The sequence below is a fragment of the Xyrauchen texanus genome, chromosome 5 (assembly GCF_025860055.1).
Source record: "Xyrauchen texanus isolate HMW12.3.18 chromosome 5, RBS_HiC_50CHRs, whole genome shotgun sequence".
Classification (NCBI taxonomy): Eukaryota; Metazoa; Chordata; class Actinopteri; order Cypriniformes; family Catostomidae; genus Xyrauchen; species Xyrauchen texanus.
Genome location: NC_068280.1, coordinates 38,045,378 through 38,151,243, shown reverse-complemented (window position 1 = coordinate 38,151,243; position 105,866 = coordinate 38,045,378). Strand labels below are relative to the sequence as shown.

General features: G+C 38.5%; 3 protein-coding genes across 11 annotated transcripts; 1 reads left to right on the top strand and 2 right to left on the bottom strand.

The window, feature by feature from the left end:
• The first annotated feature begins 8,746 nt into the window (after nucleotides 1-8,746).
• Nucleotides 8,747-72,438, top strand: LOC127644408 (pericentriolar material 1 protein-like). 5 transcript variants are annotated; one of them, XM_052127561.1, is made up of 39 exons: nucleotides 8,747-8,900; nucleotides 15,363-15,480; nucleotides 16,444-16,689; nucleotides 16,930-17,229; nucleotides 24,341-24,511; nucleotides 25,305-25,424; nucleotides 26,166-26,343; nucleotides 26,429-26,538; nucleotides 27,816-28,053; nucleotides 28,431-28,581; nucleotides 28,698-28,889; nucleotides 29,492-29,655; nucleotides 39,292-39,518; nucleotides 39,678-39,796; nucleotides 39,938-40,067; nucleotides 40,200-40,373; nucleotides 42,167-42,330; nucleotides 42,427-42,621; nucleotides 42,710-42,956; nucleotides 43,045-43,190; nucleotides 45,692-45,870; nucleotides 45,981-46,137; nucleotides 51,395-51,750; nucleotides 51,965-52,132; nucleotides 55,630-55,686; nucleotides 56,250-56,422; nucleotides 58,002-58,133; nucleotides 58,226-58,358; nucleotides 58,551-58,703; nucleotides 64,026-64,129; nucleotides 64,233-64,367; nucleotides 64,520-64,717; nucleotides 66,024-66,150; nucleotides 69,712-69,863; nucleotides 69,945-70,014; nucleotides 70,122-70,309; nucleotides 70,486-70,578; nucleotides 71,375-71,498; nucleotides 71,786-72,438. In XM_052127561.1, the coding sequence occupies exons 2-39, from the start codon at nucleotides 15,379-15,381 to the stop codon at nucleotides 71,809-71,811; spliced, it is 6,099 nt and encodes a 2,032-aa protein (XP_051983521.1). In that variant the 5' UTR covers nucleotides 8,747-8,900; nucleotides 15,363-15,378; the 3' UTR covers nucleotides 71,812-72,438. The 5 variants fall into 5 exon arrangements, with proteins under 5 accessions (XP_051983521.1, XP_051983522.1, XP_051983524.1 ...); XM_052127562.1 differs by having other exon boundaries at nucleotides 15,360-15,480; XM_052127564.1 differs by lacking the exon at nucleotides 25,305-25,424.
• Nucleotides 72,439-72,541: 103 nt separating this feature from the next.
• LOC127644412 (acid ceramidase-like) lies at nucleotides 72,542-82,289 on the bottom strand. The gene is made up of 14 exons (XM_052127578.1): nucleotides 82,122-82,289; nucleotides 81,805-81,851; nucleotides 80,879-80,969; nucleotides 79,173-79,259; nucleotides 78,930-79,008; nucleotides 78,757-78,831; nucleotides 78,550-78,595; nucleotides 78,236-78,380; nucleotides 77,276-77,330; nucleotides 76,802-76,883; nucleotides 73,966-74,097; nucleotides 73,507-73,630; nucleotides 73,364-73,420; nucleotides 72,542-73,266 (listed from the first exon to the last, which is right to left on the bottom strand). The coding sequence occupies exons 1-14, from the start codon at nucleotides 82,197-82,199 to the stop codon at nucleotides 73,177-73,179; spliced, it is 1,188 nt and encodes a 395-aa protein (XP_051983538.1). The 5' UTR covers nucleotides 82,200-82,289; the 3' UTR covers nucleotides 72,542-73,176.
• A 642-nt stretch (nucleotides 82,290-82,931) lies between these two features.
• Nucleotides 82,932-102,518, bottom strand: LOC127644415 (protein FRG1B-like). Of its 5 annotated transcripts, none has more exons than XR_007970650.1 (5): nucleotides 102,371-102,518; nucleotides 84,620-84,980; nucleotides 84,350-84,454; nucleotides 84,102-84,193; nucleotides 82,932-83,563 (listed from the first exon to the last, which is right to left on the bottom strand). XR_007970650.1 is itself a non-coding variant. In XM_052127581.1 (5 exons), the coding sequence occupies exons 2-5, from the start codon at nucleotides 84,661-84,663 to the stop codon at nucleotides 83,539-83,541; spliced, it is 237 nt and encodes a 78-aa protein (XP_051983541.1). In that variant the 5' UTR covers nucleotides 84,664-84,980; nucleotides 102,371-102,518; the 3' UTR covers nucleotides 82,932-83,538. The 5 variants fall into 5 exon arrangements, 1 of the variants encoding a protein (XP_051983541.1); XR_007970649.1 differs by having other exon boundaries at nucleotides 84,350-84,407; XR_007970651.1 differs by having other exon boundaries at nucleotides 84,133-84,193; nucleotides 84,350-84,407.
• Nucleotides 102,519-105,866: the final 3,348 nt, after the last annotated feature.

The window sequence follows — 105,866 nt, the reverse complement described above, 5'->3', positions numbered from 1 at the left end:
TTGTTCACATTAAAATAGACATATATTGTCAAGAAACTGTAATAATTTCATCATATACGCATAATTTCAGTTAATGTGTTCTACAGTTACTAAATTACAGGGTCAAGAAAAACAAAAAAGTATGATTATAGTCCCAAAAGTTGCAAAATGGCATCATATATGATTCGATGGACACACGAGTTGAAGCTGGTCACGTTGTTTAATTAATAATCATGAGACAGCCCATTCAGCAGATGAAAAAGCGCAAAAAATCCCTTCACGATGTTAATATTTTCTGAAATATATATTATCATATGCTCAAAAGTTTTGGAAATGCATGATAATTTAAATGATAATGGATTTTTATATATTGATGGAATTATGAATGTTACATTCATATAGCGCTTTTCTGACACTACACTCAAAGCATTTTACACAGTGAACAGGGGACTCTCCTCAACCACCAAAAGTGTACCGCATCCACCTGGATGATGCGACGGCAGCCATAGTGCGCCATTATGCTCAACGCACACCAGCAATTGGTGGAGAGGAGAGAGGAGAGTTATAGAGACAATTAATGAATGAGGATTATTAGAAGGCCATGATTGAGAATGGCAATGGGGTGAATTTGGCCAGGACACATAGGTTATACCCCTACTCTTTATGAGAAGTGCCCTGGGATTTTTAATGACCACAGAGAGTCAGGAGAGTCAGTTTAACGTCTCATCCGTAGGACCGAGACTTTTAACAACATAGTGGCCCGTCACTATACTGAGACATTTGGACCACACAGACCACAGGTGAGCACCACCTGCTGGCCTCTCTAATACGTCTCCCAGAAGTTTACTCCAACTATAATGATAATAGTTGAAGGGAAACAACTACCTATTAACCAAGTAATGTTTTTTTTTTTTTTTACTGGTCTTTTACAATTTTACAGTCTTTTACCATTAAAATTAAAAATATTTTTACAGTGTAAGTATTCGCTCTGTGCACAGGGTGACGCGACGAACGTTCAAAATCTGTGTGGTGGGCGGGGGACTTCCGGTTTAGGTTACTACCGGTATTTCCGATGAAGATGTTGAAGAGTGAGTGGCAAGCTATCAGTGAGTACCGTATGTAAAATGTTATCAGTAACTAAAGAAACGTCTTACATATCAAAGTATCAAATTGGCAACTCTAAATTACATTGTAGTGTTCCTCGATGTGCCGTTTCATCGAGGTATAATTCTGAAGTATGTTTTCATCGTTTTCCGCATCAGCCTGAGGTACGAGCTCAGTGGCTAGTCAAGATAAGACGCGAGAACTTCACTCCTACCGATAACACCAGGGTCTGCAGTCGACATTTTAAGAAGATTTCATCATCACAACCACAGGACGCTGAAAACTTGTTCAAGGAGCTTGTACATCATTACAAATCTATTGTATAGATTTGTAATGATGAACTATGTAATTAAACATTGTGGTGCAACGTTTGACATTTTGTATGAGTTATGAGTTTGTAGATAACTAGTCCACATAACTGCACATAATACAGTACTCAACAGTACTTTAATGCTTCTTTGCACTGTCAACTGCATTTCATTGGCTCTGTACCTGTACTCTGCTAAATGACAATAACATTTAATGTAATCTAATAACTACTAACACTGAATTCATAATAACAAAAGGTACCTTGTATAGGTTTGTTGTTTATGTACATACATGTGCATTTCTTAAAGAGAACTATTTACATTAACATTGATTTTCACACAAACACATGTTTTGTACAGTCTGATACAGTAATGCAACATTATGATTGCATAAGGCTCTGCCAGCCACACAGGAGCACTCGACCTCATAGAGCTGAACAGGGGTGGAGTCTTCAAGGACAATCTTTTAAAAAACAAAAAAGTGTGTTATAATCAGCAGAGATCACAAACTGATCAGATATCTCAAAGTCAAAGGTGCCTTTTGCATTATTTTTCAAGTTAGCTACTATGAGTTAGAGAATGAGGTTACTTTAGGGTTAGTAAGAAAGTAAGTTAAACACAACACAATATAAACAGCAAAGCAACTGTCTCAACAACCAGCTTCTGGGATTTCATATAGGAATGGTAGGTCTACTAGAACACTAATAGGGCAGGCAAGTGTCAGCATAGTGTTACCTACTTCAAACGTTTGGCTAGCTAGATAGTTGTCTAAGATGTTCAACTTGTTTAGGTAATTATACATTTGTTTGCCAGTTTAACCCATCATTGCCAAATTGAAGCCCCAGATCAGAACTGGTTGGATCAGACGAACAACTGAACTGTCTTTCATCCTACTCTGATAGTGTGAGGTTTCTCATGTTTCCTCAAAGTTCTATGACAGGTAACACGGATGCTGACTCTCCCTGTCTGTCTTTACTTGATACTGGGGATAACCAAATACTGTCAATACATGTAACTGAACAACACAAGTCATTAGTATATGGGTGATTCTTAGACTATGGGCACTTTTATGTACTTTGTAACCATAAATGTCATTTTTAAAAATATGACCAAAGTACAATTGATATGGATTGCAAGAGTAGATTTGTGTAATACTTTTTATATTATAATATTATAATAAATTACAATACTTTTTATATTTAGATTATAATATTCTTTTTATTTCTAAATTATACTTTTATATTCATTGATTTCATTTAGATGAATGAAAATTCAATTTTGTTGCATCATTTATTGCTTATATTTTTGCCTTGCCATCAGTTGTGTCAGTTATTTACAGTATGCACTGTAACCGTTCATCTGTGAGACAAATCAGTTGTATACATCAAACTCAGCAGTACACTAAAAACAGTTGTGGTTATGTTTAATGGCTTTGTGAATTGAGTTTACTGAGTGTGATGAGTTTAATTGTTTTTCTAATAAACATCTCCACTGTTTCTCTACATTCATGTTAATTCATTGTCATTTCCACCACCACCCTGTCATTTCCATCACCACACACATTTTTTAAAAATATTAAAAAAGTTCTCATCACACATTAAAAATGTATCCACAATTTACAAGATCATGCTCTACTTAATATAAAAATGCAAGTCATTTATTTTCTAATAAGCTCTTGCCCAAACCAATATTACATTTCAGAGTGTGACAGGTGTACTGTTCACCATTTGGTCCTTAGGGCAGTTAATTTATCTCATTGACAAATGTATAATTATTGTACATTGTGGAAAAACTGATAAAACTAGTTACAAAAATGATCTTAGACAATTCTTGACTGACATAAGTTATTCTGTTTTTAAGTAACAGCATTGAGATGTGGTGGAAATGACATTTCAATGCTGTTATTTAAAAACAGAATAACTCATAACTTCTTAGTTATGAGACTAACACAGTCTCATAACTTCTCTTGTAATCTAAGTTTGTCCTCTTACAGACCTTAAAACTAGACAAATTAAACTTATGAGACTGTGTTACGTGACTTTTGAACAAGTTTTTTTATTCAACTTCACAAGCCTAAAAGTGCCCCTTGTTGAAGAAACGCCCATACATTTATTCAATGTCAGATAGTAAAATGAACATATAATAAACCACATGTGACCAACAACTAAAATTAATCGTTTAATAAGTATTTTGTAAAGGTTACTTTCTAGCCTAACGTCACCTAGAATCATCGCTAATGTTAGGGCTACAGCTAGCTAAAGACATAGCATAACTTACCTTCATAACTGTCAATGAATGAAGAGACGTATATCTTGAAACCCTTTTCCCTCTTGCTCTTGGGAGCCGATGATGACGCTTGAATTATTCGGTGTACGTCGTTTATCGTTGTCCTTGGCAGATGTTGAAGGGATCTGGTGTAGAAAGCCATGTTTATCTGGTCCTAGTCTTACCTGACAGTTACCGGCATCGTCGATGAAGCTAACGTAACTTTAGACCGGAAATACCATCGCCCACCAGTGACGTCTGACAATCATGGAACGTTCGTAAAATCAACTAGCCAATAAGAGACATCAAATATAAAGAGAGACACAATATAAGAATCAGACTTTAAGAGTTAGGGGTTACATAAGGTTAATATATATACACACACACTGGCGGCCAAACTGGTGTTGAGCAAGTAGAATTCAATGAAGCTGTCAGCTGAGGACATGTGAAGCCTCTATTGCTCAACATAGAGACTATGTTGTACTTCTCCTTTTGTTTAGTTGTACATCTGGGCCTTCCACATCTCTTCCTGTCCTTGTTAGAGCCAGTTGTCCTTTGTCCTTTTTCCAGTGTACACCTTTGTATGAAATCTTCAGTGTTTTGGCAATTTCAAGCATTATATAGCCTTCATTCCTCAAAACAATGATTGACTGATGAGTTTCTAGAGAAAGTTGTTTATTTTTTGCCAGTTTTGACCTAATATTGACCTTAAGACATGCCAGTCTATTGTCTACTGTAGCAACTAAAAAAAAAACACAAAGACAATGTTAAGCTTAATTTAACGAACCAAATAGCTTTCAGCTGTGTTTGATAGAATGGCAAGTGATTTTCTAGTACCAAATTAGCATTTTAGCATGATTACTCAAGGATAAGTTGCAGGAGTGATGGCTGCTGGAAATCGGGCCTGTCTAGATTTGATAAAAATTAATTTTTTCGTGGGTCACGTGACGCCATGCAAGGAGCAGACGTGTAAACGGTGAGCTCTGTGCACTTTGCAAGTTTTCTTTTATTATTTTCATATTATAATCCGCTGAGATTCAATACACCCATCTACATGTGTTCTTTGACGTAAACATGGCAAAGAAGTCCTCGGGCTCTGGACACATTAAAAGACACTTACGAGCTCAAACTGAAACCTCTGATGGACCTGCGGACCAGGGACTCGATTTGGTTGGTGCGGCAGGAGAAATCCAGCGTCAACTGTCCAACATGTTTGTGATGCTGACCAAGGTTGTTGCTGATTTGGAGGATCTCGCTGTAAGACGTCGATCGATTACGGTGATGGAAACAAAATTCTCTGAGTTGGTTACAAGAGTGGCAGATGTTTAGAAATGGAACGATTATCTGGTGTAATCCACTAGTGACCAAGACTTACATGGAAAGCATTTTGGAGAAACTGGAAGATCTTGAAAATAGGAGCTGAAGAAATAACATACGGATTGTTGGAATTTCTGAGAATGAAGAAGGCAGAGATATGATGAAATTCCCTGACGAACACTTTCCGAGTCTTCGACATAACAGGCCATAAGCTGGAAATCGAATGAACTCACAAAGGCCCGGCTCGCAGATCCGCTGAGGGAGACAGGGCCCGATCAATTCTGGCCAAATGTCTGAGATCATCCAATAAAGATCTTGTGTTGCGCGAGGTGTGGAGCAAAGGAAAAGATTTCTTGGAAGAATCAAAGTATTTCCTTGTTCCCGGACTTTGCGAATTCAACAAGAGAGGTTCGCGTTCGAGTCAAGGAATGTAAGAAACTCTTACATAAATGGAAGATTGCTTTTGCACTGATGTTTCCGGCCAAACTGAGAACAGATACTAAGGATGGCCGCAAAGTATTTACGTGTCCCAAGCAAGCACTGTCCTTCATAGAAACAATCGGTGAGGAAGCCATTTGGTGTTTCTCATGTAGCTCCAGAGTGGATTAATTTGCTATACTTACACTTGGCTGTCAAAGGAAGCTGGGCGTCATTTTTGTTTCTGTTTGTGTTGGTTCCACCTAGCGGTTGGAGTTTGTTTTGTGGAATAACACTCTTTCAAGAAACGTATTCATTGATGGAAGATCGCTTTTACACTGAAGTTCCCGGCCAGATTGAGAATGGATACTAAGGATGGCTGCAAAATATATACATTCCCACACAAAGGATGTCTTTTATAAAGTCGACGGATTGAGTAAGTCATGGTGTATTTTTTTATGCAGCCTCCAAGTGAATTTGATACACTCAATACACTCTTGACCATCCGAGGGACTGAGACGCCTGTTTTGTTTCTTTTTGTGCTGGTCCTTTTTGTTTTAGTCATTTGTGCTTATGCCTCCTGTTGGCTTGAGTATGTTTTGTGGAGTAGTTTTGCGGGACATTGGAATGATTACGTCATCTGCTGCACTCATAAACAGCTGGCTCACTGAACACTTGTCTGTCTGTCCAAGGACACTGAATGGCTTTATATTGGCTGGAATTGGTTTTGTGGATGAACACACCTTCGAGACAGTTCTGTGAATGAATCTACATGTACTTTGTGTTTATTCTGCCTATTGGTTGGAGTTTGTTTTACAAAGTATTTTCTGTTATGTAATTTTGCCCCTCAAAATTTGTGCAAAAGCACCGGACTTGAGCAATCCAATGGGAAAATTGTCGCGTTTTCTCTCGTAGGCTACATGGACTTTTTGAGTTAAGAGGGATTGATGCCGGTTGGCGCTGTCGTGCACAGGGTTAATGCGTATGTTTTTCTTTTTTCTGTTTGTTTGGTTCGGGGGAAGTTCAGGGTTTGATTGTTGCACTAAAGTTGGAATGTGGTCTGTATAATATTGTTTTTGACACAGTTTATTTTTTCTATTATATCAAAATGTCAAATGTTAATATGAGTGGGTTATCTTTTTGTGAATGGGTTGGAGCACCCCATAAAAAGAAGGAAGGTTATTTATTTTCTTAAGCGTATGAAATGTGATAGTGTTTCTTCAAGAAACACATCTTTCCTCGTAGGAAGCTGAAAAATTTGGGAAGATATGGTGTGGGCATGTTTTCTTAGTGCTGACTCAAGTAAGAGCAGGGGAGTCATTACATTTATAAGTAAACATCTAGAATTCAAATGTCTCAAGCAGATTAAAGATAAATTAGGGAGCATCATTATTGTTCTAGCAGAAATTCAGGGGCAAAAGTTGGTTTTGGCTAATATTTACGCACCTAACGTTGATGATTAGGGCTTTTTTATTGATCTTGAAGGGATGCTGCAAGCCGCTGGCACCCCTTATGATATAATATTGGGAGGAGACATTAATCTTTTGATGGACTCAGTCCTTAGTGAAGAAAAAGTATGTAAGCTCCCTATAGCAACACTGACACTTCACAGGATGTGTACAAATCTTGGTCTTGCTGATATTTGGTGACTTTTGAACCCATCCATTAGGGACTATACATTTTTTTTATCAGTCCATAAGATTTATTCTAGAATAGATTTTTTCTAAATATCTTAATCCCTCATTTCATCTGTAGCGGACTGCTCAATTGGAAACATCTTAGTCTCAGATCACGCCCTGGTGAGTTTAGAAGTGTTGCCACATACGGAGAAAAATAAATCATATAGTAGGCTTTAATGTATCCCTTTGCGAAATCCTGATTTCCAACAAATGTTAAAGACTGAAATCAATGTTTATATGGAGACCAACTGGTCCTCAGTATCTTCTGAGGGCATGGCTTTGGAGGCACATAAGGTGGTTCTTAGGGGTCGGATCATACAGTATGCCTCATTCATCAAAATTCCAAAGCACGAGAACTTGTGGAGTTGGAAGGGAATATTAATAGTGCAGAGGCAGAGCTGAAGCGCCGAATGTCATCTGATGGCCTCAGAGAATTTACCTGATTGAAATACAGATATAATACTATTTTGTCATGGAAAGTGGAGTTTTGGTTATACAGGGCAAGACAGTCATACTTGAGTTGGGGGACCATGCAGGGAAGCTTTTTGCTATATATATATAAAGCAGAGAGAGTCTTTTTCTACCATTCTCTCAGTGAAATATGCTTGTGGTTATTACAGTCTGTGAACTATATGAGAGTGGAGTGTTAAGATGTTTTGAAAATTTGGTTCAACATTTTGGACTACATATACTACATATACACTATAAACTGTTAAAGTGTAGCCTATATGCAAAATTGTAAATAAAAAGTTAATCAAAGGGACATCTACAGCCAATGCATTCTCTGGTTACACACATTTGACATATTTGAAAATTATATATACTTGTAGTATATATAAAATTATCTATTAATATACTGAATATTATAAGCAGGGTGTAGATTCATGGGTGATGGGGGGAGGTAACCCCTCCAATAATTAAAACAAGCAACCCCCCCATGCTTCACATTGCCACCCCCTAATATTCTAGCCAAACCTAAGCCCTTAATTTTAAGTTATATTGATACTCACAGATGTGCAACTTCCAGAAAATACAAATAGTAACTATTTTTATCATTGCAGACTGGATCTTATAAATTGTTTATTTGAGTTTTATGGTGATTAATCTTTCTGAGGTCAGTAATTTGACAGTTTTTAAAATTGTATTTTAAACTAAGTAAGGACAGTAAACTCTATACTTATTTAATAGAAACTATAGCTTAGTCATTGTGATGCTGTCAGGTTTTAACCTTGCATTACTGCATTATTCACATACAACGGTTGTGCAAATCATTATATGCATTTGTTTCATTTCGCATGCATTTTCTTGGACCCTTTATCATTCAAATACAGATTAATGCTATTTTAATTTGTTGTAATATTTTTTTTTTTGATTTCTTTCACTAACTGTCCCTATCACCTTCATTCCATCAAACACAATTTTCTGCATCTGTACCTTTAAGACATCGCAGACAACTTCTCTATCAGTCCCCAAATGCTGCCGCCTAATAAATAGTACCACTGTCTTGTGTACTCGATTTCTTTGTTAGGTTCATAATATCAATAAACTTTTCATAAAACGCAGTTAATAAACACTTTATGTCAAAGCATATAACGAACAGATAGAAGTTCAAAATACATGTAGATTTACTGACAATAAGAGCAGTATCCCTCCGCCGGTTTGTTTGGATATGGGGAAAGATGGACGCAGCTGGAAAGGCAGTTACTCTGAGTTAAAGCCGCACTACGCATTGACACTTTATCTTGGATAGTAATACACTTCATATGTGAATTGTTTTGTGATACTCCAGTTATAAATTGCAGCAGAGAGAGCTCTTCACACCGCATTCAAGGTAATGTTACTGGTTATTCAGTGATATCAGACCGCGCTAGCTGGGCTTGTGCAGTTTCAATTTATGTTAGCTTGCTAGCTCTCAGACTAAGAAATCACACGTTATTTCAACAATTAATATCTTGTTTCGTAACATGGGGCAAATGCCACTCAAATATGTAACCTTTGCACTGATTTTATTAACATTCATAACATTTTAAATGCACCAAGAAGGCTGAAAGTGGACTAGTGGCTCGTGTTTGCTGACAGAGTGATGCACCGGTCAGATGCAACTGCCTTTGTGAGTCAGGTGGACAAGCCCTTGTTTTCGCCTAATATAGCACTATTAAATTAATAATGACATACGCTGGTATGTTCTCCATTTTATTATAATTAATAGTTAGGCATTTGGCTGTGTTATTACTCTCTATTAGTGTTTATTTCACTCAGCCGGTAGTTTTTGCGGGGAACTCGAGTTATAGTTACCATGGTGACAGGGCAAAAAGCCTTCACGCGCCTCTCTGTCAGTCATAAAGCTCACGTGTTTTAACCTGTTAACCTGCACCCCCACTCAGGGGCTCACAGCTGAAAATGACATACCTGAATTAAAATAAATATAGCTCCTGAGAACAGTGTACCACAGGCACAATTAAGGTCTCTTTAGAAAGAAGACACTTGGCACTCTACTAACAATGAATCAGAGTTGATAATGCTCAAACAAATAAAAAGTTATAAAAGTTGAAGTGCCTCATAAATAATGTGAACTTCAAAAAATGTTTTATTATTTCATGTACAAATATATAAAAATAGACCTGGAGGAATCCAATTAGGTAAAGGATTGAAAGCCACAAGTCTCATCAGTTTATATTTCAAATTTGAGGAAGATATAATGAAAAATGGGGTTCCTGCAAGCTTTTTTCCAAGACTATGTTGGTTCCATTTCTCTGTTCACCTGCCCGAGGCACATCCCCAGAAATGACATCCCCAAACTAAAATAATTGTAGTTACTGAACAATTTGCTCTACATGCACAATTTAGACATATTTAAAAAGAAGACACTTTGGAGTTTATTACCCAAATGTAAAAGTTGAAAAAACTTACACAGACAAACATTTATAGAATTTAAAGTGTCTTGAAGATAATTTGTACTGCAAGTAACATTTCATTATTTTATGAAAAATAAATGAACCAACCTGGAGGAATCCAGTTAGGCAATTGATTGAAAGCCACAAGTCTCATCAGTTTATATTTCACATTTGAGGAAGATATTATGAAAAATGAGATTTCTGCAATATTTTTTCCAAGACTATGTCCAGGTACCAAGAAGCCTCCTTGGATACCTCAAAAAGCATCCTAATGACCAAATGTTATGAAGGGTACTGCAAGCTATTTTAGTCATCATATACACTATTCATACCGATAGTCAGCCCATTCAACATTCAATGGCTGGTGATGGCCAGTGATACAGACAGGATTCATATGGATGGTCAGACATAGAATCAACAATCACACTGATGGCCAGCCATCAGACAAGCCATTGTTTTATAAGGTGCAGTACCTTATCTTTTCAGACCACAATGCATTTACTTTATAAATCAAATGGGAAAACAAACACACACACACACACACACACTCTCTCTCTCTCTCTCTCTCTCTCTCTCTCTCACACACACACACGTATAATGTGTGCATGTTACATAGCAACTCACCGATGTAAAATTGGACCATGTTTCCGTCCTCAAGCATATCACCGTCGTCGCTGTATTCACTCCTCAATTTCGTCATCGCTGCTTCGAGTGATCTCAAATAAAACATCTTCAGCAGAAAAAAACTTCTTTTGACGATCCATTTGATGAGATAATCCGTCCAGTAAGTAAGACGCGAAAACAGATGTTGACTGGGGAACCGTCTTTTTACTATGGCTCGTTTGTTGTCAAATGGCGGGGGTGTGGTCACAGCCTAATTCGCAGGTTAGTGGCTGATTCAAATAAATAAAAAAACATCTTGTTCGCGAGGAATTTAAACTTCCCGGATATCGTTGGAATCGTGCACTGCTTGGCTACATTTTCTATCAGTCATATCATTTCAGTTCTTTCATTGGCTTTCATTGTAAAGACAAAACAATAGGATCAGCATATCATGACGTCAAAAAACTGACCGCAGTGTTTGGATATTTCGACCTATATATTGCCTATCTTTGTATTTGTGTGTGTGTGTGCGGTCTTAATTTGTTCATTACACTCTAAGCAACACACCCATATAACGTTCGGCTACCGGAGTCTGTTTTTATGCATAATTGTATTGCATAACCGACAAGTATGATACTTCACCCTGAAGAAACTTCGATGTAAACAAAGGAATAACCATCGATGTTACAACGTTATTGTTTCTTTGGACTAAAAATGCTCTATGGGATGTTATTCAGTGGACCCTCACCTTTCCATCCAATCTGGAACTTCTAGCAGTGGATGCGTGTGTGGCTCGTTATTACGACACTACTGGTAAGTACTCCGTTTTTGATTACGAGTGTTTGATCTGTATTGCTTACATAAATGCAAGAAATACATTCGTTATAAGCTTTTCATCGAAAAACAGAGCTCTATCATCGATGCTTGAGGCTTACACCTTTAAAATGATATATAGTTTGCCAAGATTAATGATGTTCTTTCACGTTAAATCTATTCATAAACATTAAACTGGGGGTACTCTTCGGTGCGACTGCGCACTGGTGCAGGTTAACAGGTTAAGCACTGATTTAAGTCTGTGAGGCAGCTGGTGTTCATTTGTTAAAAAAGAAAAAAAAAGAAAAGAAATATATATCTACCAGTCCTTCTGAATGATAGGTTTAGATAAGCTTTGGTAGACTTCAGAAGAACTTTACCTGCAATGGTGAGGTGAAAGTAGTGGAGGGGGTGTTGACAGTTTGACCGGGTTAACCGTTTTAACGACCTTCCCTCATACGCAACAGCAGCTTTTCGGCACAGTAGCAGACCTCGTTCATATTCCCCTGGCATTAGAGTTCACAGACTTCTATCAAAAGTACTATGATACTACCTTAGGCTGTTTTGTTTAATTGTGAGACATGTGCCATGGTAATACTGTGTCGGCATGTATGAGATGTTAATACCATTAACATCTCATAACACCACAGTACATTATTATCATGCTTTAATTGTACCAAATTAAACGCTATTCAGACTTCAGGATGGAATGATGTTTTATATAGAGATGCACCGATTGCAATTTTCTTGGCCGATTCCGATTTCCGATGTTTTTGCAAGTGTGACCTGCTGATACCGATTTATTCCGATTTTCTTTCTAAGAACTATTATTGACTGCATATACAAACAAAATCTACCTTTCTTCAATGCAACATTTTATTTTCATTATAAAATAAATTATTAAACATTACAATTTCCCCCAAACTGCACTAAGTTACAGGATCTTCTCTCACTTAAACAACTCTCAAAATAAAGTGCTCTGTGACTGGAAAGAGGTAGAAATAACAATTAACTGCAAATTAGTTGCTGTGAGATGTCACTTTCCACTATTTTTCTAAATGGACCTTTTTCTCTTTATTACTCATCTAACAAAACAATTCCAAAGATCTGAAAAACTGAAGTGTCCAATACGCTCAACTTACGTTAGATGTCCAAATATCAGTTGTAAAACTGAGCACTGCTTCGGGAACGGCTTGAAACCATACCTGTCAACACTCCCGTTTTTCCCGGGAGTCTCCCGTTTTGTTATTTCTCCCAAAAAAACTGCCTTAATTTGTATGGCCCAAACCACGTTATATGAATAATCACATCAATATATTATTCCAAGGTGGTCCATTTGCCAGATCTTGAATGAAACACATCCTACTCACACAATCGACACATCATACACATTACAAATCATTTATGACCTCAACCTGGGAACCTACAACCCATTTGCGCTGTTGATATCTGCGCAGGCAGTAGACGCGGGATGTTAAATAAAGCATCACTGGTAGATGGGAGGAGAAGACTCCGCTGGTGCTCCAGTGAAAAAACAAAATATACATGTACATTTAACAACAGCTGGATGGAAGAATTTAATTTCATATCCCGAAGCCATATCGACAATGCCCACGCCTTTTGCAATGTGTGTCGCACTGATTTTAATATCGGACACGGTGGGAAAAATTACGTTACTCAGCACATTAAATCACAACGGCACAATTTGTATAGAATTTAGCCTGCCTCTGCCATCCAGCACCCCACTTCCCCTCACCCGGATTTGTGTACCCAAATGTTGACAGATAACAGGCTGTGTGTGTGACATGACACGAGATTAAACAACTTGGGCAACGCAACGTCGGAAAGTACCTTCTCCTCTGTATCGAGGAAAATTATCAGATTTCTGATCCCTCTGTCCTCAACTATGGAGAACAGCTGGTCATCCAGGGCCATGAATTCCATAATTTTCCTTGTAATTGCTTTGGTCTTTTCGCTGCTCATACCAAGGAATGAGAGGAGAGGCTGCTGACTTGTGACTGGCTCAGAGCTCTGGCTAGCTTTAGCCGCTTCCCCTTTTTAGATTCTTTTTTTAAAATGGGCATTTTCAGCTGGGTGATGGTGTTTTAAATGGCTAATTATGTTTGTTGTTCCGAAAGTTATTGTGGTGGTTCCCACACGGTTTACTTTGGCCTTACAATTATTACACATTTCGAACTTTATGTATTCTTCACTCACAGTGAAGATCTTTCACGCCAATGACATGTTTACGTGCAGCTGTGACGTTATTGCCTGCGCCGCTGGCAACAAAAAGGACCGGCTTGGAATCGGAAAGACGTGAGGCTGACCGGCCGGTCACCGGTCCGGCCAAGCATGTGGAAAATCGGCTAATTCCGGTCCCTGGCCGGTCGATCGGTGCATCTCTAGTTTTATATACACACACACACACACACACACAAACACAGTACTGTGCAAAACTTTTAGGCACTTGTGAAAAATGTTGCATAGTGAGGATGTCTTCAAAAATAATAGCATAAATAGTTTTCATTTATCAATTATCATCATACAAATTCCAGTATACATAAAAAAGCTAAATCAATATTCGGTGTGGCTACCTTTGCTTTCAAAACAGCACCAATTCTCCTAGGTACACCTGGACACAGTTTTTCTTGGTTGTTGGCAGATAGGATGTACCAAGCATCTTAGAGAATTTTACCACAGTTCTTCTATCTATTTAGGCTGTCTCAATTGCTTCTCTCTCTTAATGTAATCCCAGAATGACTCGATGTTTGGGGAGAGGCATGCAATGCCATCTGTTGCAGAGCGCCCTGTTATTTTCTAATCTTTTCTGTTCGCAAAAGTAATGTTTATGTGTCTAAAATATATTTTTCCTATTGACACACTAAAGCTGAAGATATAATTAACCATCTTAAGACAAATGTTTTTGTGAAACACCTTAAGTGCCTAAAACTTGCACAGTACATTGTGTGTGTGTGTGTATGTGCGTGTGTGTGTGTGTATATGTGTGTATATATACACTCACCTAAAGGATTATTAGGAACACCTGTTCAATTTCTCATTAATGCAATTATCTAATCAACCAATCACATGGCAGTTGCTTTAATGCATTTAGGGGTGTGGTCCTGGTCAAGACAATCTCCTGAACTCCAAACTGAATGTCAGAATGGGAAAGAAAGGTGATTTAAGCAATTTTGAGTGTGGCATGGTTGTTGGTGCCAGACGGGCCGGTTTGAGTATTTCACAATCTGCTCAGTTACTGGGATTTTCACGCACAACCATTTCTAGGGTTTACAAAGAATGGTGTGAAAAGGGAAAAACATCCAGTATGCGGCAGTCCTGTGGGCGAAAATGCCTTGTTGATGCTAGAGGTCAGAGGAGAATGGGCCGACTGATTCAAGCTGATAGAAGAGCAACTTTGCCTGAAATAACCACTAGTTACAACCGAGGTATGCAGCAAAGCATTTGTGAAGCCACAACACGCACAACCTTGAGGCGGATGGGCTACAACATCAGAAGACCCCACCGGGTACCACTCATCTCCACTACAAATAGGAAAAAGAGGCTACAATTTGCAAAATCTCACCAAAATTGGACAGTTGAAGACTGGAAAAATGTTGCCTGGTCTGATGAGTCTCGATTTCTGTTGAGACATTCAGATGGTAGAGTCAGAATTTGGTGTAAACAGAATGAGAACATGGATCCATCATGCCTTGTTACCACTGTGCAGGCTGGTGGTGGTGGTGTAATGGTGTGGGGGATGTTTTCTTGGCACACTTTAAGTTTACTTAAGTTTGTGAAGTTTACTTAAGTTAATGTTGTCATGCTCTCAGTGGTGTGATAAAAGTTGCTTGGCAGCTGGTCAACAAAACTCAGTTTGCAACGTATTTCTGACTGTGAGGAATGAGCTGAGACTTGATTTGAATTAGGATTATGTACTCATTTATGTAAGGTTCATGTGAATGCTGATTAAATTATTTCAGCAGGTTCTGAGAGTACATTATGGCGACAGGCGGCACTCCATTTGAAGATGGCACAGATGAGCAGGAGCAGCAAAACTGGACCATCTCCAATGGCAGCCTTGATGACAGACTTAATAACATGGTATTAATCAATCATTCGGATACTCCCAACTAGGGTTGCAACGGTATGAGATTTTCATGGTATGATAACCGTCTCAGAAAATATCACGGTTTCACGGTATACAGTATTACACAATTACTGTTATCAGTGAAAACAGAAGGGTTATTTCTAGGTAAATAGGTAATTATCTATTTATTTTTGAGCAAACACTTTATTATAATTGAAACTTGAAACCATTTATTTTATTGAAGTATGTGTAAAAAAAAAAGTCTCCCTTTTGAAAATAAAATGAATAGAAAAAATAAGAAAGCTAACAGAATTATAATAAACAGAATTATAAACATGATAAAAAAATGGCATGTAACTAAAGCATGTTAGCATAGCAGTGCAGATGAGTAGTCTTTAACTGTTCACGAGATTATCATTAAATCTGCCTTGGCATGTAAATACTCGATCACTTGGGCGGCCGCGAAAATATCTTCAATTGCTATGGCATTGTTATTGCCCTACTGTCCGCGACCCAGTCCGAATAGACCAGTTGAGAAACACTGCTTTAACTCACACACACACTCATGTCAGACCCCCTCGCCTTGCTTCTCTCTGACATCTGCTGCATGTGTGTGTGTGTGGCGCAATTTGACGAGTCTGACAGACAGTCGAGAAGGAAGGGAGATGCGCACGCGCATGTGAGAATCTCCGTCCGGTTGCATTTTTTTCTCAATACCGTAGATAAGCAAATGTACATGGTATGATAACCGTCAATTTTCAAACCGTGGTATACCGTGAAACCAGTATACCTCTGCAACCCTACTCCCAACATGACAAGAATGAAAGTTGAGACCTGTTTCAAACATAATAGGATTTATTAAATCAAGCCTGCTCAGTCTATTGTTATTGAACAATGAAGCGTTAGCAGAACAACATCACAAGTTCACATTAAATAGCCATATTAACATTTATGATTGTAAATATTGACTTTCTCAGGATTGGGGAGTGCAGCAGAAGAGGGCTAACCGCTCATCTGAGAAGAACAGGAAGAAGTTCTCAGCCATGTCAGAGAGCCGGCTAACCAATGACATCTCTCCAGAGTCCACTCCAGGAGTAGGGCGACGTAGGGCTCGCACACCCCACTCCTACCCTCATGTGAAGTATAGCACTCAGATGTCTGTGCCTGACCAGGCTGAGCTGGATAGACTCCGACAGGCCATACATTTCACGGATCTGGATGAGGTGAGCTTAGAATTGTAACCAGGATCAGGTTCATGATGCACTTTCACGAGCACATTAGCCATGGCCAAAGCAGGCTGTTGTTTCAGGATAGGGAGTGCATTGAGCTAAAAAAAAACAAAAAAAAAAACTGACACTCAAACCCTTAATAGATGGCTAGAAAATTTTGGCCAGCTCTTAAAGGAAATGCAAATCTCATAATTGTCCTTTGGTTAACCGAAATATCACTTTTCATCCCAACAGAGAAGCATTGGCAGTGATTCTCAAGGCCGTGCCACTGCAGCCAACAATCAGAGACAGCTATCTACTGAGGCCAAGAAACCTTTCAATTTCCTGCCTATTCACCTCAACACTAACAAGAGTAAAGAGTCCACTGCATCCGCCTTTTCCACACCTGGGGGCAAGGAACCCAAGAAACAAAGCCCAGGGAAAGAGCTGTTTGCCCCGGTGCCAGCAGCAAGTAATGAAGCTTTCAGTCTGGATGGTGCCCAGGGGTTTGTTTTGGAGGATGGACGAGGAGAACTTACTATTGAGAGCAGTCAGGTAATCGAGATGAGAATTTTTTTCTTTTTAATGTGTATGTGTCTGTTTGAACGTGTATTTATTGTTGGTTCAATAACCTTCGATTACAAGTTTTGGTCCGTATTTTTCAATGCATCATTAAAAGAATAGTTCTCGCAAAAATAAATATTCACTCATCATTTACTCACCCCATCCCAGATGTGTATGACTTTCTTTCTTTTGCTGAACATAAATGGAGATTATTAGAAAATATCTCTGCTCCTTAGGACCATACAATGCTAGTGAATGTTTACCAAAACTTTGAAGCTCCCAAAATACAAGGCGGCATAAAAGAAATCCATATGACTTAAGTGTTTTAATCCTTGTCTTCTTAGAGGGCTAGTTCACCCAAACATTTTCTCATAATTTACTCGCCCTCATGCCATCCCAGATGTGTATGACCTTCTTTCTTCTGCTGAAAACAAACAAAGATTTATTAAAGAATAAACTATCTCTTATAGCGATTAATCGATTTTAGGTAAGAACAGACCAAAACATAATTGCTTTTTTAACTGTTTATCTTTCCATTGCAGTCTTTAGGCACAATCATTATTTCAATATCAGTCTTGATGCATGCGCAGAGTGCTAGATGGCGCTAGGAAGTGTAATTTTGCTTGAAATAATGATCTCCAAGGAGACCTTTGCTTGTCAAGATTTTTATATATATATATATATATATATATATATATATATATATATAAAAAATCTATTCGAAAAACTATTGAATTTAGTGATGCTACTGCCGGATTAGGCAAAACTGTCTGATTCCATTCAGTTTTGCCTAATCCAGGCAGTAGCATCGCAGTTTCGCGCTGTGTTTACAGAAGCCCTTGGAAGGCGTGTATGCGCAAACCTAGTTGTCATGGCAACTGAATAAACAAAACCTCGCCTGGTCAATATTTACTCGTCAAGTGCAAGTCAGACATAAACTAAAAGAGGGAAAGACATAATATTTATTTTTATTAAAATTTAACGAAAGTACATTTACATTTTGTGCGATCTACCAGCATTGCCTTTGCGATCGACGTATTGGGCACCCCTGCTATAATGCATTACTAAATTAAATCTAATAAAATAATGATTCTTTTTTTTTAATTAAATGGTGACAAACTAACCAAAATCTTCACTTTAAATTTAATTACACCAATGGGTTATATATTCAATTTGATGTTAAGACACATTCTTTAGGACTATCTTATATACAGTAAAGAACAGTTTGTAAAAGCCTACTAGTTTTTAAGGCCTAGAATAAAAAGTAACAATTATGTTTTGTGTTTATTGCATTATTCAATAAACCAACATTATTTTTGGCAGCAAAAACTAGGCAACAACTATGGTTTTACCAACAGGGAAATTTAGTTAACAGTGATATTGAGCAGAATGCTTACATATAACCAGTTTTGACAGAGCTGCTGATAAAAAGTTAAATGATTATCATCGATTGATGAAATGAAAAACAATTGCAGATTGGTATCGGATGTTAAAATCCTGATTGGAGTATCCCTAATATTCAAGTTGACTGTTTCAAAAACTAATGATGATGATTAGTGGGCTGAGACCCTGTCACAAAATGGACAAAAACAGGTACAAGGTGGACGGTCACGTTTGAATACGAAGAAGACTTTATTTTACTGTTTATATATTTATTTGTTTGTGGTTGAACTGAAAAAAGGTGTAAGTTTGGTTCTTTTTAAGAGGGCTCAAGTGTGAAAACCCTAGTAGCCTTTTTGCAGTTGAACATGTGGAAAACATTACCATCATAATTGCAGTTCAAATCGCAATCTCAATATCTTTCAAAATAATCGCAATATGACTTTTTGTCCAAATCGTTAGAGCTGTTATGCATTCAGCGATGCATCGCGATTCATACTCAAATGATTTTGAATCAATTCTCAAAAGAATCAGAATAGATTCTGAGTTCAGTTTAAATCACGGCAGAGCATTGGTCCACGCCAAATACAGATGTGGAAACAAAGAAGCAAGTTAATTTCATTCACTAAATTCAAGTGCACAAACACGACTGTTTGCAGACCAACTGTATCAAACACATGACCATTTGTGCCCGAATGAAACTACAATCCCGACATTCTTTCACAAACCCATGCACATAGCAACAGGAGTTTATTCATGATAAGAAGCCAACAAAAAACATGAAAGACGATTTCGCACCCATAATTGCACTGATTTGCACACAACTGGGGGAAACACAAGAAAATAATGACAAGGCAGCGGTTCAGGAGATGTTGGTGATGTTTTCATTTGATTATTTTTTCTTCCTCCCGATGCCTTTCTCTACTCTTGCACGCTCTCTATTTCATTGGCTTTTGTCATTGCCAGTCACTTGTTTGTCAGGATAGTGCGCACACCTGACGATAAAGGTTTTATCTTCTACTCGCAGAGCAAACAGATAGAATAGTGCATATGGGACGCTTGATACATTTCTGAAGCAACAACTGCGCTATTTAAACCGCTTTACTATCACCTTTGCAGGTGAGGAGAGGAGAAGTTGACAGCTGCATTCTCATAGAAGCAGATATATCTCTCATCCTGGAGCAGCAACTTCCATTTGTGCTTAAAAATGAAAATGAATAGCATGGCATAGATTCATTTTAAATCATTTAAATCATTTACAAGGCTTAAAAATAATAATATAATCGGTTGAAGTAATCGTAGTCAGTGTTTTTTCATGGAGAACCAATATTTCTTTTTGTGCTTTTAAGAGATGTTTTATAAGGTTCTAAAGAAAGAAACTGAAAAACTGAGATACTCTTTTGAACTATAGAACCATTTATTTAATCTTGTGGGTGTTCTGTGTTTTGTTCACAGCTCATACTGAATGTAAAAGGCCAGTTTATGTAATGTGACTTGTTCTGATTTTTAAAACAGCTGTTAAATACAAAGCTGAAAGGGAAAAAATATAGAGTAAAAATACATTTTGAAGAAACGTTAAAAAGAAAGATATTGAAGGACAAGATGCATTATGATGCAGCGAGAATCGTTTTATAATCGAATCTTACCCTTTGAATCGTAATTGAATCGTGAGGCCAATGAAGATTCACACCTAAAAAAAAAATATATATATATATATATTAGTTCTGTTCTGCTTAAGAAAATATGAATCCAGTGTTTTGATCCATGTGGAGAAGTTTTATGCTGCCTTTATGCGTTCTATGTTTGTTTGTGATCTGCAGAAGAAAATAATTCATAAACATTTGGGATGGCATGAGGGCGAGTTAATGATGAGAGAATTTTCCTTTTTGGGTGAACTCAAATTCAGTGTGAATTCTTTTAATCCATGTCTGTTTTGGGTGAGAAATTAATTCACTGTAAATTTGGCACAGCAGGATTTGAAGCTCTATTACACTTCCTTGCACTTGACGCGTACACAGAGCGTACAGCACTCTGTCAAACGCGAGAAGTATAATATTTTAGTTTGCCTTCCCCAGAGGAAAGTCATACAAGTTTGAGATGGCATAAAGTTGAGTAAATGATGACAGGATTTTGTTATTAACATTTTTATTGATTCCATCCACAAAAAAACAATAAACACAACATAAAATACAGAATCAGTTATATAAATTTAACCACTCCCCCCGAACATCCCCCTGCCCACCCGACACAAACACGCATTTTAGTGGTCACTTATATTTATAACAAAAAATTAAAAACAAACAAAAAAAATATATACTTTCAAAAAACAAGAGTGTACATAGACATCAAAATTCCTCTCCACTGCCCCTCCCCAAAACCCTCCAAAAAAATCTAAATATCCACCCCACTTCCTATTAAACAAATCCCACTTTCCCAACCTTCTATGAACCGCCTCCTCATATGCCACAACCTCACACATCTCCCCTCACCACTCCCAAAACGAGGGTGCCCTAGCAGTCTTCCACCCCCTGAGAATGATTCGCCTGGCAAACTTAACTCCAGTCAGGACCCAACCTTTTAAGCAGCTATCCCCAAAAGTAATGACCTCCCCATTAGCCAAAATGCAGAGTCTGGGGCAAAATGAAAATTGTGTGCCCAACAGGTCACACATTTTTGAATCTTCAACCAAAATTCCTTTATCTTAACACATCCCCCGAAAACACGTGTCCCCGTCTTCTGATTGGCATTGCCAGCAGGTGGTTGTGTCTTTAAGATCAAGTCTATACAATCTAGAGCAGGGGTGTCAAACTCAGTTTCAGTAGGGCCACAGCCCTGCAGAGTTTAGTTCTAGCCCTGCTTCAAAATGCCTCCAAGCACCCCTGAAGACCTTGATTAGCTGCTTCAGGTGTGTTTAGTTTTGGTTGGAGCTAAACTCTGCTGGACTGTGGCCCTCCAGCAACCGAGTTTAACACCCCTGCTCTAGGGAGTTTACACACTTTTGCTTCACTCTGTAGGGTGCACAGGTTGGTTAGATCAGTTTTACTATCAGATATAATTAATAATTAATATTCGTTAAATTCTATCCTTGGGGCACCACTCTTTGACAAGAGAAAAATGATAGTAAGTGACTTGATGAAGTCTCATAAAATTCTACCCTGCAGATTGAGTATTATTTTCGTCAGCGAGAAGACACGTCTCTGCGTTGTTTCTCGGGTCCGGTGATCGAGAGAAACGCCTGAGGTAGTCAACGTTGAGAGAAAACGATTGAGAAGGGAAGCTGGTCGCCTTTTCCGTTTTCTAAATAAATTCACTGTTGTCTCGCAGTGAAAATTAAATGAAACCGGTTGTACTAAGTACACTACACGACTGGAACAAAGCTAAGTTAAACTTACTCTACCGTGGCCAAATGGTGAGGTTTAGAAAAACGTGGTCTCTCTTTGTCCAGAAGGAGGGAAATTCCTTTGTGTAGATATGTCTCTTTAGAGCGCAGCAAGGCTGTAGATGTAGCAGCCAGGCTGGATGCGGAGAGGGAGAGGGAGCGAACTCAAATCGGACCGCTAGTTTTGTAAAGAAGTTGATGTCATCGGTCATAGGCTGCTTTTGACCAATGATGTTTGAGATTGAGTCCATGGGCTGGACTTCCCATTTGGCTGTGAAGCATTCTGGGAAACAGAGTTCAATGTCTCCCCTTCGATCATAGAACAAAGGGCCATGTTGTCTCTGCTGCCATTTTTAGTGGGGCAAGGCCCTACAACTCTGATCAAGGATTGAGTCCATCAAAAGATTAAAGTCTCCTCCCAATATTGTATCATGAGGGGTGCAAGCGCCTTACAACATCCTGATCATCAGCGTTAGGTGTGTAAATATTAGCCAAAATCAACATTTGCCCCTGAATTTCTGCTAAAGCAATAATGACTCTTCCTAATTTATCTTTAATCTGTTTGAGACAAAGAATGTGTAGATTAATTTACAGAACTGTCTCGAAGGTTTGTTCCTCCACAAAACAAACTCTTGGTTGCTTGCGGATTAGCTGCTGATTCTCTCTCCGATGACTCCAGATAATCGATCCATTTCTCGATGTCCGACACTCTTGTAACCAACTCAGAGAATTTTGTTTCCATCGCCGTATTTGATCGACGTATTACAGCAAGATCCTCTTAAGTCGGCAACAACTTTCGTCAGCATCAAATACATGTTGGACAGTTGACATTGACTCTCTCCCACCGCACCGTCCAAACTGAGTCCCTGGTCTGCGGCTCTGTCTGGGGTAGCAGCTTGAGCACGTAAGTGTCTTTTAATGTCTCCAGATCCTGAGGATTTTGAATTCTTTGACATATTGTCCTCCTAGAACAGTTATGGAACAGGGTGTATCGAATCTCACCTGTTTATGACATAAAAAGTATTAAAAACTAGCAACGTGCACAGAGCTCGCCATTCACACGTCTGACCCTCACATGGCGTCACGTGACTCCATGGTTCATAGATCTTGACACAGTGACTTGAGATAAAAACACTTGTATTTTGCGAGTTGAGACTTTTAGAACGTTATGACTCATGACTATTAGATCTGTATATTCCCATTAGATTGTTGTGTTCACATTTCAGAAGTTATACAGTGGAACTGTCACAGATGAGTGCTGTAACAAGCACCTGAATGAGACACGCATAAGCACACATACATAAGTATCACACACAACCACCTCTGCATACACAGTCTGGCTGCTATCATTAATATTACACCATGTATACAGAGTTTTGTATTGTGTGTTTTGTTGTTTTAATGTTTGTTGCATGCTGTTTATCGCCTCATTTTGGTTTAATGCATTATTACAGCTGTTTGAAGTTCATTATTCTCTCTGTTTGTGAGTCATCAGGATTACCTTAAATATTCATATAAATGGACACCACACAATTCATGCAAGTGTATTGTCATTTATTTCTCATTTAAATCAGCATACATTTGGTTTATAGGCACACTGGTTCATCAGCCAAACCTTAAATAACAACATGTCCAAATTCTAAGCTTTTAAATTACACATATTTTTCAAATGAAGCTTTTAATGAATTGGCTAGCATTTACATGTTAAAGGGTTAAAAATATAAACTTAAAAAAAATATTGGTTATCGTATCGGCCACAATGAGCTGGGAGATATAAGTTATCATTATTGGCCCAGAAAATCCATATCCGTGCATCCCTAAACAAAAACCCTAACCTGCAGTATTTTGCTACTCTTGTGTTTGACAACCGTGAGAAGATGCACCGCTCTACTGTTTAGTTGAAGATGTCAACGGTATCTTTGGAGTGTGGTGTTTTGAAAAGTGGGGGCATGTCTAAATTAACACTCAGTCTCGTGGAAGTACAAGAACAGCTAAAATCGCTTACAGCACCATTAATGGAATGGAAAAATCATGAAAATCTTTTGACTCTCGTATTTATTTTTCTATTTTTTATTAAGCTAGTTCTGAATAATACTGATAAGAGTAGACATCACAACTTCCCTATGTTCATTCAGAATTTAGGCCAATTTAAAAATATGACACTGTCTGTGAAAGAGCTCTTCTTTGGTCTCTTTCTTTGCTCTTCTGTGTCTCTGTGCACTTCTTTCTTCCATTTCCCTCTGTTTCTCAGTCTAATTATCTATCATTATGTTTCTTATTTTAATTTCCTTTCTGTCTTCATTTATGTGTATCTGTGCACTCACATAGTTTGTCTCCATTCAGGTTGTCAGTAAACTGGTTCAAATTCGTGAATACATAGGGAAGGCATCATCCATGAGAGATGATCTGTTGGAAAAGAATGATGTGCCTGCAAACGTGGAACGTCTCTCTCTACTTATCGCTCATCTGAAAGAGCAGGAGAAGTCCTACCTGCGTTTTCTTCAGAACATACTGGTCAGTATTTGTCTCCAAGGTCTATTGGAAATTTCATATTTGTCATTTGAATGACTTTTATTGCCAAAATTTAATTTGAGATTGTAAAATTGTTTAAGGTTGTATGAATTGTGCAATTGTTAAGATTGTTCATATCAAATTAAGAAAAAATTAAGGGACTGTAGCCTTTAAATGGCTGAAAGTATTGTAATTATCTAACATTGTTTAGATATCCCATTTTTAGCTGTATTTCCATGTTTTTAAACTTTTAATTAATCCTGATGTGATGCTTTTTCTTTTTAAGTGGCTGCTTTCCCTCTAACATATAGGCTTTTGTAAATGATCACTGTGTGATCAGCCAAACACAACATTGTTCAGGGACCTGCATCCTCTCCCACTGCTCAGCAGTCTGTCAATAACCTGAATCATACCAGTTATGAAGTGTTAGGCTTTGTTCTTAGTTTCACAGGCTTGATTAATGTAGAGGCCAAATCTAGGGCAACATGTTCCACAGCATGTTTCTGCACTTCAGTGTGACCTCACTTGGAGTATCTTGGTTTTGAGTATAAAACGCAAAGACAATTTTTAAATTTTATTGTGCAGTTGCCTTTTCCTTGTTCAGTTTAAATTAAAAAAATTATGCAAATGTAGTAGTAACTGCATTTTCTTCCTTAGTATCTTGCTTGAACATTGTTTCCATTATTAGCTTAGCATTTGCACGTAACCCATAACTAGCAGCATTATAAGCAAGTGCCTGCAGCGTCTCTATCAAATTCGGTCTGTTCTGAGCCTTGCTCCTCCCTGCACTCTACAGGCTAGGGAAAATGAGGATGATGATGAAGGTGCCACAGTGGACTCTGCAGTAGGTTCAGGCTCTGTGGCTGAGAGCACATCTCTGAACCTGGAGCTGTGCTCCGAAGCCTCCAGTGCCATTGTGAGTACTCGCAAAAGGCCCATATTTTCCTCTTGGTTCCTTAACTGAGCATAGATAAGGGTGTAACAGGCATGCAAGGTGAAATCTAGAGCTCATACCTTTAAAGCATAGTTGGCTTGCTTGGATGTCTGAATGTACTGGAAGAGGTTATGGAGTTTGACCTTTTTTTCTTTTTCAGGTTTTTGAAAATAAATTATTCAGTATTTGTCCCATTTATGTGTAAAATCAATGGTGAACATTTTATTTTGTATGGACATTTATTTAGGATATATGATGATACTTTAGATGTGTGTCATATTAAACAGTGTTTTGTGGTGAGTTATAGCAGATTTCTGTGAGAAATGTGATGTTGACTTATTGCCATGACACTGCTGAATGAAGACATTTGAGACGTTTGCAGCTTAACAGGTTCTGCTTGTACTTTTGCTTTTTTTCTTGGACTCATTCTAAGATGCTTACTTGCTAATCATCTTTTGCAAGTAGCTAACATTTAAGTAACGTGGTCAGAAATGTAAGTGTACTTTGTGCTATAGAGTTTATTGGATTTTATTATTAGTTTGGTGCTTTGAGAACAGTGTGACTTCATGCTTGATTTGCCTTCCAATTTTATTGTGAAAATGTGCCACCAACAGTAATGTGTCTGTGCCAACCTCCAACCTCTGTTAGCTGTTGCTATTGCATAGTTCCAGGTTGATCAGTGATCCTGTTCTAATGAAATCTTTCTATTTCATTCTTTCTCAGGGCCATGGGGTGTGTGGAGAGCAGAAGGAGGAGCTAGAGAACATGCATAAGCAACATGACCTGCTGAAGAAGATGCTGGAACAGCAGGAGCAGCTCAGAGCACTACAAGGTCGTCAGGCTGCACTACTTGCCATGCAGCAAAGCGCTGAACAAGCCATAGCTGTGATGGATGACACTGGTGAGGGGAACAGGCATGCTTGTTTCATTCTTGAGTTTTAAAGTTATAAGTAGTTTTTTACATCATATACATGTGTGTTTTACAGTTGTTACAGAGACTACAGGAAGTGTGTCTGGTAGGAGTATAACCTCAGAGCTCAATGATGAACTCAATGATCTTATCCAGCGCTTCCATAACCAACTGCATGATTCTCAGGTACATGCACACAGACCTAAACAGCCAGTGGTTTAGCCTCTTCCTTTTCACTAGGGTTGTCAATGTAATGTTGACTTGCCACAATATCATAATTTTCACTCATGGAGTCATTTTCGTTAAGCAATAGCCTACACAATAATGCAAGGCAGCTTAATTTCAAACACTAAACTTTTTTTATTTATTTAAAGTAAAAATTCTATTAAAATGTGTGTTTTCAACTTTTTGAAAGATAGCTCTTATACGTAAATTACTTATACATATTAAGATATAAAAACAATTATAAATGTAAACCTAATAATTATAATGCTGATAATAATCACTGAAATATAAATCATGGTTCGAGGTGAATGTGTTTTTGTAATATTTTATGACTTAATCACAGATGTATAGGCTGTATATAAAGTGACCCTGCAGAGTTGCGCTCACAGCGAATTGAACTCATGGCACCTCCTGAGCTGAGATGGTCTGAGGTCATTTACAGCATTTTCATAGACGATACTATTCTTGCAAAAAAAAATTCAGAAGACTAAAACAAAGAAACCCTTTACATATGTGTGTTCCTCGGGACTGCATGCCTCAGAACAAACAGTGCATCAGACAAGAGTAAAGATGGCTTTTCTGTTATCTGTTCTTAAAAATAAAATAAAGTGTGTTTCTTCAAGTTTGTGCCTGTGTGTCTAACAGCATTTGTGTCATTCTGAATCCGAGATGTCTTACAGTTACCTGCCATGCACATTCTATTCGCTACCTGCAATTAAACGTCTTCTGTCTGTGTGCGTACTTTAATGCCTGTGTAATTTGATATGTTGGTAAAGAACATCTAGCTTTCAATGCGTTATTTAGGTTCATTTATCATGGGTTGCAAACTCTTCATTAGACACCCTTCTTTATTTAAGGCTATTCTATTCATTAAGCCATTGTATTGATATTGGAAGTTCCATTCATAATGTTGTACCTTGTAAAACCGGTAATGCTGTACACCGTGGCAACCCTAATCTAACACATTATGTTTTTGTACAATTAATTATTTAAAAATAATAAAAGTTTTTTACTACGGCTGTCCTTTATTCTAAAATGTTAATCTATAATATTCTTTATATAATTAATCACACTGAGTTAACGTTTTAAATCAACAGCTCTTAAATTAACATTTTAACTCGTGCTTCCTGACCCGTATGTAAATTCTGGAATAAGGTGTTTTATACAGTGACACAATGTTACTGTTGCCTGTCTAAAACAAAATCTAAATATTAGACTTATATTTATCTTTCTCTCAGTCTCGGACAGTCCCAGACAACCGACGACAGGCAGAATGTCTCTCTCTCTCTAGAGAGGTGTGTCGATCACGCACTAGCCATAATTCCTGGGGTCAGTTGCCCACCACTGCCCCACTAGCAACTGCATCAACCTCCGCTAGCGCCAAACTACAGGAGCTACAGGACAAAAAAGAGACCATGGACAAGATCCTCCAGGAACTCCACTCTCTTAGAGATCAGACGCTCAACAACAGCTCCTGTAAGGCACCCTGCAGTTACTAATACTTTATCTAGTTTCCTATTTTGTAAAATACCCTCTTTTCCCTTTAGATGGAATATTTATTCAAAAATATTTGTGTTTGTTTGTTTGTATTGCATTAGATGCTTCTCTCAACAAGTACGGATGTGTTTAATGTGTTGTATTGCTGTAACTTTGCAATTGATGAACAATCGAAAATGTCTTTTCCCCCAAAACCTTTTGTGGACAAAACATTTAAATGGAATAGGTTGTGAAAATAAGACATGACTTGGGACAGTTTGGCCTTTTAAATGGACTGTACATCTATCCCTCAAACCTTGTCTAATTATGGTGTCTTCCCTGAATAAGGTTAAAAAAAATATGATTGTGTTTTTCAGGTCAAAGTGTCGGTCAACGTGTTGTACGCATGGGCGTTTCCATGCGCATGTCAGTTTTGGATAGAGTGGGAAATGAGCCACGTCCAGTGAGGCAGGACTCTTCCTCTTACAAACAGAGAGATGATAACAGCCACCCTTCTGACAAGCTTAGGTATCCCTATTCTTTTCTCTATCCTTTATCTTAAATGCATGTATCAAACGTTTTTTATTTGTTATTAGTCTTTAGTGCTGTATTTTGCTTCATATCTTGTTTGTCCCTCCCTTTAGGAAACTAAAAGAGGTGCATAAGCGTTTGAATGAACTGAAAGAGCTTGTTCAGTATTATGAGCAGACATCAGACATGGTGGTGGATACAGTTAACGAGAATGTGGAGGATGATAAGGAAACTGAGGATGGATCACTTTTCGAAGCTATGTTTGATTCAGAGCAGGAGAACCATGAACCTGTCACCAACATCAGGTACCAGAGGAATCTGTGTTAGGAGGAATCTGAGTCATTTCATTCCTGAAATAAAGTTAGCTTCTGTGTTGTACATGAAGTAACACTCATTGTGGAGTTTCTGATTTTGCTCATATTAGGTCAGGCATCATCCCAAAACACTGTCAGACACATTTTAGGGTGGGTGAACCAACCCTGGGTAATCTCTAGCAGTTTCTGTGCCACTTTTGTCCACATGGTGACTACTATGGGATTTGGAGAATACTTAAAGGATTAGTTCACCCAGAAATGATAATTCTCTCAGGATTTACTCCCAGATGTTTATTTCTTTACCTCTTCAGCAGAAATGAAATGAAGATTTTTTTACAGCATCATGGCACCCATTCGCTTTCATTATATGGACAGACAGAGCTGAAATGTGTTTATAAAAATCTTCATTTCGGCTCCGCTAAATAAGGAAAGACAAACACATCTTGGATGGCTTAAAGGTAAGTAAATCATGATAGAATTATCAATTTGGGTGAAGTAATCCTTTAAGTAATCTCTCCTTTCTGTACTACTTTTGCAGGTAGTTACAATGAACTGGCTACTGTTAAACTGAGTTAATCTTTTTTGTTTATTAGAAATCCAGCCCAACCTCAGTCTCCAGGTAACTGGATGGAAATGAACAGTCTGACAAAGGCTCACTGCACCTCCAATAACAGAGATGGACGACTAAACACAGAGTGTGAGATTAATAACCGTTCAGCAACGAACCTCCGCAGTCTCAATGCTCCCTCAGTCACAGGTCAGACCTCACATTCTTTTAACATCTTTATTAGGACTGTCGATTTAACGCGCTAATTCCGTGCAATTAATTTTATAACGTAATAACGTAATTAATCGTAATGCCACCGGACCATAATTAGTAAGATTCCTGAGAAATGCAAGCTTGTAGTACCACCGGTTTACTCCAGAGGGCAGTAAGTCAAACTTTAGCTGTGTGAGCAACATGCAGTTTATACAGTGAAGAAAACAACACTCCAGTAGGCATAACAACACAAACATGCGTTACATTCTTGCATTCAAAACACTTGAAGGAGCGCAAATGCGAACTAGGGTATCAAGATGTGTTTAAAGATTGAGTATTAAACTATATTTAACTTGACACCCTGACCTAAACATTTAATGCCACCCGAGACACTACACGAGCATGTCTGACGCAAGTGTAAATTAATACACAATAGCACATTATCCTATTAGCATATTTTTGCTGTGGTATCGAAATTGTTATCGAGAACCGTGAAATTTAACTGGTATCGGTACCGATTACTGAAATTTTGGTACCGTGACAACACTACTCTCTACTACTCCTAAATACAGCATTTTAAAAAAAAATTTTAATCTAAGCTTTATTTTGAAACACCTTAGTCAACATGAAAATGCTTTTGAAATATGGTTGCACCAATGTATCAAGTGCCCCAAAAGCCCCTGCAACCTTGAAAATAATAATTAGGGCCAAGCAGACCAATATGACAGAAAATCCACGTTTGAATGCTATATTTAAAACCTGCTTATAATCCATGAACCGAATTACTCATAATGTAATAGAATTGTATTTTATTTTTGACTAATAGGTGGTATTGCGACCAAATTTATATGAGAATGTCAGGCGGTGGTTATATTGGCACAATATAAAGTTTCATGTCGATTAACCAAAGCGTTGAAAAGATACAGCCTCAGATTCATTTTGGGATCTTGGAATATTTTAGGACAACGGTTTGGTCTATAGCTTTTGATAACTTTTTGCAAGCTTGGTGTAATGATGACGTAGGACACATTTGATAAAGGTCTGATGAATGGCATAGGACTAGTTCGCCAATGTAGACTTTTTGCGATTACATATAGTACATGAATGATTCGACTGACACCAGTGGTACTTGAGGTAAAGTTGCTCAAAATGAGGACTGCTATCATAAGATATGAATTACTTGTGTTTTGTGAAACACTGTACTTTACAAAAACCACATAGCATCAACTGGTGGCCAATTTAATTGTCAAATTTGAAAAAACCTTTTGGGCAAAGAGTCAAATATGTCCACCGTGTTTCATTCCAATCGGCCTTTGTTAACCTTGTCTAATAGCTGAATTGGCCATGTTTTCGGCCAATGGCAGGCATGTTCCGTAAGCAGCAATACCGGGTTCAAGTCAATCATCGGCAGCTTGTGCAAACAAAAGCATAATGACAAGTTTCAAGTCAAGATTAAATGAATGCTTTAGGAGGAGTTAGAAAAGTATCATTTCAATGAAATTCAAAATGGTTGAGGCAATAGGGCAGATCATGGGAAATATGGCATCATTGTCATAACCATAACTCAAGAAACTGGATGAGACCAGTCTCACGAACATAGGCCATATTATTAGATTATAGGCCACACTGTTGAGTAGTTAAGAGCAATAAAAGCTATTTCTCATATTTCTTGACCAATAGGTGGCATTGTTCCGAACTTGCTCAGGTACAATCAGGGTATGATAGCTATCACATGCACCAAGATTAATTTTAATAGGCCAAAGCATAACCAAGATGCAACCTTGTTTGGAGTGCTCTCTGTCAAATTCATTGATGATTGGCCATTGGTGGCCATGGTTACCACATGTGACTCTACCCTCCCTAGCAACCGGGCCAATTTTGTTGCTTAGGAGAGCTGGCTGGAGTAACTCAGCACGCCCTGGGTTCGAACTCGCTACTCCAGTGGTGGTAGTCAGCGTCAGTATGCGCTGAGCTACCCAGGCCCCCTAGAATAGTTATTTTTTAATAAAAACTGATAATTGAAAAGAGTTATGCTTATGAATGGAAATAAGCTTCAGTGGTGTCTATAAAAGTTTCAGTAATAATAAATGACTGTGATTTTCATCCTAGCCAGTGCTGAAAAAAGTAATAAGTATCACGTGACAGTGTTGTCTATGCACTGTTTCAGTAGCAGTCAGGACCTCTGTACAATAATTTAAACTTAAATACTGAAACACTTTTAATTACCATTTAAATAAAAACTGACCTTTCTGCCATCATTTACTCACTCTTGTCGTTCAAAACCAGTATGACTTTTTCATCCGTGAAACACAAGATTGAGGGACGAGAGGATCGTGTTTGTGGCCGTCCAAGCTCCGAAAGCACACAAAAAAAGTGCCATTAAAATCATCCATAACACTCGTGCCTTAGATTTAAATTCTTCTCAAGCCATATTATTTCAGACCGAAATGTAAGTGTTAATTCACCTCGTCACTCATTTGAAACTGGCATGCATGCAAGAATGTCCTTGTTAACATGAGCGCACCTGATATCAACGTTTTGGGCTTTCAAGAGCTGCGCGCGCAGGACGCGCTGTGGCAAATGTTTAATCCGGGCAAAAGTTTCAACAAGGCAGGAGAAAAGGCAGAGGAAATGAAATTGCACACGTCACATTGGTCTTTATATGAATTTCCACTATTTTTGTTGAATGAGATTTTAGGATGGGTTAGTCTTATGTGCCCTCCTTGCAATACCTCCGGGGCACGCCCCACACTTTGAGAACCACTGGGCCACATCCAAAACCTATTTGCTTATATCTTTGCAAAGATTCAACGTATCAATATTCTTTTAATTAGTTTTTGTCAAGAGGGTCTGTAAATTATATATACCAAGTTTCATGAGAATCTGTTTGAAAAGGTAGATTTTTCAAATAAATCGAAATTGATAAAGTTTATTATGGAAATGGAAATTCAAGTGACCATATCATTGTGGGGCGCTGGTGAATTCAGAGAAGCTACAAATGTGTATTGTAACCTATACGGTTCCGAAGTTATTAGCAAAAACGTGACTTAGCTAATTATACCGCCACGTGTGGCCAATTGTCACAAAATGTGATATGCGGCTTCGAGTTGACACCCTGCTTGTGTATAGTCATTTCCGTAATGACTCAGCCATTCCCAATAGGATTTATATTATGCTGAAATTTGATTAACGCGAGACCGCTTGTGGTTTAAATAATCAATACATCACAAATAGCAAGAAATACATTCAAAACGTTCAAATATACCATCTACTCATTTTTCCAGTAACAATAAAAACATCCAGCTATGAAGTATACAGCATTTAAATTGAGCCAAGAGGTAAGTTCTATTTACCTGCTTCATGTAATATAATTTTATGGCATCACTGTTATATACAGTATAGGACCAAACTCCACATACCTTCTGTGTACTGCGCTGTGGGAAGCGACAAAAGTCAGCAAAACTTCTATTTCTATTTATAAAGCTTAATAATGTGATACTGCTTTTTACATACCATAGCCAAAATTACAAAGTCAACCAGTGATGAAATAGGAGAGCAGCAATTAAACACTTATAATACTACTACCATGTAAGATGTGTTATGATTGTAACACATTGTATAAAAAGCACTATAAGGTCACTATACAGTATATATTTAATTAAAGGCCATACAGTATACAAATGCTGGTCATTAAACAACACATAAGATTTTGAAGCACAGAATTTATTCACACCACCAGAATACAATGTAAAAATATTTACACACAAAGTTAATAATGGAAAATGCTGGATGTTTTTTAAATTAACCACACTACAAAAGAGACAACATGTGCATGACAACATAAATAAAACACAATAATATATAAACTCCATGCATATTTGCATAGGTTTGTTTGCCTCGGTTGCTTTCTGTGTTCTCTTGTTGAGCTAAAAGCAGATCTTACAAGGTGGGATCATCACAGATGTTTTGTAATATTGGAAAATAAAGTGACCATATCATTGTGGGTCACTGGTGGATTCAGAGAAGCTACAAATGTGTAATGTAACCTACAGGTGAAACTCGAAAAATTAGAATATCGTGCAAAAGTTCATTAATTTCAGTAATTCAACTTAAAAGGTGAAACTAATATATTATATAGACTCATTACAAGCAAAGTAAGACATTTCAAGCCTTTATTTGATATAATTTTGATGATTATGGCTTACAGCTTATGAAAACCCCAAATTCAGAATCTCAGAAAATTAGAATATTGTGAAAAGGTTCAGTATTGTAGGCTCAAAGTGTCGCACTCTAATCAGCTAAACACCTGCAAAGGGTTCCTGAGCCTTTAAATGGTCTCTCAGTCTGGTTCAGTTGAATTCACAATCATGGGGAAGACTGCTGACCTGACAGTTGTGCAGAAAACCATCATTGACACCCTCCACAAGGAGGGAAAGCCTCAAAAGGTAATTGCAAAAGAAGTTGGATGTTCTCAAAGTGCTGTATCAAAGCACATTAATAGAAAGTTAAGTGGAAGGGAAAAGTGTGGAAGAAAAAGGTGCACAAGCAGCAGGGATGACCGTAGCCTGGAGAGGATTGTCAGGAAAAGGCCATTCAAATGTGTGGGGAGCTTCACAAGGAGTGGACTGAGGCTGGAGTTACTGCATCAAGAGCCACCACACACAGACGGGTCCTGGACATGGGCTTCAAATGCCAAACGTCTTACCTGGGCTAAAGAAAAAAAGAACTGGTCTGTTGCTCAGTTGTCCAAAGTCCTCTTTTCTGATGAGAGCAAATTTTGCATCTCATTTGGAAACCAAGGTCCCAGAGTCTGGAGGAAGAATGGAGAGGCACACAATCCAAGATGCTTGAAGTCCAGTGTGAAGTTTCCACAGTCTGTGTTGGTTTGGGGAGCCATGTCATCGGCTGGTGTTGGTCCACTGTGCTTTATTAAGTCCAGAGTCAACGCAGCCGTCTACCGGGACATTTTAGAGCACTTCATGCTTCCTTCAGCAGACAAGCTTTATGGAGATGCTGACTTCATTTTCCAGCAGGACTTGGCACCTGCCCACACTGCCAAAAGTACCAAAACCTGGTTCAATGACCATGGTATTACTGTGCTTGATTGGCCAGCAAACTCGCCTGACCTGAACCCCATAGAGAATCTATGGGGTATTGCCAAGTGAAAGATGAGAGACATGAGACCAAACAATGCAGAAGAGCTGAAGGCCGCTATTGAAGCATCTTGGTCTTCCATAACACCTCAGCAGTGCCACAGGCTGATAGCATCCATGCCACGCCGCATTGAGGCAGTAATTAATGCAAAAGGGGCCCAAACCAAGTACTGAGTACATATGCATGATTATACGTTTCAGAGGGCCGACATTTCTGTATTTAAAATCCTTTTTTTTATTGATTTCATGTAATATTCTAATTTTCTGAGATTCTGAATTTGGGGTTTTCATAAGCTGTAAGCCATAATCATCAAAATTATATCAAATAAAGGCTTGAAATATCTTACTTTGCTTGTAATGAGTCTATATAATATATTAGTTTCACCTTTTAAGTTGAATTACTGAAATTAATGAACTTTATACGATATTCTAATTTTTCGAGTTTCACCTGTATACGGTTCCGGCGTTATGTGAAAAAACGCAAATTGGCTAATTATACTGCCACCGTGTAGCCGAATGTCACAATTTCAAATGCGGCTTTGAGTTGACACCCTGCTTGTGTATAGTTATTTCAATTATCCTCCCAATTCCCAATGCGAGTTATAAGGTGCTGAAATTCAATTGGCCGGTGGCATATTTAATTTGAACTTTGTCGATCAAGCGGCTGCAAAGTTATGACAGTTGTTTTAGTTGTAGCGCCCCCTAGGGACGGAGTTTTACAAAACATTGCTGACATCATCTTAACGTCCTGTTGACTGTGCAGTTTGGTTACATTTGCAGTTTGCGAAGAGTAGATATTGGTCAATTTCTCAAATTGCATTAAACCGAAGAAATGTTATCGTTTATCGTTAAGGAATCAAAGGAAAAAATAATTTCAATTCTAGCCCTTACATTACCAGAGATGTTTATTATAGCTTAGGGTCAGATGGGTGTGTGTTTGTGCGCTTGAGTAGTGAGGGGGATTTGGGATCATCCTGCCAAGTTTGGTTCTCCATGACTTCAGTCCACTTGACATTGCGTTTACTAATGCATATGGGGAGTGCATTCATACATGACCTATTTGAAACCTATCTACAATAACGCCAATATTCTAATATTGGCTATGGTGTTTGAGCCCCGCCTGTTTTGGTGAGAAACTTACCGCTAGTTTCGGCACAAACTGACCGCTATAAAACAGGTGCACAGACACCATTTCTTCAGAATTTCTTCCTTCAAGACAGTGATTACCTCTTGTCTCGAAGCCCTCTACCTTCGCCGTCAATACACACCAGTCAGCGGTCGGAATCTTCAAGGTAGTGCGAGAGACACATCCCACCGTCAGACAGCTGCGTTTTCGGTCTGGGCCGCACCCACTTTGTCAGCTCTCATGGAGACAGACCATCCTCACTGTGAGGACAGGAGTCTTGTTTTGAGGGACGATTCAGCTTCTCGCGGACTCCCACCCGCCTCTTCTGTGATTCCCGAGGGCTCACACGAGGGGGCACGGCGGGGCCGCGAGGTTGAGCAGGACGAACTTTTGGTGGATTTCGTGCCGGAACACGCCCCACGAGCCCCTCAATCTCCATGAAGTGCATATATCCCCATACACTATGCGCGAGACGAGCTCCGGCCCTCTGAAGGAGAGTGCGGCCTCGTCTCTTTTGGTGGATCTGACACTGGGGATAATGACGATGTCATGTCTCTCGCCGCATCAGGCAAATGGTCAGTGGATGATGCTGCTGCCTCTCCCCCCAGCGAGGGCAAGGAACGTGCATGCACCACTGACAGGGAGATGTTCCACGTCCTTACAAGAGCAGTCGAAGAGCTTCACCCTGACTGGTCTACCCCAGAGGCACCTGAACAATTTTGCCTCGATAAATGGTTCCAGCAGTTTGGACCCCATCAAATGGCAGCATCCCGTACAATTCTTCCCCGAAGTTCATAATGAACTATTCAAGTCCTGGCGCGCGACCTTATATGCCGCGCTCGCAGTGACGCCATCCTCTTTAATGTGGATCATGGGAGAGAAAACGGTTATGCCCAATTACCCCCTGTGGAGGAGGAGGTAGCGGCACACCTCTGCCCAGCGAGTAACATGTACATCCTTCCAAACTGTGTCGACAAACATCTGCACTGGCGGGAAAAGCTTACTCCGCAGCAAAACAAGCTGTATCAGCACTCCACACAATGGCGGTGCTCCAGGGCAGAAATGAGTGATAAGGAAAAAGCCACTCTTTTGGATGCTCCAGTGTCTCCAGCTGGCCTTTTTGGCAGCTCTATGAATAAGTTTTCTGAGCGATAAGTCGCGATTCAGCAGCAATCATAGGCTATGACACACTTTATGCCCACACGGAGTACATCACAGCTGGTTCGCCCTCGCTCTGTTTCGAGCCAGTGCGCGACTAAAAGCTCCATCCCTGCTACCTGCGTAAATAAGAGGAGTGGAATATACGCTGGAGTGACATCAAACATAACAATTCAAGGACTGACAACTACTGACAAAACTAGAAGGTGTATATATATATACACTTGGAACTTAATGAGGGAATGACATACAGGTGGGGATAACGAGGGAGTGATCAGGGCAGTGACTTCTGGGAAACGTAGTGCAGGAGAGAACTTCAAAATAAGAGCCCTTGAATGTGGTGAAGACAGACTGTGACATCACCCCCCTCTTTTAATGTGCGACTCCTGGCGCCCCAAGACAGATGATTGTAGGGAAACGCAGAAGAAATATCCCAGGGGAATGATCAGGGCCTGGGGGGCGGCTTCAGGGCTGGGACTGGTTCTGGAGGCCTGGGAGATGGCCACAGGACAGGGACTGGTTCTGGAGGCCTGGGAGGCGGCCACAGGGCAGGGACTGGCTCAGGTGGCCTGTCTAAGGCGGACGGAACCGCAGGAGTCGTTGTCTCTGGGGGTGGAGATGCTGGCAGAATAGTCTCTGGGGGTGGAGACGCTGGCAGAATAGTCTCTGCGGCCGAGTCGAGGGAGGCGGAGCCGTGGAAGGCTCGGGGCTTAGAGCCTTGGAGAGCACTGGCAGAAACTGAAGAGAAGGTGCCCTCTTCCTTCTCTTTCTCCTTCGGCCAGCAGGGAGCATGGTTACATGGACGGTCGAGGCTATGGGCGCTGACTCTGGGACGGTCGAGGCTACGGGTGCTGGCTCGCTGACCGTGGCAGGCATGGGCTCTGGCTCGCTGACCGCAGCAGTGAATCGGCCACTGGAAACAGGATAGGCTGAGCCCCCCCCCCCCCCAAAAAAAATTATTTAGGGTAGTTGGGCAGAGTGGAGTTACCTTGGAGACAGGGGCCGTGGAAGGCTCTGATTTTCTGCCATAACCCTCTAAGTGAGGAGAGAAAACTGGTAGTTGAGTAAAGTCGGGGAAGAAGGGTAGCGAGGGTAAATGGAGGACCAGGGTGGCAGTAACCTAATCAACCAGGGGGAGATTCCCCACCTCAGGAAGCACAGTTGCACAATGGAAATGTAACCCCATTCCATACATGGGCTTGAGGTACCTGTCTGGAAAGCCTGTAGTTGCTGCGCAGTGAAGGAACCTGGTTGAGTATTCCAGTAGGGGTAGATCCTGCCTGAACAGCTCCAGGAATAAAGCCGTTGGATCCATGCTCACGTGGACAAGGATTAAGTCATTAGGTAATCCTCAGTAGGGGTCAGTCCTTCTGTAACGTTTGGTGCCCAAGGAGTCAAGAGGAGACGCAGGAGTAGAAACTTTAAATCCTTTAATCACAATAACAGGAGTGGAACAAACACTGGAGTGACATCAAACATAACAATTCAAGGACTGACAACTACTGACAAAACTAGAGGGTGTATATATACACTTGGAACTTAATGAGGGAATGACATACAGGTGGGGATAATGAGGGAGTGATCAGGGCAGTGACTTCAGGGAAACGTAGTGCAGGAGAGAACTTCAAAATAAGAGCCCTTGAATGTGGTGAAGACAGACTGTGACACTCATATGTTTAATAGATAAAATTTTTGTTCAATGGAAATATATTTTAGAACAATTAAAACTATTTTGTACCTCTTTCTAAATTTTTTAAAACTATTTTGTACCTCTTTCTAAATTTTTTAAAGCTTAATTCCATAGTAAAACCCTCATTTGTTGACAAAAGTTGCAGTCTGTATCAGTCTATAGTTTTTTGTTAAAACAAAGTTTTTGTATTGGCCAAAATTTGTTATATCTGTGCATCCCTAGTTTGTAGGAATGTATTTTATCCTGCAGGAGTTAATTAGATTGTGCATAGTGCTCTCTGTTTGATATATGGTTGGATTAGAGGGGTTGAAAAATAAGAGGACTTCATGATGTCAGTCAAATAGGAAAGTTGGATATTCATGTGCACATATTAGTTTAAAATATGGTAAGGTTTGATTTCATATTCACTTTAAAATAGTGCATGCTTCTCTCCACTGTGTGCAAAGAAATCCTCAAATTATTTGTCTCTTAACTATTTATTTTTATTTTCATTGTTTTCTCTGCAGAATGCCAATACAACCCGGACAGGCCTTATGATGGAGTTAAGGATGAGGAGGATGATGATGAGGCACTGGCGGAGGAGGATGGGGCGAGAGGTGGAAGCAGAGACAGTGATGGTTCAAGGTCCAGTCGTAGAAGCAATCTAGGGGGTGATTATATTCAAAAGGTTCACCGTCTTCAAACAGCTAAACAGAAACTAAGACAGCTGCAAGAACTAGTTGCTATGGTGCAGGTGAGTTCACATTCATCACGTTCCATGAAAAACTAATAATATATTGTCAATACGTTGAGAGGTTCTGTTTATTCTTCATGCAAATGTAATGTGAATGGAGCTTTCTAAATGACTTGTTGAGCTGCAATATTTTTCTTCTGTCTGTTAACGTTCATTAAGAGTGATGATTCAGATGGTACTACAGCTAATGAGGAGGACGGTTTGAAGCAGCAACCCAATAACACCAGAGTGACTGCTCCAAAAGTCCAGAGGGACAACACCCTCTCTGACAAGGCCAGGTTAGTGTGTACTTGTGAATGCAAAGTCTTTCGTTTTCAGTTCCCAATGTGTTTGGTGTGAAAAATTGCTTTACAGAAGATTTTACTTATTTACAATATTTACACTTATTTGCATATACAATTACAATGTTTGTGTTTTAGAGAGAAATTGTATGAGGAGAAACTCAAGCAGCAACAGCAGGAACTGAAGCAGCTTCATAAAGAGCGGCAGAGACTAATGGATATTCAAGGCAAGATACAGGATTTAGAGTGGGCTTGTCCTGACTTCAAGGTACTTCACATATATACACACACAAAAACACTTATGTGACTTAGAATAGGCTGCTATTCACATATACAGAACAGTTGTACAGCTCCTGAGATGGTTTATTTCCTAAAATGAATCTGTGTCTTCTTTTTCCAGTCACCTGTGAGCAGCAGTGCCAGTGGTCAGATGATGAGTAAGATTCCTGCAGCAGCCTCGGCTCCTGCTCCTGCTCCTGTACCTGTACCATTACGCTCTTCCTCAGATAAAGCCAACACTAGTGGACTCAAACCCACCGCTGAGCCTCCTCCTGTCACAATCACTGATAATGAGGTGATTGGAAGTAGAATTAAGATAACCTAGTTTAACACTATTTCTTTTCAAGTAAGGATATTTTTAAGCAAATATATATACATGTCATAAATGCAGCATTTGTGTCTTAATCAGTTGAACTCCGAGCATATCACTAAACTGCAACGCAGACCACACTCAGAGCAGCTCCTGAAGAGCGTGCGAAGATAAATCATCTGCAGATGTTCGTCCATACTCTGCGAAAAATAAACAGGGATTTTGATAGTGGTCTTTGTAATTGCGGGTTCATACACAGTGTTAATTACATGCAGTGATGCAGAGGAGGAGATGCCCCCTTGTTTTAATTCTGAGGATATGATAATGAAGAAACATATTTTCAAATGTACACACAATCTCAAATGTGTTCCTTCATGAGATAAAAATGCTTGTAGGTTAATTCGGAGAGCCTTCAAATAAAGAGAAAGGGAAGAATTTATGACAGAAATATTTTACTATTGCACAGAATAATATAATTATAGCTGTCAGTTGATTAAAGGGCTGCTAGGAGTTTAGCTATGTTAACAGATTTTGACATTCTGGAATATTTGAAGCTGTTATCGACGTATAAGATATAATTATAGACAGTAATTTTAAAGCCAATACAACATTTTTTTTGTTTTTGTTATGGTATTTTGTGATATTTTACATTTTTTTTTAAATCTATTCCATGTTCAGTAACGCACTTTTTAAAGTTTGATCCACAATAAACATGCATTTTGCGTGCAACTCCTCCCCCGCCCTCCAACCACTGTGCAAAACCGTTCAACAGCTGTGGTTGGCCCTCAAACACAGCAGTGGTAAAAATGTGCCACTGCAAGAGCCCTATTAAGCATGACTTTGAAATCCAAATGAAAGGCGCTACTGTGAATAGGCGAGTTCTGAATGGCATACTTTTACTGTTTCTGTCATATCTGTATATGGCAGCAATAGCAAAAGTAGTATGGTAGAATGCCATTCTACATATGTCCAACATCTTTTTTTGCTTTTAGGGTTGGCACTGACCACGTACCTATAATAATACTTCATTCGAATACTCTGGTAATCATTAACGGATGCATCAAAGGGTCAGTGACAGCAGATTCAATGTTTAAATTGTTTGAAGTGCTGCGTCGACAGACCGTACACAGGAGGACAAGCTATCCTGTCACAACGGTCCCTCATCGGTGCCATTTATCATATGTTTTTGGCTTTCAGCTGATAGTTAAGACTTGACATAATTGTGTGGTAATTAAATTCCACCTTGCAAAGGCTGCAAAGCACTTGATTTTTGTCAAGTCATGTGTTTTTTTTTTTTTTTTGTAAGTGGTCCTTTCTCCATGACTTGATAATTTACACGAAATCGCTTTTTTGTGTTTCTAGTGTGTATGTCAGTGAAATGACCCCAGACACATAGCAAAAGTTCCGCCCTATTGGGTCGTTGCTAATGATGGCCATGTTTGATTTCCGGTTTGGCAAGTGTGGTCATAGCCATTTCTAGTTTAGCCAGAGGCTGCTGAAAATGGTATTTTATGAGGATTTTACAAAAAATGTTTTGTAGCATCACAATGAAGACACATAAGGACGATCTCATAAATGGTGTGTTTATTTAAGGCTGTCGTCTGCCACAGTTACACCATACACTCTGTTACTATTTGGAGAACCACACTTGAAACATTGGTGAACCCCTTCTGCCCAAAGTTTCCCCCTTTTACACCCTGAGCAGAGCAGAGGTAAAATAAACTAACAATGAAAACAGTTTTAAAGTTATAGTTTTATTTGGTTATTGTGTGTATCAGCTGTGGTCGGAGATGCGAAGGCACCAGATTTTGCGTGAGGAGTTGAGACAGAGGCGAAAACATTTGGAGAGTCTAATGGCTGAACAGCAGAGGAGAAGCACACTCAATGACTCTCCATTCAGGAGTGACACTCGCGATACTCAGTCCTACAGCCGTGATGAGAGGTAACACGTGGCCTTAACAGCTTATTCTTGATCCAATTGATTGAAATTGTGTTTACATTAATCTCAGATAATGATAACATGTTATAAATCTGTCAGAACTGTGGCTACCTGGGGTGGGTCAACCCAGTGTCCCCTTGGTGATGATAGTAATTTCTCATCTGAGATGGGGGCTGAGGAAGACGATGATGAAGATGAGCACGATGGGGGAGTAGAGTCCAGTTCTACTGATGAACTGCAGGCTTGCTCTACTAGAAAACAACGCAACTTCAACATGAACAAAGACACAAAACAGTACATTCACACTTGTAAACACCAGAATTGTTCTAGGGATTAGATCACTCCAGAACCAGTAACTGTTTTTTCAATTTTCTCTGTGTAGTCTGAAGGTTCAGAGGGAGGTTAATAGGAGTCCTTCCCCCTGTGAATCGAGAGGTCACTCTTGTCAGCAGCAGGATGACAGAGGGAGTTGCAGCAGAACCAGGCGGCAAGAGAACCTGCGGTGGGCAGCAGATCTGTCTCTCTCTGAGGGCATAGCACCAACACACTGGATGGAACAGATCACAGACCTTCAGAAACAGCTCAACTTCAGCACTACCATGTGCCAAACTCTGCTACAGGACCAGCAGGTTAGATAATGCACACCATTTTTTACTCTTTCGCTTCTGTATCTCTTATCTCTCTCAATAACTGTTGTCTTATCTCTCTTGTCTCTAGACTCTTTCAAGCATGCTTCAGACTCTTCTGACAGGCCCCTATGGTGCCATTCCCAATAATGTGACCTCTCCTCAAGTCCCTCTCATCATGCACCAGCTAAACCAGTGTTATATACAGCTAGCTTGGCAGCAGAACAATGTCAATCGGTGCGTCTTTAACATTTCTGGAAGCTTTTAATTAGAAGTCTGATGTAAAGCATGAAGAAAAAGGCAATTACTGTAGATGGCTCAAAAGTGCTTGAATTTCACAACGAGTTGTCAATTTTCATCAGTCACGGATAGGGCTGCACAATTAATCAAAATCTAAATCATGATATGACCTTGTGCGATTATTAAATTGCAAAGGGCTGTGTTTTAATTAAATAAATAGTCTGCTCGCTTTAAAGTGTATTTGTGCTGCTCTGTCCAGTTTATATTATGTTAGAGCACTATTACAGTGTTTTCAGAGCAGTTCTGTGCTCCACAACTCCATCTCATTCTTACAGTAACAGAAGTTCTTAGAGTTTGGTACCGTTTGCTTACGTGCGCCAAGCGATTTATTTACACTAAACTGGCGCGTCCTGCTTGAAGTGTTTTTTATTATCATCTGCGGTAGCAGCATCTCTGTCTCCGGTAGCAGCATCTCTGTCTCCGCCAAGCACAGGTATCATAATAACAACATGCAATACAAGATGGGGTATAATTCAAACATCTTTATTAAATGATTACTGAGCAAACGGCATTAACAGTAGCATGTGTAGAGTCCAGAAACATGCATGTGACGAGGAGGAGGGCAGGGCCGGGCTGTGACTACGCACGCCCGGCCCCCAATCAGGCTAATCAGCCGAGGAGAGGGATAAGGACGAGCCAGATGTGGCAGTTCGGGAGAGAGAGAACAACACGCAGCTGCCGTGTTTGTGTCTTTTTGTTTTAGTGTACATTTAATATTACTTTAACTATTCAGCCAGTTCCCGCTGCCTCCTTGCTCATTTTAACCCTGTTACATTGGTCCCGAAACCCGGGAAGGAGGTGGAGTCATGGAATGCTCGCCACTGCCATCTGCACAAAGAAGCAGCAGCAACTCCGTCTGCCATATCCAGGCGGCTGCTCATTTGGATGGACGTCAATGGCGAGGACTCCACGACAGCACCCTCCTCCTCGTCACAATGCACTCTTCTTCTATTCTCCTGTAATTTATTTAACTCACGACAGTAAATTACCAACAGCCAACAAAATAAAAATTAAGGAATGTACATAAAATAAATCTTTATATTAAAATATTAATTATTAATCATTATATTGTAGTATCTAAAAATATTTAGATACTATAATATAATGTTAAATTAAATATAATAATATAATTAATACAAATAATTAAATGGTTACAAACTAACCAAATCTTTCACATTAAGTTTAATTACACCAATGGGTTCAGTTTAACTACAGTTTGACATTGAGCCTTGTACTTTAGGACTATTTTTAGGACTTATCTATATAGTCAGTGTTTCCCATAAATTACCTAGACTGTGGCGGCCTATTTTCAGCATCTGAGGAGCAAATTCAAAACGGGTAAACACTTTTGCTTCATTTCTTTGATGGCTCACAGGACTCGACATTAACGCTTGTCTGCTTCTGCGGGACAAGTGGATTTTTGAAGGGGCAAGATAAAGAGTGTTTTACTTACCCCACCAGACAAGCAGACTGATTAAAATGTCAATAACAAGCACTCGCAAGTGTTCTTGTAACAGCTGCGCCCTGTTTGATTGACAGGTACGTATGTGTGTGTGCTGAACTTGCGCATATTCCGAAAATGCTCACTCTAATGTTCGCCTGAATGGTCAAATACATTTAAAAATTCTGCCAAAATGCCCGTCTTGGTGAGGAATTCAAACGTATGTAAACAAGGGAGAAAGAAGCAGATTTATATTAAAATGTCAGACTTGTAAGTATAAATGAAATCTAACAGATCTGGGTAGGGTTGCACCAGCTGTGCGTAAGGTCTCATGTAAGATGGGATGTTAAGTTCACAGTAAGGGGTTAGTAACTACTAGTTAGTTTGTAACTAAGTCAGTGCTTAATTTGGTGGCACCACCTGTTCTTAAGTCAAGGCTTAACTAGTAGGTTGACTGCAAAACTAGGCAACAACTATGGAATTACCACCAGGAAAATTCAGTTGACATTGAGCAGAACACTTACATATAACCAGTTTTGACAGAGCTGCTGATAAAAAGTTTAATTTTCATTGGATGATTAGATGAAAAGAAAATTTAGATCTGTATCGGATGTTAATAACCTGATTGTAGCATCTCTACTATTCAAGTTAACTGGGTTTCAAAAGCGAATGTTGATTAGTGGGATGAGACCCTATCACAAAATGGACTAAAACTGGTAGACGGTGGATGGTAAATGGTCTGCACTTATATAGCGCTTTTTTTAACCTTAGAGGTTACCAAAGCGCTTTACACTGTTTCCCAATCACCCATTCACACACACACTCATACACCAATGGTGGCAGTTTGAATATGAAACTTTTTTTTTTCTTTGTTTCACTGTTCATAGATATATATATATTAGTTTGTGGGTGAATTGGAAAAGTCGCAGATTGGTTCTTTTTATGAGGACTCAAGCCCTAGTCACAGCTTTTAAAATGGGCTCCTTTTTTGTGGCAGGTTGAAACAAGCTTTGAATGATCTGTTAAGGCAGAAGCAGCAGAATCAGTCATTGTCAGGTCAACAGCTGCATCAGAATGTTGCTCATGATTCTGTGCCTCATGCGCTGTTCTTAAACTACCCAACTGTTAATACACTCAACATGCCCGGGCTTCCCAACTTCTCTCCTTTCCCTACTGGTAAGTCCATAATCAGTCTCTGACTGTAGATCATGGCCCTGAAATTCACTCAAGTAATCTGTTAACTTTTCTCTAATTTGTTTGCCTCTCTTATCACTTTCTCTCTCAAGGCTTCAATTTCAGCCCCATGTTTCCTTCCTCAGTAGGAGAGTTCCAGCACAACCAGGCCAGTTCAGATCAACAGCATGATGCAAACATATCCCTTAAAACAGAGTACATGAGTTTTCCTCCTCTACAGAGATCACCACTAAACAACACTGAGAAACGGTACAGATGTGATTTTTATATATTTATGACAAAATCTAAAATACATAATGTAAAGCTGTCAAATATTAGCGATGACCCGAAATGGCCTGAAACCGAAAATTCTGAACACATTGGGCCAAAAAATTTAATTTAGACTTTGTTTGGAATAATTGAACAAGTTCTTAATGTTATTATTAGGGGTACACTGTTGCCATATTTCTGTAACTACACATTTCATTCTAAAATAGCCTATTAAGAAAACATTTATTGTTGTCTACTCGACTGGATAATACAGCAGAAAAATTAACATTAATTCCTGTGAAAATATTCCGTGAACATAAAGCCAGTATTATTGCCACATTTTCCCCACCACTTTGTATGTGGGCCTGGAATGTGGAATGGATTCTTTAACACTAGAAGCGCAGAGCCACTGTAACCTACTCTTAGCGCGATTAAGGGGTCAGAAGACCGCGATTAAGGGGTCAGTCTTCAGACAGGGACACTGCTATTGACACAATGATCTCTAGATGGCGCTCTTGCATTACCATTTCAGAATATTTAAGAAGACAATATTATCTTAATATTATAATAATTATTATGATATAAGGACCATGATAATTATTTTTGTGTGTGCGCAATTAAGTTCCTGAACAGATTTCGTGTTCATTAAAAAAAATGTGGCCTATAAATGCTTATAGACTAACTAAGCTATTGATTCAGTAAACTGAACTGTGAATGTTGATGTTTGTAACTCTGCCATATACATTTCCAACATCCCAACCCCCTCTCACATGGAATGCAAATGTGGGCATTCAGGTTCCTGGGCACTATCATCTCACACAATATCTCATTTCACACATTGACTCCATTGTGAAAATGGCACATGGTGTATAAGTGTCGTTGTTTTGTGTGTTAGTTTACAATAAAGACATGAGAGAGGCTGCATTTTTACCATTTATTGAACTTGGAAAAACAACTGTAAAGAAGGAGGCGAAACTTTAAATTGTTTGTGCGTTTATGGCTTTTTGGTAAATAGTAAATATTTAGTAAATTGGAATATAGGCTACAAAAATATATGAATTTTCCATTATACTATACATTCTGCTATAATATGCAAGATTAAATACAAATATGTTCTACCCAAATAAAAATAAAAAAGAAATACTATATTAGTGCTATTTATGTTTTCTATGTGCCGGTATACTCAACCAACAGCCGAAATCTAGAGTGCACTCCCCCTCAATGACTGCGTCATGCGTCATTTTCCACTTTGTCAACATTCCAAACACACCTGTGGTGGTTTCTTGGAGCATGTGCCACAGACAAGTCACTTACATGCCTGGCAGACCTCAAAAGTTTTGTTCCTTGAACATCTGCCGACTTGACATTGTCTCCTTTTGGCAGGTGGGGAAGGGGTTCGAGGAAAAAGTTGCTTCTGTGCTACTACACCTGCTGCCTTTGTCATTTTTTTGATGCGCACAAAGCTCCTTTACCAGCTCAAGAATAAATTGCTCTCTGCTGATGGTTACGTCCATGTTTGTACAGAATGTGTGCATTAACTGCATCCAGGTCCAAGACGTTGTAAAACACTAAATGCCAGCGACGGGATCCATCCTTTACCGTGGATCCAGTCGTGCCATCTGGTCCATTACATCAATGCTATTATAGTGGGGAATTGTATAGGGTAGTTTCTTTGTGCCATTATCATTTGAAACTGTCTGATGCATTGTACGCAGGATGCATATATTTTTCTTTGGCTTTGCCAGTTAAATAGTGAGTGTGACTTTTCCAGCCCTCATTACATTAGTGGAAAATCTTTCCGACTGTGCCTATGTACATGGGGGCATCTCTCGTCTGATTTTATTCATTGTGCCAACAATGGTGGTTTTGTTCGCCAAAAGATTGTTTGCCAGTTGCAACGAAGTGAAGAAATTGTCTGTCGTTACATTTCTTCCCTTTCACAGGAAAGGCTCAACCAGAAGCATGACAACATTGTCCAATAACCTCTGACCAGCCGGCCTACTGTCGTGTTTCCCTAGATAGGGATATGTGTTCAGCATGTATTTTGTTTCAACATCAGTGGCCACCCAGAAATTTATGCCAAATTTGTCCAGTTTATTGGCCATGTACTGTGTGAAAGATGGCACGCCTTGGTAGGGAATAGTTGTTCATCAACTGTTATGTTCTCACCAGGCGTCTATGAAGCAAAGATGTTTTTCACAAATTTGTCAAATATCTCATATATCATGGCAAATCTATCTGTCACAAGGCGGGCAGCTCTCGTGTTCTTGTCATCAAAGCGCAGATAGCGCATGATATCTCGGAATTTCTGTCGCGACATTGTCTCTAAAAAAAAGGTGGCCAGATTCATTAGACCAAAAGTCACCCAATTTCATGCTTTGCCTCCCGTAACACCTCTTAAATAAACGAGACCAACAAATGCTTTTAGTTTGTTTTCTGTCTGTTTGAACTTTTCAGCATTATTCCATCCAGCTTCCTCATCAGTGTACTTTCGTATGTTTTACCACATGCCTGTGTCAATCAAACACTGTAAGCTGCTCAATTAACTTGTAATATTGTCCTTGGCATAAGATGTTGGCCCTAGGGTTTCTCTCATTATATTGGCCTCTTGGGCTCTACCCCGAGGGTTGCCAGGATTTTGTTCAACACATACTGTGCCATCTCTTGCAACCTCTTGAAATGAGTCCCCAGCACACTCAATTTCAGAGTCTGATCCTGAATCAGATTCAATATCAACGCCACCTCCATCGCCTCTCTCCTCCTCTCCATCGAATACCTCACATTCCTTGCCCTCCGATTCAATCTCATTAATATTTTGTAGCAAGTCCAGCACTTGTTGTGCCATCAAATGCAACCTTCGAGTCATTGTAAGTATGCCCCAACTACACAGTGAGCGCCAGGCAATCTGTGGCTACTTTATAGCTCTCGATACAATGATCATAATAGTGGTGCCCATTTATCAGCTTACAGTACTTGTCAATTGCCCTAAAATAATTTTCGATGCGTCATATATTGAGTAGATGAAATTTGCATGTGTATATATATCATCTTAGCATTTTTGCAAATTGACCTCATATTTCGATTCGTGGTTCATTAGTATGCATTATATATATATATATATATATATATATATGCGCACTAAGCATTTATAGGTGAACTTATTTTTTTAATAAACACTAAATCTGTCAGAAATTTTATTTTACTATTAATTACTATGTACGCATAAACGCATGCACCGAAAAGAAAGCTTTTACAATGACCCAACATGAGTTTTTCACAAATGTATATAATTTGGACTGCTTTACCTGTAAAGTGTATTATCTTATAGCTAAATAAAATGTATATCAATAAAAATATAGACAGTAGACCTATAGTAGCCTATATTTTTTAAATAACGCAAGTATCTATGTTTTACCATTTATTGTTGCAACTGAAGTTGCGACATAGATATATATATATATATATATATATTAGGGCTGTCAATCGATTACAATTTTTTTTATCGAATTAATTACATTTGTGTCCCGATTTATTTAATCGCACATCCAAATATTTGCTGAGAAAGCCCCTCATATAACAATAATTCAATATATAATGATGAAATAATTATACAGATATCTTTAAATATAAAAAAAATATATATAAAATAAAACAATATTCAGATAATTAAAGTGCATTACAATCTTGTGGCAGAAGAGTTAATCATTGATAAGCTCGTTCAAAAAGCGGCTTTAGAATACAATGTATTGTTTACTACCATATTCTTGAACATAAGTCAACATTGGCATACAGTTCACAGCAATCCATTTCACAAGTGAATTTGTAAATCAGTTGGAGATTTATTATTAGGGCTTGTTTAAGGACCCGTCAATGCACACCTGCGTCAGACTTTTATTTTTTTTTTTAAACAAGCCAGGGGTATACATAGTACACTATAATGCCAAGACATTATATTCATTACATAATGCAGTGGTTTTCAATTCTTTGTTGGTGTTGGAGTTACAAAGAGTATTTAAATAATATTTTAAGTCTTTACAAAAAAGTGCAAATAGGGGCTTTATAGACATAAATTTACAGTTATGTATTAAAAAACTTGGCAAGAAAAATAAACAGATCAATCAGAAAATATTAACTTATCAAAACTGTGAAAACCAAATAAAACGTCTTAATAAAAGCAAAGAAAAACTAGTTAAAATAGAGGTACGTACAAACAAACTAAATTTTCTCCAAAATGCTACAACATGGACACATTCCCAAAAAATGTGAGAGGCAGATTAATCTACAGCATTACAGGAGCAAAGTGGATCTATTTCAGGGAGCATGTTTCTTAAAGATTGACAGGGTAAAAACGGTGTAACAGTTTAAAGGACACCTCCTTAACCTTGTTGGTAATTAAATATTTGTGAGGTAAAGACCGTACGACCTGCATCAGACATGCTTGTGTCGTGTCTCGGGTGTGTTGCGTCATAAAAGTAAAATGTTTAGTTCACTGTGTCAAGTTAAATATAGTTTAATACTCAATCTTTAAACACATCTTGAGATCCCTTGGTTCGCATGTTTATATTGTGTGTCCGCTGAAGATTTGTTCATGTTTTGTTCACTGAAATATACTGTGCATTTCTCACACAGCTGAAATGTCACTTACTGCCCTCTGGCGTAAACAGGTGGTACTACAAGCTTGAATCTCTCAGGAAAGCATTGCGATTAAATGCGTTAATTTTTTGTGGACTTTAATGTGCAACATAAACAATGCTTTTTTCCATATGAGTGATTCTGTCACCGGATTTTAAAGTAACAGTTTCTGTTCAAATGTTCTGCCTTTTTTTAATCTTTCGGTGGCTGAAATTTTGGTTCATACCTATCAAATATCCTATGATGGTATGAATATTAGAATCTATATGTATTCAACTGATCTTAGTAGAATTATTAATTTTAGTCAGCAAAAATATTTAACACATAATAGTTAAATGGGCTACTGGATAATGCAGCAGCGAAATTAACTGTAATTCTACTTCATTTCTGCAAAATCCAAGTAAACAAGTGTAAACCATTTGTAGAAAATAAAAATCACAGTAAAAATACATGGTGTAAACTTACCAGATGATTAAACACACATTGAGTGTGTTCAGGCACCTTAAATGTTGGTTAGCAGACTGCTAACTTAAAAGTCAACTGAATGGCCTAGTTAATAATTGTCCAAAACGAATACCAAAATTACACTTAATTGCAAAAATGTTGTGTGTTTTCCTCTCTCCAGGTTCAAGTCTCAGCCTGATACTGTGACTGACCCTCATAACTCGAGCTGGTTAAACTCCTCTTTGAATCGCTGTAATCGGAGACCCACCCTCCCCTCAGACCATCCCAGTCAGATGGAGGAGGACTCCCCCTCCTCCTCTCCAGTCCCTCACCCTTCTACCTCCTGGGATCGCTCCTACATTCCTGACTCCCAAGAGTCTCTGAGCAGCCTGCAAGAGAGGGTAGACCCCACCACTGTCACAAAGACGTTCAGAGCAGGACACAAGGCTGCGACACAGGCCAGCCTGTCCTCTAGAGGCAAGACCCCCAAAACAAAGAGCCGGCACCTCAAGAGAGGCAGGGGTCCGAAAAACACAGGTGTGTCTATGTTTAGAGGTGACTGACACCAAACATTTAAAGCACATTGAAAAGCAAAACTTGTCTTATTCACATTATTAATTGGGTTTACAGAAGCTTTGCTTAATGTTTCGTAAAGTTATGTTATGTAAAGTTTTTTTTTGAAAAGGCAATAGTTAAAAGTCACCCGATTAAATCAAATGGTGTTAATTTGCTGTGTTATTTTCCCTTTCAGCAGCTTTGGAGAGTGACAGTGTTTCAAGTGACGCTCATTTTGATCAGAATAGAGACTGCTCCTCTCAGGTCAAACTCAAAGATCTCAACCAGGGTCTACTAGACAAACTCACACAAGAAAAACTGGACAGCAAGACTAAGAACAGCAAGCCAAACGACCTCTCGTCTGGTATGACTAACTTTATGCTGCTACAAATATACATCACAATAGTCCACAATACATTATCAAACTGCAAAATGAATATGCTCATTCATTGTTTTTGGGAAATATTCAAAACTACACACTAGACTTGTACACTAACTTTTTCCCTGGTTAATTTGTAGTCATATTAGCATCATAGCCCGAATGCCCCAACTAAAATAGTTCATTATTATTTAAATGTTGACTAATGACATCCAACTCTTAGGTTTAACCAGAGGACATTAGCTTGGTCAGCATTTCCCAAACGGGGTGCCGTTTGGCAAGGTCAGGTGTGCGATGTGAAAAACCCTTCAGACATTTAAAAAATCCCAAAAATGCATATAAAAATTATTAAAAACCGGAATGTCATACATTTCTGAATAATAACAAGTAATAATAATAATATTACTGCCACTGCATCTCTCATTTGCGCTTGCTGCATTCAGCAGTTCATTGTGCTCAATCATCGTGAAGAGCATTGATATACAGTGTCTCTGCAAGCAAGCAACACGATAAATAATCGCTCCTGTTTACAATCAACGGAGCTGCCTACAATGCAAGTGTGCAGCATCGGAGCAATCTTTTTTCTGTGTCACATCATCGTGCTTGCTCATATTACAGCTGCTTTGATAACAAAGGCAGAAATAGCAAAAGTGCTTTGTGTGTAATGCTACCAGAACAGCTGTAGGTTGAAGAGAAATGCTTCAGACAACTTCATCCTGTCAAACACATGATAGATATCTCATCTCCATCTTACCTGTACAAGTATTTTCTCTGCCTTGTGAATTAGTCATTTTAATAACTAGGCCTCTTTAACGGTTTAAATAAAATAAAAACTATATTATTAATAATATACTGTACATGCATGATATCCCAAATATTATATTTGTATCTATCTTATACATAATATTATCTATTTTCAATAAACATAACTGATTTAGCAGCAATGTCCCCTCTTTCAGGATCTCATCTGTTAATTTTCTGTAAATTTTGTCAACTTTAAACTGGAGAGTATTGGTTTATTAAAGGGATAACACCACTCTTAAAGGAATAGTTGACCTTAAAAGGAGATGTTAGGCAAACTGTTAGTCTCAGTCACCATTCACTTTCATTGTATGAAGAAAATAAAAAGAAGAATGTAAGTGAAAGGTGACTAGGGCTAACATTTAGCCTAACGTCTCCTTTTGTGTTCCACAGAAGAGAGAAATGCAGATGGCTTGGAACAACATATGCTTGAGTAATCATGACAGAATTTTCATTTTTGGTGAACTATCCTTTTAACTATCTGTAAACAATGCACCCCCCTTTGGGGTGCCACAATATTTTGTACATTCTCAAAGGGTGCTATGAAAATCATCTGGCATAACAGACTAGCAAGACAAGCTACTTTTTGTTTCCATTCTCCTTTATTTTGGACATCACACATCTTATGATCTCTGTGTCCTCATATTGTTTTATATTTTTATGTCACTAGGGCTGGGACTTCGATATATTTTTGCCACCGACCGAATTGCCTCTAAACTATCGAGTATCAAAAAATGTCTTGTCGTTTGGTACCAAATTTCGATACCTACGGGCTTAATCTCGTCAACGTCAGTGATAAGCATGTAGCATGCTAGATGTGCCCAAATCGAAAAGTGCCGGTGATTGGCTGTGTTTAGGCATTCATGGAAAAACACTAGTTTATGCTGGTTATGCCCAGAGATGCGGCTCACACGTGAGGCTGTAGTGTGTAGGTATCCCAACCCCATAGATGTTAAAGATGTGGAGAAGTTCAAAAGTGTGGCTACATTTCACCAGGCTCGATGCCAACAGCGCGCGATGCAATATTTGCGACAAAATAATTGCTGCCAAGACTGGCAACATGATAAATCTGATGAAGCACTTGACAGTGCATGGAATAAACTTAAGAGCAGAAAGTTGCACCATCTTTGACAGCGTCCTGCCACAGAGCTTCCTTGAACATGCCCACCACGAGTCCTCCAAAACTACTGATGAATGCAGCGGCGTTATGACTGGGACACCGACAGGTATGGTTAACCTTTAGCAAACAAACCAACAAACAAAATCGGCTAACTTGTAGTGGTACATGCTTGTGTACTTGTTAAATTAACGTTTCTGTGCGCGGTGACATAGTCCTATAAACTGGAACCTGCGATATAATAAACAAATGGTAGCATGAGTCCACTTGCTTGGTTATCAAGTAAAATGCACAAATAGATTACTGATAATGCTGAAATGTGTATTTCTCAACTCAAACATACAAATTAGTAACAATAAATGCATTGTTTTCAAATTAAAATAATATTTTTACAAAATTAAATAATAACATCTTTGCATTACTGCAAACTTGTTATTTTCTCAATATTACACCTAAATAAAATGGAACAATAAATAAGAACATACAAATTTTCATGAAAATAAGATTGTCCAAACAAACAGGGACATTTAAGCAGGAGGTAACATGTACTTTCTATAAACTCTTTTGAAAAGGAAACTGGATATAAACGTGTGGTTCACTCAAACCACTAAAACTGTTGTTGTTGTTGTGGTGCGCATCACCCGGCAGAACTTTATATCTCTGCCAGTCTCGACTCCCGCTCAGATTGTGTCTGTTCCGCGACTGGTTGAAGCGGCTCTGATCGCACCGAGAATGACAGTTTTGGAGTTTGTGTTTATTTACATGGCACACTCCCATATTATATGAACTTTAATTAAGGATGAAATAAAGATATATCGCCAAGCTATGATCCGTGTTATTTTTTCTGGCCACCAATTCAGTGTCTGTTTGCTTGGCATCTATCTCCACGCTGAACACCGGAAACTGACATGACATGACCACACGTGCCACTCCCTAAACTGAGACTGACTGGTCATCTTTTTATTAGCAGTGTAGAAAATGTGCAAACAGCTCTCAGAGAGAATGGGCTGTCACGTCCACACATGCACTTATTTATTTAATATAATCGCAGCATTTTGCCATCATATAATCGCACAGGTTGACATTGCGATTGCGATATGATTTATCGTGCAGCACTAGTTTGGATGTATGGCTATAAATAGCTAGCTAAATCGATGCTAAATATGCTTTAAGGTTGACAGTATCTGATCAAGTTTAACTCCCATTAAACTAGTTATCTTGTTAAACCGTACTTATCCTTAGGGTTGGCTAAACTAAGAGTTTAGCTTTCTTGTTTTTTTTTCTCTTCACAATAATGTTATAGCCTCTACCAGAAGATCTATTAAAAAAAGTCGACAGACTGAAAAATGTTTTTTGAGGTAATGTTTGTAATCTTGTTGAAATTGATTTCATAAAATTGGTATCGGAAAAAGATTGTTTAGGAACAGAAATCGAAGTCAAGATATCGGTATCGTTATAAATCTTTTTTTTAACAATACCCAGCCCTATACGTCACTAATTTCATTTTCATTTCTGTTTGTGTTCACATTTCATTTTGGCTTTTGTTTTCTTGGTTTCGTCACAGCATATGCTTGGAGAACACCTTTTCTCTCTAACAGAATTGCATGCACTGAAGTTCCAGGTAACTCACAAGTTTGTCTGCTGTTTGATCTGCTAACTGCTTGTTTAAAGCCTTTTTCTTTACCTGCATGTTTTTTCCCTCCTTCCTTTTTCTAAATTGTCACCACATAAAAAGAGAGCTTGGTCTTAGCCAGGCAATTGTTTTTTACTTTGAGGCTAAGAATCTAACATCTGTAGATACATGTACATGCATATACTGTAGATGCAAGTTTGCTGAATAAAAGTACATTGTTATGGACAAGTATTGTTATTTACTTCAAGAATAGCGTTAAGGAGAACCATTAAATTAAACATTGTAAACAGCTAAATGTAATTTCAGCATGCATAGAGCTTTTGTTGGAGGTAGGGAAGAATCTACTGTTTTTTTGGTTTTTGAGAGTTGCAGTCACAGAACTGTAAACCTGAGCATGGTTTTGTATTGACATGGAAAATACTTTATGAAGTTTAGAGCTTAGATCTCTTCAGTTGTTAAACACACCCTTGCCATGCTGCTAGTTTATAGTAAATATCTGAGTTCATCCTCGCTCTTATTTTGCTATGATGGTGTATATTTCTCTTCTCTAGATGCAAGTAGTGATTTCTCTCTCTTTGAGGCCCTGAGAGAGACCATCTACTCTGAGGTGGCTACTCTGATCTCTCAGAATGAATCTCGCCCTCACTTCCTCATTGAGCTCTTCCATGAGCTTCAGCTGCTTAATACAGACTATTTGCGCCAGAGGGCACTCTACTCATTACAGGTGAGTGGAGCTCTCAAACCTGCTCAAGCTTTTACAGACAGAGCTAAACTGAGATTATTACACTATTTTGGTAGTAAAAGCATTCTTATTAGCCCAAATTTTATACACAATGAATATACAAAGGGTTGGGAATGTGTTGAACCTTACAAATGACAAGCATTACAAATTTACAGAAAGCTTCTCTGAAGGCGTAGTTATGCCTTGGATCAGGGGTGGGCAACTCTCTTGGTAAAGAGGCCACATCAGGCTTTAAGAAGTGCATAGAGGGCCACATTGTATTCCTTTTGAGATACAATGTTCCGCATTGATTTGGTTTTTGTATCTTTTAATCCCAGAAATAGTTGTTTACTATATTTTCTGAAGTGTATATATGACTTATGGGACTGTTCTGCAATTGCCAAAGTATTTTATTGCTCTACAAATGTAGGTACTTTTCTACCAGGCATTAAAAAATGGAATAAAGGCTGAGCTTATTATAAATTATTTATTTTACCATCTCTACTTCCCTGTTAATTTATTATTCCATTTAACACTCTCTACATCAGGGGTCTGTTTTAATAAAAAAAATTAAATAACATTTTAGAACTTTTAATGTTTGACCCAAAGCGGGTGAATTTACTTGGTTTGACTTTCCATTCAGCACTCAACTGAATAAGACAGGCTGCATGACTATGAAAAATTATTAATTCAAGAGTTAGATTAACATAGAGGTGTGAGGAGACTTTAAAAAATACGTATTCGTCTCTCGCTTGCTTTTGCATGCATGTCAATGATTAAACCTCAGTGATGCCGAGATCTACTTAAAAATTTTATTTCATCACTGAGGAGGTTTACCTGCAAACTTAGTAGCACCAAACATTGCAAGCAGCCTCAAGAATGGACGCATAGTGGCCGTATAACACTTTTCCTTGAGCAGAATATTGCACTAGAGATTGCTACGTTTGTTCAAAGGGGAAATTGAGAGATAGAAAGAGTGCCCTTGCATGCATGGTTGCCTGATTGCTCAAAATAAGTATAACATTAGGTGGAATACTTCCAATTTGCGAAAGTATAAATCTCAAATTGGGGGTGTTGCATCTCTTATCTGGCAGCCCTGAGCATAATAAATGCTTGTGGAGGCTAGATAGGTCTCAATGCAAGATAAAGGAAACATCCAATTAAAAAAACGCTTTTAGGATAAATGAGCCGCTGGCCACACTAAACCATGTGGATCCAGCCCGTGGGCTGTAAGTTGCCCAGGTCTGCCTTGGATGCTCTGATATGTTCAGAAATGTATTTAGAAATGTAAGTAGTCATACTATTTTATGTTGAAGGAGTAGTTCACCTGAAAAGCCATGTACAGTCTTTTCAAAATTGTCCTTTTGTATTCCACGGAAGGAAATCAAATGGGTTTGGAGCAACATGATGTGTTGAGAAAATAAAGACTATCCTTTTAATATCAAGTTGCTATTTTCATTACCATATCAATAGATCTGTTTTTAATACAGTTTGTGCAATTTCCTTTTGTAATTTAATGATAAGAACCACAAAAAAGTTAGACTTGCATGGTATTATACGTATATCTGGCCTGGATTTTCAGGACATTTTAACGAGGCACCTAACAGAGAAGAGTGTAGCAGATGAGCAGGAGTCTTCTCTGGGTCCAGCTGTGTGGGCCACAGGCTCCCAGTCTGAGCTCACACCCAGCGAGAGTCTGGCCACCAGCGACAATGTGAGACATTTGCTGTCTTTATCAACTCCCCCAACTCTTTCATCTCATTTTAAGTAATCACACAAGCTCATTTTAATTGTATCCGTTGTCAGGATGCATCTGAGAAGAATGAAGTGATTAAATCAAGCTCTGGAGTGATGAGGACAGGGGACGGAGACTTGATGGACAACGAGAGCCTGCTGTCCACCTCCTCCAACCTGGAGCCCTTCGCTAGTGATGACCTGGGTAAGAAAACAGAGCTGCCTTGGACATACAGGTCCATAATGAGTGCTAAACCACACATTAGATTGGTTGCTTACATGGTCATGCTTGCTTTGCTGGGCTGGAGCTTGGCTGATTCCTGGGATACATTCATGTTCCTTTGCTCCTCCATCTATCTCTACCTCCTCTTCCTCACTTTCCTATCTGCTGCTCTAGGTAACACAGTGATTCATTTAGATAAGGCCTTGGCCAGGATGAGAGAGTATGAGCGCATGAAGCTGAGGTCTGAGTATAAAACAGTTAACCCTGAGCACAGCCCTGGAGCTGCTGCTGCTGCTGCTGCTGCTGCAGCCTCACCATTCACTCAAGGTACTGCTGTAATCACTCCCAATGTTGTCGAGTAGTTCTTGTGCAACTTCAGAAAACAAGCAAGGTGTGTGGAAAAAACAAAGCACTAGTAAAAAGCAAATCCAGCAACACTCGTGGAATGGTGAAAAACAAGGAATAAAACTTGATTTGCCAATGCATTTCAGCACAGCGGCCTTCTTCATGGCTAAAAGAATACAGATGTAAAAAAGGAAACATTCAAATAGAAACAAAGGCAGGATTCAAACAACCTATCAGTGGGCTGGAATAAAATCATATAGTGTCTTCCAATTATACGCCACGATGAATAGGAGTTAAAGGGTAACTAAACACCTGCTCAGAGTCTGACTCCACCCACTAGAAATATTTGAAAATGCAGGAAAAGTGGGCAGACCCCGGCGGGGATAGAGGGAACGAACCGAGTGCGGGGCTGAGCGGGGGGGGGGGGCACCTGAGACTCGTAGTGACAGATTAATTGACAGCTGCTGTCAGACTCTGTTATTATTATTCCTCACACGGTCGCAAGACGACATGTACATGAATCTGGCTTGGTGAGCTGGAACCTGCTTACGTCAGCTGTCACCGCTTACGTCACGAAGTACCGCAACAGCCAATAGGAAAATTCAACTGCAGTAGCCACCGTTCAACCTGAAGAGGGCAGCACTCAGACGTTTTTACACCATATATTGTAGAATTAAAACACTTTATACACAAATGTCAAAAAAATTACTAGAATCAATGACCAGTACTAATAAAGCCCCATGCTTACAGATCATTAACTAAAAAAAGTTGGTTTAGGGTTTAGTTACCCTTTAAGAAACAAACCAATGGAAGCTTTTCATCTATGAAATGAAGAAAAGAAAAAAAAAATGCGTCTCACCCAATTTGTTTTATTAAAACATAAATACATTTCCAAACATCCTCACAAATACACAAACAGTTAATGGTATTGTGCAAATATATGCAGAAAAAACAATTGTTTGAAAAACAAAGAATTTAAGTTTATGAAGAATCGTAAGAATTATTTTAAAACAAACTCTTCAGGAAGAAGACCCTTTAATAAAAAATACAAAAGGCCACCCTCTTTTTCTGGAGCTGAACAATTTTACCTCCTCTTGCTTGAAATTGTATTTGTTCAGTACAGAGGAACAGGAATTAAGACATGGGATATTTACATTCTTTAAAATGTCTTGCCAAGGGATTGGTAAGGTCATCCCTTTGGATTGAACTTCTGTTCGGTGATGTGGTATCTCAGGCAACGAGAAGTTTCCCCAACATAAACTTTTTCACAAGGGCATTGTGTCATAAAACGTTTTAAGTTTTGCATGTGATGAAACTATTTATATGAATATTTTCTTTGTATACCGGATGCTTAAACTTGACATTTCTTGTATATTGACAGGTGATACATTTGAAGTTTCCAAAAGGGGCTTTTCCTGTGAGAGTATTGATTGTAGACTCCATTTGGAGATGGGCTCGGACTACTTTAGGCCCTTTCCCACTGGCAGTACTAAAGCCTGTTTTAGGTTCTTTCCCCTGGGACTAGTACTTTTCATCACTTTCGCACAAAAGGAACTATAGTTCCTCTTAGCCGTTCCTGGGGGATTTTTAGGTCCTACTCTGAAATAGGTACTTTGGAGGCATATAGGGACTGTTGGAGAGTGGGAGGTGCTGCGGCCTGTGATTGGTCAAAAACCTATGACGCACAAAGCATTGAGAAAGGAGGAGTCCACAGCCGCCATTGTAAACAACTTTCTGCTAGCATTTTACTCAGAGGATTGCAATAATTGTACAATTCCCTTAACATAAATTAAATAAAACCAAGAAAGTATTCAAAGAGGATCACCCGGTGTGTGTGTGTGTGTGTGTGTGTGTGTGTGTGTGTGTGTGTGTGTGTGTGTGTGTGTGTGTGTGTGTGTGTGTGTGTGTGTGTGGGGCAATGAAGCTTATTCTGATTCTGAATATATCTTTTCCACAATGAGAGGAAACGATTGTTTTTGTGGGTCATATAATATCATTTCTCCCAAAAAGATCTACCCCTTATCACTTGCAAGCATGAAACATTAGGGACAAAGTAGTCAGAGCCCATTTCCCAATATATTCTACTACCAATACTCTCACAGGAAAAGCCCCATTTGGTAACTCCAAATGTGGTAATTGTATCAACTGTCAGTATATAAGATGTCACAATTTTTAAAGACAATATAAATAGTTTTATCACATGCAAAACTAAAAAAGTTATATATATGATGCAATACACTTGTGATAAAGTTTATGTTGGGGAAACTTCTCGTTGCCTGAAAGAGCGCATCACTGAACATTGGAGTTCAATCAAAAGGGATGACCTTACCAATCGCTTTGCAAGACATTTTAAAGAATGTAACAATGGGTGGGCGATATGACAAATCTTATATCATGATATCACTAATTTTATATCACAATAACGATATATATCACAATATAGTTAAATTTTTCCAAAACAAATCTATGAAAATAGGTTTATATATTAACCATATTGTAATGCCTATTTTTGAAAAAATTAGTCGTTGAATTAATTTTTTTATAAATGAAAACTACTTCCTTATACATAATTTTCTCTTTATTTGGAACTTTACAAAGAGAAAAAAAATTGGTGGTGTTCAAAAATTGGTAATCAAGCTTACCACAATATAAAATTTCACATTTCAGTCTGATGTTGTTGACTAGAATTATTATTACAAAAGACTTCATCATTAGGCTCTTAATGGTTTGTCATTTCTGTAGACAATATCTGAATATCTGAAAGCAAAGTCGGTTTGTTTTCTAATATCTAAACATCATTTGAACTGAATTTTATTAAGGGTGGTAATGTATAGTTTAAAAATTCTGCATGACATATGACACATTGTTTTAGCTGTTTTCCTCAACAGTGTTGGGCATAATGTCAGGCTCTCTCGTCGTTTGAGATGTTTGAATTCCTCCTTAGCGCTTTAAGGTAAAAAATTCTAAACTCTGTAAAATTAAAATGGGTCAAGCAAGTTTTGAAGTTTGTGCCGCGAATCGCGATAGAGAGAAACCGGGCTGAGTAGTGCAAGTGTCTGCGGAGCCCAATTTCATGCTTCAGAGATAGCGTGCAAAAATCACATGAAACACAGCTGTGTGTGTCTGATGAGAAGCATGTTCAGAACGCAAGATTCATGTAATTGAATTTGCTTTGGCGGCTGCCGAAAAAGGGTCAGTATCTGAAAACCTTGTTTCTTCAATTCTTTCAGTCTCACATAGAGCTGCTCCGCCTTCCTCCATTTCTCCGACAGAATGTGTACCACATACAAGTGAATAGAAGGAAGTGTACATTTCTTGCATGCCGTGGTGGTGGTTTTGCTTAACCGTGATACAGACGATAATCAAAAATTTATAAATGTATGCCAAATTTCTAACGGTTTATAATGTAACCATCCCATGTCTTCCTTCCTATTCCCTGTTATTAAACATATAGCATCCCCAGCAAGAGAAGGTAACATTGATCAGCTCTGGAAAAATAGGGAGGCCTTTTGTATTTTTTTTTAAAGAGTCTTTCCTGAAGGGAGGAATGAAGAGTTGGTTTTAAAATAACGTGTAGCTGGATTTTCTTTTTACTAGTAATCACTCCCAATCCCAGAGAAGGCCCCACATTCAGTTACAAGCACTTCTAATAATACTATATATTATAACTTAAGATTCAATTGACATGATTGGGAACAAAACAAATGCAGTTTTTTCAGAGCAACCTTATTTTTACCCAGAGATATAGAATGTCAAATAAGAAACAAAATATATATATATTAAAAAAAAGTTTGTGATTTTTTTTTTTTTTTTTTTTTTTTTTTTTTCAGCAGTTTCTTAGACTGAGACTCTCAGAATATATCATAATCATCTATTTATTTATTTTTTTGTCAAGTTAAAAGCCTTTTATTTTGGGTGTGCCACTGTATCAAAAATATCTTTAAAAACACCCTCAGAGCTTAATGGTTTAATCAGAGTTGCTTTTGTGATTGTGGGAATTCAAGTAATTATCACTGCTAAAGCTCTGATTGCTTTAAAAAATCTACACTGCCTGGCCAAAAAAAAAAAAAGACGCATACTCTAATATTTTAGTTGGGAAGCCTTTAATTTCGATAATGACATGTATTCATCGTGGCATAGTTTCAATAACCTTTTGCAACGTCACAACATTTATTTACGTCCAAAGTTGCATTAATCTTTGGCCGAGATCTTGTAGTGATGATGGGAGAGTCAAACCACTCTGTTAAGTCTTCTCCAGCACATCTCAAAGACTTTCAATGGGGTTAAGGTCAGAACTCTGTGGTGGCCATTTCATGTGTGAAACTGATTCCTCATGCTCCCTGAACCACTCTTTCACAATTTGAGCTCGATGAATCTTATCATTGTCATCCTGGAATATGCCTGTGCCGTCAGGGAAGAAAAAAATCCATTGATGGGATAACCTGGTCATTCAGTACATTCAGATCTTACCGCATAATCTTGCTGAGCCAATTGAAGCAACCCCAGATCATAACACTGCATCCAGAGGCTTGTGCATTGGGAACTATGCATGACTATGCATCACTTCATGCAATTACCTTCTTACCCTGATGTGCCCATCACTTTGGAATAGGGTAAATCTAGACTCATGAGACCACATGACCTTTTTACATTGCTCCACAGTCCAATCATTATGCTCCCTAGCAAATTTAAGTTCTGATTAGCCTCACTAACAAGTAGCCACACAGCTGTTTAGTCCCAATCCTGTAAATTCTTGTTGCATTGTGCATGTGGAAATGCTCTTACTTTCACTATTAAACATAGCCATTAGTTCTACTGTCGATGTTTTTACCATTTGTCTTTGTGTTTTAGTGATCTCCGATCATGATCTTTCAAGATTTTTTTCTGACCACATTTCTTTCGCGAAGCTGTCGGTTCACCTCCATTCTTCCAGGTTTTAATATTGCATTGGACAGTTCTTAACCCAATTCCAGTGATTTCAGCAATCTGCTTAGTTTTTTCTTTGCTTGATGCAGGCCAATAATTTGCCCCTTCTGAAACACAGTAAGATCTTTTCCACGACCACGCATTACATCTTCCGACATGGTTGTTTAAGAAATGAAAATCTAGGGTTAAAATAACTGTTGCCTGCTGAAACATTAATCACTGCATTAATGATCCAATCATAGGCTCTTAAGGATCTTCTTATTTAAATCCAAACTGCAATTTTGTTTTGGCCTGGCAGTTTATTTTGAATGTTTAGGTTATATTTTCTAAAGTTGTTCTACTTGCATGTCTTAATGAATTTTCTATGTGTGTTTTTAGGTGCGGGACACTCGTCTGCAGATGCACGTTGTCCTCAGATTGACACACAACAGCTTGACAGGCAGATCAAAGCCATCATGACAGAAGTTATTCCCTTCCTAAAGGTAAACTATTTTTGTCTTCAAATCTTCAAGTACATTACCTACTGTATGGGAGAAAAGATCTGTCAAAGCTGCAGTTGACAGTCTTGCATGTGGCCTTTTTCAGGAACATGTTGGGGAGGTCTGTTCACATCAGCTGCTCACATCAGTGAGACGCATGGTGCTCAAACTCACACAGCAAAATGACGAGAGCAAAGAGTTTGTGCACTTTTTCCACCGACAGCTGGGAGGAATCCTCCAGGTATCACATTACCTATTACTCTCAGAACCTAGGCAGATGCCTACGTTGTACATACTAATGTGTCTCAAATACCCAAAATACTATCTAGTACGGTTTGAAAAGGTTTATGAAATGTATGTGACATTTTTTTATTTGTGTGTGTGCATGCACAGGATTCCCTGAATAAGTTTGTTGGACGGGCACTGCAGGAATGTGGTGAGGACCTACTGGTAGAGATCTCTGAGATTCTCTTTAATGAACTCGCCTTCTTCAGACTGATGCAAGATTTAGACCAGAACACCTCCAAATACAAACACGGAATCAAGAGACGCTCTGAGCACACATCCCCAAAACACTCACCTCACACTGAGGTAGGGATGAGTGATTAAACACAAACGTGTGTGCAGTGTCTATGAAATTACTGAGGATAATGTTTGTTGACAAAGGGTTTTTTGTCAACGATAACAAAGACAAGATGATAAATATAATTATTACTATGATATGAATTATGACTAATACTATGATGAGTCACATTTCATAAACTGGCCTTTTACATTCAGTATGTGCTGTGAACAAAATATGGAATAGCCTGGGTAGCTCAGTGAGTAAAGACGCTGACTACCACCCCTGGAGTTCACGAGTTTGAATCCCAAGGTGTGCTGAGTGACTCCAGCCAGGTCTCTTAAGCAACCAAATTGGCACGGTTACTGGGGGGGGGGGTAGACTCACATGAGGTAACCTTCTCGTGGTCTCTAACATGTGGTTCGCTCTCCGTGGGGTGCATGGTGAGTTGTGCGTGGATGCTGTGGTGGATGGCGTGAAGCCTCCACATGTGCTATGTCTCTGTGGTAATGTGCTCAACAAGTAATGGGATAAGATGCACAGATTGACGTTCTCAGATGCGGAGGCAACTGAGATTCGTCCTCCACCACCCGGATTGAGGCGAGTCACTACTCCACCATGAGGACTTTGAGCGCATTGGGAATAGGGCATTCCAAATTGGGGAGAAAAGGGGGGAAAAATATAAATAAAGAAACGTTTCTGTAGTTTAGTACAGTATCACAATTTAAGTTTCTTTATTTAGAGCCTTAAAAGCACAGGTGAAAAATATTGTTTCTCTATCAAAACTATATTATTTTTTATTATTATTTATAATGAATTATTTAATAATATTTAATTATCATTTCAAATTAATCTATGCCATTCATATTAATCTTAATTTTTATCTGTAATCTCACAACTTCTGTGAGAGTGTGGATGTCAGCTTCTTCTCTTAAGCGGTTTAAATAGCAGGATTGAGCTCATGTTGTGCCTGTAGCAATATTTCTGTTTCATTAAAGAGATTAATCAGTGCTTTGTTTATTCAGGAGATGAAAGCGATAGAGATCGACAATACATTCTCACCATTGTATTTTGATAAAGACAAAGTATGTAATGCTTAATACACAACATTCATATAGATTTTCAAATGATGTCAGTGATTTGTTTTACGCCTTTATTAAATGTTGCTACACTGCTTAATATACAGCCCTACAGCAGACCAATTATTTACTCTATATATAATTTATATTGTGTTGATTTTGCACAAACAACTTGTTTATGGATTTTGAATAGATTTTTTGTTATTTGTTCTAAGCATAAATTTGTTTGGCTTCAAATTTTGTATTAATTTCTCAGGATCAGGATGAGGCAGAGCAGGGAGGAGCACTCCATGAGAAAGAGGAGGAGAAGGAGAAAGATGCACAGAGCAGTGAATCATCTGAAATGGAGGAAGAGGAGGGAGATGGACTGACTCTTTCTATAAGTGAGTTTATCTCCATTATAGAGAAAGTTAGTACTTTTTCTTGAAACATAGTAGATAATAATCTTCTGTGTAAGGTACACCTTTAAAACTATATACCGTATTTTCCAGAATATAAGTCTGTTTTGTTCATCATATGAAAGGTCCTGCGACTTCTAGTCCGAAGCGACTAATATACATAATTTTAACATAACTGATGTTGGCTGGTCAGCGTGCACCAAAACATCATCATAGAGACAATAGAAGCGTTTTAAAGTTGCAAATTCCGAATATTTTGCCTTTACAAAGTACTTTATGCAAACAGTTTAAATACTTTGTCTTCATAACATTGCTGTTCTAACAGACTCTAGACCGCTCCTCACATAATGCCCACAATATGACTTTTCATCATAGTTAAAACAAACCGAAAGGTAAATGTTTAGATTTTCACTTGCCAGTAATTGTTTAGTATAGTGGTGAAGAATTCAGCTGTGAGATCTTTTCACTGTGTGTTGCGAGTAAAAGTTGTTCTGTTTAATGTGTGTCCAAGGATGAGATACACACATTTGTCACTGAATAATGTCTCAACAAATATACATAAACAACAAAAAAATAAACATTTAATTCTAATCAGGCATAGCACAGATGAGATAAAGCCATTCAAGTCTCACACGTTAACATGCGCTTATTAAGATGCTGGTTACAGAAATGCAGAATTCCCTTAATGAGACAGTACCGGTTTTTAGCACGTGTTAAACAAATCAATGTAAATACGTGTAAATAGTTCAAATTATGAAATAAAACAATACAAATGTAACAATCAAAAATATGCAATATAATATTATATTTATTGATTAAATACATTGATTTGTTCTTTTTTAAAAAGCTGAACTGTGACCAAAATTATGAAAAAATAATAAAATATAAATAGTAAAATTTATATTTTCATATTGTACCTAGTTAGAAGGTCCATTGTACAGTATAATTCAAAGAATTAGCTGGGAGAGAATTTATTTCATATGTAAGCAAAAGGGACATTATAACTGAAATATACCCATATATACACAGATTCAACATATATACATATATACACAGATTCAACTTTTAACCACCATTATTCCCTTTCCCCTTCCCAGTCCCTAACCCCACCCTGACCCTCAACAAATATCCCTGTGTTCAAAGCCTGAGTATACACACAGAACACACACACAAAAATAATTACAAATTACTCTAACTACAAATATCTCTCCACTGCCCCTCCACGAGAGCCTTCTAAAAAGGCTAAATTGCTGCCCCAATTTTTTTATTAAACGTATCCAGATTGCCTAGCCTTCTATATGACATTTCTTCAAATGCCGCTACTCTGCCCATCTCCGTGTACCACTCTTTAAATGAGGGCACTCCAGCCGACTTCCATCCCCTATGAATGACCTGTCTGCCAATCATAACACTGGCTTGGATCCAATTTTTTATTATATTTGAACCAATATTAATTACCGCCCCATCACCTAAAATACAGAGTCTGGGGCAAAATTAAATTTGAGTGCCCAATATGTCACACATACAACTCTGAACACTCAACCAAAATACATGGATTGTGTCCCCATCTTCTGATTGGCATTGCCAGTAAGTTGGTGTGTCTTTTAGACCAAGCCTATACAATCTAGAGGTGGTCCAATAGAATCGATGTAATGTCTTGAATTGCATAAGGCACACCCTTGCATCTCTAGAATGTAGACTTGATGTTTCTAAGAATCCTAACCCACACTCCTCCTTTCAATACCAAGTTTAAATCTTTCTCCCATAATCTTTTGAGAGAAGTTGAAGGTCCTTCACCCAGACTCTTAATTAGCAGTAATACACTGATGCCTCATGACCATTTCCAAAAGTAGTAATCACCACTCCCAGAGTATCTGCTGTTTTAGGGGGGTGTATGCTACTCCCAAAAATAGTAGAAGAAGGTGGTGCAGCTACAATCATATTACTCTTACTATTTCTGCCGTATATTGATATGGCAGAAGCAGTATGCATAATATGGGTAGAAGGTCATTCTGAACTTGGCCATTCTCTTCAGCGCTTTTCGTGTGGAGTTCAAATTTCAAAGCAGCGCTTGACACTGGTGGTAGCAAAGTGGATAGTCAAAGCCTACTGATCCTTATGGCTATTTTAGTACATATCTATCTTTACTCTGTGTAAGGCTTTGTTTGGAAAATGTTAATAAAACTTTGTTACATAATGTTTTCTTTTCAATCCTAAAAAGGAACTAAATGTATTTTAATCAGGTAAAAAAGTAACTATAGAGTAAAATTTCAGCACATTCAAAATCTTTGGTCAATTGCGATAAAGGCCTGTTCACACCAAATCCATAATGATTCTACAAACATTTATCCTAGTTTCCTTTCAGCATTCAGATGTCAATGCTAGAGATTAATATTTTAATTATGTTCTTTTCATGCTGTTGAAGCATTTTGAGGAGTATATAATCTGTATTTTTTATGGATGTGAGACGAGTAGAGTGCTGTTGCATAAATATACATCCTATTTATATTTGCACATATATTTTGCTACGAGTATATTCCGAACCCAACGTTTTGTAATAATCCCTGGATTATTGCTTGGATAATATAACACAAGATACAGTGATATAAATACACATGAATTAATGTACATTAAGAATGAAATGTATAGTTTAAAATATGATGCATACTATTACAAATAATATAAAAGAAAACTCTGCTCTTCTCTTTATTTAAATTATTGCAATCCTTTTTTATATTATCCTTACAATAAAAATAGCAGTGTGATTCTGTAATTTGTTTGTCAACAGTAAAATATTGCAGGTAAAGTGTCTTAACAGGATATTTTACTCTGAGCTTAGTAGAAATTAATTGCTAAACCTCGCTACTATTTTTAATGCCATGAGAATATAAAAGGCGCAATAATATACATATTAAATAACGTACAGGTAAGACAAAACGCCATAAGCAGACTTTCATAAACAGACCATGTTTGGCAGTACAAAGGGTTCATAAACTGCAACTATTTATTTTTAAGTATATGATTTTCGTGGGGGTGTATTAGCAGCACGTCCAATGCCAGTGTTTGCCTGTTGATTAGCGCCACCAACACATGGGATTTTGCAGCTGCAGTGACACTGACCAATGACATAAGAGCCTTTTGAAAAAAAATTAATCGCAGTCCGATGAAGAAGAAAAAAACGGACCACTCTGTAATAATTGATTACCTTGTTTTACTTCTTTTCTATTCTATTTGCAAAAGGAATCTTTGGAGATCAAACATTTCTATTTCATATTGACACATGCAGAAAATATAAAATAACCATCTTAAGAATTATTTTTTTGTGAAACTTCTAATGTGCCTAAGGCATTTGCACATAAATTTATGTTATTTGAAATGTATAAATTGTGCAGCAGATAAAGTCTTTGTGACATTTGAGTATTTGCTGGAGGTTGGCCATCTTATCACCTATAGGTAGAAACTGTTCTGTAATGTGTTTGACTTTGATAAGTATCTGTACTGCAATCTGTTTTACTTTGTGTCGCATGTGTGCTGTCCTTTTTTCAGGCCTTTCTAAAGCAGAGACACAGGCTTTGTGTAACTACGGCAGTGGAGAGGATGAAAATGAAGTGAAGGAGATCGAGGAGTTTGAAGCTGAACTGGTTGAGGTGCAGACATCACTTCAAGCCAGCATGGACAACACTACTGAAGAGAAACAGGTGTGATAGCAGGCACATGAGAGAACATATAAACAGACATGCCACAGACAGATTACATTATGACCTGTTGGTTTCTTCCAGTGTTCAGCCTTACAAACCGAAGTCACCCAGGTAACCAAATCGGACCTAGAAAGCTCAGAAAACAGCCAAGGTATGCCAAACATGTTTTCTATAATGTACTGTTCATAGTGTTCATTAGTTATATAATGTTCATTAGTGTAAATACCTCCTGAAACCTTCCCACTTTGTCTCAACTAGTGAAAAGCATACAGTCTGAATCAAAAGACACTGTTCAGGGTCCAGAGTCCAGAGTGGAGGCTGACACTGCTTCAGAAGACGAGAGAGAGGAAAAGAAGGGCTGTACTGCCCCTTCACCCCAAGACACGGCTCAGGGGTCGGACACAGCCAGCCCTGACTCTGACTCCCCAGTCATAATCAACACAGATGTATGCCCCCCCCTCTCTCTCTCTCACACACACACACACACACACACACACACACACACACACACACACACACACACACACACACATCATATCAGTTTGGAGAACCAAATTATCTTTCTATTGTTAGTAAGTTTATCTGAGTGTTGGCATGTGTGCATTTATTTAATGAAACATAGGATGCTGGATCTGGAAACACTAGCCAGAGATCAGATGAGGAAGACTTTGTGAAGGTGGAGGATCTTCCTCTTCAAATGTCTGTTCTGTGTGAGGTAAGAGTTTGAGGTCTTTTCTCGAATAGGGATGGCCCAGGTCGACTTGTGGATCTTTTTATTTTTTAGCATTGAAATTGAAACGGTTCTTTTAAAGGGAGTGAATTTAGAGAAGCATCTTTTGCACGTGCTCACAGTCTATAGGTTATATTGGCTATATGCTAACTGGTAGACAGTTGGCACACTAAATTGCACTCAAAGACGTTGCCTGGCTAAAGTTCCCTTTAAAAGTAGCATCACTATAGCCATCAGAGCACCACATTCACCACCTTAAAAACCATTACTGACTTCAAATTGCCTGCTGTGAGCTATTTTCCTGTTATTTCACATAATCTGAAGGTCTCAGGATTATGATAGTTGCATACTCCATATTATGGCATCCTTACTCTTAAAAGTGTTGGAGACATTATTCCTTTCAAATTAGTATTAGACCGATAGATCGTCCAGGCCAAATAATCGACTAATATATGGCCATTTCACAATTTATAGTGCTCGCTATAAGATAAAAGAAATGTTAACTGTCAGTTCCAAAATCTACCAATAGATCTGTCCTTGAATAATAAACTATTTCTATTTATACCCCCCCACACACAAATTTGTACTGATTTGCTGTTATGAAATTGTATTATACATATAAACATTTATATCACACGTCAGGCATTCGCTCTCTAGAAATCAATATCGGGATCAGTCATTTAAACACATATATTGCTTGACTACTATTTTAAATGTGTGATGCATTTTGTTTCCTGTTTGTTTCCAAAGTGTGCTGTTTTTTTGATTTTCATTTGTACAGGAACAACTTTGTAAGAGGATCTCTGAAGAGCAGCAAAATAATACCTTGACAGCTGAACTTCTAAATGGAACAACGGAAAGCCTTACAGGACTGGTGGGAAACTCTCAAGCACTCAAAGAGCCTGGTAACTCCATTGAACTTTACTCAAACTTTTACTCTATGCCAGTGCTGACGTCACTTCATTTTGAATAATGTGCAGTGATAACGTCTTACTCACTCACTAAATAAATCACTCAGGATTAATCAAAACACTACTATATCTATATATTTATAATGTGTTAGTTTTTTTAATATATTGACAATTCAAATTCAAAGCTGTAAATTGCCAAAGCAGTATCTTCGTAATTAGCAAATCCCTGTGAAAAGTGAAGGACTTACTGTGTCAATCACCACATGTATTTTTCCTTTTAGAAACCGTTGGAGCCCAGAGTGCATAAGAATGACCTTTTTGATCTGCTGAAGTCAGTATGAACCATCATTCATGCAACATTACTGTATAATGAGCTTAATACTGTACCTGAAGACTCCTTGGCAGCAACTAAGTCATAGTCTAGAAGCCTGTCAATATGTATCATCTAAATGTTCAAGTAATGATAAAGAGGTCTCTCTATACTTGTACAGGTAGTTTTATTCTGATTATGGAGAATGTAGATGATATTTGGAAGGGGCTCTGTCTATATGCTGTTCTGTAGTCTGTAAGTACATTTCTCTTTAAGCCAGGCTTCTCATAGGCCCTTAAAATGCTAGTTTAAGGGGTGCAAAATGTTCCTATGTTTGGCATGGTTATGCTTTCTTTTTTCCGTTTCTTTATGGGATTACTTCCGAAACCCTCCCAACACTTCTTGCAAATGTGATTATACAGGGCACAATGGGAGTTTGTTCCTTTTTAATTCAGAACTTGACCCTGAATGCACAATAATTTGTTATGGATAGTGCTGATTCACATACTAGCACTGATGTCTCATTGTTCTGTTTCCTTTTTCCAGAGGGCAGATGCTTTACCTTACTGCACTATTTTAAATGTTTTCTCTTGCTTTTATTTTTACATTTTTTTTTAAGGCATGGTTGCCATTGCTTGGGTTCTCACCCCATTTCACCTCATGTAAATCGAATAAAACATTGATATTACCCTTTTTCTGCAGTGATGTCTGTTTTGCAAAACCAGGCTTTGGTGGTCAGTGTTTTTTATTTGGCAAAAAAATGTTTATTAATGCAATTCTTCACCAATATTCCCATGTCAATTATTTACACAGTTCATTGATGCTCTTTGTGTTGTTGCATAGATTTGTATAGTGCACAAATATTAGTAGTATACAAATATTCATGTACATTTGTTTTAGCTTTACTTAACCTCTTCAGTTCTGTTAAATGCAAGAGGAAAAATGATCAGATGCACTAGTGTTGATTATCAAGTTAAAATGTGTTCCACTGTACATTTGTGTATGCAAATATCAAGTTAAAAAATAAAACATGTATAGAAACAATCAATCAATAAAAAAAATACAAATTTACAACCCGTTATAGTTCTAAGCCTTAACTGCTACCGAGTTTACAATTAATGATTACTTTGCATCTGACATAATCTTTTGACAAAGTGTAGCAGTGGCTGTTAGCTCTTAAATATACCTGTAGTTGGCATTATGACCCATAGCTAAGCTTGACAAACCCAATGGTGCCCACAAATGATTCCAAAAGCAGATGTTGCAAACCATTTAAAATTTAAGAGCCCAACAATTAAAAGTTTGTATGATACATTAATGTGCAAAAAAACATCATAGTAATGCAGCAAATCTTGGAGCCCATCACCACGGCATGCAGGGGTTGGGGCAGTCGCGGATGAAAGATTCCAATGATCCCTTAGACACCTCCATAAGAGTAGAGTATGTGGTCAACTGCAGAACACCACAAGGGGAAGAGTTAAGGAACAAACTATAAAATGTGCTAAACATTGCTGGGAAATAATTGGTAGAAATAAATAGATGAACCTACTTTATTAAGGACTGGCTTAGTGGAGAGGACATCATAGACAGTCTTAATGGAGATATTCTGAAAGAGAACAGAGTATAAATGCAAACATTCCAGTTTTAACAAACTTTTCACTAAAACATTGCATAAAGGTTAGCATAACTCACAGCCTGTGTAGTCTGATTCATGCATTTCATAGCTGGAGTTCTGCGGTCATCCAAAAACAGAGGCTCTTTCCAGTGGTCATAGTTAGTCTCCAATACATACCACCTGCCATTCTTCACATCGAGCCTGAAATACATAAAAACGGAAAACACATGAGAACAAATATCAAAACATGAAGTGACCATTCTTAATCATCGGTTTAAGATTCAATTGCCATGTAAAATTACAAAACGTTAGCACTGATATTTGCACTGAATGCAGTGTCAGTAAATACAAATAAATATGCTGTATATCAAGCAGAGGTCTGACAGAGTTGATATGGTTGCAAACATTTTCTCAAGCAATGGTTATTGACCTCAAATCCAGATTTATCTACCCATTGAACTAAATCTGTATTTTACCCCAAAATGTTCTGGATATTAATCTTTTACTTTAATATAAACATGTGATGTAAGTCTTACTCTAAAGGACTGATGCTGTTTTTTCTGGATCTGGTAATAATGCAGGCCTGACCCGTCTGATTGCCTCCAAGGATGAAGTAGGCTGGAGCCAGCAGTTTAGTGTCAGACAGCAGTGCCTTGGCATCCTCATAACTAAGGGAAGACAACAGCATTATGCAAAGCATCATCATCTTAATCAACCAAACAGTGTTCGATATACAGTTGAAGTCAGAAGTTTACATACACATAGGTTGAAGTCATTTAAAGACATTTTTTAACCACAGATTTAATATTAGCTAACTATAGTTTTGGAAAGTCGTTTAGTACATCTTTGTGCATGACGTGTGTAATTTCTCCAACAGTTGTTAACAGAGATTGTTTAACTTTTAATTGATTATAATCACAATTCTATTGGGTCAGAAGTTTACATACACTAAGTGAACTGAGCCTTTAAGCAGCTTGGCAAATTCCTGAAAATGATGTAAAGCCTTTAGACAATTAGTTTCTGATAGGAGGTGTACTGAAATGGATGTGTACCTGTAGATGTATGTTGAGGTCTACCTTTAAACTCAGAAATCAGCAAGGACCTCAGAAAAATAAATTGTGGACCTCCACAAGTCTGGTTCATTCTTGTAGAGCAATTTCCAAATGCCTGAATGTACCACGATTATCTGTTCAATCAATATTACGCAAGTATAAACACCATGGGATCACGCAGCTATCAATGACCACAAGCATACCTCCAAAGTTGTGACTAAATGGTTTAAGGACAACAAAGTCAAGGTTTTGGACTGGCCATCACAAAGCCCTGACCACAATCCAATGCAAAAGCATGTGCGAGCAAAGACGACTTCAAACCTGACTCAACCAGTTCTGTCTGGAGGAATGGGCCAAAATTCCAGCAATTTAGTGTGAGAAGCTTGTGGAAGGCTACTGAAAAAGTTTGACCCAAGTTAAATAATTTAAAGGCAATACTAACAAATAATGTAAACTTCTGATCCACTGGGAATGTGATGAAAGAAATAAAAGCTGAAAGAAATAATTCTCTCTATTATTCTGACATTTCACATTCTTAAAATAACATAGTGATCCTAACTAAGCTAAGACGGGTAATGTTTTCTACTATTAAATGTCAGAAATTGTGAAAGGTGTATGTAAACTTCAACTGTATATTTGCTTTTTTTGTACTTGAAAGATGTTTAAAACTTTAACCCTTGTGCATCAATTAAAAAAAGTTACACATAGGTTCATTATGGACAAAAATGGCCATGTCCAAAAACTGTCATAAAAATATTATAGATTTATATTTTTTTCCACTTTCACTGACATAATTTTTTTAACCAGCATCAGCTCTAATCATAATGACCAAACATTCATTCATTTTTAGAATTTTAACCCTTTAAACGCTGGTTTGTTTACATAATGCCACTGTTGTTTTTTTAGGAAAAAATGAAAAATAGTAATTATTTTCAATTTAATAGATGCTAAGCAGAATTTTTTTTCATTGATTATTAGAGCCTCAGATATGTCAATGATTAACAACAACATTCATTTTGATGCTTTCATATTTTTTATGTAGTATCATATTTAAAAAAAAGCTACCACTCAGGTCCATAATGGACAAAAATGGCCATGTCAAAAAAGTGTCATAAAAATATTATAGAATAATATTTTTTTCTACTTTCACTGACTTATATTTTAACCAGCATCAGTTCTAATCATAATTACCAAACATTCATTTATTTTCAGAATTTTAACACTTTAAACGCCGGTTTGTTTACATAATGCCACTATTGTTTTTTATAAAAAATATAATAATTATAATTATTTTCAATTTAATAAATGCTAAACAGAATTTTTTTTTATTTTTATTATTAGAGCCTCAGACACATACAAACCACACTCTGAAATCCATACCAACACACTCACACAATTATATATTCATAATGTATCTAATTGGCTCTATAATATGCATAAGCCAAAAACAGCAGAAAACAACAACAAAAGCGATGATATGCCAAACCTGAAAAAATGGCACGATCTGGTAAAAATATTTAAAATGTAAATTCTGAAGCCTTGCCAACATAATGAAAGCATGTTAAACAAGATTGCATAATTTTATAGTTAAATGGCACTGGGATTAAAAATCGCAGTTTTAATGGGTTTCAATGTGCCATTTTTGTCCAAAACGACGCTAAGAGGGAGTATTTTGTGTAACTAGTGCAAAAAATATTTTTTTAAAGAAAATAGGGTGAAATATTAAAATTCCAATAAAACTTCACACCTGTGGAAAGTTTTATGCAGTTAGCATTAACACAGACAAAGTTATCAAAAAAACAAAACTGAAAAAGCCAAAAATGTCCACAAGGATGCACAAGGGTTAAATACCCCTGCTTATGCAGTTTAAATGCATTCAGCTAACACGCCACTTAAAACCTGTATATATATATATAATGCATTATAAATGTATTCTTAATGCTTTACTGTATAATACACCTTAAAAAACTGATCAGTTATATGCTCATGAGAATATTGTAACCGCAGGTGTAATACAGATTCATATACCTTTAAAAGATAATAATGAATTATCCCATGATTAACACCCAGTTTCATGTTATATCTTATTTTAATGCTTTCCACTCTTCAAAGGAAAAACCATGAATAGGTGTGTATTGTACAGTTTTATAACTGAGATTCAAATATTTATGACTAGAAATAATCAATTGGAATGTGTATTATTATAAATACCTTTACAACACTTTAAGAATATCTTTAGAATACATTATTTACACAAGCTTCATGTAGTGTTACCAAAATATGCAAAGCTAGTACTGCTCTTCTTTCCTCTGTAACCTACCTGGTGGCGTTTTCCAGAACAGAACGAGTCAGAAAACTCATCCACATGCCATCTCTCTTCCCCAGGATCCACTCCAAGATCCCTGTAATTCATATGATACCTTCCCTTATTTACAATACAACTAAATTACATCCAAGCTAACAATGTTTAGTTCAGAGAGCGTTTGTTTTAGGTTATATAACTATAAAAATAAAACTTAAAAGAACTTTAAGAACGTTAAGAATTGGTTCCTAAATAAATAACCAAATACTAACATTAGGGGAACGTTCTGTGTTTGCTGGGATTCTACAGGAGGAAGGAAACACCTTTCTAACCAAATAAACTAAGTCATCTTAAATGTTTTCTAAAAAGTCTTAAAGCAGAAGAAATACTAATAACATTTGTAATGCTTTAAAGTATTTCTGACACTCTCTAATGACTCAGCAAACATCTCCCAATGAGGGGGAATAAAGGAGCAATGGAGCAAAGACTCACCAATGTACCCTCCATCCAGACTGAATCGCTCATTCATAGTGAGGGTGAATGTTTGCTACCAAGAGAGGGAAGACAGAGACACAGTCAGTGACAGTGACAATGGAATGTCGGAAAAACAATCCATGCTTTCACAATTCTCTTTTATAAATTCACTTCCTGTTAAACTGGAGAAGTGAAACAGAAAACAATTGAGATGAAAGGTCACCCTTGATCTTATAGTCTTAATGTTGAACCTCATTCTGGCAGCTTTAAACTTAAAAGGAATAGTACACCAAAAATGAGAATTATGTCACCATTTACTCTCCCTCATGTTGTTCCAAGCCGTGCAGGTTTCAGTCTTCCATGGAACACGTGGGGAGATGTTACGATGAATATAAGGATAAAAACGACCAAACGTTCATCTTTTTCGAAACAATGAAAGTAAATGGTGTCTGAGGCCACATTCACATTAATCCGGAAACATTTGAAAACTGTGTTTTCCTTTTCGAAACGCTCTCCTTCCACACTGCCATTTTCAAGCGTTTTCCAAACATTTCTTGTCCACACTGAAGCATACGAAAACTCTTAAATCCCCTTACTGCGCATGCGAACAATCGCTATTCCATGTATGGTCGGTCTGAAACGCAATTGTCCTAGTAATTGCTGTCTACAAGTAAACTTTCCGTCGCCTCTGAAGCAATGCAATGTGAAGGTTATACAAAGTAACATTGTCAGTGATTTACCTTTTCTTTTGTGCGCCATGAAGAAAATCATACGGGTTTCGAACGATATGTGGCTATTGTTGAGAGTAAATGGCGACAGAACTGTAATTTTTGGGTGTACTATCCCTTAAACAAACAGTTTTTTTGCCTTGAAATTTACATATATGCTCATATGTTTATCATCACGAGAAGGCAGGTAAATAAAAGTTATTTCAGTAACACATTACAAAAAGGTTTTATTAGTTCACTCAGTCCTTACCGGACGAATACCAGTGAGCATGCCCACATATCCAGCGAAATTGGTGGACTTGAAGACGGTGTGGTTGTTTCGTCTGAAGTCAATGTTTACAACCATTGACTTCAGCTTCTCTGTAATGACCCATGACCTGTTCTGCATGTCCCATCTGTGAGCAGGAGTGACCAGAGAACAATATGGACACAGGTAAAAACAACATTGCTCATTAATAATTACTATTTGTATAGTTACTATTTAATAATTTCAGGAAGTAGGTTAAAAACAAAAGCCAAACATTGCATTGAAGACTCAGTCTGCAGTAATAAAACCGAACTCACCCCATGAAAAGTCCAAAGTCCATGTTTCTTGCATGAATAAGATTGCCTGCAGTAAACAGATGGAAATGCCTTTATGGACATGTCTAAACACAAACAAACTGGCTTATATAGTAAAATATCAGAATGAACTTCTTAATACCAATAATATGAAGAAAAGAAAAATCTCAAACATTAATATGATCTTGGCTTAGTCGACAAAATGCTTACCATTTACATCCTCTGCAACCAGTGAAGTGCAAACCGTGAAAACCTCATAAAATATATTGAAGAGCACAACCTCACCTGTTTTAAAGAAAAATATGAGTTGATGCATGATTAAAATGCAATTAGTGTTTCATTTAGCCATGTTAAACATAATAATCTTATAACACACTGCATACCCAAAGAAACACCAGATGCTGATGCAATTCCTCTGATCTCTTCATTGAAAGGGTAGGGTAAGGTAGGCACCATCAAGGGCTGAGGACAAACACATCACTTTTTACAAGCAGATAGGCCAGGGATATTACAGTCTACATCTTTACTGTGGGAACTGATGTTGATTGATCAGGTAAGTAGTTCAGTATAACTCACTGACAAACAAAGTGTTATGTTAAGACTACAGATATTCTTTAAAAACTCACCAAATCCTTGTCCACTAGATCAATGAGCTTCCCGCTGGGAACAAAGGCATCTGCAAGATCTCGGATAGCCTGAATCATACTCACCATCTAAAAGCAAATCAAATCAGCTCTTAAAAACATCAGAGTAATGTTCGCCAAGTGATCTGGGTTAAAATATCGATCTTCATTTGGACAATATCGATACGATTCTTAAACCCCAAGATCGATCTTTTACTATATGCACAACTCTCTACAACAGGAGTAAATCACTTGTATACAAGACCAAATTGCGTACTATGTGACTAAGATGATCTGTTATTAGCCACTTGCTGGTAAATGCTCAGATTTCATTCACCAGCAATAGATTAGTAAACTGGCAAAGAAGTTCAGCATCATTTCACTGCATTTTGAAGGTTTGTTTGAATTGTTCCATGTAATGTGTTTCTAAAGACGAGATTGACGCAATCCAATTGTCATTGAATAAAGTTAATTTTAATATCCTTTCTGTTCTATTGTTTATCAAAAACAATATTTAATTCTAATCACGAGTAGCACGGATGAGATAAATTATCCATTCGAGTTCTCTCTCATGAATATGCGCTCATTTACAGAACTGAAGGTTTTTAAAGAGACGATACCGATTTTTAGCAGATGTTCTACAATTCAATGTAAATACTTATAAATAGTATAAATTATGCATAAACAATAAACATGTCACAAAATAGAATATATGCTTTATAATATCATATTTATTGATGGAATATATGGATATAAAAAGAAAAGCTTATGTGACAAATGATGAAAAATATATCAAATATAATTGTAAAATTTATATTTTCGTACAGTACATAGTTAGAAGGACCCCTGTATAATTGACAGAATTAGCTGGAAGAGAATTTCTTTCATAAGCGAAATGGACATTACAACTGAAATATACCTATATGAATCAATACTGACTCAAATTGAATCAAGAGCTTGCGAATAGGAATCGAGATGGGGTATCTGTATACCGGTACCCAGCCCTATTGCTGAGTCACCCAAGAACATGTCAGCACTTATCAGATCATTTGATTAACATTTGTGGCTTATTTTGTAGTTTTCAGTTCACTTAAATTCACCAGTACAGAAATCAGAATAGATTACCAGATAGCTGAAATCTAACATTAAATTCCCTGTATAACAAGACTGAAACAGCAGTGTGCAGGGTGATTAAAACCCTTTTTGATTGATGAATTTCCATGACTTTTCTATGACCATTACAGCCATTAGTGATTGCTGGCTACAGACTGATTTGCAAAAGAATAATTTAGACTTGTGAACCGTTTTCCACTGATTCATTGAAAAGAACTGACTTAAAAGAACAATTATCAGTATCAGAAATCACAATAGCTTGGGAGCACTTTTTACTCTACACAAAAGCAATATTTAGCCGTACAAAAACTATATTTTAGAGCAGATAAAACCTAGAAAATATATATTCACTAAATACATTTCCATAACTTCTGAGATTGTATTAATACCAAGAATTAAAAAACACAACTTGAACATTCCCTGATATTTCTGTGTTTTCCATGACCGTGTGAATCCTGGGGACTTCTTCCTGCATAAGTAGACTATTTACAACGTCTACGTCAATTTGTCTCACGCTTAAATTAACAATTTTGTTTACAAATTACATCCAACTTAAAGACAGAAACAAGGTTGAATCATTAAGGGCATCAACTTACTTCATTCTTTTTGCTTGTGATAACATCTGTCCATCTTTTGCTGGGTGGCAAGTCCAGATCAACAGTATACCAAGGAACATCACCTTTAAATCTTAAGGATACAGAGATACATTGTCTATTTCCTTCTTTCTCATCAATGCATTTTTTAATAAGTAAAAAAAAGTTGAAATGCTGATTGAACCGGTGTTCAAGTTTGTGTACACCTAAACGCCAACATTCATGTGCTTGTTGAATATTAAAATGTAAAAACCATAGAGACAAAAATGAACTTTGACTCATCCATCCTTTTCTTTCAAAAAAGCAAAAATCCTCAGTTTCATAAGTATTGCCAGAAGACGTAAACAATGTGTGTTAACATGATTTTAAAAATCATAATAAAATCACTTACTATTCTTTTCTGTGTAAAGTTATATCCAATTTTACAATTCTGTTGACATAACGCTTCAACACCGTAAACATTAAAATCCTAAAACAACCATAAAACCTTCAAGAATGAATGCAAGTGCTTTTAGAAAACGATTAGCTTTATATGTCTGCCCTTAAACCCAACAAAAATGTGCTCCATTCACATCCATTACAATTGTCTCACTGTAACCTCGATTTGTACTTTATTGATTTGTTTAAGATAAGGAGGGACGAGTCGAAATCCATTTTTGTGGTGATCAATATCATGCCACAAATGCTGTAGAGCTCAACTTGAATTAAACCGGAAATATTCCTTTAAGATTTGTCTTAAATTAAATTCATTGGAATTAATGGAACAGCCAAACATGTTAATTAAAAGGGGGTGTCCAAAATGTGTAACTTATGATGAATATTTTCATAATGACGTACATCAGACCTGCTATTACAAAACGTTGTTAATACCGTACGTGTTTGTTCCCTGTGCGTAGAATAGAATACATAATCTCGGTTTTTATACTTACGTTGGGCCGTTTGGAGGATACATGCCATTTCTGCAATCTTCAGTGTACTGTAATATGAAGATCAGTCATTAATCTCATGTTTACAGTAAACAGGTGTTGTCTAACAGTGACTTAGCGACATTCCACTTTGATAACAGCACTAATTGGGTCATTTATGTAATAAATAAACGGAATGTTATTAAGGTATAAGCGCAAAATATTGCCGTGCTATTGTTATTATAATTTACAGTATAGTAAAAACAAATGTATTCAATGAGCAGATGATATCACAGTAAATACGCATCAACAACAACAACAACTTTTGAAATGGGACTTACCGGAGGCACATATTGTGCAGACAAGCACATAAACATACAGCTTAAAAGAAAACAGCATAAATTTAATTTGATGTCCATGATGCGACACGTCCTCTTACTCCAGGATCGCGTCTGTGAACGAGGAAGTGCTACTACTGATGATCCTCGTGACAGTTTGTGATCTGCGCAAAACCACGAGACACCGGGGGAGTTACAAAATAAAAGATGACTTTGTACTTTTTTTTTTTTTTTGCACGGTTTTAATTGACCAAAGCTGTAGTGTTCTCGTCTCTTATTTTTTTTTATTATAATCAGGCTTGTAAGCGGAAACAATAAGAGCAGAGGCAGAATGCATCATTCTCCAAACAACAGAAAAAACAGGTAAAGCGGTGGCATATAAACAAGAGTTTGAATATATTGCGCCATCTAATGGTTAAGGAGGGAGATGCAAAAACATGCTTTTTCCGGTGACTAGTCTCTCTGATGCCATCAATATTCAATAGTTTTGAGTGGTTTATCACAGCTTCGCCCTGTATGCAAAATTGTAAAATGCAAGAACGTAACATTTCATTGATCATTTGAGAAATTATTTATTTAAAAGTCAGATAAAACATGGATGTGAGGAGATAAAAGCCACAAAAAAGAGGTCAAAGTCAATTAGCTGTGATTATGTTAGTGAAAACATGGAATATTTTTTTTACTTTTTACTTATTTATCAATATAAATGCAGCTATATATATATATATATATATATATATATATATATATATATATATATATATATATATATATATATATATATATATATATATATTACAACTGAACCGTTATTTTTTTTTATGACCATATGATTGCACAAAGAAAGTTAAATCTCATTGTACCACTACAATGACAATAGAGTTTGGCTCTATGAAATTTGGTTACATAAAATCCAAAACACACCAAACATGCCTTAAAATGTATTAATTAAAAAAAAAAAACTATTCCGCTACCTGCACAATTATAAACAGGATGTATTAACAGTTGGCAAAGTCACTTTTATTTTGACATGTCACTTTCAGCACAAAATCCCATAGTATATTAAGTATGTGCTTATACTGGCATCAAAAGCATTACAAACCATTACATCACATGATCAACATTAAATGATAAATATTTTGGTCATACACTTAAGCATAGCCACATGCTTTCCACAAATGTATCATTCTTTCCAACAGTTCTGACAGTGCTATCAAAAGGGAAGATTATGGTTGCACTACTCATAAAAGAGTTTACAATCCATTTAATTTGTCAAATGAATAAATGTACAGTCCAATATTAAACAAATGATGGCAACTCTCTACTTTAAAAACAAAACGTGAAAAGTGAATAGGTTTATTATAAAAAATAGCAGGGATTTCACAACAAAGTAAAATCATTTACAAGGATTCTTCAGGTTTCACTTGCAGTACCTGTTGTCTCTCCTAAGAAAAAAGAAAAACAACAACAACAATACATCATTTCCTACTCCAAATGATGTATAATGTTTGGCATATTCACAGTTATCATACCAGAGGGTCTATGAAACAACCATACATACAAATCACATACATCTTTATACAAATACATCTAAATTTATAATTATTGGGCTACATACTGTTATTATTCAGCTTATCACAAATCTTCTTCCTGTAGCCAGTCATTCACAATAAACATACTCATTAATTCAGCTTGGATGGAAATGGGTCTATCTTGCAGAATCCGGCCCCTACATTTTATTATGTACTGTGGGGAAATAAAATGCTAGTTGTCTGGAGTGGAGTTTGAATGGAAGTGACACACTTATGAGAACTGTCAGTAGTAATTTGGTCTGTAGCTGTTTTACCTGTAGTGTTGTGATGTACACATTTTCCTCCCAAACTTACAATATTTATTTCACTGAAGGCCTAATATACTACATTTTAAAATTTTACTAAAAAAGTAACATTTTTTACTAAAATTTTACTAAATGCAACCACTCACACATAGTTGATCTCACAATTCTTCACATCACCTCTGTCTTCATCTGCAATATCATCTTTTCTCTTCTCCTCTTTTTCTGCACATGAACGGATCTGTGGAGGGAAGACAACTATAAAAAAATCATGTTTATAATTGTCATTCTTGGAAATGTAAATAGTTATTTGATAAAGCAATAGTTCCATGCTCAAATAAAAAACATTGTGTGAACTGTGAAAAATTAAAACATAATAGAAGTATGTGAGATTCACCTTGATCATCTCCTCCTCTCCAGCTGTTTTGATTTTGGCCACAATGTCTCCGCTCTCACTGTATGAGATAAAACAACTGTTTGCAGCAAGCAGAGCAATTTTACCCTATGGAAGAAAGAAAGCTAGAAAGACAATCTATAAGAAATAACTACTGTTAATGTTACTGTGAACATTGTAAAATTCCCATCATGAAATCCCCTATGCAACACTGATGAATATGACGATAAACATTAAAAGTGTATTGTTTCATGTCAATTCATTATCACTTACATCCTGAAACACTGGCTCCCACTGCTCTCTGGAGCCGATGGCATCTGATCAGCCAATCACAACCCCATCTGAGTTTATACCCATATACTTCCCATAGACTGACCTCAGCGTGATCCTATTACACAATAAAAACATGAACCAACAAACTAAACTAAAAACTAAACTGCCTACAGAAAAGTTTTAGCAAAATGTCAAGCAATACATTAGGTTGTTCCATCATTCAGTGTTGAACCATGCATCAAAGATAAATGAAGCATGTAATACTATGGACCTAAGGAAATAATGTTAAGAAGTTTTGCTCTTAACCTGAGTCTGAGTCTGATGGCTTTAAGCTGTTCAGGAGGATCTGGGCCTTCATCCTCTGCAAAAAAGAAGACAGTTTTATATATATATATATATATATATATATATATATATATATATATATATTTATTTATTTATTACACACACACACACACACACACACACACACACACACACACAGTTATGAATGCAGGATGAGGCAGACAAGGAGTTTGGATCTACGTGCGGGTTTTAATGAAGACGAAGTAAACAAGCAAGACTGGAACAAAGGAAATAACCACGATGGGCAAACAGAAACTAAAACACGAAACGTTCACGGGCACACGAACTGGGAAAACACGACAGGAATGAACACGGGAAGACAGGCATGGGAGCGAACATCGGAACACGGGAACATCAGCGACATCACAACAGTTGAGACAACAAACGACAAGGGAACGGAGGAACAGCAGGGTTTAAATACACAAGGACAGGATGATTACAAACGATAAACAGGTGCAAACAATGACATACTGGAACATGGTGACGGTGACACGAAAAACACGAGGCAGACAACCAGGGATCGTAACACACACACACACACACACACACACGGCCAAAGGTTTGGAATAATGTACAGATTTTGCTGTTTCAGATGGAAATTGGTACTTTAATTCACTAAAGTGGCATTCAACTGATCACAAATATAGTCAGGACATTACTGATGTAAAAAAACCGCACCATCGCTATTTGAAAAAGGTAATTTTTGATCAAATCTAGACAGGCCCCATTTCCAGCAGCCATCACTCCAACACCTTATCTTTGAGTAATCATGCTAATTTGGTACTAGAATCACTTGCCATTATATCAAACACTGCTGAAAGTTATTTGGTTCATTGAGGCTTAAAATTGTCTTTGTATTTGAGTTGTCACAGGATGCAATAGACTCGCATGTCTTCAAGTCAATATTAGGTCAAAAATGGCAAAAAATAAACTCTTCAGTCAATCATTGTTTTGAGGAATGAAGGCTATACACTGCTTGAAATTGCAAAAGAAAAAAAAAAAAAAAAAAAAAAAACTGAATATTTCATACAAGGCGTACACTACAGTCTTCAAAGACAATGGACAACTGGCTCTAACAAGGACAGAAAGAGATGTGGAAGGCCAGATGTACACCTAAACAAGAGGATAAGTACATCATAGTCTTTAATTTGATAAATAAACTCAGCAAAAAAAGAAACATCCTCTCAATTTCAACTGGTTTTATTTTCAGCAAACTTAACCTGTGTAAATATTTGTATGAACATAAAAGATTCAACAACTAAGACATAAACTGAACAAGTTTCATAGACATGTGAATAACAGAAACGGAATTTGTCCCTGAACAAAGGGGGGTTCAAAATAATAAGTAGCACTCAGTATCTGGTGTGGCCACTGGTTGCATTAAGTACTGCTGTGTATCTCCTCATGGACTGCACCAGATTTGCCAGTTCTTGCTGTGAGATGTTACCCTACTCTCCACCAAGGCACTTGCAAGTTCCCGGACATTTCTAGGGGGAATGGCCCTAGCCCTCACCCTTCGATCCAACAGGTCCCAGATGTGCTCAATGGGACTGAAATCCAGGCTCTTCGCTGGCCATGGCAGAACGTCCTGTCTTGCACAGAACGAGCAGTATGGCTAATGGCATTGTCATGCTGGAGGGTCATGTCAGGATCAGCCTGCAGGAAGGGTACCACATGAGGGAGGAAGATGTCTTCCCTGTAACATGGAGCATTGAGATTGCCTGCAATAAGCTCAGTCCAATGATGCTGTGACACACCGCCCCAGACCATTATGGACCCTCCACCTCCAATCCGATACCACTCCAGAGTACAGGCCTCGGTGTAATGCTCATTCCTTCGACGATAAACGTCCAACCATCACCCCTGGTGAGACAAAACCACGACTCATCAGTGAAGAGCACTTTTTTGCCAGTCCTGTCTGGTCCAGTGAAGGTGGGTTTATGGCCATACACAACATTGTTGCCAGTGATGTTTGGCAAGGACCTGCCTACAACACAGGCCTACAAGCCCTCAGTCCAGCCTCTCAGCTTATTGCGGACAGTGTGAGCACTGAAGGAGGAATTGCATTCCTGGTGTAACTCAGGCAGTTGTTGCTGCCATCCTGTACCTGCCTCACAGGTGTGACATTTGGATGCACCAATCCTGTGCAGGTGTTGTTATTAAGGTGCCCTTAGTTTTTATAACTGTGACCTTAATTGCCTACCGTCTGAAAGCTGTTAGTGTCTTGACGACCGTTCCCAGTGCATGTTCATTAATTGTTTATGGTTCATTGAACAAGCATGGAAAACATTGTTTAAACCCTTTACAATAAAGATCTGTAAAGTTATTTGGATTTTGTTTTTAAATTATCTTTAAAATACAATGTCCTGAAATAGGGACTTTTCTTTTTGCTGAGTTTAGATGCCTCACATATCCTTAGCTGACAGCTTCATTGAATTCTATCCACTCAACACCAGTTTCATGTACAACAGTAAAGAGAAGACTTATGGGTGCAGGCCTTATGGGAAGAATTGCAAAGAAAAAGCCACTTTTGAAACAGAAAAAATAAAATAAAAAGGTTAGAGTGGGCAAAGAAACACAAACATTGGACAACAGATAATTGGAAAAAAAGTGTTATGGATCTTAAATCCATTGAGTTTTTGTGGGATCAGCTAGACTGTAAGGTGCGTGAGAAGTGCCCAAACAAGAAAGCCACATCTATGGCAATTGCTACAAATCAAATCAAATCACTTTATTGTCACAGTACCATGTACACAAGTGCAACAGTAGGTGAAATTCTGGTGTGCAGGTCCGAGCAACATAGCAGTCATGACAGTGACGAGACATATACCAATTACGGTAAACAACATACTTACACAACACAATTTACATATCAGATGTACACATACTTACACAACACAATAATTGTATACAATGTACAGTAAACAATACACACATATACAATATACAATACACAATATACAATACTATAAGTAAAGAGTATACATATATATATATATATATAAAGTAGTTGTATTGAGGAGAATATGTTGACAGTCCAGTGTGAGATTATAGGTTAATAAAGTGCAGTGCAAATTATTGATCATGGGAGATCAATTGTTCAACAGTCTGACTGCTTGGGGGAAGAAGCTGTCATGTAGTCGGCTGGTGCGGGTCCTGATGCTACGATACCGCCTGCCTGATGGTAGCAGTGAGAACAGACCATGACTCGGGTGGCTGGAGTCTCTGATGATCCTCCGAGCTTTTTCACACACCGCCTGGTGTATATGTCCTGGAGGGAGGGAAGCTCACCTCCGATGATGTTTCTGGCAGTTCGCACCACCCTTTGCAGGGCTTTGCAGTTGTGGGCGGTGCTATTGCCATACCAGGCGGTGATGCAGCCAGTCAGGATGCTCTCTACGGTACTAGTGTAGAACCGTGTGAGGATGTGTTGGTTCATTCCAAACTTCCTCAGCCGTCTCAGGAAGAGGCGGCGCTGGTGAGCCTTCTTCACAACGGCTTCAGTGTGGACAGACCATGTGAGTTCCACAGTAATGTGGACACCGAGGAACTTGAAACTGCTGACTCTCTCTACCGGTGCTCCATTAATAGTGATGGGGCTGTGTTCTCCGTCTTTCTTCCTGAAGTCCACCACAAGCTCCTTGGTTTTACTGACATTGAGGGAGAGGTGGTGTTCCTGACATCAGAGTGTGCACCTCCTCTCTGTAGGCTCTTTCATCATTGTCAGTGATCACACATACCACCGTCGTATCGTCAGCAAACTTAATGATGGCATTGGAGCTATGTGTTGCCACACAGTCATGTGTGTATAGTGAATACAGGAGTGGGCTGAGAACACAGCCCTGCGGGGCTCCAATGTTGAGGGTCAGTGATGAGGTGTTGCTGCCCATTCTAACCACCTGACGTCTGCCTGACAGGAAATCCAGGATCCAGCTGCACAGCGAGCTGTTTAAGCCCAGAGCCCGGAGTTTCTCATCAAGCTTGGAGGGCACTATGGTGTTGAATGCTGAGCTGTAGTCTACAAACAGCATTCTCACATGTGTGTTCCTTTTTTCCAGGTGGGAAAGAGCAGTGTGTAGTGTAGATGCAATGGCATCATCAGTGGAGTGGTTGTTGCGGTAGGCAAACTGCAATGGGTCCAAAGAGGTGGGCAGAACAGAGCAGATGTAATCTCTGATTAACCTCTCAAAGCATTTGCTGATGATGGGGGTCAGAGCAACAGGACGCCAGTCATTTAAGCAAGTGATTGTGGCTTGCTTTGGTACAGGCACAATGGTTGATGTTTTGAAGCATGTGGGGACTACAGACAGGGAGAGGGACAGATTGAAAATGTCCGTAAAAACACCTGCCAGTTGATTCACGTCAACATGACAGATAGAATGCCAACTGACAGATAGAATGCCAAGGATCTGTAAAGTGCTGCACGGTGAGGATTTTTTGATGAGTACACTTTGACACAAGTTTTTCAAATTGTAATAGTAATTTTTCACGTTATTAATGTCCTGACTATACATTGTGATCAGTTGAATCCCACTTTGGTGAATAAATGTACCAATTTCTTTCCATAAGAGCATGGTCTGAGAGGCGTATGGTCTGAGCACTGACAGGCTGACCCCCCCACCCCTTCAACCTCTGCAGCATTGCTGGCAGCACTCGTACGTCTATTTCCCAAAGACAACCTCTGGATATGACGCCGAGCATGTGCACTCAACTTCTTTGGTTGACCATGGCGAGGCCTGTTCTGTGTGGAACATGTCCTGTTAAACTGCTGTATGGTCTTGGCCACCATGCTGCAGCTCAGTGTCAGGGTCTTGGCAATCTTCTTATAGCCTAGGCCATCTTTATGTAGAGCAACAATTCTTTTTTGCAGATCCTCAGAGAGTTCTTTGCCATGAAGTGTCATGTTGAACTTCCAGTGACCAGTATGAGGGAGTGTGAGAGCGATGACACCAAATTTAACACACCTGCTCCCCATTCACACCTGAGACCTTGTAACACCAATGAGTCACATGACACCGGGGAGGGAAAATGGCTAATTGGGCCCAATTTGGATATTTTCACTTAGGGGTGTACTCACTTTTGTTGCCAGCGGTTTAGACATTAATGGCTATGTGTTGAGTTATTTTGAGGGGAGAGCAAATGTACATTGTTATACAAGCAGTACACTCACTACTTTACATTTTAGCAAAGTGTCATTTCTTCAGTGTTGTCACATGAAAATATATAATCAAATATTTAAAAAAATGTGAGGGGGTGTACTCACTTTTGTGAGATACTGTACATATACACATACATACATTCATATACTTCAACTACACAATGTTGTAGGGCTTATACACTGATGAGCCAAAAAATTATGACCACTCAAAAGTGAAGTGAATTACGTTGATCATCTCCCAACAAGGCCACATGTCAAGGTCTGGGTAGATTAAATGGTAAGCGAACAATAAGTTCTCGTAGTCAACGTGTTAAATGCAGAAAAAATTAGCAGGAGTAAAGACCTGAGTGACTTTGACAAAGGCCTAATTGTTATGGTCAGACAACTGGGTCAGAGCATCTCTGAAACGGCAAGGGTTGTGGGGTGCTCCCAGTCAGCAGTGGTGAGTACCTACTGACAGTGGTTCGAGGAGGGACAAACCACAAACTGGTGACAGGGTGTTGGGCACCCCAGGCTCATCATTGCGTGAGGGCAGTGAGGGCTATCCTGTCTGGTCCGAAACAATAAAAGGTCTACTGTGGTACAAGTCACAGAAAATTGTAATGATGGTTACGGGAAGTATGTGTCACATCACGCAGTGCATTGCACCCTGCTGTGTTTGGGGATGCATAGCGACAGACCAGTCAGTGTGGCCATAATGACCCCTGTCCACCAAGCGCACACAATGGGCATGCAAGCATCGGAACTGGACCTTGGAGCAATGAAAAAAAAAGTTTTCCTGGTCCCATGCATCCGGGTTTATTTTACATCACGTGGACGGCCATGTATGTGTGTGTCATTTACCTGGGGAAGTAATGGCACAAAGATGCACTGTGGGAAGACGACAAGCTGGTGGAGGGAGTGTGATGCTCTGGGCAATGTTCTGCTGGGAAACCCTGTGTCTGGCCATTCATGTGGATGTAAAATTGACAAGTGCTACCTAACTAAACATTGTTGCAGTCCAGGTACATCCCTTCATAGCAATGGTTTTTTGAGGAATATGATGAGTTCAAGGTGTTGCCCTGGCCTCAAAATTCCCTAGATTTCAATCCGATTGAGCATCTGTGGTGGATCAACAAGTCCAATCCACGCTGGCTCCACCTCACAACTTACAGGACTTGAAGTATCTGCTGCTAATGTCTTGGTGCCAGATACCACAGGACACCTTCAGTGGTCTTGTACAGTCCATGCCTCGCCGGCTCAGCGCTGTTTTGGCAGCATTCAGAGGCCCAACAGCATATTAGGCAGGTGGTCATAATTTTTGGCTCATCAGTGTATAATGTGGCTACAATATACTTCTTATGCACTGTCTTCATTTAAGTCTTACAATATTTTCTTTTTTTTTTCTTCTCTTTCAACCATGCAAGTTGAGACAAAGCAAAGAGTAAGCCTGAAAGCTCTAGTTAGTGGTGCTTGCAAAGCATCACTATTGTAATCTCACATACTTATTATTATACTTTTTATTAGTGGTGCTTGCAAAGCATCACTATTGTAATCTCACATACTTATTATTAGTGGTGCTTGCAAAGCATCACTATTGTAATCTCACATACTTATTTTTATTTTTATACTTTTTATTATTCTATCTCCGTACAAAACTTGGCACCTAACTCGTCCCGCACCGTTTGGCGTAGACCCACGAATGAGGTGTCAAATCGAACGGCCTATTGAGGACACGTGTGCTATGACTTTTATAGCGTATCGGGGTACAGTAATTGCCCCAGGGGCAAAAAAGCGGCCGAAAAATCCCATAGACTTAACATTGCGACAAACTTTGACGCGTCACAGCTCCGAGCGAGGATTTCGCAGAAACGTGTGATTTGCCATATTTGAAGAGGCTGGCAGGCTCTGTAAGAGCATACCTCAAAATGGGGTAAAAGTTGCACCCCTGGGGGCAGGAGCTGCCCAAAAATGCCCCAATTGACTTACAATGGTGTAGGACGGCCCATGAAATGAAATGGCATTGGGATTTGTATTCAACATAGCTCTGGATCACAGTGTCATAGAGACAATGGGGCGGGCTCATTTTACTCAGACGACCAATCAGTATCTCAGGATCATTTTGAATCTATCAAGCCACGCCCTAGCAACAATTTAGAGCACCTTAGCAACAAGTCCCATAGACTTCTAATGAAAGACATCAAAGGGATATCTCCGGATAGAAGTGTCATAGAAACACAAGGGTGGTCTCGTTTCACTCGGGGCAGCAAACAGCCAATCATGAATCACCTCAACACTTCCTAGCCCCTCCCTAGCAACCATTGTCGAGCACCTTAGCAACCAAAATCCATAGAGGACATCTTCCATTCTGAATGTCACACAGGCATGGGAGTTGGTTTATATCATTCATACTGACAAGCAGCCTTTGGAGTTTCATGATTGGCAGCTGCCAAGCCACTCCCTAGCAACTAAACAGAGTACCCTAGCAACCCTTTAGCAGTAACTATATCTCTGCACCAGAAAATCAGAGAAACTTCTGGGTTGATTTATTTCAATCAGGATGGCAAGGAGACTTCATTAGTATCACTAAGGTAACTGCCTAGCAACCAGATGGGGTTACCCTAGCAACCGAGTAACAAATCACATATCTCTGCATCAGAAAAGCGTAGAGACTTCTGGGTTGACTTATTTCAATCAGGATGGCAAGGACACTTGATTACTATCACTATGATTACTGCCTAGCAACCAGATGGGGTTACCCTAGCAACCGAGTAACAAATCACATATCTCTGCACCAGAAAATAGTACTGACTTCCGGGTTGATTTATTTCACTCAGGATGGCAAGGACACTTGATTACTATCACTATGGTAACTGCCTAGCAACCAGATGGGGTTACCCTAGCAACCGAGAAACAAATCACATATCTCGGCACCAGAAAAGAGTACAGACTTCCAGGTTGATTTATTTCAACCAGGATGGCAAGGACACTTCATTAGTATCAATATGGTAACTGCCTAGCAACCACATGGGGTTACCCTAGCAACCGAGTAACAAATCACATATCTCTGCATCAGAAAAGCGTAGATACTTCTGGGTTGACTTATTTCAATCAGGATGGCAAGGACACTTGATTACTATCACTATGGTAACTGCCTAGCAACCAGATGGGGTTACCCTAGCAACCGAGTAACAAATCACATATCTCTGCACCAGAAAATAGTACTGACTTCGGGTTGATTTATTTCACTCAGGATCGCAAGGACACTTGATTACTATCACTATGGTAACTGCCTAGCAACCAGATGGGGTTACCCTAGCAACCGAGAAACAAATCACATATCTCGGCACCAGAAAAGAGTACAGACTTCGGGTTGATTTATTTCAATCAGGATGGCAAGGAGACTTGATTAGTATCACTATGGTAACTGCCTAGCAACCAGATGGGGTTACCCTAGCAACCGAGAAACAAATCACATATCTCGGCACCAGAAAAGAGTACAGACTTCCAGGTTGATTTATTTCAACCAGGATGGCAAGGACACTTCATTAGTATCAATATGGTAAATGCCTAGCAACCACATGGGGTTACCCTAGCAACCGAGTAACAAATCACATATCTCTGGATCAGAAAAGCGTAGATACTTCTGGGTTGACTTATTTCAATCAGGATGGCAAGGACACTTCATTACTATCACTATGGTAACTGCCTAGCAACCAGATGGGGTTACCCTAGCAACCGAGTAACAAATCACATATCTCTGCACCAGAAAATAGTACTGACTTCCGGGTTGATTTATTTCACTCAGGATCGCAAGGACACTTGATTACTATCACTATGGTAACTGCCTAGCAACCAGATGGGGTTACCCTAGCAACCGAGAAACAAATCACATATCTCGGCACCAGAAAAGAGTACAGACTTCGGGTTGATTTATTTCAATCAGGATGGCAAGGATACTTGATTAGTATCACTATGGTAACTGCCTAGCAACCAGATGGGGTTACCCTAGCAACCGAGAAACAAATCACATATCTCGGCACCAGAAAAGAGTACAGACTTCCAGGTTGATTTATTTCAACCAGGATGGCAAGGACACTTCATTAGTATCAATATGGTAAATGCCTAGCAACCACATGGGGTTACCCTAGCAACCGAGTAACAAATCACATATCTCTGGATCAGAAAACGTAGATACTTCTGGGTTGACTTATTTCAATCAGGATGGCAAGGACACTTGATTACTATCACTATGGTAACTGCCTAGCAACCAGATGGGGTTACCCTAGCAACCGAGTAACAAATCACATATCTCTGCACCAGAAAATAGTACTGACTTCGGGTTGATTTATTTCACTCAGGATCGCAAGGACACTTGATTACTATCACTATGGTAACTGCCTAGCAACCAGATGGGGTTACCCTAGCAACCGAGAAACAAATCACATATCTCGGCACCAGAAAAGAGTACAGACTTCGGGTTGATTTATTTCAATCAGGATGGCAAGGAGACTTGATTAGTATCACTATGGTAACTGCCTAGCAACCAGATGGGGTTACCCTAGCAACCGAGTAACAAATCACATATCTCTGCATCAGAAAAACGTAGAGACTTCCGGGTTGACTTATTTCAATCAGGATGGCAAGGAGACTTGATTAGTATCACTATGGTAACTGCCTAGCAACCAGATGGGGTTACCCTAGCAACCGAGTAACAAATCACATATCTCTGCATCAGAAAAGCGTAGAGACTTCGGGTTGACTTATTTCAATCAGGATGGTAAGGAGACTTGATTAGTATCACTATGGTAACTGCCTAGCAACCAGATGGGGTTACCCTAGCAACCGAGAAACAAATCACATATCTCGGCACCAGAAAAGAGTACAGACTTCCAGGTTGATTTATTTCAATCAGGATGGCAAGGAGACTTCATTAGTATCACTAAGGTAACTGCCTAGCAACCAGATGGGGTTACCCTAGCAACCGAGTAACAAATCACATATCTCTGCATCAGAAAACGTAGAGACTTCGGGTTGACTTATTTCAATCAGGATGGCAAGGACACTTGATTACTATCACTATGGTAACTGCCTAGCAACCAGATGGGGTTACCCTAGCAACCGAGAAACAAATCACATATCTCGGCACCAGAAAAGAGTACAGACTTCCAGGTTGATTTATTTCAACCAGGATGGCAAGGACACTTCATTAGTATCAATATGGTAACTGCCTAGCAACCACATGGGGTTACCCTAGCAACCGAGTAACAAATCACATATCTCTGCATCAGAAAAACGTAGATACTTCTGGGTTGACTTATTTCAATCAGGATGGCAAGGACACTTGATTACTATCACTATGGTAACTGCCTAGCAACCAGATGGGGTTACCCTAGCAACCGAGAAACAAATCACATATCTCGGCACCAGAAAAGAGTACAGACTTCCAGGTTGATTTATTTCAACCAGGATGGCAAGGACACTTCATTAGTATCAATATGGTAACTGCCTAGCAACCACATGGGGTTACCCTAGCAACCGAGTAACAAATCACATATCTCTGCACCAGAAAATAGTACTGACTTCGGGTTGATTTATTTCACTCAGGATGGCAAGGACACTTGATTACTATCACTATGGTAACTGCCTAGCAACCAGATGGGGTTACCCTAGCAACCGAGAAACAAATCACATATCTCGGCACCAGAAAAGAGTACAGACTTCCAGGTTGATTTATTTCAATCAGGATGGCAAGGAGACTTCATTAGTATCACTAAGGTAACTGCCTAGCAACCAGATGGGGTTACCCTAGCAACCGAGTAACAAATCACATATCTCTGCATCAGAAAAACGTAGAGACTTCCGGGTTGACTTATTTCAATCAGGATGGCAAGGACACTTGATTACTATCACTATGATTACTGCCTAGCAACCAGATGGGGTTACCCTAGCAACCGAGTAACAAATCACATATCTCTGCACCAGAAAATAGTACTGACTTCGGGTTGATTTATTTCACTCAGGATGGCAAGGACACTTGATTACTATCACTATGGTAACTGCCTAGCAACCAGATGGGGTTACCCTAGCAACCGAGAAACAAATCACATATCTCGGCACCAGAAAAGAGTACAGACTTCCAGGTTGATTTATTTCAACCAGGATGGCAAGGACACTTCATTAGTATCAATATGGTAACTGCCTAGCAACCACATGGGGTTACCCTAGCAACCGAGTAACAAATCACATATCTCTGCATCAGAAAAACGTAGATACTTCTGGGTTGACTTATTTCAATCAGGATGGCAAGGACACTTGATTACTATCACTATGGTAACTGCCTAGCAACCAGATGGGGTTACCCTAGCAACCGAGTAACAAATCACATATCTCTGCACCAGAAAACAGTACTGACTTCGGGTTGATTTATTTCACTCAGGATCGCAAGGACACTTGATTACTATCACTATGGTAACTGCCTAGCAACCAGATGGGGTTACCCTAGCAACCGAGAAACAAATCACATATCTCGGCACCAGAAAAGAGTACAGACTTCCGGGTTGATTTATTTCAACCAGGATGGCAATGACACTTCATTAGTATCAATATGGTAACTGCCTAGCAACCAGATGGGGTTACCCTAGCAACCGAGTAACAAATCACATATCTCTGCACCAGAAAACAGTAGTGACTTCCGGGTTGACTTATTTCACTCAGGATGGCAAGGAGACTTCATTAGTATCACTATGGTAACTGCCTAGCAACCATATGGGGTTACCCTAGCAACCGAGTAACAAATCACATATCTCTGCATCACAAAAGCGTACAGACTTCGGGTTGACTTATTTCAATCAGGATGGCAAGGAGACTTCATTAGTATCACTATGGTAACTGCCTAGCAACCAGATGGGGTTACCCTAGCAACCGACTAGCAAATCACATATCTCTTAATCACAATAACGTACAGAGTTCGGGTTGACTTATTTCAATCAGGATGGCAAGGAGACTTCATAAGTATCACTATGGTAACTGCCTAGCAACCAGATGGGGTTACCCTAGCAACCGACTAACAAATAACATATCTCTGCATCACAAAAGCGTAGAGACTTCGGGTTGACTTATTTCACTCAGGATGGAAAGGAGCCATGTATTGTATTACCTTGGTAACTGCATAGCAACCACATGGGCTTACCCTAGCAACCGAGTAACAAATCACATATTTCTGCACCAGAAAATCATACAGACTTCTGGGTTGATTTATTCATGACCATAATTTTTGCTCTTTTCAAGTTACAACATGCTGTTTGACGAGTTTTGCCACGGCAAGCACCACTCACATTTTCTTCAGGAAATGTCCCCATCTAGTTATTTTTATTTTTATATCTCTTAACAAAACTTCGGCACCTAACTCGTCCCGCACCGTTTGGCGTAGACCCACGAATGAGGTGTCAAATCGAACGGCCTATTGAGGACACGTGTGCTATGACTTTTATAAGCGATCGGGTACGGTATTTGCCCCAGGGGCAAAAAAGCGGCCGAAAAATCCCATAGACTTAACATTGAGACAAACTTTGAGCGTCACAGCTCCAAGCGAGGATTTCAGTAGAAACGTGTGATTTGCCACATTTGAAGAGGCTGGCAGGCTCTGTAAGAGCATACCTCAATATGGGGTAAAAGTTGCACCCCTGGGGGCAGGAGCTGCCCAAAAATGCCCCAATTGACTTATAATGGTGTAGGACGGCCCATGAAATGAAAAGGCATAGGGATTTGTATTGAACATAGCTCTGGATCACAGTGTCATAGAGACGAGGGGGTGGGCTCATTTTACTCAGACGACCAATCAGTCTCTCAGGATCATTGTGAAGCTATCAAGCCACGCCCTAGCAACCATTAAGAGCACCTTAGCAACAAGTCCCATAGACTTCTATTGAAACAGATCAAAGGGATATCTCCGGATAGAAGTGTCATAGAAACACAAGGGTGGTCTCGTTTGACTCGGGACAGCAAACAGCCAATCATGCATCAAATCAACACTTCCTAGCCCCTCCCTAGCAACCATTGTCGAGCACCTTAACAACCAAAATCCATAGAGGGATATCTTCCATTCTGAATGTCACAGAGGCATGGGAGTTGGTTTATATCATTCATACTGACAAGCAGCCTTTGGAGATTCATGATTGGCAGCTGCCAAGCCACTCCCTAGCAACTAAACAGAGTACCCTAGCAACCGTTTAGCAGTAACTATATCTCTGCACCAGAAAATCAGAGAGACTTCTGGGTTGATTTATTTCAATCAGGATGGCAAGGAGACTTGATTAGTATCACTATGGTAACTGCCTAGCAACCAGATGGGGTTACCCTAGCAACCGAGTAACAAATCACATATCTCTGCATCAGAAAAACGTAGAGACTTCCGGGTTGACTTATTTCAATCAGGATGGAAAGGACACTTCATTAGTATCACTATGGTAACTGCCTAGCAACCAGATGGGCTTACCCTAGCAACCGAGTAACAAATCACATATCTCTGCATCACAAAAACATAGAGACTTCCGGGTTGACTTATTTCAATCAGGCTGGCAAGGACACTTGATTAGTATCACTATGGTAACTGCCTAGCAACCAGATGGGGTTACCCTAGCAACCGAGTAACAAATCACATATCTCTGCACCACAAAATAGTACAGACCTCTGGGTTGATTTATTTCATTCAGGATGGCAAGGACACTTTATTACTATCACTATGGTAACTGCCTTGCAACCAGATGGGGTTACCCTAGCAACCAAGTAACAAATCACATATCTCTGCACCAGAAAATATCACAGACCTCTGGGTTGATTTATTTCACTCAGGATGGCAAGGACACTTGATTACTATCACTATGGTAACTGCCTAGCAACCAGATGGGGTTACCCTAGCAACCTACTAACAAATCACATATTTCTGCACCAGAACATTATACAGACTTCTGGGTTGATTTATTTATGACCACAATTTCTGTTCTTTTCAAGCAGGCTATTTGACGAGTTTTGCCACGGCAAGCACCACTCACATTTTCTTCAGGAAATGTACCTATCTAGTTCTCTATCTACATTATACATTAACACATTAATTATCTAAGATACTGAATTCTTAAAATCACATACATATAAATATAAGTAATAACCTGTGATATTTTCAGAAAGTTAGTTAGTCTGTGTATGCCCTATCTACCATGCTTCTCACTTGAGAAGAAAACAAAGTAATTGCATGGATGCATCAACAATGACACTGTTAATAGTTACAGCCATTCATTTCCCTATTTCCACAGCCATCAAGGATCAACCACAGAACTAAATTGATTTAAGGGAGTGTGTGCAAATTCCATAGTATTTCTAGAATGATATAGAGACTCATCCTTAAAGTTTTCTCCACCACTGAAAAGCCTCGCCGATGTTGACGCGGCTCCTAACCCTCGACTTATCATAATCCTTCTTTTTTAGTTTATATTCGTCTGACTTTTTTCTCTTGGTCTGTTTCTCAGCCAATTGTCCTCCTTTGAGTTTAGAAAGTTTGCATCAGCCAGATTTGCCGTCACTCTTCTAATTAATTTCCCTCTCGCTCTGCACCCATCCCCCATCCTGTGCTTGCACAAGAACCACCCCCTGTTGCTGATTAGCTGGAACATTGTTGCGTGGATCAGTCTCATCACTTTGTTTTTCAGAGCCAGGGCTGTGTACAAATACTAGATATTTTCAGCCCACCCACAGAATGGACAGCTAGCAGACTGTGAGGAGATATATGCAGAATTTGACAAAAAGAGTATTGGATTAGAATTACTGAGTGCATCTTTAATGCCAATGGTCAGTGAAAGCAAAAAAACAATCGTAAACAACTTCTCCTGGGGACTGAAGTATGAAATTGCTCAGTGCTTTCCATGAACAGTTGCGGTAAGAGCGACTGACGATCCATAACATTATTCAGGTTTTTTAAATCCCTCCATACTGAGAGGAACACAAAAAGCAGCACCTACCCTTCTCTACTTCAAAGACGTATTTGTTCTGCACTATTAAAGAGGCCTTCTCAATTTAAAAGGCAATATAAATGCCACATAACATGGCTATCTGAAAAATTGCATCACAGTATAATTGCACAGGAAGATCTGCTGTTTCCTAAAGACACTATAATAAACTTGCACGATATATTACAAAACAGAAGCCTTAATAATAGAATTCATATTTATTTAAAGATTCTACTTAATTTACAAAATTATTAATGATCCGATTTTCATTCAACAAGTGCAATGTTTGCATGTATACTGTATTGTGTTCTGCACCTGTATCCAACATCAATTTGATGTGTACACTTAATTTATAATAGCTCTCTAGTTCATTGACCACAACATGCACTGAAGTGAAACCAATCGATTTTTCAAACTCTCATCACTATATTAATGCATCTGGTGTTATAAGTGGAAACACAGCCAAGTTTAGAAGGGCATTATTTAAATCTGAGCAAAAAAGATGACATGGGTAGTTGACACATCGCATAGACCAACATTAAGATTTTAGGTTAAAATGTATATGAATAAGGGAAAGTGTAGCCTATATTTTAGATGCTGTGTCAAGTTTTTAACTATTTTGAATCACCTTTTTTCTCTCCAATAGATCATTTTAAATGGTCCCATGTGTGGAAAATTAGTTTAAAAGCACAAACATTCCATTCAGTAACTAATTTAAAAACTCATGCATAATAATACATACATATACACACACACACACACACACACACACACACACACACACACACACAGTGAGGGAAATATTGTACGTTTGCCCACTGACAACTGCATTTTTTTGAGGGAAATAATTATTCGACCCCTCTGCAAAACATGACTTACTACTTGGCGGCAAAACCCTTGTTGGCAATCACAGAGGTCAGACGTTTCTTGTAGTTGACCACCAGGTTTGCACACATCTCAGGAGGGATTTTGTCCCGCTCCTCTTTGCAGATCTTCTCCAAGTAATTAAAGTTTCAAGGCTGACGTTTGGCAACTCGAACCTTCAGCTCCCTCCACAGATTTTCTATGGGATTAAGGTCTGGAGACTTGCTAGGCCACTCCAGGACCTTACTGTGCTTCTTCTTGAGCCACTCCTTTGTTGCCTTGGCCGTGTGTTTTGGGTCATTGTCATGCTGGAATACCCATCCACGACCCATTTTCAATGCCCTGGCTGAGGGAAGGAGGTTCTCACCCAAGATTTGACGGAACATGGCCCTGTCCATCGTCCAGTTGAGTTGATGCCAAAGAGCTTGATTTTGGTCTCATCTGACCACAACACTTTCGCCCAGTTCTCCTCTGAATCATTCAAATGTTCATTGGCAAACTTCAGACAAGCCTTTACATGTGCTTTCTTCAGCAGGGGGACCTTGAGGGTGCTGCAGGATTTCAGTCCTTCACGGCGTAGTATGTTACCAATTGTTTTCTTGGTGACTATGGTCCCAGCTGCCTTGAGATCATTGACAAGATCCTCCCGTGTAGTTCTGGGCTGATTCCTCACTGTTCTCATGATCATTGCAACTCCACGTGATGAGATCTTGCATGGAGCCCCAGACCGAGGGAGATTGACAGTTCTATTGTGTTTCTTCCATTTGCGAATAATCGCACCAAATTTTGTCACCTTCTCATCAAGCTGCTTGGCGATGGTCTTGTAGCCCATTCCAGCCTTGTGTAGATCTACAATCTTGTCACTGACATCCTTGGACAGCTCTTTGGTCTTGGCCATGGTGGAGAGTTTGGAATCTGATTGATTGCTTCTGTGAACAGGTGTCTTTTATACAGGTAACAAGCTGAGATTAGGAGCACTCCCTTTAGTGTGCTCCTAATCTCAGTTTTACCTGTATAAAAAACACCTGGGAGCCAGAAATCTCTGATTGAGAGGGGGTCGAATACTTATTTCCCTCATTAAAATACAATTCAATTTATAACATTTTTGACATGTGTTTTTCTGTATTTTTTTGTTGTTATTATGTCTCTCACTGTTCAAATTAACCTACCATTAAAATTATAGACTGATCATTTCTTTGTCAGTGGGCAAACGTACAAAATCAGCAGGGGACTTTTTTTCTCTTTGTCTGTTTCTCAGCCAATTGTCCTCATATATATATATATATATATATATATATATATATATATATATATATATATATATAAATGCTATATAAATAAATAGATGGGGTACAGAATGTTATCTACATCTATAAAAACAGCAAACAGAAATTTCATCAGCACCTTTATGTGGAGCTCCTACTGTGAAGAGTCCAGTGTCCAATGATTGACTTTGATTGCAGCGTTGATACCGTATACAGCACCTGTTTGATGTGATACATTTGTTATTCAAGCGTGGAGAATCTTTTCCTGCAACAATTTTGTGTGTGTACGGTGGCCGAGAGGACTGCACGGCGTGTATGGAGTGAAGTGCGACAGATAGCTGTCGGAAGAAGGTACTGCATATTAGTCGATAAATTGTAGTGGATCATGAAGACAATCTGGCTTGAAATTCAAGGGGGAAATGTTTGATGTGGATGTAGCATGCAAATTGATATTTGTTAATTAAAGCTGCTGTAAGCAATTTTTATACCAAGCAATTTTGCAGATTTTCCAAGTAGAACTGCGTTCCAATTCACAGGGTCCTTAAAGGGATAGTTCATCCAAAAAGGATGTTGGTACCCTTACACATGCATTGTGAGAACCTACATAGCTGAAATATTCTTCTAAAAATATTTTGTTTGTGTTCAGCAGAAGATAGAGAGTCATACACATCTGAGATGGCATGAGGAGGTGTAAATGATGAGAGAGTTTTAAATTTTGGGTGTACTATTCCTTTAAGCAGCGTTCTCTGCTCCCTACTCACTGAGCACAGGATATCTGTTTGAAGTTCACTTCACTTGACAAAGTTTGTTCATTTAGAATACCATGTAACACAAACGACTCTCGAGTCGTGGGTTACAAAGATGACACAATATACTAGTGTAAATACATGTAAATATAATATAAATAACCTTACATCCATATATATAAATTTTTATAATACATCCGTGGGTATTCTTATAACAAATGTGTCATATATTTTAATCAATATTTTTCTCCTGACTTGTAAAACGTAAGTTAAATGACTGTTGATGTTTAATATAAAAAATAAATTTTATTTGGTTATTTTATAATATCTGTGTCCTTTTTTACTGTTAAATTACCTATTGTTATAAAGATGGATTTAATGGTTGCATCTGGTGCACTTTTCACTTGCGCACAACCCATAGAAAGCACACCTGATGTGAATTAGGCTTAATTTAAACATCAGTCTCAAACCACTTTTGTTTATTTGACATTATTTTAGCATTTAGTTTAGCCACACTACATCAGTACTTTGATGGTTTACAGAGTGGGGAGTAAATTTCCATCTTTACTTCCTGTGAAGTTATATGAATGTACACTTCAAATTGGAATCTCACTTAAAGATGAAGTTTGTAACTTTTCTGTCAAAATGTGTGTGTATGTGTGTGTGTGAGTGAGAGAGAGTGAGAGAGAGAGAGAGAGAGAGAGAGAGAGAGGAGAATGTTTATGATACTCCTACCATTTTTAAACCACAGGTTGTGTCAGAAAGGGTAGGCTATATTGCCAGATTGGTTATCAGACTAAAGAGAGAGAGAGAGAGAGAGAGAGAAAGAAACAAGGCAGTGTGTCCCCAGGCCTTTTCTTTCCAGACGCAGCATCTACAATGAGTGACCCATCATATAAACCAAAATAGCAATAAACATGGCAAAGCCCTCTTATTTAAAACCTCACCAGATCACTGTAATAATGAGGCACTGGAATGAATGAACACACACACGCACGCACGCACGTATGTGCACACACACACGCAGCTCATTCTTTTCAATATATCCATTATGTTCTGCATTTTCGAGGTCTATTGAATTAATTTGCAACTTCACAGGAATGATCCACTGAAGATCAACATTCCATAAATGACAAACTTTAAAGACAGGACTATTGAGGAACTGGTCAAGAACATGCAATAAATCCTACAGTGACACTTCTAGAAAGTAAAATAAACAAGATAGAAGCATTCTGGTCAGGAATTTGAATGCAAACAGGTGAATGAGCAAAACTGGTGAGCTGGCTGGAGGAATAACAGCAATTACTTGCATGCAGCAGTCACGAATAACCTTAATTGATGCCAGCACATATGCCAGACAAAGACTAGCATACATTTGTATTTACACATGGAGCATTCAAATCATATGTTCCTAAAAATAAATAGAAACTTACCTGCCAAAAAAAACATGAATTTCCCAGTAAAAGGACTCACAGTTTCCTAGTGGTACATTAAATGCTAAATTAAATACTAAATATTATGACTGCACAATTGTCGACGAAAATCATATCAGATTAAAATGTTTTATAAGTAGTATAGTCACACTTAATCATAAATGGTAAGACTAAAGGGGCAGGAGATGAGACTGTGGTGATGGGACGGTTTAATAAGATGTTTGTGTCTGTGTTCAGTGTCTTTCTCTTGTCCTTGTTGAAAGGCTTTGTCTCCATGTTAGGACTGCCCCCATTACCTGCGTCTCTCAAGTGGAATAGTGAATTTATCATCCTTAGAAAGCGTCAACGTTGCAAGAGACACAAAGCAATAGGGGAAGAGGAGAAAAAAAGAAGGAAATATGGCTTAATATACAGTTTAATGAGCTTGGTCTATCATTTCCTCCCATGTTGCTAGTCATCAGTCAGGTGGCCATAGATAGTGATTGGTCTGTCTTTCAAACTAATTGAAACCACGATACAGTGCCTCCTACAACAGAATGTCTGACAGTAGCTCGGAAAGTCAGGCCATCTACCAGTTTTCCTGCTTCCAATTGCATGACCTTTATGCACAAAATCACAAAAAGATATTGCATCAGATGTATATGTGAGTTAATTTGTCTGTTTATGCTCTGATAGGAGGGTGGTAATAACACATATAAACCTAGGGTAGGAACTGATGATTGAACTGAATGATTCATTTGTGCCAAATACAATTAAACACACACACACACAAACATAAATGTCATTATTAGTGGGGAAAGTGCATTAAAACTTTGGCATGAATTTCCACTCTGGAGCCAGCTGTTAATCTTAACAGGAAAAAACAAAGCCAGCAAATCACAGGTGTTTAATTTGGAAGCTGTTTAAAAAAAAACACACAACAATTTAAAAATTTGACTTCTCCTGAGCCAACAGCACAACTAGATTTGAGCCAAGTTTTGTTTGGTGAACATAATGAAATTAGTTAAAAATATCAAAAAAATGAGAGACATTTGTAATTTGAAAAATCCACTTTCTACTCCTATGGAAGTAAAGAGTGAAAATGTGCCATTGTTATCTTAAGGAAAAAGTTTTACCACATCTTACCCTTAAAAATTACTTTCGCAGCTGAAACCTAATGTAATCTATGGAGAGACAAATTTCTCCAAATTAAATAGTTAAATATTTAATAAATTGTTTAAAATATAATTACAAAACTTCATAAACAATTAAATAATTAAATCCATCAGTTTTTAATTTACCATTAGCTTTGTTTGTTTTTTATTTTTTTTAGCACAAGCTTCTTTTCATTTTCAGGGTTAAAGTTATCAGCTGCCAATGCAAGTGGGCATCACCTTTTTAAAATTGATTTATGGACCATTCACACAGGACATATTTTGCCTCTGTTTTGTGCTGTTTTGGAATAGTTTTTGTGTGT

What these genes read in the sequence shown, in the direction of transcription:
- LOC127644408 (XM_052127561.1), top strand. Translation starts at nt 15,379, where the DNA reads ATGGCGACAGGCGGCACTCCATTTGAAGATGGCACAGATGAGCAGGAG. An exon ending in GGGCACTCTACTCATTACAG is followed by an intron (nt 56,423 to 58,001) that starts GTGAGTGGAGCT and finishes CTGGATTTTCAG; the next exon opens with GACATTTTAACGAGGCACCT. An exon ending in AAATGTCTGTTCTGTGTGAG is followed by an intron (nt 70,579 to 71,374) that starts GTAAGAGTTTGA and finishes TCATTTGTACAG; the next exon opens with GAACAACTTTGTAAGAGGAT.
- LOC127644412 (XM_052127578.1), bottom strand. Translation starts at nt 82,199, where the DNA reads ATGGACATCAAATTAAATTTATGCTGTTTTCTTTTAAGCTGTATGTTT. An exon ending in TGCTCACTGGTATTCGTCCG is followed by an intron (nt 77,331 to 78,235) that starts GTAAGGACTGAG and finishes CTCTCTTGGTAG; the next exon opens with CAAACATTCACCCTCACTAT. An exon ending in TCTGGATGGAGGGTACATTG is followed by an intron (nt 76,884 to 77,275) that starts GTGAGTCTTTGC and finishes TATGAATTACAG; the next exon opens with GGATCTTGGAGTGGATCCTG.
- LOC127644415 (XM_052127581.1), bottom strand. Translation starts at nt 84,663, where the DNA reads ATGCCATCGGCTCCAGAGAGCAGTGGGAGCCAGTGTTTCAGGAT. An exon ending in GGGAGCCAGTGTTTCAGGAT is followed by an intron (nt 84,426 to 84,619) that starts GTAAGTGATAAT and finishes TGCTGCAAACAG; the next exon opens with TTGTTTTATCTCATACAGTG. An exon ending in AATTGTGAGATCAACTATGT is followed by an intron (nt 83,564 to 84,101) that starts GTGAGTGGTTGC and finishes CTTTTTTCTTAG; the next exon opens with GAGAGACAACAGGTACTGCA.